Source organism: Spinacia oleracea, chromosome 5 (genome assembly GCF_020520425.1).
Source record: "Spinacia oleracea cultivar Varoflay chromosome 5, BTI_SOV_V1, whole genome shotgun sequence".
Lineage (NCBI taxonomy): Eukaryota > Viridiplantae > Streptophyta > Magnoliopsida > Caryophyllales > Amaranthaceae > Spinacia > Spinacia oleracea.
In genome coordinates, this window is record NC_079491.1 from 17,574,818 (window position 1) to 17,718,996 (window position 144,179).

Here is a 144,179-nt window from a genome sequence, read left to right on the forward strand (position 1 = left end):
ACCTGGCAGAGTGTTGAATGGGGTAACATCTTTCTTTTTCTCCATTTTTGTCATTCGAAACTGTATGTGCTTGGAAATTCACTCTCATATTCCTTCTGTTGGCTTCCCTGGGTACCTTACTGTAAGTTGTCTAGTCTAGTCTGCTAAAAAAATTATATTCAAGTTTCTAGATTATTTTTTTAATAGCTAGTTTTACAGATTGTTCCTATTAGTTGTTTGTGTTAATTTATGTGCCAAATTACTTTTAAAATTTATGTTGACCTAGTACGGTACAATAAGTGTATATTAGTGAAAGTCTAACATGCGTGACTATACTATACAATATGTTTTCATTTCCAATGGTTGGTGTATAGAAAATAGAAATGGATCGAAGTTGGATTTCAACAAAAATTCCGAGTGACCCAGAATATCAAGCAGGTGTAAGGGAATTCATTAAGTTTGCTGTTAAGAATGGTGGAGGCCGCTCCAAGCTACGTTGTCCTTGTATCATGTGCCATAATTTCTTGCATAAGAGACCCGGAGAAATTCTTAATCATTTATCTAAATGGGCATTTGATAAAACATATACATGTTGGATTTGGCACGGCGAATGCAGGGACGAAACAACGGTCGGTAACTCTGAGGCTAATGTTTGTGAAGGTCATAATACGAATGAGGGAGATAGGTTAGAGGAAATGCTTCATCAAGTTGAGGAAGCTTTTGATGAAGACCCTTTCACATTTGAGAGCTTGCTAAATGACTCCGAAAAGCCTCTCTATGAAGGCTGCACTAAGTATACAAGGTTGTCTGCAATAATAAGGTTGTATAACGTGAAGGCGAGCCAGGGTTTGACTGATATGGACTTTAATTTGATACTGGAAGTGTTCAAAGATATGCTTCCAGATGATAATGTCCTTCCAAGTCGTACATATGAGGCAAAAAAGACATTAAGCCTTATGGGTTTACCTTATGAGAAAATTCATGCTTGCCCTAACGATTGCATGTTGTATAGAAATCAAAATGAGTCATTAGAGAGTTTCTCAGTTTGTAATGCCTCGAGGTACAAGAAAGAGGAAGGACGAGTCCCTGCTAAGGTATTATGGTATTTTCCAATAATACCGAGGTTTAAAAGGCTATTTTCTAATGCGAGAGATGCCGAGAAGTTGACATGGCATTTTGATAGTCGAGAAGATGATGGATTTCTTAGGCACCCCGCTGACTCACCACAATGGAGGTTTATTGATGGGAAATTCCCCGAGTTTGCCAAAGAAAAGCGTAATCTACGCCTTGCTTTGTCTACTGATGGGTTCAATCCATTTGGCTCCTTGAGTAGCACTTATAGTACTTGGCCTGTTGTTTTGATTACCTACAACTTATCTCCCACACTTTGCATGAAAAGAAGGTATATGATGTTATCATTGCTAATTTCTGGTCCAAGACAGCCTGGTAATGACATCGACGTGTATTTGGCTCCTCTGATCGACGATTTGAAGATGCTTTGGGAAACAGGTGTAGAAGTGTTTGATGCATATCGAAATGAGAAATTTAATTTGAAAGCAATGTTGTTCTGCACTATTCAAGATTTTCCGGCATATGGTAATTTGTCTGGGTATACAGTGAAAGGGAAGGCAGCATGCCCCTTATGTATGGAGCAATTTCCGGGACATTGGTTGAACGGATCAGGGAAGCATGTGTTTGATAGTCATCGTGTATTTCTGCCATGTGATCATCACTATCGTTACATGAAAAAGGCCTTCAATGGGAAACAAGAATTTGGAGAGCGTCCAAAGATCATGTCTGGTGTAGAGGTGTTTGAGAAGATAAAAGATATCCAGATCACATTTGGGAAGAAACATCGAAATTTTCTTTCTAAGCAAGGGTTTAAGAAGTGTTCAAAATTGTGGAGCTTGCCATATTGGAGATTTCTTTTCGTGAGACATTCTCTTGATGTGATGAATATTGAGAAGAATGTGTGTGATAGTCTAATTGGTACATTATTGAACATCCCTGGGAAGACTAAAGATGGCCCGAAATCTAGAGCTGACTTAGAGACACTTGGGATCAGACAGGAACTCCATGTTGTTGAGAAGGAGAGTGGTCGAAAATACTTGCCTCCTGCTGCGTATACACTGTCTAGGAAAGAGAAAATCGAGTTATGTGAGAGCTTGGCAGGAGTTAAAGTGCCACAGGGGTATTCTTCTAACATTCGTAGCCTTGTAAACATGGATACCTTGAAGCTTGTGGGCCTTAAGTCTCATGATTGTCATGTCCTAATGCAACAATTATTACCCGTGGCTATTCGTTCAATTTTGCCTAAAAATGTTCGACATGCCATTATCAGACTTTGTTTGTTTTTTAATGCAATTTATAGTAAAGTCATTGATCCTAAAGATTTGAAAGCTTTGGAGGAAGATATTATTATAATTTTATGCCAATTAGAGATGTACTTTCCTCCATCGTTTTTCGATATCATGGTTCATTTGACGGTTCACCTAGTAAGAGAGATAAGATATTGTGGTCCTGTATATTTGAGAGTTCAATGGGATTTTGAAAGGCAAATGAGAACGTACCAGGGATATGTTACAAATGCTTATCGGCCTGAGGGTTGTATTGCCGAAAAACTTTTCTACGAAGAAGTAGTCGCATATGTTAGTGAATTTATGGTAAATGCAATGAAGATAGGACTTCCTGTATCTCGGCATAGTGGAAGAATGGATGGTCATGGGACCCTAGGTCGTAAACAACTTGATATGTCTTATGAAAACTGGCACAAGGCACATTCATATATTCTGCATAATGAGGATGAAGTTGCACCATATGTCGAAAGACACATGAGACACTTGAGGAAGTACGATCCAAGGGCGAATCCGAAATCCTTAGCTGAAAAACAAAGCAAGTCATTCATTGTTTGGTTCAAAGATGAAGTAATCAGGGAACTTGAGGACCCTTCAGTAGTAGTTTCTGATCGAGTTAAGAGTTTAGCATTTGGACCCAACTTTAGTGCAACTTACTATTCTGGATATGTTATTAATGGCTGCACTTTTTACACCAGGTTTCAAGATGATATTAGTACTATGCAAAACAGTGGGGTTACTTTGGAATCTGAAGCTATTCATTTTGCTAGTGCGAAAGATAAGAATCCGGTTTGTGCTACAATGCGATACTATGGAGTCATTGAAGAGATTTGGGAGTTGCATTACTCTAAGTTTTCGATTCCTGTTTTCAAATGCCAATGGTTTGACAGTAACGGAGTTGTAGAAAGTAGCTTAGGGCAAATATTTGTCAATCTTAAAAAGACCGGTCACAAAGAGGATCCTTTTATATTAGCTAATCAAGCTAGGCAGATTTTTTATATGAATGACCCCTCTGATAAGAGAATGGCAGCAGTCATCACACCAAGGTCTCGAGTTGCCTTCTTTTCCATCGATGCCACTGGTGATTGTTTAGATGATACTATGTTGGAGGCTAGTTCTTTGGGAAGAAGAAATGTACAAGTTCGGGGTGATGATGATGATGATAATGCTGATGATTCCTCGATGTATGTGAGAGATGACCATAACGAGGGTACATGGGTTGAAGAACAAAAGAATAGCAAGGGAGTCAAGCTAAAGCGAAAGCGAAAGCGTTCTAATTAAAATGTAAATATCGTGTAGAATATGATTGTTTTTGCATAAAACTAACCAACTGATTAGAATCTGATTGTGGCATAAAAGGACCAATTGATTGTTTTTGCATAAAACTAACCAACGTATTAGAATCTGATTGTCGCATAAAAGGACTAACCGATTGTTTTTGCATAAAACTAACTGATTAGAACCTGTTTTCCTTCCTTTTTTAAAATCTGATTGTTTTTGCATAAAACTAACCAACTGACTTTGATTTTCTGTAGGTTGATGGCCAGAAAGAAAAAGCAAGTAGGTCATGATGATGCAAGATTGGATCCTGAAAATTCTGAGAAAACGAGACGTGAGGATGAAAGGGGTCGTACTGTACTCAATCTGGTGGGAAAAGCTATAAGTGCTGGCACCAAACTCCGTTTAGAATGGCATCCAGTTAAAAGAATTCCTATTGGACATCACCGGTCTCATTTTTCCACCTACATTGGTGTAGTTGTGCGTGAAAGAGTAAACATCACCTATAAGGAGTGGTCTCACCTTCCAAAAGGACTCCTAGATGAATTGTATGATTCTATCACGGTAAGCAAACATACTCATCTTTTATCTTTTAGGAAAAATAATGCATAGAGCTCATTTATCGCTGGTGTGCCTGTCTTCCTTCTTTTCTTTTCTCTTTTTATTTTTCATTTGTCTTCTTTAAGCTGCTGCGTAGTCTGATGTTGTGGCAGTGACTTCTGGTTAGTCTGATGTTGTGGCAGTGGCTTCTGGTGGTCAGTACTGATTGTTGTGCAGGGTGTTTTTGGCATTGTGATATATTTATGTTGCTTTATTTTCTGTTGAAGTTTATGTGTTGTTTATGTGTTGCATGTTCATTTGTTTGCTGCTGCTGTATTGCTGCCCCAATTCAGATGTTAAACATATATAACTTATGATTTTGTGTCAATGTAGAGGGGTTTTTATGTCATTGAGAATCGCAAACGTTGGATTCTTTCAAAAGCTGCAAAGCAATGGAAAGCTTTCAAGACTAGATTAAGACTTCAATGGATGTATTTAGAAGATGGAACAATAAGACAACAACCACCATGGAAATATTCTTGGATAGTTAAAGCTGATTGGGATAAGTTCGTGGATTACTGCACTTCTGAGGAGTTCAAGGTAGTATTGTTGTAAATCTCTTAGAAGCGACATAATAAATGTTTAAATTATGTTGAAATTAATAGGCAGTTTACTTATGTTGCAATTTTTCATTTGTACTAACTTTATTGGTCAAAAAATTTGTAGTTATTGAGTGAAAAGAATCGTGAGAGGGCAAAGAAGAAGACCTCAAAATATAGAGGAGGTCGACTTGGGTATCAACATTTTGAAGAACAGATAGTAAGATTTACTTATATTGTATATATTATTAAGGAATATAGTGTGTGATGTTCAAATTTCTCACTAGATACTAACAACATAAATCTAAATTGATTTTCTGCAATATTAGGAACAAGATCTTGAAAAGCGGGGAGTCCATGTGTCACACGTGCCTCGACATTTGACTTGGATTAAAGCTCATTCTTGTCTCAAAAATGGAGCTGTAACTTTCGAAAATCCCACCGATCAAGAAATTTATGAATCAATAGTAAGATATTTACACAAGACTCTTCAAAAAACCTGCTTATTTTTCATTCAACTCCTGTGAATAAGTACCGCATCAATTCTCAAATTGCAGATGGCATTGGAGGCTCAAGTTCAAAGAGGTGAAATAGTTGCTAATGGTCGAGATGATATCTTAGCAAGAGCATTGAATAAGCGGGAACATGGTGGTTCAGTGAGGGCCGTTGGATCAGGCATCACAAACAAAGAGTACTTTGGGTTTAACAAACCAACTGCACCTAGTCAATTGCATACTGAAATGAACAAGATGAGGTCAGAGATGGGAGTTATGCAAAATAATCAAAATATGTTTATGTCTTTCATGATGTCATGCTTAACCCAGGAGCAATTGAGGTCGTTCGTGGCCACTTGTGGTCAATTTGGTAGTTTTGGTGGGCATAATGGTCAGTTTGGTGGTTTAGGTGGGCAGGCGGGTCAGCTTGGTGGTTTAGGTGGGCAGGCAGGTCAGTTTGGTGGTTTAGGTGGACAGGCAGGTCAGTTTGGTGGTTTTGTTGGACAGGCTGGTGGTGTAGGTGGGCAGGCGAGTCAGTTTGGTGGTTTTGTTGGACAGGCTGGTGGTTTTGGTGGGCAAGCTCAGGTTAGTACAGGTGGCAAAGGGTCTGGCCAGGCTGTTTCTGGTGGTGTTCGCAATGGGTCTGATGGTGTTTATGGCGATGGGTCTGGTGGTTTTGGTGTTAATGGGTCTGGTGTTCGTGGTGGGAATATGATAACTACTACCCTGTTAAACAACTCAATTGATCATGGATTGCTCAATATTCCATTTACACAACTGCTAACCGACCCTATTGGAGAACAAGGCAACGAAGGTCATCAGTATACCCATATTTCTTCAGAGGCTCGATCTCAGCATGATGCGTACATTGCATATGGTTCTGAAACAGAAGCTCAGAAAACGAGAAATCCTTCTGTGCATCAAGAGCATCAGGTTCAAACTGAGGTCGAGGTGTACCATGTTTCTTTGCCTCACGCAGACCCTACTAATCAACATGAGGGTGTAACAAGCCATGCACAGCAGAGTAATCATTTGGATATCACAAGTAAACATACTTTTCCTGAGGTATTTAGCATTTAATATTTTATTCCGTCAAAGTGATATCCTTCAATATGTATTTGTATAGTATACGCTCACGAAATTTGATTATGTTCCATAACTTGTATTCATAGGGCTGGAGTGATTGTTGTTTGGCTATTGAAGGCGGCGACGAAGGGCTTGTAATAGTTGCTAATGGACAGGTATACGTACAAAAGACAACAGAAGTGATCAATAATCATGGACTATCAACGCCACCTGGTCACTATCGAGTCAGTATCACAGAAGATATTGTGCCTCATGCTAGCTTGCCATGTCCAAACGACGAATTACAGTATGTCTGTGAAGCTAAGAACAGTTATACATCTTGGCCAATTCACTTGATTCTTCCAAAAAAGGTATTATCATTAAAATTTGATTTTTAATAATGTGCTTATAATTGATTTGAACTGTTGGGAATTTTTTCGGAGAATTCGGATTAGATTATCTAGATATGCTACTGTTGGGATTAGATTATAATTGATATGAACTGTTGGGATTTTATGCTGTTCTGCCTTGTAAAATCTGTGTTCTTGTGAAATCAAGTCTGAGTTTCTGATGTGCTTTGTGGAATCAGACCATTGCTCATGGATTCAGTTTCAAGTTTCAACAGTGTCTGCTTTTTTAATTTTTTATTTATTCAGTTTCATTGCTCATATTCTTTCCTGCAACATTGAATCATGGCATGGCATGGAAACATTCTTTCCTACAACATTGAATCATGTGTGAAGGTTGAAATGTTGAATACGTTAGTTTAAAATTGAAGTTCTAGTGACGGTAGTTTGACCTGATACCATATGCATTACATATAGAGTAACTCTTTTGGTATCTTAAAATGGAAGTGCACGACTAGTTACTAGCTTTCCACCATACACCTAAAGATTATGTCCCCATCCTTTGAAAAAAAAAGCTTTAGGCATTTATAGTAAGAGATTTTTGTAGATAAAAGGAAAAAGAAGAGAATTTGGGGTAAGACTTGATAGTTGATAGTAATTCGATGCGATTAAATCATAGAATGGGGAAACAACTTCCCATTTCAATCACCACAATGCTTCTTTCATAAGGAAGTTCAAACTAAACCTTTAAACTATTTTAATTAAAATAAATATAGATCAGAACGGTCATTTACCCACTTCCAAGTGCCTTGCACCAATATACTCCTAAGAGCTTCCTTTCCATTTCAGCAGACCAAGATATTCTGACTGCTACTTGAGGAGCACCATCACGGTTCCTCTACCATCACCAACAGAAATTCAATCCTCAAACTCAGACAGATTTCTGGAAAACAAATCCATGCAAATTACTGGGACCTCCTCAGTGATTCTGATAAGTTCAGTCCATTGCACAGTTCCACTCTCAGATAATTTAGCATGGTACAAGTAACCATGGTTTGTTGCAACATAGATCATATCCTTGCGGGCGAATTTCAAACAGCGTACATATTCACTCTTGCTGCACCAGAAAGAATAAAAATTCAAGAATACATTGAACAGTTCTAAATGAATGAGAAAGTAACAAGAATGAATGGCAGTTTTCGGTCATTTTTTATAACTAAATCCAGCTACTAATTAGTAATTATCTCAGTTTTGGAGCAAGTCTTCTAAGTTGGTCTGGAACTGACAAGGGAGGAGGGGAGGATACAACCCCAAAAAAGTTTTTTAAAAAAAAGTAAAGTGAACTCTGCCTCTCTTCCCTCGCCCTGATCTACCGCCATTACAGTGCTACCCAAAATTCTCCTCTTCTTAGTTGGTAAGGAGTCTTAGTGAAACATGATTCGCCAAGAAAAAAGAGTTAAAAGATAACTTGGTTACTTGGTTTCAGATATCTTAATTAGTCATCTAGGTTTTTTATTCAGAAGAGTTTTAATATTGCAGCCAACCTCTAATCCGATTCTCCATGGTATAAACTCATCTCATAAACTTATCTTAGTTTGGAAAATGACTGAACTGCATATATAGCAGTACAGATTTGACAAAACCAGTACACAACACTGAAAAAATTGAACTCATTTTTACCAACAGTTACCTCTGATCTGTATTTTGTAAATTCTCGGATTATTTTGAAATTTTGTAAATTCTTGGATTATCATTTGATGTATGTTGTTCATATGAAAAAGGCCAACGCGCACCCGGAAAATGAGGTGACCACTCCGTCCCCACGATCGACATCATCCCAAGGATCAACTACTCACAAGTATGTTATCACTGCCGATGATCTTGAAAAGGTATCTACTAGATGGTTGCAAATTTTGAAAGATCAAGCTATGGGAATGAGAAAGAAAGGTGAAACCATCTCCTTCAGTATCCCAAAAGGTGTATTTTTTAATGAACAACCGTTAGATGTTTTGCTTGACTATGAGGACATGCTTGATTGGTGTTTCCAAAAATCGATTGGAGCAGCCCACTTGAATATTTTCATGAAGTAAGTACTTGTCCTTTTTTAATTCTCTAATTAACATTTAGAGTTTCTTTGTTCATTAACTTGTTTCATGTCCTACTTTTGATGGGATAAGGAACTTGAAAGAAAGATGTCAAGACGAAGGAATTTCGGGTATGTATGGATTTTGCGATAGTAATGTTCTATCTCCGTTGAATCCAACAGTGGAAGAGGCAGATCGGTGTGAATATTTAGTTCGTGCCTTTGGGTGCAACAAGGGAAAGAATCGTAATCAACTATTCTTTGCACCTTATAATGAGAAGTAGGTGCAATGCGTATTTTCTAATTTTATTTTCTTTTGATTCTGAAGATAGTTAAAGTTGTCTTTATTCTATTAATATGTTATTATTTTCTCTTATAATTTGTGTATATAGTCAGAACTGGATGTTAGCAGCCATTAGCCCTTGGAATGCTGTAGTGTATTGGTTGGATCCGGCTGGAGCAGGAAAGGAGATCCCTGAGTTCATTAAAAGAGACATCAATGAGTATGTGTCAACCATACTTGTCAATTTTCCTTGTCAATTTTCCTTAGCCTCCTGTTTCTTCATAATGGATATCCATTAATATCGAAAAAGAAGCTCATTGAGCTATCATTTTTTTTACGCAGGGGAATTAGAAGATTTAGCATTCTCTATCGAAAGGATATTAAGAAAGTAAAAAGGAATCCGAAAATTGGGTGGATGCAACCAGAGGTATTTCATCTGTGTTCTCTATAATACTATGATGTAGTACATTAATACAATAACTTAACTTACCTGATGTATTACTGTATTTCTTTTATTCCTTATATTGTAGTGTCCTCGTCAACCTCAAAACAGCAATGACTCCGGATACTATGTGTGCCGTTATATGATCGAGATTTTAGAAAAAAGAGTTCTATGGGTGCCTGACCAGGTATCATTTCCTATCATTGCTATTACCTGTGAGTTTGAAGTAAAAATGACTAACAACTCTAAACTAGCTTTAGACTGCTATAGTAGCAAGCATACAAGATAGCATTATGGCGAAAACAACATCTAAAATCACCTGTCCTTAATTATTCGGATTCCCATACCTTGATTTGCTGCTAAGCCTGCTGTGTCCAGTCTGATTACCTGAAGGAACAATAATTAGATCATGCAGGTACAAAACAATGCAGAGTTCAGGAAATTTTAATGTATCCCAAACTCACCAACTTAGTATGCGTAAAAGGGAACTTCAGATTAGTAACCCTTCTTTTTTCCCCTTAATCTGTCATATTAGTAACCTCCTCTGTGCATTCTATATCAGCCCTAAGGAAAGACAGATGAAATACCTCTCAAATTCAGAAAATTTTTACACATTTATTCTCAGATGCCTAAATCTAAATCTATCCTTTATTTTATCTGGAAATTTACTTACTCCGTACTAGATGGCTATCCTTACAAAGTTACAAATAGATATAAAGGTAAAACCGTTCTCTGTTGCTTCAATTTCCAATCACAGTTAGCTTTTACAGAGCTGTAAATAATAGGATACCAGAGAAAAGAAGAGAACTAGAAATGTGCTGGGATCAATTAGGTTGAGAACTCTGATTACAGAGCGGACAAGCAAAAGAGATCAGACAAAACGCAGATTAACAGTTGATTAATAGTGTCAATGATTGAGGGTTTTGAAACTCAAGCGCGCATTGACTAATACTGTATAGAAGTGGTTTATTACAAAACAAACTTCTGAGATTAATATCAAATGCAAAATCATTATCCGATTGACATATACGTATCTAATCAAACCCAAAAAAGAGAAAGATGTATGATTAAGGACCTTAGATACTTTTTTCTTATATATAGTCAGGAGCAGTCCTGATAAACATTTCCTGATCTAAGCTCGAGCAAGAGCCTAGCATTCGAGCAAAAAAATTTGCAGTGAACATCTTGCAGTCTGCAAACTCTGTCCTAGCTGGTAAAGTCAGTTAGTTAGTTAGTTTCATAGATCATTTCAGTACAGCTGGTAAAGTCAGTTAGTTAGTTATTTCATAGATCATTTCAGTACATCTGGTGTTTTTGCTTTGAGGTAAGATGTTTTGTCTGTCCAGATTTGGGCAAGTCACTGTTTGTTGTCTTTCCATTTTTACTCTCTATTCTGGGAACATCACTAAAGTGTGTTGTGGGATGCCCCAGGTTAAAATTTTGGTAGGAGTTTAGAGACGAATTTAAATTATACTCTTTAATCGTATTTTCTGAAGGATCGTGTCACCTTGTTGGCATATTTGCTGATTATTCTGGCATGATTTTAGTTTTGCTTGTAAATCTGCATTTCTGCATCTGGTATTTGCCCGTGAGCCGAACTATTGGCAGATGGCCGGATTGGTTAAGCTTAGAACCTGGTATCTTTTGTTAAATCTCAAATTGGTATTAGTTAGTATTTGTAACTGGAAGACTATTTATTCTTTGACCTCTATACCATTTCCTGAACTGCACCATTTACCTTGTTTATGCCATTTATTTCCAATTTTAGATTTTCATTTAGCTTAACCTGCCTAATATAGTTACTTGTACCATTCCATTATCATTACCTAAGAAGCGTAGCTGGGCAGGTCTTAGCTAGTTAGATTGCCTTGATATAGTACCTTCGTACTTACATTCATACACGATAAAGAATACTAGGCTTCTGTTATGAATTGTTGTAGCAGTTTCATTTTCTTTCCTATAATGAACTATGCATTTGCTACAACTATGCGTTTACTAAAATACTAATTATGTTACTTATTTACAGTTTTCTCACGAAACCTATTCATCGGAAAATGTTGATGAAGTTAGAGACATGTGGGTCGAGTATTTTCTCAAGCCAGAAGCAAATGAAGAAAACAAAGATGATGGTATAGAAATAACTCCGTGAGTTTTGATTGGCAAATCGGTGTAAATATATGATTAGATTTTAGAACGTACGTTTTGTTTTACGTTTTTAATTTGGAAATTACAAATTAATGTAAAGTTGCGTTTTGAGCATTACTTTTGGTAAATATATTTTTTTGGTAATATGGACTATTAAGAAATGTTTATTGAATTATTATAAAATATTACAGCAGCAGGTGGTTTAATACAATCGGTGAATGAAAAATTACAGGTTATTAGCATGTAAAGATTACAGCAGGTTTACAAATTACAATTGTTGAATTATTAAAAAAATATTACAGCAGCAGGTACTGAATTAACATTTTTTTTTTTAAAAAAAATACATGAAAAGAGACCCGTTATTCGTAAAAAGGGCTCTTTAGGTATAATACTAAAAAGTTCAAAGAGACCCCATATCTTACATATGGGGTCTGAGGTTATTAGAAAAGAAATTAATAAAAAAATCAAAGAGACCCCATATCTTACATATGGGGTCTGAGGTTATTAAAAAATAAATTAATAAAAAAATCAAAGAGACCCCATATCTTACATATTGGGTCTGAATATTTTTAATAAACAGACCCCATATCTTACATATGGGGTCTCTTTCTCTTCTAAAATATTTTCCTAAAGGCCTACGTAAGAGATCCCTTTTCTTACATGAAGGGTCTCCAACTTTTAACAAACAGACCCCATTTCTAAGAGGGGGTCTCTTTTAAAAAGAGACCCCCCCATCTAGAGACCCCCTTAGAGGAGGTATCTTATGCCGTTTTGGACGGGTCTCTTTGTCCATTTTTGTAGTAGTGATTATACGTTTATCAAATCGTTTTGTTCCTCTTTGACAGGGCGGACCTGTATGATTTTATAGGGGTCCAAAGAGAATCCAATTTTTTACAAAAATAAACTGAAAAATGTTTTAAGAAATAAATTAAACTTAATAAACTAAGTATATAATTAAATCATGTTGATAACAATAAAATGCATTGGGGCTCAGTGGTTATGGAGTACTCGCGTGGGGAAGCATTATATCCCAACTAATGAACTTTATAAAAATTGTTTTATTTTTTAACTTCTTTTTTCTAATGTCTTAATACATTTATGGTTTCTTTCATGTTTTTTGCCTTTCTTACAAAATGATTTTCTAATTTTAATTTATACGCGAATTAAATTTAAATGCAAAGGGAAGTATTAGACAAAGTTAATTTAATTGATCAAGATTTGAAATTAGACGAGTGACGTTTTTTTATTGCTATGAGATATTAGTACCTTATTTTTATATGCTTTTAAATTATTTGTAGTTGTTTCTTTGAGTTTTTGGGGTCTCATTATATAATAGCACAATGCCTCTAAATTTTGAGAATAATGTGATTTTTTTTATTTATTAAGCGTCCTTGTATACAAGTTTGGTTAATTGATGTTGTCATATACGGAGTAGTTTTTTGCAATCATAATTACGAGCATCTGCATGGATTTAGGGGCATTGTAATAGCACAATGCAGATGCTTCATGTACGAGTATATGAGTACATGCAAATTGTAAAGCAAAAAAAAAGTTGGACCCTATTTATAATTTTATTAACAAGAAATTAATACAGGTACAATTGCTCTATTTATCTCAATAAATTCATACACTAACTTAACATATACTTCGTAGTTTTCTGCATACATCAAATTATTTCACCAATATAACAGATTACGTACTACTAGATTCTCATAAAAAAAAGTTGGACCCCATTTATAAATTTATGAACAAGAAATTAACCACTGGTGAGTTAAATGTGGGTTAAATGGCCGGAAAGTTAGATTGAGGTCCCAAAGGGTGAAAAAAAAATGTAGGTCCTTAAAGGTGAAAAAACCAAAAGGTTGGACCCCAATCTTTATTTTATTTTTTTGAAGGGGAAGAACAATTTCATTAATAATCAGCCATATATACGGCATCTACAACAATAAAATAGATCTGCATACCACAGATTCAAAGAAAATACATAACTGTTAAGGTCAAAACAATTACTATTCTGCATTCTAAAGCACATCTCGTACTCCACCGCTTCTAGCTTAACGCGAGCAGTGATTTTCGATGTTTTCGCATCTTTCCAAGTAGAGCCCTTCGCAATATGCGCACGAATTGTTCTGATTAACTGATGATAATGTTAGGTTATGATACATATGAACAACATAAATCATGCGGAAAAACCTTAATGCCAGGAATCATATTAATTGCACATAATCATATAATTAGTCTAGGAAGCATACACTTTGTAGCGTGCCCTCCCTAGCTGCGCCCGAACCGAACAAGAACAAGTCTTTAGGACTCCAAGTGTCGTCCCTCCGTAGAAAGTCCACAGCACGTCCGGATCCGCCTTAAGATTGACCAACTAGAATCGCCCTTAAGGTACTACTTATTTTCGGCTAAATAGGGCAAGTGTTATGGCTGATTTTTCTGCTTAAAAATCCTAGCTTTGAATACTTGAAAACTTGTGTATAAATTTGTGAACCTAGGCACATATTTATAGAGTCATGGAAAAGGATTTAGAATCCTATTAGAATACCAATTAGTTTAATTAGAATCCCTTTAGAACTCTATTAAATAAATTCTATCTACTAGGATTAGGATTTAATCACAGAACGAATTCCAATAGCTTTAGGATTCGTATCGCACACAACCGCACACGAGCACGAGCACCGCACAGCCCGCGCAAGCCTCGCGGCCCACGCGAGCTGCAAAGCTCGCAGCCCATGTTGCGCGCGCGCCATGCTGGGCCTGGCCTTGTGCTGGGCCTGGCGTGGCCTTTCTGCGTTGTGTTGATGCGCATGGCTTGCTGGACGCAGGCCTGGCTTCGTGTTGGGCCTTCGTCTAGCAAGTCTCGTCCGATGCTAATTCGTACGACGCGCTTCCGATGAAATTCCCGATTCCGGAATTCATTTCCGATACGAACAATATTTAATATTTCCGATTCCGGAATTAATTTCCGTTTCGAACAAATACTTAATATTTCCGTTTCCGGAATTATTTTTCCAATTCCGATAATATTTTCGATTCTGACAATATTTCCGTTTCCGGCAATATTTTCGATTCCGGCAATATTTCCATTTCCGATAATATTTTCCGATACGTACCATGTTTCTGTTTCCGGCAACATCTACGACTTGGATAATATTTATATTTCCGATACGATCCATATTTCCGTTTCCGACAATATCATCGTTTCCGGAGTATTCATTTACTTGCCTTTGACGATCTTAGCTCCCACTGAAACCAAGATCCGTCGATTCCGAATATCCATAGATGGAGTATTTAATGCCATTAAATACTTGATCCGTTTACGTACTATTTGTGTGACCCTACGGGTTCAGTCAAGAGTAAGCTGTGGATTAATATAATTAATTCCACTTGAACTGAAGCGGCCTCTAGCTAGGCATTCAGCTCACTTGATCTCACTGAATTATTAACTTGTTAATTAATACTGAACCGCATTTATTAGACTTAACATTAAATGCATACTTGGACCAAGGACATTATTTCTTTCAGTCTCCCACTTGTCCTTAGGGACAAGTGTGCATTTCCTAATTCCTTTGTCACTCGATGCTTGCTCTTGAACATAAGGTAAGAGTTGTCATCCTTATTATGTCCAGAGGTGTTTCTCGGTTTCAGAGTTCAACTGATCAAATAAACAGATAATCATAGCCTATGATTCATCTGAGCACGGCCATGCATTTTACAGTTTCTAGCTCTCCGAGTGGCCTTGTACAACTTTCAGCATCTCATCCCGATTTATGGGAGGACAATCCCAATCTTGCGATCTTGAGATTAGACTTCGTTTGATAGGTGATTACCTGAGCGTTGCCTTTATAGCCTCCTTTTACGGTGCGACGGTTGACAACGTCAAAGTAAGCAGTTCTCAAACAAGTAATCTCAAATCACTCAGGTATTGAGGATTAGTGTCTAATAATTTTAATGAAATTTACTTATGACTGATTTTCGGCGGCATCCATCAAATACTTGTCCTTAAAATACTTTGCCAATTGTTCTCAAGTTTCTTCTAACTCCTCATTAGAGTATGGCATTGCTCTTTGCACACAACCCTTCAAAAACCAAAAAATTGGTATTAATACTCAAAAATTAATTTAAAAATGGCTAGAAAAATTGAATATTATAACTAAATAAGTGTTTTGACTTTGAGAAAAAATGAATCTTATAACTAAATAAGTGATTTGACTTTTTCTTGTTACATAGTGTAGACGCCTACATTTGGTCTCCGGCTAGAAGCGATAAGTTCGATGATAAAACAAAACATCCTCTTGGCATACGCATTCCTGATCAACGAACATCCAAGATTGACTGACTCATTACCCAAACCCAAAGTTTCTATTTATAGTAACCGCTATTTATAGTAGCTTCCTCTCTAAGTGTCTGCTAAAAATAGTAAACCGCCCAAGATAGATTTGTATTAAGGGAATTTTAATTGCATTCCAATTAAAATTCTAAAGCATATAAGAATTTTAGTTGCACTCCAACTAAATTCCTAGAAAAGATTGAAAAGCATTAAGGAGTTCTAGTCGCATTCCAACTAAATTTTACAATACATACTTGCTTTACAATATAGTTACGTGCGAATAGAGAGACATTAATTTTCTATATCAGAATAATTAAATGTACTCATCTAAATAACTTTTTTTATGTGATATAGATATTAATACATTGTGAATTTCTTTTATGTAATTCTAATTTTATTCTGAAATATCTTTACAGGATGATACAAATATCATTATCCACCTTTTATGCATTTATTTTCTAGCGAGGTACAATGATATAGTGTCCGAGCTCGGCTGATTCGTAATTATGACTTTAGTTTCAGTATTGAAATTTTAATTTTTTTTTTATTGTGATATGTAAGTTGTAAGTTGTAGCAACACAATTTTAAGTTTTTTTAATATTTTCGCACCTATCGCGTGCATATAAGATTAGTTACTTAATTATAAGAAGAGAACATAAAAAGGCAAAAACGTACCAAAACCCATAATATGGAATTAATTACAATTGTCATATTCCGGAAGACAAAATTACGGAATAACAAAAACTTGCCAAATTTTGGCAAAGATAATCACGTAAATCACTATTGCCAACAAAAAACATAACTTGGGTCAAATAATGCAATTTAATTACGGTAAGTAGAAGTATCGTAATCTTGAGGTGGATCAATTATACACTACATAATTGTTGGCCTCATCTTATAGCCAATGAAATGTGATATGAAGTTAAACCTCGTAACATAAAATAACTATCCAATTAGTCATACTTCAAATATAAGTTTTCTTATATACTTCGTACGAAGTATAAAATGAATAAGATTTGTTCAATGAGGGTTCAATTTTTAGCACATTTTATATTCTCTTCAGCAGTTGAACCTCTACTTAAAATAATAAAAGAGTATTATTACTCCCTCCGTATTTATTTATTTAAGAGATACACTTGGTCAGGCATGTCATTGTGTCATGTAGATATTTTAATAAGTAAAACAAGTGGGGACCATATTATTAGGGGATTGGGGGTGGGGATAGGGTGTAGATAGATTATTTAATTAGATGGTGGGGTTGATAAGTTACTAAAAATGGCAAGTGTATCTAAATATAAAATAGATCTGGATGATAGAGGTTCCACACTAAAATCAATTGACAATGCTCTAATAGTGGGAACTCCACAAACTTATAATTAGGTGGTATTTTCTCCCCTCTTTTTTCAATGTGGGACAACTCACATGTGGAAGATTGAGTTTTCAATATATGATATTACGAGTCTATTATTTAGAAAAGTGACAACGTTAACAATATGTCTGGTAAAAGTGGATTAATGAGCAAATCTGTAGATGTGTGTAAAACTATTTAAATAAAAGAATTCCTAATTTTACCGATATCTTTTTTGTTATTAAAATGGCGGGGGAAAGTAAATTTAAGGAAATCTATGTAAATTGTGTACTGTAGTTAATTAGCTTTTCCTATATTCTCCTTCATAGTTTTTGTTGAAATATTAATCTATAAAAATCTAGATAATATGTTTGTAAAAATCTACTCCCTCCATTTCTTTTTGATGTATCCATTTGGAATCTGGTGTGGTTGTTAAGAAAATTGGAATATTGGTTTGTATGGGTATAAGTGTAATGATTGGGTGTAAGAGATTATAATAAATAAAGGAGTGAGAAAATAATAAAGAAATAAGGTAAGAGAGAAGAGTGATAATGATGGGTGATTAAAGGAGGTGAGAGAGTGGGTATATGGGGAAGGGAAAAGAATTAAATATTATGGGTGGAGAAAATTAGGTGGAAATATGGGTAGAATCTTTAAGTATTTTGGTAATTAGATAGAAATGTAAGGGTATTTTAGAATAAAATGTATGTCCAAAAATAGAATAGATTCAAAATGGATACAACAATATGAAACGTTTAAAATGAAAACGGATACAACAAAAAGAAACGGAGGGAGTAGTAGGGAAATTTCTAGAATTATCATAAGAAAAATCTAGTAAGAAAAATTTAGATAAATGACAAATGTAGAAAAATCTAGATAAATGACAAATGTAGAAAAATCTAGAAACTAGAATGCACCCACTATAAATATGTTGTATGCATAAGTTGAGAGGTGAGAAAATCAAGAGAGTTCCCACAAAAAACATGGGTGAGGGGTAGAAACAAGAGTTCTACCAAAGAGATAAATGAGAGACATGAGCTCTCACAAATATTGTTGTACAATTTTATCAATGCAATTTTGTTATATTATCCAGGTCTATCAAAACTTCCGCGTGCGTCCTCAAATTTCTATCAGTTTTTCCTCAAAAGCTAGTGATAGAAAAATGGTTGAAATCTAAGCAAATCAAAATATTTTTATAAAATTAATCTTCTACGGAGTATTTTTCACTCTACGTACTTCTCCCACGTTATTTTTCATTTTTTTTTGGTTACGATACAGTAAGTCATATTAAGATGCAATCTAGGACTGACACTCCTTGCGTCTCGTTGGCCAAAATCATTTACATGATTGCTAGAGAACAAGGGTTGGTAGGAGAGAGAACGGACGGAGTATACAAAGATGTAATCTAGGAAGCAATTTACATATTGTTTAGAAAAGTTTCCTAATCGTGCACTACACGAATTTGTATCTTTAATGACAACACAATTACGACGGGCTTACAACCAAACAAAGACGGGAACAACCGTCACAAATGTCTTTTACTACGGGTTAACGACAAAAATTTTCATTAACGACGGCCCCTTTTATGACGGGTTCGCGACAGGAAATCCCGTCATTAATTCAACAATTATTGGCCTTTAACGACGGGATTTCCCGTCATTAATGATACAATATTTGTAGTGGTTGTAGTTTACCTTAATTATGGAGTAAAAAACAATTCTAAACCATGTAACATAAAGTAACCAAAAAAGTTTCAACAACGTAACTTAACTTACTGTAACACTACATCTCAATAGAACCTCCCATAACATAAATTTCCTTATCGTTACATTTTCCCACCAAAAATTTCATTTCCACTCCCAGTTGGCTACCCAAATTCCCTATATATTTACACCTTGAAGCGTTTGACCATATCATATCATTCATCAGTGAAATCAAAACTATATATACACAGTTGGTTTCTGAGAGCTAAATTAAATCAATGCAAGGTACTTTTTTCCCCTTTACTTATTGCAATTATGATTATTCATCATAGCTGATTGCAAGCTTCTGATCTATGTAGTACTCCTTAAGTCTCATTTACTTGCTCTATTTGACATAAAAAGCTCACACAAAAAATGGTCAAATGGTTAAATAAAACGAGACAGAGGGAGTATATACTTTTTTACTTTTTGTAATCCATTCATTGTCAGGGTTATTCATGATGATTGTTTGCAACCTTCTAGCTAGAGCATAATACACTTTTGTTAGCCTTTCAAATTAATATCTGGTCTTCTTTTGGAATTTTAATATGTGCATGTTTAATAGAATTGAAGTTCCTGGTTGTAATTAATGCAATCGTTGTGGTTATTGTTTTTGGTTGATTGGGGGTAATTGGAATTTTACTACTCCCTTCGTTTCTTTTTGTTTGTTACGTTTGGACTTTTGCATGTTTATTAACGTATAATAAAGATTCTCTTTCTTTTTTATTAAAAAAAATAAACCCACCTAAAACCTCAATCCACTTATCATTACAACAACCAATAAGATTGTTTTATTTATCAAAATGAACCAATAATGGAAAAGCACAAAGATTGTTGACTTAACATACTTGGGAAATTGCATATTTAATGAGTTGAGAAAATTGAACCAATTAAAATTAAAAGATGGCACAAAAAATGATAGTATAATAAGTTTATAAAAGGAAAGATTCTCCCATGTAACAAACATTGTGAAACACTTTAAAAGGAATACGTAACAAACAAAAAGAAACGGAGGGAGTAGACATCATGTGTAACACCCCGACAATTCTCTCTTTTCTAAAATAACCTTTTAATATAAAATATAGAGAATTATCAAGGCATTATCGCCCGTGTGAAAACGTAACGGCTTATTCAGAATTTTGCAGCGGAAAACATAAAACTAATTTGAGGTTTATAAGTAATTGATTACAGGTTTAATCCCAAAAACCAATAAACGAAAATAAGGAAATACGAATAGTACGACAAGTTTCAAATCCAAGTTAACAAATTGAATCACTTAACTAAACAAATAGAACTACAAGCTCTCTAATCCCGATCCCAATGATGCATCATCTTCAAACCTGTAGATGGGCAACGCTTATTGATCCTTAGAGACTGCTCACCAAAGATGGGTCATCACAGGATCAATAAGGCATAGCCATGATCAACACACACAAACAAAGCACGTAATCAGCAAAGCTGAGTACTACATACTAAAACAACAACAATCCTAGCATGATACTATCAAACCAACAACCCTAACATGATACTACTAAGTATAAGTAAGGACAGACAAAACATAATAAATTGACGATTATACTTGACTAGACTAAGCTAGGCTTAATAACCATAACATTATTTTAGTTGAAATAGACAATGGACCGAGTTGACCATCCAGAAGTCTTCACTAAGGAAGACGAGGTACGGGCGCGACTCCGTGACCTCAGTGACCTGCGATATCGAGGAACGTTTAAATAAAAATAGGACACGGTGATCAATCCGGTCCCAGAAAAGGCCATGGGCTACCACCATGAACCCCAACTCCTGTTTGTCCGTCACTTCAGACGTGCACAGTCTAAAGCTATTGCTATTCAGTTTCACTTTACATGATTTACAAATTGGGATTCCGTTATGACTCGACCATTACATAAGCCAGACAATTCACATTTGTTCACAACTGTTTTTATCTTGGAATTAAGTAAGTGATCATAAAAGCATCAATCAAGACTCATTCCAACTTAACCCAACCTTTCCTTTAACCATGAGCAACCCTGTATATGGGCATAAAGTTTCAACCTACTAAACAAGGTCCTCCGCCCTTATAAAGTAGTGAAAAGATAGAAAGGGAACAACAACCAATTGATCCAACCCAATCATATAGAATAATCTAGTGTTCCCAACCAACATGTTTGTATCAAACATCCATACTAACATGTCACAGTTCTTATAGTGCAAAATAAGTTCAATAAGTTTGTCCAACAGTATTAAACATGCACATTCAATATAACCCAGTTCGTCCATAATATCAACATCACCAAGTTCCACAATAATATTAACATAACCAAGTTCAACAACAAGATTCAACATGGTTTCAACAATTAGCACACATTCCAGGCACACAGGTATGTACGTACCTTGTGTAAACAAACTGATAGGCCACCTTAACACTTTCAAAAGTCGCCTAGAGAGAATTCTCCGCCTAAAACAACCAATAAGTAATACCAATCAATTTCTAATCATTGGTAACCATAATAAAGCATTCTAAATGTATCCTAAACATATTTAGAACATTCCCCAATATCGAAACTTAATTAATTAACTTCCTAGAATAGTGATTAATTCCCTAACGATCCCTAATTATCATGAACTCCAACAAACGTTCCTTTCTAATTTTCCAGCAATATTAAATAATTCAAAACTTGCTCAAAATATATTCAACATCCTTAAGATCATAAAAAAAATAATAACTTTAATAGGTATAATCATTCTATTATGATTTTAAACATAATAAAACCTTAAAAATTCATGCTTTAATAGTTTAAAATACTTATTTAACCAAATTAATAAATCTGGAAATTAAATTTGTTACTTAAACATAATATGAAATCTGAAAATATACTTTAATCATAATAACTTGTAATTTATATTCAATAAACACGAATTAAATCACTAAACTAATTTAAAACCCTAACTTACATATTAATCAACCAAAACTGAAATTAATTAATTTACAATATCAATATCAAATCTGAAAATTGTAATTTAACTATAAAGATTAATAATTTAATTCAAGAAACTTAAATTAAAATCAATAAACTTAAATCAAAATATTTAAATAACTTAGGGTTTAAGAAATAACCAAAAGGAGAGGAGGAGAGAGACTGCCGGCGAGCAGGGGCACGACAGCGGTGGCGCAGGCTGGGCGGCGACGCGACTGGGCGGCGCGATTAGTGTTGGTGGTCGCGGGTGATTGAGCAAGCAAGAAGCAGGAACGTTGAAGGTGGCTGCAATCTCGTGCGAGCCAAGGAAGGAGGAAGGAGGGAGATCGACTGGGCAGGGCCGCAGCGGCGGTGCAAGCGGTGCTGCGGGTGGTGGTGCTGGACCGACGACCAAGCAAAACGTGGTGAGGAGGAGCGAAAAACAAGAAGAACAAAAGGAAAACTAACGAGAAGAGGGAGGAGGAGAGTACCGGACGTCGAAGGGCGACGGTGGCGCGGCAGCTGGTGCGGCGGCTGGTGCGGTGGCTGGAGAGGGATGAGAGGGTTTGTGAGTTTGTGTGCTTTGAGAGTTTCACGTGAAAGGAGAGAGCAATACGTGAGACTTCATGAGGGTTTGAGAGGAGAGAGAAAACAATAGTGAGTAAACTTTTGGGGTTAGTTGGGGCTTAGATATTTTATGGGCTAGGAATCTAATTGGGCTAGGATTAGTATTTAGTTTTAGAATTTGAATTCAACACTGCTTAGGATTGTTTCCTAATTTCAATCGAACGGAATTTCATAATTCAAATTCGTTTTAACTTAAAATTCTAAAATCATTTTCGATTTCGTAAATCGTTGAAAATATTAAAATGTAATAAATAAATATACGTTAATTATATATTTATTACTAAAGTTCATAAATTCTATTTAAATATAAATAATATACGTTAAAATATATTAATAAAATTTATAAATTTACGGGGGATTACAATCTACCCCTCTTAAAAGAAGTTTCGTCCCGAAACTTGACACGAAATTTCCCACATTTTCCCCAAAAGTTTTTAACTTATTCTTACTAGAGGAGTACTTGTGCCACCTATGTGCACTCTTTTGCCGGCTAAGAGTTACTTGCAATACCCAAGAACACAATTTTCTTATGTGGAGAATCTATTTACTTGCATCAACATGTAAAGGTTGCTAAAATAAGCATGAAATGCATAAAATATCATAAAAATAGGTAAAAAGCGCGAATTTCTATCGCATTCTACCCCCCTTAAAGAAAACGAGTTACGCCCTCGTAACTCACCTTAGAAAATAACTCTGGATACTTGATCTTCATTTCAGCTTCGGCTTCCCACGTTGCCTCTTCATACTCGTGGTTCGACCAAAGCACTTTCACTATGCTGACGTCCTTATTGCGTGTACTACGCACTTTTCTGTCAAGGATTTTCACAGGCTTTTCTTCGTATGAGGCTACTATCAATCTGAATTCTCTCAGGCTCTAAGATATGACGCTCATCAGGGATATAGCGCTTTAGTTGGGAAATGTGAAATACGTCGTGCATCTTTTCGAACTCCATTGGCAAGGCTAACTTGTATGCTACTTTCCCTATTCGTTGCAGAATCTCATATGGGCCTACATACTTGGCACTTAGCTTGCCCTTTTTCCCAAATCTCATCACACCCTTGGTTGGTGATACTTTCAAGAACACTTTATCACCTACTGCAAATTCGTCATCTCTTCTTTTCAAATCCGCATAACTCTTTTGCCTATCCTGGGCAGCTTGAATTCTAGCCTGAATCATTTTTACATTCCTGACAGTCTCCTCAATGAATTCCGTTCCCAAGACTATATTCTCACTGAAATCATTCCAGCAGGTGGGACTTCTACACTTTCTCCCATATAGTGCCTCAAAAGGTGCCATCTTAATGCTTGCATGGTAGCTATTGTTGTATGAAAATTCGATCAAGTCTAGATGGTCTTCCCAACTACCCTTAAAGTCAATCGCACAAGCCCTCAACATATCTTCCATAGTCTGGTTAGTTCTCTCAGTCTGACCATCGGTTGCAGGGTGGAAAGCAGTGCTCATTTTCAAAGTTGTCCCAAGGTTCAACTGGACCTTTTGCCAAAATTTCGAGAGGAATCTTGAATCACGGTCTGAGATAATATCGGTTGGGACCCCATGCAACCTCACTACATGCTTAATGTATGTCCTTGCAAGCTGTTTCTTTTTCCAAGTCTCTTTAATCGGAATAAACACGGCTGATTTTGTTAGACGATCCACAATCACCCAAATGGTATCATTTCCGTTCTTTGATCTAGGCAAGGCAGTAACAAAATCCATCGAAATGGAATCCCACTTCCATCCAGGCACTTCTAAAGGTTGAACTTTCCCCATGGGTCTTTTGTGGTCTATTTTGACTTTCTGACAGGTTAGGCATCTAGACACAAACTCGGCAACTTCCCGTTTCATATTAGGCCACCAATAGATTTGCTTCAGGTCTTTGTACAACTTGTCACCCCCAGGGTGCACAGAATATGGAGTATTATGCCCCTCGTCCATAAGACGTCTCTTGAGTTCTTCACACTTTTGTGGTACGCACCATCTCCCTTTGAACCTCAAACTACCATCTTCATGAATCTTGAAATCCACTTCTTTCCCTTGACCCATCTTTTCTTTGATTCTCTCTAGGCACTCATCCCCAGCTTGACTTTCTCTAATCTCCTCGAATATAGGCAACCCCAATGATAATGCGCTCAGTTTTGCTTTGGTTTCCCCAGGGTTTACTATTTCCAGGCTAAGTCTCTGCATGTCTCGACACAACTCTTCAGGCACTACCAAGACATTCATACTATGGCTAGATTTTCTACTCAATGCATCGGCGACTACGTTTGCTTTCCCCTCATGGTACTGGATGTTCAAATCGTAGTCCTTGATCAACTCTAACCATCTTCTTTGTCTCATGTTCAGATCTTTCTGGGTGAAAATGTATTTTAGGCTTTTGTGGTCTGTGAAGATCTTACATGTTGCCCCATAGAGGTAATGTCTCCAAATTTTCAAAGCGAAAACAATCGCAGCTAGCTCTAGATCGTGGGTAGGGTAATTAGCCTCATATGGTTTTAATTGACGCGACGCATACGCAATCACCTTCCCATTTTGCTGTAATACACACCCCAACCCATTCTTCGACGCATCACTATATACCTCAAACCCTTCATTCCCATCAGGCAAGGTTAAAACAGGTGCTGAGGTTAAACGCTCTTTGAGAATTTGGAAGGCTTCCTCACATTTTTCGCTCCACTCAAATTTTGATTCTTTCTTCATCAAGTTGGTCATGGGTCTTGCTATCTTTGAGAAATCTCTCACAAATCTCCTATAATACCCAGCTAGACCTAAGAAACTCCGAATATCAGACACATTCTTCGGAGTAGGCCACTCACTCACAGCTTGAATCTTGGCAGGATCCACAGAGACTCCTTCCTTTGACACATAATGTCCCAAAAATGCTACCTTTTCCAGGCGGAATTCACACTTAGAGAACTTTGCATACAACTGGTTCTTCCTAAGCGTCTCCAAGATAACCCTCAAATGATCATCGTGTTCCTTTTCACTCCTCGAATAGATCAGAATATCATCAATGAATACCACCACAAACTTATCTAGGAACTCATGGAAAATCCTATTCATCAGATCCATAAAGATGGCGGGTGCATTGGTTAACCCAAAAGGCATTACTGTAAACTCGTAATGACCATAACGAGTCCTAAATGCAGTCTTAGGAATGTCTTTTTCAGCTACCCTCAATTGGTGATATCCCGAACGCAAATCAATCTTTGAGAATACACTTGCCCCGCTCAACTGGTCAAACAGGTCATCTATCCTAGGCAAAGGATATTTGTTTTTGATTGTTACGTTGTTCAACTCCCTATAATCAATACATAGCCGCATACTCCCATCTTTCTTTTTGACGAACAATACTGGAGCTCCCCACGGTGATGCACTAGGCCTAATGTACCCCTTGTCGAACAAGTCCTGCAATTGTGTCTTTAACTCACTCATTTCTGGGGGTGCCATCCTATAAGGTGCTTTGGATATAGGTGCGGTTCCGGGATTTAACTCTATGGTAAATTCAAGGGTTCTAGCCGGTGGCATACCCGGAATCTCATCCGGAAATACATCTACAAATTCTCTTACGATTGGGACATCCTCTATCTTTACCCCGACTTTCTTACTTACATCTTGGACGCTACAGAAAAATAGTTCACACCCTTTATTTACCAGTTTCCTCACTTGTAATGCGGAGATCACCCCAAAGTTCCCAGACTTCCCAAAACGTCTATATGATATTGATTTCCCAGTAGGGTTCTTTAGGCTTACTTTCTGAATCTCGCAATCTATCCTGGCCTTGTATAAGCTTAGCCAATCCATCCCCAGAATCACATCTAGGTCCCCCAAACTAAATTCTATCAAATTAGATGGAAAAGTGCAATCTTTTATCTTCAAAGGCAAGTTCTTAAATAATTTCGTACACCTTATTGTTGCACCATTAGGCATACTAACAGGTAAATCAATTGCCTCAAAATCTACTAACTTCAAATTTTTAACAATAGAGGTCGAAATAAAAGAATATGTTGCCCCTGAATCAAACAATGTTTTAACAGGTAAGGAGTTGATAGAGAAGGTACCCGAAACTACGTCTGCAGAACGTTCAGCTTCATTTCTACTCATTACGAACAGCTTTCCGGGAGCCTTGATGTTATTGTTGTTTCCATTGGCAGGTTTGTTTTGGTTTCCCTGGTTGTTTGGTGCCCCAGCATGCTTCGAACTTTGGTTTCCCGAATGGTCAAAACCTGGTTTCCCTTGGTTACTACTCCCACTACCATTCTGCTCTCTCTTCTGCTTTGTGAAGCACTCAAACTCCCTATGTCCCTTCTTATGACAATAGTTGCAAATTACCAATTCCCCCTTACAATCCTTCCCAGGGTGGTTGTTGTTGCACCTCTTGCAGTGGTACACTCTGTCAGTTTGGTTTCTGTTGTTATAGTTATTCCCCTGGTTGTTTCTTCCCTGGAATTTACCATTACCATTACCATTCCCATTTCTATTCCTTTTGAAGTTCCCCTGACTTCCCCCAGCATTAAACTCTTTCCTTTTATCCCCAACAACAATATTCTTTTTGTCTCTCCTGGTCTGAAGGCCATAGATATGAGCAGCTCTCCCATAAACAATGTCTAAGGACGTAAAGGTTTCCCCGCCTAATCCCAGTTGGATCTCATCGGTTAACCCTTGCTCAAACCTCTGAGCTTTTAGTTCCTCGGTAGCTACCACCTCAGGTGCAAACCTCGACAAGGCTATAAACTTACTGTAGTATTCAGCAATGGTCATATTCCCCATCCTAAGGTTGATAAATTCCTGGGCTTTCTGCTTCCTCATAAAAGGAGGATAAAACTTTCCCCTCAAAGCAACAATAAAAGAATCCCAATTGAATCCCTCAGCAGCGCTTAGTCTAGTCCCATTTTCCCTCCACCAAAGGTCGGCCTCATCTTTCAGGTAGAGGACAGCTTGGCCTACTTTCATATGCTCAGGACAGTTTACCGCCCCAAATAGTTTCTCAAATTCCCTGATCCAGTTTTCAAGGAAGGTGGGGTCTGCCTGCCCCTTAAAGTATGGTGGCTTAACTTTAGCAAGCCTTTCAAACATGTCCCCTGCAGAATCGGGACGCTCAGTTCTTTCCTGGGTTAGTTTTTCCGCCAAGAGGCGAATAGCAGCAGCTAGGTCACTATTATTGGCCATCCTAGAGCGCGACCTGAAATTTATATGCTCTAATTCAGGTTCAAAACTTTACTTACATTATCCTCTAGCAATGCAATATCACATTAACATTCAAAATGCACACGAAATGAACAATCATGCAAAACATTCAACTGAGAGACAAGGAATGACTTCAATCATCACGAATAATAAGTTAGAATAAAAAAAGAAAACATTCCCCTTGCGTGCCCGTAAAACTCTGATCTTTTAGATAGTCAATCATCTAGCTTTTATTCCTCAGAAGAATGTCAATAACAATCCTAAATATTAACACACACCTGTTCTCAAAATAAAGTAAAAAGGTTCTACGATATAAACATAAACTATGGTTGGGCGGATTGACCAACATTTTTCTCACACACAACTAAATATGTAAGCAAAGCTAAAGGGAAACATCATCAGACTTGTCCTTTGACTCGCTATAACCTTCTAGGGTGAATAGCTCATATTTAAGTTCATCATCGTCATCCATATCAAAATAATAAGCTTCTTTTCTTGGCCTAGAGGATCTTCGTAGACCTTGAAATTGATGATTAGCTTCCTCTGGCTCAGGCTCAGGTTCAGGTTCATGTTCGGGCTCAAACTCAAACTCAGGTTCAACCTCTAATTCATGTTCGAACTCAAACTCAAATTCTTGTTCGAACTCAAACCCGAATTCATGCTCAAACTCAGGCTCCGAATCGCTTTCAGGTCTCAAAACAGCTTGATAAATATCGACCCTAGTTTGCCCTCTAGCACGATCAAATTCACGAAGGGCTTCATCATCACTATCAGGTTCTCCTGCTCTTAAAACTCGACGCAGAACAAGTTCACGGCTGGTGTAACTGTTAATGTCAGACTCGTAATCCATTTCATTTTCATCATCGCTTAGAATAATAGGGTTAGAGTTGCTCCCTATTCTATTTCCTTGTATGCCAGACATGATTAGTGATCTATAACAATTAAACATAGTTTCTATGTTAGTAATTAGTACTCTCACTTACCGTATGATCCCACAATACACAATAAGTAAGAATATATATCAATCGCAATGCATAGGAAAGACACAACAGTTAGCAGGTAGAGAAATTACAATCATGTTGACATAATGCATGCACAATGCTTCTATTCTATATGCCCTTTCCTATACTACCCAACTCTCAAAATAATCATAGTATATGAAACATTGAAGCATAAAAGGATAAACAAGAATGATTTATACGAATTAGATTGATTAAAAGAATAATTATTAAACGATAAATAATTAATTTTTTTTTTTTTTTTTTTTTTTTTTTTTTTTTTTTTTTTTCACGGTACTGTAGCAGCAGCAGCAGTAAAAATTTTTTTTTTTTTTTTTTTTTTTTTTTTTTTTTTTTTTTTTTTTTTTTTTTTTTTTTTTTTTGAAATATTAATTTAAATTTCAAAAGAATCGAAATACATTTATTCGCATAGAAACGTATTTCAAAGCACGATTCAAGAGTCAATATTAAAATAAATTCAAACATTTCTAGCTAATAACTTTAAATTTATTCACTAATGTGAAATTACTTTTACATAACTAATTAGTTGGTTAGGCGCCTAAGATATAAAAGGTAGACACGAAATGTCAGTGAAACCTTTAGCTCAAAAATACCACTTTGTAACACCCCGACAATTCTCTCTTTTCTAAAATAACCTTTTAATATAAAATATAGAGAATTATCAAGGCATTATCGCCCGTGTGAAAACGTAACGGCTTATTCAGAATTTTGCAGCGGAAAACATAAAACTAATTTGAGGTTTATAAGTAATTGATTACAGGTTTAATCCCAAAAACCAATAAACGAAAATAAGGAAATACGAATAGTACGACAAGTTTCAAATCCAAGTTAACAAATTGAATCACTTAACTAAACAAATAGAACTACAAGCTCTCTAATCCCGATCCCAATGATGCATCATCTTCAAACCTGTAGATGGGCAACGCTTATTGATCCTTAGAGACTGCTCACCAAAGATGGGTCATCACAGGATCAATAAGGCATAGCCATGATCAACACACACAAACAAAGCACGTAATCAGCAAAGCTGAGTACTACATACTAAAACAACAACAATCCTAGCATGATACTATCAAACCAACAACCCTAACATGATACTACTAAGTATAAGTAAGGACAGACAAAACATAATAAATTGACGATTATACTTGACTAGACTAAGCTAGGCTTAATAACCATAACATTATTTTAGTTGAAATAGACAATGGACCGAGTTGACCATCCAGAAGTCTTCACTAAGGAAGACGAGGTACGGGCGCGACTCCGTGACCTCAGTGACCTGCGATATCGAGGAACGTTTAAATAAAAATAGGACACGGTGATCAATCCGGTCCCAGAAAAGGCCATGGGCTACCACCATGAACCCCAACTCCTGTTTGTCCGTCACTTCAGACGTGCACAGTCTAAAGCTATTGCTATTCAGTTTCACTTTACATGATTTACAAATTGGGATTCCGTTATGACTCGACCATTACATAAGCCAGACAATTCACATTTGTTCACAACTGTTTTTATCTTGGAATTAAGTAAGTGATCATAAAAGCATCAATCAAGACTCATTCCAACTTAACCCAACCTTTCCTTTAACCATGAGCAACCCTGTATATGGGCATAAAGTTTCAACCTACTAAACAAGGTCCTCCGCCCTTATAAAGTAGTGAAAAGATAGAAAGGGAACAACAACCAATTGATCCAACCCAATCATATAGAATAATCTAGTGTTCCCAACCAACATGTTTGTATCAAACATCCATACTAACATGTCACAGTTCTTATAGTGCAAAATAAGTTCAATAAGTTTGTCCAACAGTATTAAACATGCACATTCAATATAACCCAGTTCGTCCATAATATCAACATCACCAAGTTCCACAATAATATTAACATAACCAAGTTCAACAACAAGATTCAACATGGTTTCAACAATTAGCACACATTCCAGGCACACAGGTATGTACGTACCTTGTGTAAACAAACTGATAGGCCACCTTAACACTTTCAAAAGTCGCCTAGAGAGAATTCTCCGCCTAAAACAACCAATAAGTAATACCAATCAATTTCTAATCATTGGTAACCATAATAAAGCATTCTAAATGTATCCTAAACATATTTAGAACATTCCCCAATATCGAAACTTAATTAATTAACTTCCTAGAATAGTGATTAATTCCCTAACGATCCCTAATTATCATGAACTCCAACAAACGTTCCTTTCTAATTTTCCAGCAATATTAAATAATTCAAAACTTGCTCAAAATATATTCAACATCCTTAAGATCATAAAAAAAATAATAACTTTAATAGGTATAATCATTCTATTATGATTTTAAACATAATAAAACCTTAAAAATTCATGCTTTAATAGTTTAAAATACTTATTTAACCAAATTAATAAATCTGGAAATTAAATTTGTTACTTAAACATAATATGAAATCTGAAAATATACTTTAATCATAATAACTTGTAATTTATATTCAATAAACACGAATTAAATCACTAAACTAATTTAAAACCCTAACTTACATATTAATCAACCAAAACTGAAATTAATTAATTTACAATATCAATATCAAATCTGAAAATTGTAATTTAACTATAAAGATTAATAATTTAATTCAAGAAACTTAAATTAAAATCAATAAACTTAAATCAAAATATTTAAATAACTTAGGGTTTAAGAAATAACCAAAAGGAGAGGAGGAGAGAGACTGCCGGCGAGCAGGGGCACGACAGCGGTGGCGCAGGCTGGGCGGCGACGCGACTGGGCGGCGCGATTAGTGTTGGTGGTCGCGGGTGATTGAGCAAGCAAGAAGCAGGAACGTTGAAGGTGGCTGCAATCTCGTGCGAGCCAAGGAAGGAGGAAGGAGGGAGATCGACTGGGCAGGGCCGCAGCGGCGGTGCAAGCGGTGCTGCGGGTGGTGGTGCTGGACCGACGACCAAGCAAAACGTGGTGAGGAGGAGCGAAAAACAAGAAGAACAAAAGGAAAACTAACGAGAAGAGGGAGGAGGAGAGTACCGGACGTCGAAGGGCGACGGTGGCGCGGCAGCTGGTGCGGCGGCTGGTGCGGTGGCTGGAGAGGGATGAGAGGGTTTGTGAGTTTGTGTGCTTTGAGAGTTTCACGTGAAAGGAGAGAGCAATACGTGAGACTTCATGAGGGTTTGAGAGGAGAGAGAAAACAATAGTGAGTAAACTTTTGGGGTTAGTTGGGGCTTAGATATTTTATGGGCTAGGAATCTAATTGGGCTAGGATTAGTATTTAGTTTTAGAATTTGAATTCAACACTGCTTAGGATTGTTTCCTAATTTCAATCGAACGGAATTTCATAATTCAAATTCGTTTTAACTTAAAATTCTAAAATCATTTTCGATTTCGTAAATCGTTGAAAATATTAAAATGTAATAAATAAATATACGTTAATTATATATTTATTACTAAAGTTCATAAATTCTATTTAAATATAAATAATATACGTTAAAATATATTAATAAAATTTATAAATTTACGGGGGATTACATCATGCAGTTAAGTACAATTATCTATATATATATATATAAAAAATGTACAGTTATCTACTCCCTTCGTTTCAAAATGTTTGTTACATAAAAAATCTTTTTATTTATAAACTTGTTACTATTATTTTTTTTGAGCCAACTTTTATTTCTAATTGGTCTAACTTTTCAACTCAATAAATCTCATGTAACCAAAAGTCACATTATGACAAGTTAGCAATCTGTGTGATTTTTAATTATTGGTTCATTTTGATAATAAAACAATCTTATTGGTTGTTTTAATGATTAATGGATTGAGGTATATATTTTTTTTAATAAAAGATAAAAGCAGATTTACACTATAGTCAAAGAGAGTAATAAATGTCAAAATTTGAAAAGATGGAATTAGATTTATGATTGAATCTAGAACATTTAAAATTAAAAAAAAAATCTTAATTATATGTTAATAAACGTGTCAAAATCCAAACGTAACAAACATTTTGAAACGGAAGGAGTATGTGTTAATTGCTGGCCTTGATAGGAGGCAGTCAAATGTTTTTCCAACCTAGGCAGAAGATGTGTATTGCCTTGTTTTTACCTAATATTTTTGGCGCCATCGTAAGTTTAGTTTTAACATGTACATGTACTGGTTCAACATCTATACTAATATATTAAAAGACATTTACAAGAAAGTATATGTATCACGTTAACCATCTTAACTAGCTAAAATATACGTAGTATGTTATATTTTTTCATATAAACATATAATACAATCTTTTTAAAATGAGTTCATGTTTACAAAAAGTAAACTCCATTAAAAGTAAAATCCGGAGTAACGCCCGAGCCACACATTGATTATGTTTATGATGTAATCCCCCATAATTTTATATATTTTGTTTATATATTTTAACGTATATTAATATATTTAAATATAATTTATGGATTTCAGAAACGAATATGTAATTAAAATATAATTATTTTATTTCATTTTAAATGTTTCAACGATTTATGAAATCAAAAGTAATTTTAGAAATTTACGTTGAAAAGAAATCGAATTACGAAAACCGATTGAATTTAGAAAATGATCCTATTCGGTTTTGGGTTCAAATCCTAAAACTAAATCCTAATTCTAGCCCAATTGGAAAGCCCAAATAATAAGACCCAAAACAATTTACTCCTTTCCTCTCCTTCAATGTTACGTATAACAAAATAACACCAAACCCCTTCTCTCTTTCTATTTCACGTGAACACCTTCAACCCTCAAACTCCTTGTTGTCTCTCCTCCTTACCGCTGCCGCACCACAGCCTGCAACCACCGTACGACGTCGGCGTTCTACCCCTTTACCGCCGGTAATCCTTTCTTCTCCCTCTCTCTCTCTTTCGTTCTCCGGAACTCCTTAGTTTCGGTTTCTTGCACACCCATTAATCATTGTTGCTTTGTTTCTGTTTTCGTTCAGCACACCACCGTGCTCGCCGCCAGCAGCCATCGCTGACTGCCCAGCACCGCCGCCCAGTCGCGGCCAACCTCCCCCCTTTCTCCTCCGTGTGTGCAGCACTCACCTTCTCTTCTTATTTCTTGTGCGAGACAACGCAACCACTGTCGTATTCCTCGCCTAGCGCCGCCCGTACCTTCGGCCGTCCGGCTGCACCACCTCCGACCAGCCTTCCTTGTTTCCTCACTTTTGGTTATTTCTTAAACCCTAAGTAACTAATTATTTCAAATTAAAGTTTGTTAATATAGATTATGTTCTTGATATTAAATTTATGATTTTTATGGTTTGAACATGATTTTCAGATTTGGGTTGAGATTAAAAACGAATTAATTTTCAGTTTTGATTAATTAAAATTAAGTTAGGGCTTAATCATGATTTATTCATTTGAATTATGTTTTCTTGAATTAAAGTTATGGATTTTGTGATTTAAATTATAAATTTAAGATTATATGAATTTTATAATAAAGTTATTAATTTTCAGATTATCTAATTACATTGAAATATTGGTTTTTGATTGTTTAAAGTATGAAATTCAAGGTTTTTATGATTATTAATCATGATAGGTTAAGTATGAATTGTTGAATTGGTTGTTTTGAGATACTAGGAACGTAGATTGACCTTGGTGAAGCTTTTAAATGAATTTATATTGCTGAAAATTTAAAGTACGATGTTTGCAAAAAGTTTTCAACGAATTTCAACCACTAGTTCAATAATTATGATGCTAGGAAAGCAAATGTTTAAGTTTTGATATTGGGGAAAGTTCTAAATATGTTTAGGATGCAGTTAGAATGCTTTATTATGGTTGCCAATGATTAGAAATTGATTGAGATTACTTGTTGGTTGTTTAGGCTGAGAATTCTCTTTAGGCGACTTTTGAAAGTGTTAAAGTGGCCTATCAGTTTGTTTACACAAGGTACGTACATACCTGTGTGCTTGGAATGTGTGCTAATTGTTGAAACCATGTTGAATTGTTGATGAACTTGGTTATGTTGATATCGTTGATGAACTTAGTCAGGTTGAAATTGCATGTTTAATACTGTTGGATGGACATATTAAACCTATATTGCACTTTGAGAATTATAACATGTTAGTATGGATGATTGATGCAAACATGTTTGATTGGGAACACTAGATTACTTTGTATATGTTGATTCAGATCAGTTGATTGTTGTTCCCTTTTAGCTTTTCACTACTTTATGAGGGCCGAGGACCTCGTTTAGTAAGTTGAAACTTTATACCCAAATATAGGGTTGATCAGTATTAAAGGAAAGATTGGAGTTAATTGGAATGAGTCTTGTTTGATGCTTTTGTGATCACTTACTTAATTCCAAGATAAAAACAGTTGTAAATAAATGTGGATTGTATGCCTTATGTGATTGTTGATTCATAACAGGGTGTCAATTTGTAAATCATGTAAAGTGAAACTGAGTAGCAATAACTTTAGACTGTGCACGTCTAAAGTGACGGACAAACAGGAGTTGGGGTTCATGGTGGTAGCCCATGGCCTTTATCTCGGACCGGACTGATCACCGTGTCCTATTTTTATTCAAACGTTCCTCGATATCGCAGGTCACTGGGGTTACGGAGTCGCGCCCGTACCTCGTCTTCCTTAGTGAAGCCTCTAGCTAGAAAACTCGGTCCATTGCCTATTTCAATTAAAATAATATTATTGTTATAAAAGTCTAGTCCAGTCTAGCATAGTCTAGTTAAGTATGGTCGTCAAATTATCATGTTTGGTTTGCCCTTATTCATGTTCATTAGTATCATGTTAGGGTTGTTCGTTTAATAGTATCATGTTAGGATTATTATTGTTTTAGTATGTAGTACTCAGCTTTGCTGATTACGTGCTTTGTTTGTGTGTGTTGATCATGGCTATGCCTTATTGATCCTGTGATGACCCATCTTTGGTGAGCAGTCTCTAAGGATCAATAAGCGTTGTCCATCTACAGGTTTGAAGATGATGCATCATTGAGATCGGGATTAGAGAGCTTGTAGTTATATTTGTTTTATTAAGTGATTTGGTTTGTTAACTTGGATTTGAAATTGTCGTACTATTCGTATTTCCTTATTTCCGTTAATTGGTTTTGGACTTAATATGTAATCGATTATTTATGAACCTAAAAGTTAGTTTTATGTTTTCCGCTGCAAAATTCTGAATAAGCCGTTACGTTTTCACAGGGGCGATAATACTTTGATAATTCTCTATAGTTATATTTATAAAAGGGTTGTTTTAGACAAAGGGAATTGTCGGGGTGGTACAAAGTGGTATCAGAGCCTAATCGCTCTTTGGGATTAACGCAAAGATCTTCATATCTCAGCGTTTGAGTTGTCTAGGATTAAAATGACTAATTAAGAGTTAAGTTAAAAGTTATAGGACAAGCCGTTTAATTGAAGAGGGTATCTCTTTCTATGTGTTAGTTATGTGTTCCTTGTGATATGACTATGTGACTAGTTTTGAGTTCGGGGGCGAACTCCTTTCTTTTAAGGGGGATAGAATGTAATATTCATAATATTTTATATTGTAAAATTTGGAATAAAACTTTTTTTATGTATATATATATTTTTTGTTTTTTAAGCTTTTGAAGCTATAGTCACAAAAAATTTCTAACTTTAAGTTTCGGGACGAAACTTCTTTTAAGGAGGGTAGATTGTAATACCCAAAATTTTATGATTTTATAAAATATACTTTTAGGCAGAATAAGGTTATAGTAGTATTTATCTATTAAAAATATTTTCCTAAATTAAATAGCCTAATTATAACTTTTTTTATAAAACCTAGTTTAGTTTTAGTAAGACTCTTTTTACTAGCATTATAAATACCCATTAACCCTAATTAGTTTATACGAAAGTAGTTCAATCGTATTATTATTTTTGCCGTCTACCTCTAGTGTAATTGTTGCGTGAGGTTTCATGGAATGGGAATCAAAGTAGCCAAACTTTGATTTATTATCTCCTATACGCATCATCATCAACATCAAACATTTGAGCGCATGGGACTGGAAGTTTTTACTACCCAAATCGTAACAGGCCGTCGTTTTTCTACTTTGTTCGTATGGTGTTAATTTCCGGAAAGGTAATCACCCTTGTCCCTTTGAAATGCTAGTCTATACTAGGCCATTAGCTAGTTGTAATTAAGCTCAGTTATATTGAAATAGTAAACTACTTGATGTTTATGTGTTTATATGTATTCACGTCATTATATTACCATTATTGTAGTTGCGTGTTGTAATTGCTTTACGTGGCTTTATAATTACTTTTTGCTATGCTTGATCGTATTAGACCACAGTGGTTATATAAATTAGTTAATAGTAGTAGCAAATTTCAAGTGTTATTTCTTGTAGATTATATTCGCAGATGGATATACAAATTCAGTTATTAGCATGATTTTCGTGTTTGTATTGGGAAATTCAATACTGGTATTATAATTAAGCTTGATCGTATCATATTATAGGGTTGATAGATAGTTATATTTGGGTACTAGTTTACTGCAGTAGAGGAGTGAAATTATTATAGAATGAGTTACTCCGTATATGATTTTGGGATCTTGTGCCATTATTGATAAGTTTATTTTGAAATCCATTGTGGGTATATTGAACAAATTATGAGAAGGTTGATAAATTATCATATTTTTGGTTTGAGGCTCAGCGTTATAGACCTTAGTCCTTGACATGTTGGTAATGAGATAATAACCATTAGTAGAGGAGCAAGATACAATCTTTATTATTTTCTTTATATCTCCAAAGTGGGATTTGGTCCAAAAGTGGCCTTGACTCAGAGAGTCTTTCTAGTAGCTATTGAAAGTTTCAAGTTTTTATACTTGTTGGTTTATTTATTCGAATTACCCATGTCCAAGGCTAGGTATAAAACAAAGAGTAAACATGGCACCTATTGGTTGAAATAAGTTTAGTGGACGAAAGGATCATATTAAATATATTTGAGGTTCAACTGAAGAGAAGACTTATAGTATTTATAGAGTTTGGAGTTAGTTTCATCTTTGGGATCATACTTGAAATGTAGTTTCATACTACATTGTTTATATGAGCCTTTATTATTCTATATTAGTATGTTTCTGTTTGAAACAGGTGATTACTCAGCTTTTGCTGACGTGTGTGTTTATTTGCTATGTGTGTTTGCGACCATGTCTTTTTCTTATGGTGGCCCTGCGACGATCCTTTTGGAATTTGTCCTCTATGGTGAGCAGTCAAGATGACTGGAGCAGATTGATCGTGAAGGATTGCCTTTAGAAGTTAAAGGAGCTCAAGTTTTACCGTTTAGTCTTTTATAACAGTTGTATAGTTGTAAATAGATCACCTAGTAATTGAGCTGTAATAGTTTGATTTTTGTAAGCCTTAGCACTTGACAATGTGATCAAGTGTGGCGGTGATACCTCCGATTTAGATGTAAGCTTCCGCAATTTATTATAAAGTCTTTTATAATTCTTATCCATTTCTAGTTAGTATATCGGGGGTGTTACATCTGATGTGTCTGTGACTCCGTGTTGAGAGGGGTTTTGTTGAGCTAGTATGTTTCTACTTGGACATAAACAATATATCTGCGATTGAAATACACACACGCACACGCGCGCGCGCACACACAAATATATCTTAAGGTAATTGAAATATTGAATGTCTACTACCTCCTTTTTATAAAGATTTACTATTTGTACAATATTAAAATAAAAATGGAAAACTAGTTGAATATAGTAAAATATGGATAAAGTAGGAGAAATGCGTAAAAAAAATGAATAAAGTAAGAGAAAGTGAGTAGAATATTGAAAATATTTTGCGGGTAATAAGGGTAAAGTAGTAAATTTTTATATCAAAAAATAGAATAAAGCAAAATGTAAAGAACATTATGAAACGGATTAAAACAAAAAGTGTAAAGATGATTTTGAAAGGGAGGTAATACTTCGTATTATTGAAGCATCTATCTATATATATTATTAAATCTCCAAGGCAATTCATGACATCTCTCCACGTGTCACGGTGACTTGGCAAGTGACATGGCATCGTAGCTCCACGTCATACGCACACATGATTGTTTATTGTGTCATCACCAAAAACATTGTTGCTACCCATCCTTGAACCCATGACCTCTTGTATGCTAATGCCAAGTTTTATCCATCACTCCAACGATACAATTATGACTCTAAAACAACTAAAAAGGAGAAAAGTCGTATAAAAATTTAATGTCCACATTTATGTATTTGAGTAACAATTTATGATAATAATTTTTGTTCATAATTTCTATTCTTTTACTAATCAAATCATATAGCTTTTCTAGAAATTTATTTAGATTAAACATAAAACCGCGACATTAACATAGAAAAGAATAGGAAAAAATATTGCGCTTTCTTTTAGCCAATAAAATGTGTTTTTTTCCCTCTTAAATGTATTTCGACTTTGTAACTAAATATACAATTGTAATTTAATTTTTTTATAAGTTGTAAGTAAAGTATTACAAAAAATAAAGTTTTATACCAATAAAATTACTCAAAAAATTAGTTCAATAATTTTTGGTTAAACAATTTTATTCTTAAACTGCATATATAATAAAATTCATATTATTATTTTCAAATTGTATATATAAAGAAATTTATAAGTAAATTAGAAATGAATAAAAAAAAAAAAATCAAACTATATGCAACCCTCTGGGGCATCGCCCGGGACACTAACTAGTTAAATATTTAAATGTCTACATATTAACGTACGTAGTTCGCTTCTAGTGATACTCTTGAGTCTTGACTTGCCGTTGAGCTAAAGTGTTGATATTGTTATTAGTGTTGTTGTCATAAGAAAAGAAAGAAAGCAATATGCATGGTTATAGGATACAATCATTAGAGCTTGACGGACCCTTTTGAAATAATAAGCCTGCCAGATTAGTTGACCATGGAACAATATTAGAGAGATAACAAACTGAAGTACTCCGTTAAATGTAGTGTCGGATTGGTATATTTCCTTCTTTCTTATCTACACGACAGAATTGAGTTTATGACACTATTTACACAAGTCCTTTGACTTCACTTTGTGATTTATATTTAAGAAAAAACATAGTCATGTGGGATCTTATTAGATTCGTCTCAATAAATATTTTTTAAATATCAATTTTTTATAATTTTTTCTTATCCGTAGTTAAAGATATCATCGTTTGAAATCATGCATTAGCAAACATGTCTAAATAATTGTGTCATTTAAAAAAGAACAGAGGAAATATATAGTAGACAAGGTTTACAATTATGTAACAGGTTTACAATTATTAAAAAGGGCATTACTGCCATTATATGTGTGGTAAGTAAATTTACTTTTGTTCATATAGACATTCTTAAATGGACCTGATCCACACTAAATTTATTGTGGATCATGTCTTAAATAAAGTCAACAATTTGTTCCTAATTTATTTTGGTATTTTATTAGGATTATTATGAAAAAAATATATCAAATTAGTGTCTTTGATACATGTTTTGCTTGAATAATGTGATTTTAAGTCATAATTCGTTTTTAAAAACATAGGTTTACTATGCTTCAAAAAATGGTTACTATGTCTAAGAATTTTGGTGTTTAATTTATTACAGTTACTATATGAACAATAAAGGTCATTATGAGTGTAAAAATAATGCTAAAGAAAACTATTGATTTTGGGTCCACACTAATATTAGCTAATCCTTTTTCATAGGAATCAAATGAAGTGAAAATTGTGCAATCCTCTATTTTTAATAGTCTTCCTTTTTACAAACCAAACAAGTGAAAATTGTATAATTCTTTAATTTTCATAGTTTTCCTTTTACAAGTCAAACTTAAAGATTTCATTGATTTGTGTGGATTTCATTTTCTTTAGATTTTAAGCAATCTTAATTGATTTCATTGATTTGTAATTCACACATTTCTACATTAAATTGGTTCTAAATGCACTGTAAATATCTATACTTCTCCCGTTCATTAAACATCGCACCATTTACACTATTCACACTAATTTTTTTGTCATCTTTTGTAATTCATATGTAAGAACAATTGTGCTAATGTGGTATCTTGTTAGATTTGTATCCGTATATATTTTTTAAAAATATCAAATTTTTATAATTTTTTACTTATACCTAATTCAATATATTTAAGCATATACGAAGTATGAGATAATGTAAAGTCAACCATAGTGCAATATTTAAGAAACGGGGAAAAAATATATATAGTGTAATTATAATTAGTTCATTAAATCAGAATCAGATTTTGCTCCAATAGAAAAGGAAAAAAAATAGAATTGGATTCTTGTTGTTGCCTAATCCAATCCTCCCACGTCTTCAAAATATCATGCAAGGACTTTCCTCTCCATGTATGATTCCTCTGTTTTACCATGGTAAGGTCCGCCAAACGTTACACTGTTACACACTTACACATCCATGATCGAGGGAAATCACGGTGGCTCGTTTAGGTGAAACATACGATTAACATTATATTCGGTTAGATTTGTCTAATAAATGATTTGCCTATACTTCCAATATATATTTTGTATCTAATTTAGTTGCTTCAAATTCATATACGAAGTATATGTCTTATGAATATTTTGTTAAATACTGTTCCGGTGTTGTAAAGATGGAAACAATGGGCTTCGAATGAAGGCCCTTTCGTATGTGTTGAAGATCTTGCTTGCTTGAATGAGTCGAGTCCGAATTCACCTGCACAAGAGCAAAGTCACTAGCCTCGGGGGTGTTTCCGAGGAAAGCCCCTCCGATGCCTAAGTAAGAACGATGCTCGGATTCTAGAGAGAAGTTCTCTAGAAGAGTAGTCTTAAAGCGATAAATTGGACGTACCTTGAGGTGTGAGCCTTGGCGACCTATTTATAGTGTTTGCATAATAAATGCCCATAGGTCATTTATTGCCATTGGGCCTTGGGCCTTGATGGATGGCTGATTAGCCATTGGTAGGTTTGATGCTGTTGTATAGAGCCATTGGGCTTTGGACTTAGTGGCCCAATTGAGAATCAATTGGGAGCCCAAACAACATGCCCCCCAGACCCGGTCCATTTAGAATTAAATGGGTGGGTTTCTAGTTGTCAGAAGTCCGAAAGTTCCCTCTCTTTTTTGAAAAGGGATGATTTGCATTGATGACAACTGACAAGTGTTGGGATTTGCATTGTGTCGTGGAGATCGTGGGTCGAAAGGAAGTTGATACGCTTCCCTTTTCTATAAATACCGGGCGCTACACTTCCTTCAAACTTTACTTTCTCTCTCTTTTAAACAAACTTCCTCTCTTTTCCCGGCGATCGCGGTTTTTGAGTTTCTTCAGATCTACGAAATTCGGCCAGCTTTAGACTTCGGGAACTTGTGTTGTTTGTTTTATCGGCGAATTCCACTTCGGAAAAAGGTAATTTGTTTCTGAATTCTCCTTACTTCTTCGTTCTTCCTTCTACTCCTCAATCTAAACCCTAGACCGAGAATTTGCGACCATGGCAAAGAATAGGGGCAAAAGTAAGTTCGTCGTTGGCTCCTCTAGTGAGAGGGAGAATGTGCCTTCGGGGAGGGTACAGAAAACTTCAAGGGGTCGGCCTTCGGAGAGGCCGGTGGAGAGGCGCTCGACTGGTTGGGATGCTTCTAAAGATGATGTTGTTGGTGGGTCTGGCGTGTCCGAACGCGCTACGTCTGGTAAGAAAGCTGGTTCTTCGGGTGTACGTTGTTCTTACCCTGAGTTTCCAGTTCATTGGACCGAAGCTGATCCGAAGGGCAAGTATGCCCCGATCTTGCATGAGACCACCAAGATCGATGGTCCGTTGGAGAAATCGGTCAGTGGTGACTGGTTGGTGGAGGCGAAGCTGGGGAACTACCATCGGAGGGCCGAGGAGCTATACGGAATCCAGCACGCCTTGGGGTACTGGTGTGAGCTTCCCGATCAGGAGCGTCCTCGGGTGACTCATCCGCCGAGGGGATTCATCTCTGTGTACACTCATCACTTGGAGAACAGTCTTCGTTTTCCCTTGGATCCATTTATTTCCGAGCTCCTGGTGTCGTACAACATCAGTTTGGCCCAACTTACACCCAAATCTATGAGGCACATCATCGGATTTAGATGGGTGTGCGATTTTGTTAACTTTCCTTGTTCTGTCGCCGTTTTTCGGGATCTCCACGATCTGTCTTTCAATCATGCTTCCAAGGGTGATGGGTATGGTTGGTGGACCATCATCAACAAAAAGTCCCGAAGAAAAGGGGAGCCGAACTATATTACGGCATACCCTTACCTCAGTTCTGACCATAATTGGAAGACGGAGTGGTTGCTCGTTCGCGTGCCGACGGATCCGAAGCATCCCAATTTTTATAGCCCTTCGAAGTGGTTTGTGACTCCTGATCCTGATATGGGAAGCGTGGCTGCTCCGGATCGGAACCATCATCACTACGTGGATCTCCTCCAGTGGTTTTTGGCTCGGGAGGACAACTACAAACTGCCGTCTAGCTGGCTCCCGAACCTCAACTATATCTTGCGGGAGGACATTCTTGCTGTTGCCGGTCTCAGCAGGATTTTTGACAGGGGTAGGTGTCTTTCGGCTGGGACCGTGTTTCAGTGAGTTTGTCCTCCTCCTTTTTGTCTCGTTTTACTGACTCGTTTTGTGCTTTGTTTCTGCAGAGTACGGCTTTAGCTGCCTTGATCCTGTGGTTTTGGGCATCTCTTTGGATCTGAAGACTATTCACGACTCGGCTCCTGATTACAAGTTCGGGAAAGAGAATCCTCGTAATCCTCGCTTGAAGGATTACGTGTTGTCTCCTTCGGGTGTTGCTCGGATATCCGAGGTTCGAGCTGATCCGTGGGATTCTGCCTCCTCTCCCGAAGCTGTTCCAGTGAAGGTCGTGCTTCCTGATTTGAGGACAACTTCAGATCCGGTGAGTGTATCTATATCCCGAAGTTTTTTGTTTGTCTCTCTTTTTGGTTGGCCGTCGGCTAACGTCTTGGTCCTGGACCATCTTTTTAGGGTCCGGGGACTGACGCTGTGCCACGTGCCGTTCCTTCGGTTTCATCTCCGGCTCGGATAGATATTTCTTTATCTAGGAACCGGGTACTTCACCTTTTTTTTCTTTATTTCTTCCTTTGTCTTCTTTTTAAATTTATTGACCCTTGGTCTCCTTTTTTTTTTTTTAGGATCAAAGGAAAAGGAAGGGTAGCACTCTTCTGAGGTCTTCCGCGCATCCGAAGAAGGCGAAGGCTTCTCAGTCCTCGGAGAAGGTATTTGCTCTGACTTGGAGTTTTCTTGTAGTCCGTCTTTCCCTTTTCCGAAGCTGACCTTTGAACGCTTGTTTTGTAGGAAACGGTTTCGGAAGACATGCCTCCTCCCAAGAATCTCCTTCACTTCATGCCCTTGCCAGGGCAGAAGTTAAAGAGTGTGGTGGTTGCGGAACCGCCGCCCGTGGATCAACCGTTGGCTGAGGAAGATACCATCCCCTCTCCGCTGAAGCCGTCTGCTGCTTTAGGGATCGAGATTCAGGATATCACCAAGGTGATGGAGGCGATTGAAGCCGACCTTGTTCCTGGCTCGGATGCCCCTATCGTGGCCGAGCAGAAGAAGGAATCTGCTGACGTTTCTCTCGAAAGAGAGAGAAGTCCAGATAAGGAGATGGTGGACCTCACAGGCCCCAATGTTGAGGTTCCCGAGGCTGAGAAGGAGGTTCCTTCTGCTGAGGAGGAGCAACCCGAACAAGGTCTGACGAGGAAGAGGCGCCACTCGACCTTGGGCTCTACTTCGACCTCGGCCTTGGATAGATTGATCCACGCTGACCCTTGCTCGGATGTTCCGTTGAAACGGATCCCCGAGGAGGTAAGGGAGGCGATGGCTCGCTATGCTAGGGCTCCGGTTTTGGGGGAGAACCCCATGGCTCACGTGGGATCTTTGGTGGGTCCCGAAGCTGCTCGGGAGAATCTTCTTCGGGCAAACCCGCAGTGGAGGGTTCCTGGAGCTGAAGAGAGGAACCCGGCTATGATGGCCCAGTACTATCTGAATGAGGTAAGTGTTGGATTTTCTCTTTTGAGTTGCGTTTTTGTTTTATGTTTTTCCTACTTTTCCTCATCCTTCCTTCGCTCCCAGGCTGTTTTCTGGTCCTCGTTCGCTTCCGAGTGTAGCTCGGTTGAGGAGAGACAACTGAGGAGATATCAGGAGGCTTATGCTCGTGATATCCCTATTTTGGACCAGAAGGCTGGGCAGCTCTTCTCCGAGCTGGTGGAGGTCAAGCAACTGTACCTTCAGTACAGTCGTGAGGCTAGAGCTTCGGCTGAACAGATCGGGGCCGAAGTTGGGAAGCTCACTTTCCAAGTCGAAGAGGATGCTGAAAAGATAGCTTCCTTCGACAAGGAGAGGAAAGAAATGGCCGCCAAGTTTGCGAGCGAACTTGAAGAAAAAGACGGACTTCTCAAGGAGATGACGTCTAAATTTGAGGCGGCCGTTAAGCAGAGCCATGATGCGGAGGCGAGGCTTCAGCAGTTTGTCAAGCATCGGGAGATTATTCAGAATCAAGCTGACAAGGTGCCCGTTCTCCAGCTGAAGATCCGAGAGAAGGATGCGGCCATTCGGAAGTTGGAGCAAGAGCGAGTTGACCTCTACACTGCTGATCAGTGTAGAGAGCAGTACTGGAATGGCATCCTGGGTGCTCGGCGCATGTTTGCGAAGCATATGCCTCATTTCCCTTGGAATGAGAAAGTTCCTCTCTGGATGAGGGCCCAGGATCACTTGGTGGAGTGCCAGGCTGATCGGGACGAAGCTGAAGCTGAACGCCAAGCTGCTCTTGCAGAGGCTCCGGCCCAGAAGGCGAATTCCGAAGGTGACACTACTGCTGGGGGTTCTTCGAAGGATGCTCCCCTAGGGGCTGCTCCTGAGACTCCCAAGAGTTAGGGATTCGGGCAGTCGTCTTCTTCAGAGTCGGTCGGTTCCAGTTGAGGACTTCCGAATGTGTGCTTGCCTTTCCCCCTTTTGCCTCGGCGCTGCGTTGTACTTGTTTCTTTTTGCTTTCTTAGTACTTCGGTAGGCCGGTATTGTCTGTTGATGGCTGCCGATTTTAACTGTTTCATTTTGTTTTCAATTTTTGAGGGTCCTCGGGTATGTACCGAGCTGTTTGATGTATTTGTACTTCCCCTAGATATTGAATGAAAAATGAATGTTTGTTACTTGGCTGCCTCTTTTCAATTTTTTTTTGTACTTCCGCAGTTTTAAGTCTTTGAATCCGTAGATTTTCGAGCTCTTCTTTCTGTAGACTTGCTAAAAACCCTTTGATCTTGCGAGCTCTTCAAATCCGTAGATCTGTTAAGAGACTCTTTAATTTGCGAGTTCTTCCAATCCGTAGATCTGCTAAGAGACTCTTTAATTTGCGAGTTCTTCAAATCCGTAGATCTGCTAAGAGACTCTTTAATTTTGCGAGTTCTTCAAATCCGTAGATCTGCTAAGAGACTCTTTAATTTTGCGAGTTCTTCAAATCCGTAGATCTGCTAAGAGACTCTTTAATTTTGCGAGTTCTTCAAATCCGTAGATCTGCTAAGAGACTCTTTAATTTCCAGACTCTTCAAATACGTCGATCTGCTCAGAGGTCTGGATTGTTCTTCCGATCTCTTGTGGTTCGGAAACCTGGGCAAGAGATCGCTAGTCTGCCTCTTAGTTATGACTTCGGCGATCCGTGGATCTGAGCCGAAGTTTTATAACTTGACTCGAGCGACTGTTTGTTGCGAACAAGGTTTATCTGGGTATCGCGAATCCGAGGATTCTGGACGATTCCCTGAAGTGTATGATTTGGTCATTTCTTGCATTTTATCAAGGAATGGGCAAAGTCAACCTGCTTTTAGTCTCGGATTGATCAGATCCGAGGCTGCATGTATATATAAAGGGACAATAAATATAGAAATAGGTTTAATGAAACACATGGTGCCAACGGCTTTCCTCTTCTCATTAAACAACTTACTTGGCTTACAGACAGAGATCATACAAAATATTTCTTGAGAACATCGGTATTCCAATGGTTCTTCAAGATTGTTCCATCTAACTGTTTCAGCATAAACGTGCCTGGCCTTTTTTCGGAATGGATGATGTATGGTCCTTCCCAAGAGGCTGAGAGTTTGCCATGGATCCGTCCTTTCTGAACCGAGGCGGCGTTTCTGAGCACTAGATCACCGACTTTTAGGGGTCTGGCGTTGACTCTTCGGTTGTAATGCTTGTTGACCCTCTGCAAATAAGCTGCGTTGAGTGTCCTCGCATCGTTCCGAGCTTCGTCCAGTAGGTCGAGAGCTTCAGACAGAAGTTGGTTGTTGCTTTCTCCTTGGAGCCCATCATACCTGTTGTATGCCTGGATCCTCAAGCTTTCTGTTCTGATTTCCACAGGGATGACAGCTTCGGATCCATATACAAGGTGGAACGGTGTTTGCCCGGTAGCTTCTTTCTCAGTGGTCCGAAGGGACCATAGCGTTCCGGGTAGCTCTTCTAACCATTTGTTTTTGTCATCCTCGACTCTTTTCTTGAGTGCATTGAGGATGAGTTTGTTAGCAGCTTCGACTTTCCCGTTGCTTTGTGGGTGGCAAACTGCCGAGTAAGCTAGGTGTATGCCGAACTGTTTGCACCATTTTTGCAACGGGGTGTTGTCGAACTGTTTCCCGTGGTCGAAGACCATCAGTCTTGGTATGCCGAACCTTGTGATGATGTTCTGCCATATGAACTTGCGGACCTGAGGTTCGGTGATGGAGGAGACAGCTTCAGCTTCGATCCATTTGCTAAAATAGTCGACTCCTACAATCAACCACTTCTTCTGGTTCGTAGCTGAGGGGAAGGGACCAATGATGTCTAACCCCCACTGTGCGAATGGTAAGAGATACAGTGTTGATTGTAGGGTTTGAGCTGGTTGATGGTGGCTGGTGCGAACTTTTGGCATTTCTCGCATTTCCTTGCCATCTGCTTTGCCTCGGAAACCATAGTGGGCCACCAGTATCCGGCCCGGAGGGCTTTGTGTGCCAATGTCCTGCCTCCGATGTGGTTTCCGCATATCCCGAGGTGGATTTCTCTTAGGATGTAGTCAGCGTCTGTTGGACCCACACATTTTAGCAGCGGAGCGGAGAATGATTTCCTCATGAGCTCTCCTTCGGCGCTGATGATGAACCACTTGTTGAATCTTTTCAGTTTTCTCGCCTGCAGCTTATCTTCGGGAAGTTCTCCCCTTTCTTTGTATGCAACTACTGCGTCCATCCAGCTGGGTTCGGTACGTAAACTGCATACTGTGGTGGGTAGCAAGTCAATGCTTCTCTCTTGGTGAACTTCCACGTGGACCGACCTATTTAGGTCGATGAGTGTTGAGCTTGCGAGTTTTGACAGTGCGTCTGCTTGCGTGTTTTGTCCTCGGGGGATGAGAATGACTTCAAAGGATCTTAACTTTGACGTTAAGGATTTAATTTTTGCTAAGTAAGCTGTCATGCTGGGCCACTTGGCCTCATACTCCCCTCGGATCTGGTTGGCTACAAGCTGGGAATCAGTTTTGAGGCAAACATACTCGGCCTCCAGGGATAAGCAAAGCTCTATCCCTGCGATTGCGGCCTCATATTCGGCCTCGTTGTTAGTTGCTTTGAAGCCGAACTTCAATGCATACTCTATGCTTTTTCCCGCCGGGGGGATTAGTACAACTCCTGCTCATGAGCCGTTTATTGTGGAAGATCCGTCAGTGAAGACCTCCCAAGTGCTTTTCGTATCATCCAGCATTTCCTGGTATGAGCGCTCGGCCAAGAAGTCTGCCAACGCCTGTGCTTTGATTGCGGTCCTCGGCTGATATTTGATGCCGAACTCTGATAGTTCGAAGGCCCAGGCAGCCAATCTTCCTGACCTCTCTATTTTGTCGAGTACTTTCTCGAGCGGTTGGTCAGTTAGTACTGTGATCTGGTGGGAGTCGAAGTATGGCCTCAGTTTTCGTGCAGCTACCACTACTGCATATGCGACTTTCTCGATGAGCGGGTACCGAGTTTCGGCCCCTGTGAGTGTTCGGCTGGTGAAGTAGATTGGCTGTTGTTTCTTCTCTTCTTCCCGAAGAAGCACTGCGCTGACGGTTCCAGGGCTGACTGCGACATATAGGTACAGGGTTTCCCCCTCCTTTGGTCTGGCCAGTGTCGGCAGTTGAGCTAGGTGGGCTCTGAGTTGCTGAAAAGCTTCTTTTTGCTCCTGTTCCCATATCAGTTCGGGATCCACCTTCCTCGGGACCCCCTTTTTCTTGACTGGTTCTGCTTCTCCCCCGGGGAGGCTCTTTGGTTTCAGTGCTTTGAAGAAGGGGGCTCCCTTGTCCGAGGCTTTTGATATGAACCTTGTTAGTGCGGCTAACCTGCCGGTTAGCCCCTGCACATCTCTCTTGGTCTTCGGCTCGGGTAAATCCAATGCCGCTTGGACTTTGTCTGAGTTCGCATCGATTCCTCTTTCGCTCACCATGAATCCGAGGAACTTCCATGACTTCACCCCGAAGACACATTTTTTTGGGTTCAGCTTCATGCTGTATTTCCTCAGATTTCTGAAGGTCTCTGCCAAGTCTTTGACATGGTCTTCCTCCTTGATGCTTTTTACGATGGAGTCATCCACATAGACCTCGACATTCCTCCCTTTCTGGTCGGCGAAGACGTGATCAACTAGCCTCTGGTAGGTGGCTCCGGCATTTTTCAAGCCGAAAGGCATCATTTTGTAGTTGAACACTCCTGCGCTTGTGATGAATGCTGTCTTTGCCCTGTCGTCGGGGTGCATGAACACTTGGTGGTAGCCTGAAAAGGCATCCATGAAGCTGAGCAGTGCATGGCCGCTGGTGGAGTCAACCAATTGATCTATCCTTGGCAGGGGATAGCAGTCCTTGGGGCAGGCTCGGTTCAGATCTGTGAAATCCACGCACATTCCCCAGGAGCCGTTCGCTTTCTTGACCATCACCACGTTGGCCAACCATTTTGGGTACATGCATGGCTCGATGAATCCGGCCTCTTGCAACTTTTTCACCTCTTCGGCGATGGCTCTGTTTTTCTCCGAGGAGTAATTCCTCTTCTTTTGTTTGATTGGCCGAGCTTCGGCGTTGATGTCCAGCTTGTGACAAATCAGCTTCGGATTTATCCCTGGCATATCTGCTGCCGACCATGCAAAAATGTCTTTGTGATCCCTGAGTAGTTGGATCAAATCGATTCGGAGCCCCGAGCTTAGGCCCTTGCCTATTCGGACGCTCCTGTCTGAACCTTCTTCGAGGAAGATATCCTCCATTTCCTGATCTGGTTCAGGAGACAGGGTTTCGGGGCGGGCATCGACCTCTGCGGGAGATAAGCTGCTCATGCCTGCTTTCCTCCTTTTTGCCTCACTCTCCTCTCCTGGAGCATCTTTCTCCGCCTCCGAACCGTCTCCTAATTTGGGCTTTCGGACGGCGGTGTGGCAGGATCTTCTCGCAACCTCTTGATCACCTCTAATTCGTTCGGCAAAATCCTGCATCCGAGACGTATATCATCAGCTGATGGTATGTGGAGGGGACTGCTTGCATTTTGTGAATCATGGTTCTTCCCATGATTACTTTGTATACGGAATCGCAGTCCATCACCAGAAATTCGTCCCGAAGGGTTTTTGCTGCTTGGCCTTCGCCCACTGTGACTGGCAAGGTGATCTTTCCTCGAGGGATAGCTGCGGATCCGTTGAATCCGATCAGGGGGTAACTGACTTTCGTCAATGCTTCCTCTGACTCTTCGAGGATCAGTTGCTCGAAGCAGTTTCTGAAGATGATATTGACGGCACTTCCTCCGTCGACCAACACTCGGTGTACGTTGTGGTTATTGAGGTCCATGGAAATGACTAGAGGATCGTCATGTTTGTACTGGACTCCGAAGCAATCATCGGCAGTGAAGGTCATGTTCGGGGGGTGTGGTTGGTTGTCTCCCACTGTGCTGAAGTTGACTCGATGGGTGAGAGCTCTTAGGTGTTTCTTGCTGGCTTGGCCAGACTTCTGTCCCCCGAACACCACTAGGATGTCATTCTTCTTGTGCCCTGTTGCTTCGTAGACCCTTTTCTGGGGTTGCTCGTGTTGTTTGCCACTTGCGGCCTTTTCTTTTTCCTCCCTTCGGTCTAACAAGTACTGTTTCAGGTAGCCTCGGCGAACGAGGTCCTCAATGTTGTCTTTCAGCGAGTTGCATTCTTCGGTGTGGTGACCGAAGTCATCATGAAACTCGCACCATTTGTTCTTGTTTCTCCGAGCTGGGTTGGACTTGAGCTTCCCAGGTAGTTTCCACTTTTCATCATTTCTGTTGAGGCTAAAGATTTCTTTTCGGGGCAGAGTTAGTGGAGTGTGGTTAGTGTATCTGGGTTGAAGTTCACCCCTTCTCCCGTCTTTCTTCGGGCTCATCTCTCTAACTCCTACTTTCTCCTTCCCTTTCCTTGAGCCGCCCTCGGGCTTGCTCTGGGTATTTTTTGTTTCTCTCGGATCCGACGATCCTTTCAACCTTGCAGCGGCTTTGTTGAACTCTTCGGTTCTGATGAACGCATCAGCCATTTGGAGCACGTCGGCTATTTTGGAGGGGTTTTTCATTGAGAGCTTATCACGGAATTTCCCTTCCTGGAGCGCGTGTTTCAAGGCGAAGATGGCCACATCTGGCTGTAAGTTTGGTATGTTTGTTGATTCCTTCATGAATCTGGCCATGAACTCTCTTAGACTTTCGTCTTTTTCTTGTTGGATCGAGGTCAGTTCTGCCGTGGTTCGCTCGGGGCGATTGTTGCTCACGAACTGTGTGCAGAATCTCTTTTTCAGCTTCTTCCAGCTTTTGATCGATCCCTTCGGCAGCGATCTAAACCATTCTCCCGCCACTCCGGTTAGCGTGGTTGGGAAATATTTACACCAACATGCTTCGGAGTAGGGACTCAAGAACATTTGCTGCTCGTAGGAGATGACATGATCCCTTGGATCCGTGATTCCGCTATACGTCAGGTGTGTTGGCAGTCTTACCTTTGGTATCTCTTCCCTGATCAGCTCGTCCGAGAAAGGGGATGACGTGGGAGTCATGATTCTTTTTCCGAGTCTAGCCCTGATGCCCTCGTTCGCCGAGGTTCTGTGATTAGAACGTTCGGGCGTACGATGGGGGCTAGGGGTTCGATCATGCCTCCTGTCTCTTCTTCTTTCTCGGCTACTGACCTCGGGTCGTTCGCCAGATCTGCTTGATTCGCCTACCCCGAGTCTCGTATGGATCGAGGGTCTTAACCTTGAGTGGACCGATGGCCTCAACCTGCTGAGCACCGAGCTTCGGATCCGAGTGTTACGAGTAGTCGATTCGCTTTGGAGAGCTGTTGGAGTAGGCGATGGTTTTGCAAACCAATCTGGTTGTTGTTGTGCCCTTTTTTGGGTGTCCCACGTGCTTCCCATCCATCTCGACGTCAGGTGTGTTCCTGTCAAGGGGAGGAGCTCTCTTTCGGGTCTGGACACTTCTACACTGGGCTGCTCGTTCAGCCTTCGCCTGGTCCTCCTCTCTTCTCTGCGGTCTTTTGCCAATCCTTGCTGCTTCTCATTGAAGAGGAAGTTTTGCATGATGGTCATGGCCGCAGTGAGCTCTTCCCTAGTTGGAATCGGAGGTCCTGCGTTTGTGGCGGTCGTAGCTCTGCTTGGCTGTGACCTCGCCACCGATTGAGGGTGCTCCTCTTCGTCAGATTCCGAATCTGACCGCACTATCATATCGTCATCATCGTTGTTGATAACATCATTAACCATTTTGCAGAAAGAGGTGGTTAATGTCGTTCAAAAGGCTTTGAAGTGTTCTTCCCCACAGACGGCGCCAAATTGTTCCGGTGTTGTAAAGATGGAAACAATGGGCTTCGAATGAAGGCCCTTTCGTATGTGTTGAAGATCTTGCTTGCTTGAATGAGTCGAGCCCGAATTCACCTGCACAAGAGCAAAGTCACTAGCCTCGGGGGTGTTTCCGAGGAAAGCCCCTCCGATGCCTAAGTAAGAACGATGCTCGGATTCTAGAGAGAAGTTCTCTAGAAGAGTAGTCTTAAGGCGATAAATTGGACGTACCTTGAGGTGTGAGCCTTGGCGGCCTATTTATAGTGTTTGCATAATAAATGCCCATAGGTCATTTATTGCCATTGGGCCTTGGGCCTTGATGGATGGCTGATTAGCCATTGGTAGGTTTGATGCTGTTGTTTAGAGCCATTGGGCTTTGGACTTAGTGGCCCAATTGAGAATCAATTGGAAGCCCAAACAAATACTATTCCAAATTGAGGTAGAGTTAACATAATTTTTGACAAATTATCTATAATTTTAGCTTGTAAAATACAATTATAATGTAACTAGATTTAAAGCCCGTGCGATGCACGGGTTAAATTCTTTTTTTTTTTTGAGTTTTTTTTTTCAACTTTAAGCGATAATTAAAATAGTGATGGTTTTTATAATCAATGAGTATGACCGTTTAACGGGTCTTTATTTATCTATTAAATTTTTAAAAAATTATCTCTTATCTATTTTATCTTTTACCGGTTCTTATTTTTCTCTTATTATCTTTTATTGAGTTTTATTCATTTTTATCGGGTCTTTATTTATCTATTTTTATTTTTCTCTTATTATCTTTTACTGAGTTTTATTCATCTTTATCTCTTATTATCTTTTACCGGGTCTTTATCTTTTAAAGAGTTACATGCATCCTAATTCAATTCTAGTACATCTGATGTTAATCTCAAACACCTCCATGAGGAGGTATGCTGTGTCTAAGGCCTCAACATGCATCCTAATTCAGTTCTAGCACAAATACGTAACAACCAAAATGCTAAAAAGTAAAATAATATACATAGCCTTGGATTTGCATTCTTAATAGCAAACTGTTCAGTTGTCTATCAAGAATGTCAAGGCTCGAGAAATTAAAATATAGCCTTCTAAGTTTAAGACACTGTGATTATGCAAAATCCCAAAGTTGTAAAAAAAAAAGGAGAATAAAAATTGGATGGAATTCTTGACATTAAGCTAATTGAAATTATAATAACTAATTTAAAAAAAAAACATCTAATATCTAACTATCCATGATATTGGGAGATCTTCGGGCCGGTGTCTTTCTACATGTAGGCTTGCAAACCCGGTTATATCAACGTGTAATTTTCACACCTAAATTGTAGTTCGTTGTGTCGGATAAATTAAAGACAATCTTGAGATTGTTTAATCATGTGTGATTAAACGATAGTAGGGGTGATAAGAGGAGGCATAAAAACTGTTAGTAGGGTGGTACGGAGTATTTGTTAATTACCATTAAAAACAAACACCGTTTTTTATTCTTCTAGGGAGTCTAAGAAGTACCTAGACAATGGAATTGAAATCCTCAAAAATTAGTGAATTTAGGGGAGATAAAAGATGTTGAACGTTTGGTGAAGGTTGAGATTATTTTGGTGAAGGCCGTACGAAATATATATATACAAAAAGATGGTAGAAGTTTGTGAAATCTATCTTTATTAAGTAGTCTATTGTGGCAAGACTCTAATATTATTTATTTATTTATTTATTTAATTAGTTAATAACTTAATTATATGCAATGACATGGAGATCCTACGTGGACGCTCTAAATGATCTCCAAAAAACTCCCCTTTATATATATATATTAGATTGGATTCGAATTCGGATTCGGATTCCTAATCCAAGTACATGTAACATTATAAGTTTATATAATCTGTGCATCACATTAGTCAGATGGAGTACTGTACTTTTGTAACAGGAAAACTTCACTTCCTTCCTTTCTCTCTATAACCTTGTTTGCGTTAAATAATGGCGGGAACTTCAACAAACCCTGCATTTTCTCCTTTCCCAGCTCCTCCTTGTACCAAAACCCCTAAACCCCAATATTCCATTTATGCTCTCCCTTTCCCGACAAATTCCAAAACCCAAACCTCCTTCCTCCGCCGCCCTCTCCAAATCTTCGCATCTCTCTCCTCTCAACCGCAACCCCCCACCGCCGTCAAAACCGCTGCACCATCACCCCTCAGCAATGACTTAAAAACTGAACATTTTGTTTCCCGGTATGCCCCTGATGAACCCAGAAAAGGTGCTGATGTCCTTGTGGAAGCCCTTGAACGAGAAGGTGTTACCAATGTATTTGCTTACCCTGGAGGGGCATCAATAGAAATTCACCAAGCCCTCACACGCTCTGAAAGTATCCGAAACGTGCTCCCCCGCCACGAACAAGATGGTGTTTTCGCTGCCGACGGGTATGCTCGAGCTTCTGAGCGCGTGGGTGTTTGCATTGCTACTTCTGGCCCTGGAGCTACTAATCTTGTATCGGGCCTCGCCAACGTGCTGCTTGACTCTATCCCTCTCGTTGCCATCACTGGTCAGGTTCCTAGCCGTTTGATCGGTACTAATGCTTTCCAAGAGATTCCCATTGTAGAGGTTACACGGTCTATCACTAAGCATAATTATTTAGTTTTAGATGTTGAGGATATTCCTAGAGTTGTTAAAGAAGCTTTCTTTTTAGCTAATTCTGGTAGACCTGGACCTGTTTTGATTGATGTTCCTAAAGATATTCAGCAACAATAGGTTGTTCCTTATTGGGATCATCCTATTAAGCTAGGAGGGTATGTTTCTAGGCTGCCAAAATCGATGTTTTCGCCGAATGAGGAGGGACTTCTTGAGCAGATTGTGAGGTTGATGAGTGAGGCTAAGAAACCTGTGTTATATGTGGGAGGTGGTTGTTTGAATTCAAGTGAAGAGCTGAGGAAATTCGTCGAGTTGACAGGGATTCCAGTGGCAAGTACTTTGATGGGATTAGGGTCTTACCCTTGTAATAATGATTTGTCGCTCCATATGTTGGGAATGCACGGGACTGTATACGCGAATTATGCTGTTGATAAGGCGGATTTGTTGCTTGCTCTCGGGGTTAGGTTTGATGATCGTGTGACAGGGAAGCTGGAGGCGTTTGCTAGCCGGGCTAAAATTGTGCACATTGATATTGATTCTACTGAGATTGGGAAGAACAAGCTGCCCCATGTGTCGATTTGTGCTGATGTTAAGCTGGCGTTGAAGGGTATGAATAAGATTTTGGAGTCAAGAAAAGGGAAGCTAAATTTAGATTACTCTAGTTGGAGGGAAGAGTTGGGTGAGCAGAAGAAGAAATTTCCATTGGGTTTTAAGACATTTGGGGATGCTATTCCGCCACAATATGCTATTCAGATGCTTGATGAGTTGACTGGTGGTAATGCTGTAATTAGTACTGGTGTTGGACAACATCAAATGTGGGCTGCCCAACATTACAAGTACCGAAACCCTCGTCAATGGCTGACATCAGGTGGTTTGGGGGCCATGGGTTTTGGACTACCAGCTGCTATCGGAGCCGCTGTTGCACGACCAGATGCAGTGGTTGTCGATATTGATGGGGATGGAAGTTTTATGATGAATGTTCAAGAGTTGGCTACAATTAGGGTGGAAAATCTTCCAGTTAAGATAATGCTTTTGAATAATCAACATTTAGGTATGGTGGTTCAATGGGAAGATAGATTCTACAAAGGCAATAGAGCACATAATTACCTTGGAAATCCTTCAAAAACTGCTGAAATCTTCCCTGATATGCTCAAATTTGCTGATGCCTGTGATATCCCTGCAGCTCGTGTTACCAAGGTGAGTGATTTGAGGGCCGCAATGCAGAAAATGTTGGATACTCCAGGGCCGTACTTGCTGGATGTCATTGTACCTCATCAAGAGCATGTGTTGCCTATGATCCCTAGTGGTGCCAGCTTCAAGGATACCATCACAGAGGGTGATGGAAGAACATCTTGTTAATCAAGTTGTATGTATATTAGAATTCAAACAAAGCAACTTATTGTTCAATCAAACTCACAAATTATACATAAAAATTTATTCAAGTAAACTAAACTTTCGTATGCCCTTAAATTATTTCTCTTTTCCCTCCGAAGAAAAGGTAATATGACATTCAACTACAATTGTCAACGTGCCTGTCAAAGAAAAATTGAAATTATGAAGTATGAACAAAGCCACCAGAAAAATCTTGTTTATAGACTATAGACTCGCCAAAAACAAAGCCACCAGAAAAACCCAACAGAATATAATCAACAACATGATTATCATTAGGAACATCAGGCAAAATCCATCATCACTACATGAGACTAAACACTTTTTGGATCTATTATACAAATAAATTTAACAGAAAAATCCATACAAAATAGAAAAGTTAAAAAAAAAAATAGATGAAGAAAATTAAAGAAACTATACACTGCCGTCAAAACAAAGAATAGCAGCGGCGGAGAAGGAGAGGTGGTTAGCAGAGGCAGCACCGACTAGAAATGGTGATGAAACTAGACGATGGTGGTTTTGTTGGAGGAGAAGAGTTAGGGTTTAAGAGGAGGAAGAGGCAATCAAAATGTAGAACTCGGCAACTGAAAGAAGAAGCCGGCGGAGGCGGAAGAAGATGACGAGCAGCTCGAAAAAAAAATTACAATATCACCCAGTAAGAAGGATGTGTTAAAACATACAAAAAGCTACAGCTGCGACTTCTCAGTATATATTAACTTCAAAATTACACACCCAAAAGCATTAAGCACGTTTACACAATATGACAAACCTTTAAGTTTGGTAAGAACCTTCATCTTCAATCAATCTAGCAACAACCGTTTGATGTCAAAATGATACCAAAACATCCAATTCATGATGACTTGCAACAAATCATATTAATAAAGTTCCAATCAAACTTTGTCCCGTGTACCTTCCCTTCCTCAATACCCGAGGGAAAAGCACAGAAACTCACAGTAGCCAAAATTACATTCAGCAATTGTGTAATAACAACCCAACAATGTCACTTTTCACTCACCGTTAATAATTTCCTGATTCAATTTAGAATCGGAAGATGTAGTGGTAGAATCCCCACGAATGCACCAATACCTTCAGCAAGTTAGGTGGGAGACAAGAAGCATAACAGAAAAAGGTAACCCTTGGAATGGAAGCCAAATAATGCACACTTGGTGGAAAAGAACTTCAAAGCCTCACCATCAACAAAACTAACCATCAATTTTAGAGCTTCATAAGTTCCACATCAAGAACATATGACACTATATCACATCGCGTTACAGTAGAACACATCACAAGAAAATAATGCCTCCAGAGGTATCCACTTCACCTGCTTCCCACACTTTCCAGATCTGTCCTCCAATCTTGCCCAGATCAACACTAAGTTCCTCTGACAGCCACAAACGTAGGCAGCTTAATAGAATGGAAATCAGTCTCACAAGTAAGAGATTCATCCACATACTTGTTTTCATCCTTGCTTCCATGTCCATCTTCAGGCTTCTAAGGTTAGCTATTTCCTCGTATTCTTCATCGCCACGCTCTGGGTGGGCAGATTTTGCAAAGACTTGCAACTTATCAGAGTCAAGCTGCAAGGAAGTTCCCCCCCATACAAGGGTTTCCTCTTTTTCACCAAATAGAAAACCGATCACAAAAAAGGAATATCGGTTTGTATCTGAGATCATCACTCAGAAAGCACCCTGCAACCTTCTAATCTTTGGATGGGAACCCCAATACCGTCGCCTGGCGAAGATAAATGCAGCTGGAACCACAGTTATTCTAGAGGACGCCCCTGAAAAAATAAGAATCAGAAGATCAAACAGCACCAGGTATTACAAGATCAGTTATGATGTCATGGCGAAAGAAGCATACAAATTACTAAAACATGCAAGAGATGGAATTTCTTGTGCGCCTAATTCAGGACCTCTACAAACATCAGCCTGCAAGTTGGCATTAACAAACTTGCCAAAAGAGGTATATACAAGAAAATGGGATGTGATACTTGTTGATGGACCAAATAGTGGTGGACCAGAGGTGCCTGGAAGGATGACAGCCATTTACACATCCAGTATGATAGCTAGAGCTTGGAATATCACATCAAATGTGGTAATACACGATGTAGACCGGATGATAGAAAAATGGTTTTCCAGGGAGTTCCTCTGTGAAGAAAATTTGGTATCATCAAAAGGGAGATACTGGAATTTCAAGATTAAAGGTGGTGAACAATGGCATTCTGCCAGTTTCTGTTCTCAAGGATCACAGTAAGAAAGATGGCTCTTCCTTCCATCTTATTTAGCAGAGCATTAGTTGAACAAATTCGATCATGCTGCAAAGAGTTTCCATGCAGGAAAGCGCCTCATATAGCATATTACACTTTTCAGCAAACAAGACATTTCTATCCGATGTTAATCATGTTATGACATGCAAAGGAGTCAATAGGAATCCAGAAGATTTAACCAACAACTTCAAGTGACAGAATGGAACCAAATACATCACATGAAAGGTTTTTCTGATATAGTAACTTATAAAATGTAACAGCATGTAACACTATTAAAGTGTGTGCAGTATTATACAACTATTATATCCAAACATGTATAATAGGCTGAAATTTAACATCTCCAATTTTCTTTTCCCCATTCCTGAGTCAAACCACTTGCAGCTTTTATTTGACAGAGTAGCACAAAATGCATGACAAAGATAAATGACCGCTTGCAGCTTTTGTGTGATATGTAGTCAACTCAACATGCATGACATTATAGAAATGTACATTTAAACTTAATGCAAAGGTACATACATATATTATCTTTAAAATATACTACTACTCAGACGAGCCATTTCAATAAGAACTTGACATATTTGTGAAGATATCAGGGCTGAATGCCACAATTCTGATCTTAAACATCATACCAGTCCTGATTCGTTACAGAATTCTTAATGAGGCTGCCTGCTATTTTTTTACTAAAGTTGAACTTTGACGGTATAAAATTTTCTATTACACTGAACATACTCCAAAATTAGGAAAGGAAAGCTTCATTAGCAGCTTCACATTATTCTAAGGACAAATGAACTTATTACTAATCAGCTTCAAATCCACCAACTTTGCGTACCAAAAAAGCATTGCGAATCTAAATTATTCACAAACTCATTACCAGTAGTTGTATCTTGACTATCTTCACTATATTAGGAGAAATCACCAGCCTTCTGAACAACTTCAGTATTTTCATTTGTATCTCGCCGCTGTAAATACAAGTGGAAAAAATCTTTGATTACAAGAAAAAGCAGCCCCGTAGATTGATGGGAGAAACTAATGAAAACGAATGTTGCAGCAATGCAAAAGAATTCCAAAGTTTAACATCTTCAAACCCATTATAGCATCCTTTTATTCAACATCTTATCCACCATTGTGAGGAAGGGATGTTTGGGGAGGGGGGACTGGGGGAGTGGAGGGGAGGGGGTGCTCTTGTTGCAAATGTTTTAGGACAAATACAAAAATATTATCCATCAAAACTGACAAGAGCAGATGCCTACACTGCCAACTACATCCAGCAGAAGGCGTATGTCAGTTTAACTTGTACCCGGGTATATAAACAAAAGAAAAGAGCAATTGGATATATTTGAAAAGATTATTCTCTGGCATCAGATAAATTCGACTGAAGTCAATATACCAAAATGGCTCATTGAACTATCTAGTACCTGCACTTCATTATTCCAGACCAAGGATCGAATGGATATATTATTATCCTCGTCAATGTGATGTTGATGTTGGAAAAGCTATCCTCTAGGTAACTCAAGAACAGCTGATAATAATCACTCAATAGCTAGCAGCCTAGCAGAGACATTCAACTTAGGTTCTATGAGGACCTAGCAAAAACTGGTACACTAACACTATTGCCTGATCCAAATCACAGAACTGTATCTAAACAAGATGACCTGTTTTGAACCTTAACTGAAATTAGCATCATATGAACTGAACCAAGGAAATTCATATGAAAATGTATATTATTCGTCTCCATGATGATAAGCTAATTGATTATGGATCCAAACATGACTAACATTAATTAAACCAAACGTCCTATTTGCTAGGTTTAGCTCCATGAACATACATTATACAAAGAAGGAATGCATCAAGTTTTATAGATGTTTGAAAGAACCAGAAATCCAAGCTGTCTTTTTCCACAGCCTGTTTTAGAGAAAACCAATTCTAGTTGTAGGACACCTAAGGAGACATTACTCTCCAATTAACAAATTAAGGACTACATGGACTGATGGACATGGGAGTAAGATATCAGAAACAAAAATCATGCATGATAAATGGCATAAAACTATATCACAGGGGTAACACAAAAGTCTTCCAAACATATCTGCCTTGCTAGCTCTAACCATTATTCTTTAACAGTATGGATCAGTATCATATGAAGACATAGTATCAAATCCTTTTGGTTTCTCAATAAAAACATACTAGTACTCGGTAACAACTCTCATTTCTCAAAGTACAAATAAACATAGATAGTATTGTTACTTGAAAGTTGAAACATATTATACAAATCAAATAAGACCCTTTATTTTGCAACGAGGAAGTATGTACCACAAAATCCCTGCATATATGTATGTACTTCCATGATATAAATATATAATGAGAATCCAACATTATGCACAAAAACAAAGCAAAATCTTCAGAACTTCAATAATAATATTAAATATTGTAAGCGGAAAAAATGCATGGGCTTTCAGCAGAAAAGTCCCAACCAATTTTCTCACTTCCAAAGGTCACTTTTCCCTGTCCAAATGTAACTTACCAGTTTATATAGGAGATTACTTGTTTTCCACAAGAAATGGAGAGACCGAGATAAACAGTGAATTAACCAAGGAGTCATAAAATTAGTTCAATGAGACCACCAAGAAGAGGTACCAAATAAAAGAACACGCTGAAAGTAGGCAGCCACTGCAAAAGGGATGATAATAAAGCATTTACCATTTTTTTGCTGATATAAGGATGCAACTTGATCTCAAACTCAGTTTTACTTTCAGCAATGGACACATTTAGCTTTTCTTTCTTGAATTCTTTCATGGATTCTTTTCGGCTGCCTGAATGCCAAACCCTACCGAAGTTAGGAAGCCAATTAGCATCAGAACTATTAACAACTATCTCTCCTCTCTTCTCCATCTCCAGTTCTAATTTCCTTTTCTCTGCCCATGCAGCCCCTACCCTCTTGGGGTTCGATTTGCTGGTCGTTTTACTATTCTTTTGAGCACCATCTCCGGGCCCAATTGATTTCTCAAGTTCATTACACGCTCCCAATCCATCAAGCCAAGGAGGCAGCGCCCCAGAATGAATATTTCCTTTACTGTCCTCCAAACTTCCACTCGAAATGCGAGTGAGACCCTGGTAAACTGTAAAGAATAAAGCCACAGCAAAAAAATAAAAATAAATAAATCAGGCACTAGCAGCATTTGTCATAACCCCTTCACAGCAAGCCTAACAGCATTTTTAGATTAAAGTTTAGTTGTAATATTTCCAGAAAAGGGCAATTTACCCTCAGTAGTAGGCTCTCTGCTGGCCACACTTTGTTTCTGACAGACCTAACATGAAATAAATGTCATCACAGAATCAGTGTCCTGGTGGTTTTCAAAATATTTGGTGCATCCATTAAAGAGGAAAACGAGCACTAAGCACAAGGCACATCTAATCAAAGAACCAACAATCGGAAAGAGTACTTTAGTAATTTAGTAAAGAGGCAAATTACAAGAATCAAATGGGGTCAAGTAGTTAAGAGTTTCCACACATGAAATTAAAACAATCCTGTTTGTAAAGGATTTTGAACTTCCCGTTCCGTAAAATGTTGTTATAAGCTGTTGTGAAAACCATTAAGTGTATTGATAAAATCAATTATACATAATTCTCCATCCTTAGATGATTGTCCTCTATATATTTTGGTTAATTGCCAAAAGATTGCCCTGTTACTTTAAATGGAAAATATATCCTCTCTTCTCTTTTCTCGTTTTTCTTTTTCCTATTTTCTTTGCAGACTTCTCTTGTTTTCTATTTTTATTCTAGTTATTTTTCTAAGCTAGTCTATCTTGTTTCCGTGTTCCCTGTTTTTCCTGTCTCGTTATCCTAACGTTCTCTGTTTTTGCGTGTTTACTCTATTTCACATAACTTCTTATTTTTCTTACTTCATGTTCGGCATACGGTTCCTTATAACGGTTCATGTTAGCCGGCCCCAATTTAGAACTACGGCTTGGTTGTTGGTGTTGTTATTGTAGTTGTTGTTGTTGTTGTTGTTGCAACTCACTCAACCATCACTAACAATATCTTTCACCCTCTCCATATATCATGTGAGTGAAGCCCTCCAATAACTCTCTCTCTCAGTAAATTATTTATTTATTACTTTTGCAGTATCTACCAAAAAGCCTACACCAACCTACTATATACTCTTCATATACATGCCAAAACCCAAGAGGGAAATAATTTGAGGACAAAGGAAGTACAAGATAAGATTATACTCGTATTTTATCACTGTAATCTTATTTCTATACCAAAAAAAAAATTACTAAATAGATTCAAAATGGTAACTCGAGATAAAAGTTGAGTTTGTCAATTGGTTTTTGTTGGTTAGTTGCTTGTATTAGTTGTTATAACTAGTTGGTTGCCTGATTTGATTACTTGCTTGTATCAAATTTTGTTTGAGTACTTTTTTGTTAATACTACCTCCATTCCTATTACACGTTTCTAATTAGAATATCTCATTCCAAGAGAGAGAAATTTTGACCATGAGTATTTGTCGGCAAAACATGAGAATAAAACACGACCAATTGAGGTTGGCATGAGTGGTTAAGGGCTTCTTGCTCCTTAACCAAGGTCTCGGGTTCGAGCCTTGGGAATGGAAAAAATCTCAACTGGGAAGGATGCTGCCCACCGAGATACCCATGCAAACTCCCGCGGGAGATTAGTCCACTCGCCGAAGGCGGTGGGAACTCCTCGTAGTAGAACCAAAAAAAACATGAGAATAAAACACCCATGAGTGATCTTATTAGATCTGTCTCAATTTATATTTTAAAATATTAAATTTTTGTTTTAATGATATGATATTACATATAGTAATGCCCAAATAAGTGCATTGAAAATCATACAAAAAGAAAGCATGAACAAAAAAGAACAGAGGCAGTATATAAATGTACTTCCTCCATTCCATAATAGTGTAACGTTTTCCTTTTATGAAAGTTTCATATTTATTGCAATGTTTCCTTATTTACACATGTTTTCTATATATTTGTCTCCTACTCAAACGGGTCCCTCTTTTTACTTCTCTTATGTTAAGATCTGACCCGCGAAATATCATGCGGTCCCACATTAATAAAAGAAGAGAGAGTTAACTACTTTATAAGGTTAAGAGGTTATTCCCCTTACTGACATATGGTTTTAAGGTGGAACCTCCTATGGTCTTGTAAAGAGGACTCTCTCTCTCTTGATGCTCAAGTGCGGCCAAGACCTGTAAAACATGTAAAATAACACAGCTTGACACTCACAATGTGATGTTTCGTGGGTCATACACTCATACCTTAACACTTTCCCTCACGTGTGGGGTCCCTTTTCAATATGGGGGATGTGATGTTTCGTGGTCATACCTTAACACTTCCCCTAGACATGTGGGGTCCCTTTTCAATATGGGGCATGTGATGCTTCATGAGCCAAAGTGTCTATTATCACTCCCCCTAATATGGATCTCGTTCAGTTGGCCTAGTGGTCTAGAATACACAACAGTAAGGTCTAAGTTGTGGGTCTAGCTCTTATACCATGTTAAGAATAAACAAGTTGTTCAGCCTTCTCATTAATCATGTGAAGAATATATAAAACAATACTTAGAAAAAAATAACTAACGTTCCTAAATGATAGCACGTAAAATTTGCTACACCTATCGACACAATTCTATATTCTAAACATAGAATTGCAACTAATTATATTTCTAAATAATACTTTATCTCTGGTGTCATCACATGTGGTCCTTATTATTCATCAACTCCCTACATGTTACAATATGCAATATTGATGGAACAGAAGACGTATGTGATTAGTTTATTAGAAATATGGTATACGAATGTTGATAATTAAAACAACAATTACATAAAATAAAAATAAGACAAGTACTGATTTTAATTTTTATAAACAAACACTTAAATAAAGGACATCAAAACAATGAAAGAAAACCTACCATCGATCCACCGCACAATAAAACCAATAAACCAAAGTTCATTACCCTACCTACCCCTCCTTGCCTCAATCTCCCTCTTCATCTCTTCGCATGCCTTTAATCATGGTGGTTCTTTTAATTTGAGTAGCTGCTTTTTTCATGGTTCTGCTTGGTTTTATTTATGCCGTTATCTTTTGATCTGTATGAGGCTATGCGCCTACCTTAATAAATATCTGGTTGATTTTCGTTATAAGTATTCTCAATGTTGCTTAAAAATATATCTAGAGCGGAGATATAAAATTGAGACAGATTGCCAAAACCAAATTGAAGAAAGTGGGTAGGTACAGAACACTTTTTGAGACAGATCTGCTGACAACTGATGCAAAACACTGCTAGGAGCTTTTCCATTTTATAGGTTTAAACCTGAACCTTCTCATGTAATCAAACACTTGGATTAGCGGGTTTGAATGCTCAATCCTCTACTTTAATTGGATCTGCTAATTTACATGCCAAATCTCTTGTTACCAAACCCCCCATAATCTAAAGAACATTTATCAGAACACATGATAATGAGTAAGTGGTTTCTTTTCCAATCTGTCAGTTCAAACCTTAATGACCACGGAGCAAGTGATCGTACCAATGACCTACAGCCTTAGTTTAAAAAGGCGCAAGGCGCACTAAGGCGCACAAGAGTCATGGAGCCTAGGCGCAAGGCTCAGGCGCGCGCCTTTTGGATACTAGGCGCACATAATTTTCTAATAAACCTTAAAATTCGGTATAGAAAAAAATTAACACAATTTATACTCAAAACAACATATTTCTATTGGAGTGCCATATTTTCTTGCCGGTTCATAAGTATTGCGTGATCCCGTCGATGGAGTGCCAAAATTAGAACCTTCCATGGTAATTACAAGCTGGAAATATGAAAATTAACTCATATTATGCTATTTCCACTACCCAAAAAGCTAAGGTTGTAGAGATATGACTGTTGATAGGTCACATGGGGTGTGTTTATATCATTAAAAAAGAAAAACAATGTAAATAAAAGATCCACGTCATCTTATTGCGCCTGGAGACTGAAGGCGCACAAGGCGCTGCGCCTTGCGCCTTACCTAAGGCGCACAAAGGCGCGCGCTTGGTTGACATCAGTGAGCCTGGAGAGCTCAAGGCGCTGAAGGCTGAGCCTAGGTGAGCCTTGCGCCTAGGCGCGCTTTTTTAAACTAAGCCTACAGCTTCCAAGACACTATGAAGAGGATATATTTGTATGCTTCTACCTTCCATCCACGGCTGTTTACTAGTATAAACTCAGATTGTATCAGTTAGAACCTAGAGACAAGACACATGGGCACAAGACTGGAGTTGAAAAACCAATAGGTCGTATTTATCCTACTTTTAGTTGGAGGGACTTCTTATTACCATCACATTTTCCTTTTTAGGAGTGTTTTCATTTTATGTCTTGTCTGATAATCAAGCAACTGAGCCGCTAGTTTCATCCCTTTCTCCCATAAATGGGACATACTCTGTCTATACCTTAGTCCAGCCATTCCTTAAGATATGGCTTGATGTTTCAGCATATAATCTGACAGTAATTAGCTCTTTCCCCCTCCATGTCAAGGAGATTTTTACTGCAGAATCTATTAACTACATTCAAGGTTGAACATTAGAAATTTACCAAAATATGAAGTTCGTTCATTCTCTCCTTTATTTTCATTTGACGTGCAGTATTAGTATTAGGGCCCTTCTTGCTAGGTGAGTGAATCTGAGTCATAGCTTTCAGTTGCTGGCCTGGATTGGGTTGGGTCGCACCAAAATATATGGTCAAAATCGAACTAGACCAGGTACGGACCAACAACTTTTAAGATCACGTTTCAGGGCAAGGTATGACAACATTTGTCTACAAGGGAAGTTGATACTGACTAGACATCATTGAGGGTCAGCGACACATGCGGAATTTTATAAATTTATTTTTGAAGTAGAGTTTGAAAACCAATGCAATTGATCCAATAGTATGACCCTTTTTCTCTTGTTATGGCCATTTGATGCAATATGGCATTCAAGGGAATAAACAATTATCCTTCTCGATTTCTGAATTATGTCTTTCTTAATCTATGGGATACAACCTTAAAGGCTCATAGTTTCCTAATAGAACGAAGTATTAACTGATTCGAAAAACCACATGCATTAGTTGATTTGCCAAATACGCAGATATCAACTATTCATTTCAAGCATAGTCAATTAAAGAATACAACTATACTCCTTCAATCCCATAAACAGTTGGAATGGCACAAGGTTTTAAGAGAGTGAAGTGATTGGTAATGTAATTAGATGCAATTGACAGTAGAGGGAAAATAAATCTTGAGCGAGTGAAAAAAGTAGATGAAATTGAAGGTAGAGGATGTTTGTCTTGACTAAAGAAGTATAGGGAAGTAGAGATGATATGTGATTGGAGATAGTGGGTAATTATAATTGAAAGAGAGATAAAAGGTAGATGTGATAGGAGATAATGAGTACCTTTAGTTGAAAAGGTAAATGTGATCCCTTTCCAAAATTAGAAGGGTACACAATCAAGTGGAACAACTCAAAAAGGAAAGTGCGTAAACCTTTTTAGAATAAAAGAGTATGAAACCGTTGTAGATTTTTTTTTTTAAATAAACTTAAGTCATTAATTATATAGGGAAAAAAGACCCTTTAAATCCATTAAGTTTGTCCCTTTTAAATTGACATAAACACTAAAAAGGAAGATATTTAACCAGTATTAAGTTCGTATAGTGAGAACAGGTAACAAAGAAAACAAAGTTTTGGGGTAACCAACAAGTTAAACGTTGTCTCATAAATTCTTGGTTGGTGCCTTGGTGGTACCAAAGTCCCATAATGAATTACAAAACTTGTCTACATTATGGCCCTTCGTGGCTTTCAATACACACAAAAATAAAGAAACTCTTCCAGCCTACCATTTTATTTTTATTTTTTAAAATTTTAAGTAACTTTTTAAAGAAAAAGTTTAAAAAAAATGAACCTATTCAATCCAACACCACTGCTATAGCCCGAAATGGAAAAGATTTTATGAACTCTCAATCTCTCATCATCCTCCCTATCCATCTTCTCTCCTCCCACTACAACTCATTTCCCTAACCAAAAACATTTAATTTCTATCCCAATATGCAGAAGAAAAGAAAAGGGGTTCAATTTCTATGGACTATCATCCCTGACTTCATGGCCAAGGCTGCACCCGAAGCTTCATACCTACAGAACCTAATCTTTGGCTAACTATATTAGATTATTATGCGACAACAATGACACCATGACTAGTTGAATCAGACAACATTTGAGTTTTTCATACTCATTAAAATTCTAAATGAGACCTATAACTCATTTATACATGATCTTACATGATATACATATAGTCATATACCAATAAATTCCTCTCCCTTCTCCATTCCTCTTCTCTGCGGTTAATCATGGTGAAGATGTGCAACCCTAGTGACTCTAGCAACTTGAGTGTTCGGTTTTCTTTGATGAGTGGTTCTTGCATACTTCCTCTTTTCTTTAAATATTGCACCATGGTTGACTTTTACGCCTCCAATACACTACTTTGACTCTTAATATGTCAAATTATGTTAAGTAAAAATTAAAAAAAGTTATATATTGATACGAATCTAACATACTCTCACATTACTACAATTTTTCTCAAGTATGAATCACAAAAGATGGTCAAAGTCGTAGTATGAATAGGATAAATCCAAATGGTGAGATATTTAGGGAACGGAGGAAGTATATACTTTGATCAAATCTCTCTATAAGAAAATTTGTAGTGAAATTTCATTCTAGCTATTCTCAAAATTTACCACCTTAAACAGTTAAACCCTCGAGTTTATAAACACATTCAGGGTGGAGTGATTTATAGAAGCAAAGAGTCGAAGACTTGCAATGAAAGGTTATTCCACAAGGGGATGGTCGATTTTAAGACAAACTGAACAATGACTATAGCATAGGTATAGGCCACTTGTTAATACCAAATCTGCTAACCTCTAATTAAAGCTACTACAAAGGTTGTTTGTTGTTTCGTTTCAATTTAGCATGTTGAATACTATATGCTTGACAATATTGTCCTCATCAAACATTTTATCTTGATTTGCCAGCTTTCTCCTGTATTGTTACCGAATATCGCCACAGTGCATACACAATCACACTCTAAATTTACTTCTTCTATAATGTATAAAAAATTAAAAACCAATTAAACTCAAAAGAGAAATAATGGTCCACACTCTACTAAGATTAGGACCTCAATTGTATCCCAGGTTTCAGTCTAGTCCGATGGAATAGTATCCCAGTTTCCATCCAGTCTAATCCGTGTGGTGCTTAGACAACCCCTACTTTCTATCAGGAGGTCAAGGGATCAATATTCATTACAAAATTACAATAGCGTTATGTTTGACCTTTTAAACCTACCTTCCATTTTCTAGTCAAAGGCTGGATTTCCTAAGTCATGATTATTATTCCTTCACACTACAGGGATGGCCTTTTGACCTACTAATTGTCGAATTGCGGAGGACAGGAAAGCAAAGGGAACAGCTATTCATACAAAAAAAAAAAAAAATGCAGTCTGTTTCTAAGGTAGCATCAAAATTGAGAGAAGGTGACGTCCAATTTCTGCATCCTTTTTGACTTTTTCTTCTTTTATTTATATTTTGTATTCATTCTCCTTTTTCCATCTTTGTGGGGAACGGGGTGTGCAAAAACATTTCACCCACAACTTGACACATCAAATAATCAAACCAGCAAATTTCAGAAAGCCTAAGCAAGTATATTGAAAAAGAAACTCAGCAATTAATGCTCAATAAGATAAACCAACCACAGAATGGCATTATCAACAAACAAGATTACCCCTGTTTTGACAAGACCATTAGCCAAGAAATTCGTCATGCTAAAAGCAAGGGGCTGACGCGCACTTTGACCTGACAAAATATAGCACAGATAAAATAAATTTAGATCTCCATAAACAATTTATGTATGATATAGAAAAAACAAAATTAAAAATGGGGTTGTATAAACCATACTCATACATGTCCGAGTTTCTAAGCCCTGTTCCGCAGCCAAAGGCATCTGTGAAGCAACATCATAAGGGAACGAACTAACTTGGCCAACTTCTGAGATATCTGAGTTGTAAACCTGGTAATTCTCATTTGTGGCATATTGTAAAGGCATAACATCATTAGACAGACTTGATTCAAGAAACTGAATATTATTTTTGTTAAAACTATTTATGATTTCGTAGTTTGTTTGGATATTGTTCGAATGCCCATTTGAAGATCCATGGCAAATCCCGCTTCCTGATGGAGCATCCTTCTTCAATACTTCACATCTTTTCTCCCACTGCAAAATGGGGAGGAAAAAAAATAGCATCAGAAAAATATCAGTTGGTATAAGCCTATGATAGATGATGGGGCATTAAAGGTCTTAGCACATTCTCTCTTACCTTCTAAGTTCTAACTAAAAGTCGGGAATATAAGGCATTAATTATATTCTAAACACACAAGAATATAAGAAGTAAATTCGCATACTGAAGTGATGATGACTGAACAAGAGAGAATATGAACGTGATAAAAACACATGTGAACAATAGACCTTTCGATCTGGTGTCTAGTTCTTTCAATTATTGATGGAGCAGAGGCCAACAATAATTACAAAAAACTAGCACTAAAGGAAATATTGGAAATCTTCTCCTAGCACAGTGTTTAAATTGTATATTACTTTATTTTGATCAGTTTCTGTTCTTCGCTTCCTTCTTATCTCTGATAAAAGCAGTGCGTGCTACAAAGACTCAAGAATGTTCAATAGTAAAGTTTCACAACCTTTCTTCTAACTTGGACTTATTGTGGAGCCTTAAGTTGCAATGCACTAAAGACGTGTGAGACACCTTGACAACATCAGCCCATATTATCCTATCCCTCTTCCCACACCATGAAGACTGGATGATAGGGCTATCCCTCATTTTTGCATCATCATATAGTCAGAATTACAGAGGACTGCATACTATTCTGTAAAAATATGCCTCTAAGGAATTGATTACATCAAGTGCTCCTCGTGAAGCCTACTAAATTCCTTCAAAGATAAAGGATAACAGAGCTTAAAATGCTTATAGCAAGATACACTATTATACTGGGTAATTTCCACCACCCTCCGTGGCTAATTCTAGGAGAAGGGTATATAACCAAGCTACAGAGGCACAGTTAGACTCTTTTACCAAATCTGGCAATCATGTCTTTGCCTTTCTATGTATGATTAATCATGGGAACACTAGCCAATAAACCCCAACATTTCCCAACTACGAAACATCATATTTTGAATGCCGAGCTGTAATAATACTACGTTTACACCACACGCAGACCAAATATCCCTCCGTCACTAAACAATGTTCCTTAAAACAATGCTATTTATTTTGAAATATCTCAAATATAACCTCTAAATAGTTAATTATTTCTTGGTTCTTCCTATTCTTTTCCAATCAATTTTACACACCAAACTAGCTGACTACTTCTTACACGTCAAAGCAATCAGGCATTAAATAGATAATTAAATCATTCATAAAAAAATGGATGATGCGCACAAATAATGGTATCTAATGGTTTGCGTTTCCTTCTACACTTCGATAATGAAGTTAAATACCTTAGCTAATTCAGCTTCCGTAACTCTGAAAGAATCCACTTTGTTCATACCACCACCATACTTCCATAGAAAATGCTTCAAATTCTTCAAATGATCCTCGCTGGCTAAATGCTTAATTGCATTACCACTGAAATTACATGCAAATAGGATAACCAAAGTTTTGCAAAATCGACCTTTAATCGATCATCATTCTAGCTCAAAATCGCAAAAAAAAAAAAAAAGGAAAAAGTTCGAAATTACCTAAGAATCGTAGAGCCGGATTCATCAATATCGGAATCACAGAAAATGCACCATATACGATCGGGAAAAGAGAGTGCGAAACTAGGGTTCTTGAGTGAGGATTTGACATTTGAGAGCTTCTGGTGGAAGCGAGTGAAAAGAGAGGAGAGAGTGTTGGTGTGGCGTGGGAAGAAATTATGGCGCCGACCTTGATTGTGGTTGATTCTGCATATTTTGCAGAACTCGAATTCTGTTGATTTCTCGTCTGCTTTCTTCTTCATCTTCCTCGCGCCTCTTTCTCTCACTTCATCTGTTTTTCTGTGTTTATTTGTGGGTTTTGTTTTCCCTTTTTCCGACGGGAATCTACAACCCTCGTTAATGTAACATCTTAATAACTACTCCCTCCGTCCCATAATATAGTGCCCGTTTGACCAAAATCACGGTTATTAAGGTAAAGTATAACATTGATAATAAAAACAATAATTATTTGTTCTTTCAAGATAAAGTACATGTTAGTTGACTTTTATGGAGAGAGAAATTAGAGATTAAAGGTGTGTACATAATAAATAGGCCTAAAAAAGACAAAAATCAAGCACATGGGTTGAATAAAAGTCAAAAAATACAATTTTCAAAGTAAAAATTAATGGTTTAAAATAGAAATAGGCACATCATTTAGGGACACCATTTTAGGAAAACAGGCACTATATTATGGGACGGAGGGAGTAGATTTTAGCCCGTGCGATGCACGGATTCTATTAAATTATGTTAGATTAGTTTTTGATTTTGCATTGAATTTTATTTTAGATTTTTTTTTAAGTATGAGCGTGTTTGTTTTTTGATGAAATTGTATATGCGAAATATTAATAATTAATTAATAAAAATATCTATGTGGAATTTAATTATTTATCTGCATGGCACTCCACTTTTTTTAATTCAAAATTAATTTTGAAATCTTATTTTTCATTGACAGAAACCATTAGATTTCCTACATGGCGCTCTAATATTGGATTAATTTTTGATTTTAAATTGAATTTTATTTATTTTATTTTAGACTAGATTTAAAGCCCGTGCGATGCACGGGTTAAATTCTTTTTTTATGAGATTTGTTTTTTCAACTCTAAGCGATAGTTAGAACAGTGATTGTTTTTAGAATCAATGAATATGACAATTTTAACGGGTCTTTATTTATTTATTACAAAATTTCAAAATTTATCTCTTATTATCTTTACCGGGTCTTTATTTATCTATTTATCTATTACAAAATTTCAAAATTTATCTCTTATTATCTTTACCGGGTCTTTATTTATCTATGTTTAATTTTCTCTTATTATCTTTTATTGGGTTTTATATATCTTTTAAACAAAATTCAAAACTTATCTGTTATTACGATAATATTTTATGCATTAGAAACATGAGAAATATAACCAAAATCTTTATTTTTTTTTTCTTTCTCAAAAGAAAATATCAAATCATTAATAAACTAATCTACTTAATACATGAGGTGATGAAGTCTGCGTAATACCAAGAGCCATGGGATTTCGCCGGTCTCACTAATACCTCCCTCCACAACTCTAGTGGTAAGTCCACCTGTGTTGGTAGAAGTTTACGTCTTTCCACAAATTCTTGCATCCCCTTTTCCTTCCACCCTTCCATGTCAATCAAATTGCTCGATCAAGAATGTCGTTCCCAAATATTCTCATTCTTCACATTCATAAACACTATGAATCTCCAAAGCAAGCATTACCCCGTGAACATCCCAACCCCCTCCCATATAGCATATCTTATATGATTTGCTCACGGGTTCCCAAATTCTAATTAATTTTAGAACCCATTGCTTATTTATGGAGAATTGAGTCTCTCCAATTAATTATGGTTATATATTATTTTATGTTATATGTATTTTAAGGGTTGCCAACCTTTAGGGTCAACCAAACAATTTCCCTTTTTTATCACCGACTTATAGTTCATCCAATCAAAATTTAGAGAGAAATTGAGAATGATTGTATTGTTTAGAGATTCATATCAAGGAAATATTAGATATATTTAATATTAATTAAATAGTGTGTATTTGGAATTCTCATACTCAATCTATAGTAATATCGTATGAAGTGCGATTCTACAGAGTAATATTTATGTTTCTTAAACATTTAAATATATTTAATTAATATTTGATACTTTAAAATTAATTAAAATACATACGTGGCACCTAATTCATTATCTACGTGGCACTTGATTTTTTTTATTCAAAAAAAAATTATAAATCTTATTTTTCATTGGCCGAAACCATTAGTAATCCTAGGTGGCGCTCTAATCTTTCAGCAAATATGCCTCCTTTATATATGTATACTAGATTTTAGCCCGTGCGATGCACGGATTCTATTAAATTGTTATGTTTAAATAAAAATCCTATGTATATACCACTTTTATATATTAGATTAGATTAGTTTTTGATTTTGCATTGAATTTCATTTTAGATTTTTTTTTTAGTTATGAAAGTGTTTGTTTTTGGATAAAATTGTATATGCGTAATATTAATAAATAATTAATTAAGAATTTCTACGTGAAAGTTAATCATTTCTTAACGTGGCACTCGACTTTTTTAATTCAAAATTAATTTTGAAATCTTATTTTTCATTGGCTGAAACCATTAGATTTTCCTATGTGGCGCTCTAATATTGGATTAATTTTTGATTTTAAATTGAATTTTATTTATTTTTTTAGATTATTGTTTGATTTTGGATGAATTTTATTTTAGATTTATTTTTTAATTATTAGAGTGTATGATTTTAGACGGAATTGTATATATTAGTAATTAATTAATTAAAATATCTACGTGGCACTTAATTATTTATCTACGTGGAAATCGATTATTTTTTAATTATTAGAGTGTTTGATTTTCGATGGAGTTGTATATATTAGTAATTAATTAATTAAAATATCTACGTGGCACCTAATTAATTATCTACGTGTCACTTGATTTTTTAAATTCAAAAAGAAATTAGAAATATTATTTTTAATTGGCCGAAACCATTAGTAATCCTGGGTGGCGCTCTAATATTTCAGCAAATATTCCTCCATTGGCCGAAGCCATTAGATTTTTCTACGTGGCGCTCTAATATTGGATTAATGTTTGATTTTATATTGAATTTTATTTATTTTATTTTAGATTATTGTTTGATTTTGGATGAATTTTATTTTAGATTTATTTTTTAATTATTAGAGTGTTTTATTTTAGATGGAGTTGTATATATTAGTAATTAATTAATTAATTAAAATATCTATGTGGCACCTAATTAATTATCTACGTGGCAATCGATTATTTTTTAATTATTAGAGTGTTTGATTTTTGATGGAGTTGTATATATTAATAATTAATTAATTAAAATATCTACGTGGCACTTGATTTTTTTAATTCAAAAAGAAATTAGAAATCTTATTTTTCATTGGCCAAAACCATTAGTAATCTTAGGTGGCGCTCTAATCTTTTAGCAAATATGCCTCCTTTATATATGTATATTAGATTAGATTAGTGTTTGATTTTGGATGAATTTTATTTTTAGATGTATTTTTTAATTGTTAGAGTGTTTGACTTTAGATGGACTTGTATATATTAATAATTAATTAATTAAAATATCTACGTGGCACCTAATTAATTATCTAGGTGGCAATCAATTTTTTTTAATTCAAAAATAAATTTGGCGCTCTAATATTGGATTAATTTTTGATTTTAAATTGAATTTTATTTATTTTATTTTAGATTAGTGTTTGATTTTAGATGGAGTTGTATATATTAATAATTATTTAATTAAAATATCTACGTGGCACCTAATTAATTATCTACGTGGCAATCGATTTTTTTAATTCAAAAATAAATTAGAAATCTTATTTTTCATTGGTCGAAACCATTAGTAATCCTAGGTGGCGCTCTAATATTTCAGCAAATATGCCTCCTTTATATATATATATATTAGATTTACTCCTTAATAAGATTAAGTACATTCTATAAAACTTATTTGACCTGAATTTATCTAAATTTCTTGAAAATAAAAAATAATAATAATGAAAAAAATACTCCGTAAATAATAAAATAAATAATCATATTAATTATAATAATAATAATAATAATAATGTAAATAATAATCCTAAAATTATAGAAATACAACATTAATTAAATAATAATAATAGTCCGTCAAAAAAAATACTAATAGGTAATAAAGAATAAAGAATAATATTAAATAATATTAATAAATAATAAGTACTACCTATGTTCCTTAATGTTCTTTACGCTTTGGAATATGTGTCCAAGGTATGAAAACTTTGACCGTGGATTCCCACTGTTATATATATATATCAAAATGTTATCATGTAAGATCTTGTTAAATTGGTCTCGTTATGTATTTTCAAAATATCAAATTTTTATAATTTTTTCACATACGGAAATGGATATATAAGTCGTTGAATATTACATTGGAGTCCGTGCAAATAGTAAACGTAAAGAACATTAAGGAAACAATAAATAATAAATAATAAATAACAATATAATAATAATGATAATAATATAACAAATACTTCGTAATAATACTTAATAAATAAAAACTTAACAATAAATAATAATAATAATAATAATTAATATAATTAATAATTATACATAATAATAAGAATAACAATATTATTATGAATATTAATATTGAAACTTTAATAATAACAAAAACTTGAATTTTTTTCTCTCTCTCTCATGGACGAGGCGCACGTTTAGGAAAACCCACTATCCTGCACCAACTTCCAACAATGGGGAGGAAGAAGAAGACGGCGCCGGCCAGTAAATCCGGCAACAATGGAGGACCTTTTCCTTCAGCTAGTGGCTCTCATAATAGCTCTCACTCTCATTCTCAGGCGAATACCCAAAACTTGGAGAACACTCAAACCCCGATTTTGACTATGGAGGATGACCCATTTGATGAACCTGTTTCAATGGCAGACCCGAGGTTAGTGCATCCAAGTGCTGGACCAGTTTCTCTTAGGCTTCAAGAGGTAATTCGTGAATACCAAAAATCTCACTCTCATCTGGTAAATGGATCTGGAGTTTTGAATGCCATTGATGAACCCACTTCTGTGAACCCTGAAACTATACGAATAGCTGAAATCATTGACAATAAGGGGTTCTCTCTTTGTTTTCTTACTGCAGTGTATGGTCTTTACACAGTGGATACTAGGGAAACTTTGTGGTCTTCTTTGACAAGATTAGCTACTGGTGTATCTCAATCACCTTGGCTTATTCTTGGGGATTTCAATGCAGAGTTAGCCAGTCAAGACAGAATTAATGGTGTTGCTGTTAGCAAGACAGAAACACAAGATTTTGAAGATTTCTTGATCAACACTGGTGTGGGGGAAATAAAGAGTACAGGGAATTTTTACTCTTGGACTAATAAAGGTCTTGGAGATGCTAGAATTGCTAGCAGGATTGATAGAGCTTTAGGAAATGGGTGTTGGATGCTGAAATATGGGCATCTTTCAGTAGATTATTTAAACAGTTCCATTTCAGATCACTCCCCTTTATTGTTGAAGTTTGATGATGATCAGAAGGAGGGTGGTAGGCCATTCAAGTTCTTCAATTTTCTGGTGAAGCATTCTCAATTTCAGGAGGTGGTAATGCAAGATTGGGGTAAACCTATGTCAGGCAACCCACTTAAAAGATTCTAGTACAAGCTTAAGAGATTAAAAGGGCAATTGAAACAGCTGCATAAGGAGGAGTTTGCAGGGATTCATTCAAGAATTCAGCAAGCTCAAAATGAGTTAGAAGGTATTCAACAACTTCTTAGTTCAGATCCCACCGATTTGTTGCTGCAAGCTGATGAGAACGTAGGTATTGAGAAGTTGAGGAAATGGCTTTCAGTAGAGGAATCAGCATTAAGGCAAAACTCTAGAATTCAATGGCTATCTGAAGGAGATTCTAACTCTAGATATTTCTTTGCTTCAGTTAAGCAAAGGAGGAACTCAAATAGAATTGCTCTATTGTATAATGATCAAGGGGACAAGTTGACTGATCTAGGAGATATTACTGCAGAAATTAAGAAATTCTATATCTCCTTGCTAGGCACTGCTGCTTCAAGTTTACCTAAAGTTGATTTACCAACTATCAGATCAGGACCTAGGCTGTCTTCTGATGCTACTCATTCTCTTTGCCAACCTGTGACCATAAAGGAAATTGATGATGCCCTTCATAGTATAGATGATAGTAAGGCCCCAAGGCTAGATGGATATAATGCTGTGTTTTTTAAAGCTACATGGCCAGTGATTAAAGAAGATTTGTACAAGGCTGTGTTCTATTTCTTCCAAACTAGGGAGATGTTTCCTGGTATGAATTGTGCATCTATTACTCTGGTTCCTAAAGTGGTGAATGCTTCCTATGTGAAAGATTACAGACCTATAGCCTGCTGCTCTATGGTTTACAAGGTGATTTCTAAAGTTCTTACAGCAAGACTACAGAAAGTAATCACAGAAGTTGTAAGTGAATGTCAATCAGGATTTATTCCTAGTAGGAACATCACTGATAATATTCTTTTAGCAACTGAGCTGATCAAAGGTTATGGTAGAGCTCACCTCTCCCCTAGATGTGTGTTAAAAATTAATCTCAAAAAGGCCTATGACTCTGTGGAGTGGACTTTCTTGGAAACTGTGCTCTTTGAACTGGGTTTTCCAGTGATGTTTGTGCAATTACTCATGGCTTGTATCACTACTGTTTCTTACTCAGTGCTTATTAATGGTTTTCCCAGTACTCCTTTTCAAGAAAAAAAAGGTTTGAGACAAGGTGATCCTCTCTCACCCTTTCTGTTTGCTATTGGGATGGAGTATCTCTCCAGATGTATGAATCAGTTAAAGTTGAATCCAGATTTCAATTTCCACCCTAGATGTGAAAAGCTAAACATCACTCACTTGATGTTTGCTGATGATTTGCTATTGTTTGCTAGAGCTGATAAGATCTCAGTCCAGTTGCTTCTTAATGCTTTTAGTAAATTCTCTACTGTATCAGGGTTGGAGGCCAACATGAGTTAAAGCAACATTTACTTTTGGGGTGTTTCTACTGCTGAAAAAGGTGATATTCTTGACACAACAGAATTACTAGAAGGCAGCTTACCTTTCAGATACCTAGGGGTGCCTCTTTCTTCAAAAAAACTCAATTACCATCAGTGCAAAACCCTGGTGGATAAAATTCTTGCTAGAGCAAAAGTTTGGTCTGCTAAGTTCCTTTCTTATGCAGGGAGACTTCTGCTAATCAAAACTATTTTGTTTGGGATGCAAACCTTCTGGTGCCAGATTTTTATTCTTCCCAAAAGAATTATTAAGGAGGTTGAAGCTTTCTGTAGGATTTTTCTTTGGACTGGTGATACTGTAAATTCTAAGAAAGCTCTAGTGGCATGGGACAAGTTATACATGTCTAGATCTGCTGGGGGTTGGAATGTGAAGAACATAGCCCTTTGGAACAAAGCAGCAATTGGCAAGCTTCTGTGGGCCTTAGCTTTCAAGAAAGATAAGCTGTGGGTACAATGGGTAGACAGCTTTTATATGAAAGGACAAGATCCTTTGCACTGTGTGGCTCCTAGTTCCTGTTCCTGGTCTCTTAAGAAGATTCTTAATAGTCAGATTTTCATCTCTCAGATTGGTGGCTGGACTAAGACTGTTGTGAAAGGGAAATACTCTATTAGTATAGTCTATAGAAATATGCAAGGAACTTTCCAAAAGGTTCCCTGGAGGAGGGTGCTGTGTTATAATAGAGCTAGTCCTAGAAGTATCTTTATTACTTGGCTGGCAATTCTTAATAGACTATATACTACTGATAGAATGCAAAACTGGGGTCTGAACTGTTCTGATGATTGTGTGTTATGTTCTGGTGGAAAGGAGTCAGCAGAACATCTGTTTTTTGCTTGTTCTTTTTCTGCTACAATCTGGCAAGCTGTGCTGAAGAAACTGGGAATTCATAGGAGGAGTGCAGGCCTTGCTTATGAGCTTGGAGAGGCAGCTAAAGCTAGCAAGAAAACTGGTTGCATTGCTAAGCTTTATGTTATGTGTTTCACAGAAGCAATCTACAGCATATGGCTTATGAGGAATTATGTTGTTTTCAGGAATCATGTGAAATCGTCTGAGTATCTTGTTAAAGAAATTTTGTTTAGAATGGCTTGTAGAAGTTCTGATGAACTAAGAAGTAGATTACTGCAAGATTAATTGTTTCTTGTAGTTTAAGGACTAGTGGTCTGATTTCCATGTAATTCTTGGGTTTTTTTGCCCTTGATCTTTGGTATTAATATAATCCTAATATTAATTGCCAAAAAAAAAAATATTGAAACTTATTGGCACTAGTTACCCGCTACTTTGACAGCTAACCGTTACCCACTACTATTGAACGCTACCCGTTACTCCAACAGCTACCCGCTACTCAACCGCTAAACTATCCGCTACCGCTAATTTTGCCGAACAGGGCCTTATTGAAACTTATCTGGACTTATTGAAACCTATTGGAACTTATCAGAACTTATTGAAACTAGACCTGATCAAATATTGGGTCGGGTCGGGTTCGGGCCGAGCCTAGGCATAAAAACCAGCCAGTTATGTCGGTCCGGGCCGGTCCGGGCCAATATTCGGGCCAAAAAATTGTGCCCAAACCCGCTATTTTTGGGCCTAAAAAACCGGGCTTTTCTGGCCATTTTCGAGCCGGGCCAAATTTATAACTAAAAGGTGTAGTTTTGTGTTTCCCAAACCCGCCTAAAAAATTTAAAATTTCGGGCCTGGCCCGAAAACCGGGCCGGAAAATTCTGCCCAAACCCGCAAAAAATTCGGCCAGGCCGGGCCGGCTCGTCTTGATCAGGTCTAATTGAAACTTATTTAAACTTATTGGAACTAAAACTTACTCCCTCCGTATTTATTTAAGGGATACACTTGCTTTTTCCGGCCGTATTTATTTAAGAGATACACTTGCCATTTTTAGTAACTTATCAACCCCACCATCTAATTAAATAATACATTTAATTCACCTTATGACCCACCATCCTATTAAACAAATAATTTCATAAACCCACCCCCACCTCCAACCCCCAAAATGACATGGTCTCCACTTGTTTACTTACTAAAATATCTACCCAACCCCACTTGCTTCATTATTTTATTTCATTCATTCCTTCTTCTTAATACCCGTGCCCGGCCAAATGTATCTCTTAAATAAATACGGAGGGAGTATTTTTTAAGGTGAACAGAACGCACCCTAAATGGTTAACAATCCGACTTGCCAGAACTGGCTTCGAATCCGGATTAGCCTTGAGGGTGAACCGAATGGTAATACCAAAACAAAAAACAATTCCACTTGCATGGACCCGATCCACTAGGGTATTTTAGGCATTTCACGGCCTTTTTCACGTGATCCAATAAAATAGAAAATACACGCGGCCCAAATATCGATACCCTAAAACCAAAAATCTTTCTCCTCTTGCAGCTCAGGAGCTTCTCTCTTCTCCAGCAGCTTCAACAATGGAGGTCGATTTAATCGATTTGAATAACGATTTAAATCGTGCAATTGAAGAAGAACTACATAATCACGGAAATAACTACGAAGGTAATATTGAAATCCTAGTAACTACGAAGAATTATAGTATGAATTACTGATTACGTAATTTTATTTTCTAGAAAATTTAGAGAATCATTCAAACTTATACAGAATTGAAGAGGAATTGAAGATGAAACTTGATCTCAGCAAGTCATGGTTGCAGATCATTCATGTGAAGAAGGCCAGTATGATATAGTTCCTTTAATTGGTACTCCCTCCGTATTTATTTAAGGGATACACTTGCTTTTTCCGGCAGTATTTATTTAAGAGATACACTTGCTATTTTTAGTAACTTATCAACCCCACAATCTAATTAAATAATCTATCTACACCCCACCCCCACCTCTCACCCCCTAAAATGACATGGTCCCCACTTATTTTACTTATTAAAATATCTACTCAACCCCACTTGTTTTATTACTTTATTTCATTCAATTCTTCTTCTTAATACTCGTGCCCGGCCAAGTGTATCTCTTAAATAAATACGGAGGGAGTATATAGTAATTCTTACGTTGATATAATTATACTTATATGTAATATAGTTACTCTAATAGTTATACAGTAACTTTAAATAGTATGATTATTAATATATATGATATAGTTACAGCATCTCTATTCTATAAGGGAACTCCTGAGATCAAAATAGTATAATGACTTTTTGGCGTCCCATATAAAATAATCTAACGTACGCCTATTACTTACAAAATATATTATGGAGTAACATTAATTGTAAAATAGAATAAAAAGGCATAAAGTAATCAATCAATCAAATAATTAATTAATTACAATCGGAAAAAAGTCCAAAAAATGAAAAAGGAAAGTTAAATCAATATAGCATTGACATACACCAAACAATTTTAAATATCTCATTCAATTTCGAATATTTGCAATATACGGAAAAATCAACTCCTTACTACGCGCAATATGCCGATACCATATTTTTAAAGTTAAAAAACATTTAACTCTTATACGAAATAGTTAACTATTTTCAGGATAGAAAAAAATAGGAGTACATACTCCAAAAAATTAACATGTAATTAATAATAAGATTAGATTTTATTATCGTCTTTAAAAAAACACAATTTGTTTCTTACCACCTTACTTAATATTTATTGTATTTTACCACCTTTTAAAAAATTAAAAAATAAAATTTGCTACCAAGTTACGTTTTTCGTCACAAATATGTGTCGTTTTGTGTAGTTGTAAAGTGACAGAAAAGATCTCTTGGTGGCAAAGACGACTTTTTTTTTCTTTTTAAGGTGGTAAGATACAATAAAAATTAAGTAAGATGGTAAAAAATAAATCGTGTTTCTTTAAAAGTGGTAAAAAAACCAAATTTTCCAATTATAAATTCAATATGAACCAAAATTTGCAAAACATTATTAATGAATCAATCAACAATTGCCTACTGTTATTGATGTAACTTATTTATTTTATTTCAAAACTTTGTTATGCCATATTTTGATACTGTCACATATAAATCATGTTGAATTTAAGTTTTTTAAAACAAAATCCAATTAAGCAAACATAACAAAAATTCATCACCCAATTATTTTGATGTCTACTAGTAGTATTTTTTAGAGAAACTTTGCCAATAGTTTTTTCTACATAACATTTGTTTTCATATATTTTGCACGCATTGCGTGCATATGAGACTAGTATACTATATAGTAACTCTTAAGTTGATATAGTTATACTTATATGTAATATAGTTACTGTCATACATAGTCTTACATATGTAATATAGTTATGAAGAGTAACTATATTATTAGAGAGTTATTATAACTTTTAAAGAGTAAATATATATAAATTCTTATTTTTCGGGTTTTTCAAACAAAAAGAGTAAAGAATTTAATACCTATAACGTTTATTAAAAATAGAAACTATGAGCTGTTTAAAAAATAAATATATCTTTGACATAGTAATTATGAACATAAACATTAATATCTTCACTAGGATAAACAGTAACTATAATATTCAAAGAGTAACTATATTATTAAGAAGAGTAATTATAACTGTAAAAGAGTAACTACATATTCATTCTTGTACCAATTGAGGTTGGCATGAGTGGTTAAGGGCCTCTTGCTCCTTAACCAAGGTCTCGGGTTCGAGCATTGGGTATGGAAAAAACCTCAACTAGGTCCATCGAGGTACCCATGCGAACTCCCGTGGGAGATTAGTCTACTCGTCGAAGGCGGTGGGAACTCCTCGTAGTAAACCCAAAAAAAAAAACATATTCATTCCTGTGATACAATAACTTTTTGTAATATACATATTTATTATTGTTTACGATATAGTTACTGCAATCCTTATTTAGTTTTCTTAATATTATATATAGTTAATAAAATAGTAAAAATATATATACAGGTTCAATAATACATACAATTGATACAAATCACGAAATCTTAAAGAATTATAATCATGAACAAGAACAAAATACTGATAAAGAATTAGCTAGTTGTTTAATTGGAGAAGCACGGAAAACAACTGATGAAATTTATGATCTATATTGCCAACATGCTGCTATTATCGATTTTAGCACGTGTTCGAAAAGGGAAAAATAGATATAAAGAAGGAACCACTATTATTATTGGAAAATACTTCTTTTGCTCTGTTACTGGAGTAAGAGACACTGCTAAAAAGAAAGAACAAAAATAGATGATCCATCGTCGTCAAATGTAAAGAAAGAAAGGAAAAGGAGAGTGTTGATAACAAGAACAATTTGTGAAGCTCAAATATATGCAAAGAAGAATGAAAATGGAGATTTTGAAATTGAGAAGCATGTAGTGGTTCATAATCACCCTTTAATAAGAGAAACACGTAAGTATCTCCACTGTTCTGAAAACGACATATAACAGAGCCGAAACAACACGTTATTGAAGCAATGTCATAATGTGTCTAAGACCAATGAAATATATATGTGTCAACTGAATTTGGTGGAAATGGCGGTGTAGGTCATTCTATGATTGATCATATGAACTACTGTTATAAGTTAAAAATGAAGCAAATTGAAGGGAAGGATTTACAAATATTAGTGAATAAACTGTATGACTTACAATCAACAAATCCTAAATAAGACTCAATAAGATGAAGGAAAAGTTTACTGTGTATTTTAGAGGGATTCTATGATGCTGGAAGATTACAAAATATATGGAGATGTACTTGTGTTTGATACTACATTCATAAAGAATAAATACAATCTCATATGTGCTCTATTTGCTAGTTATAACCATTGGAAAAACATAATGTTTGTTGTGCATTCATTGGTGATGAAACTACCGAATCTTTTGTTTGGGTCTTTGACACATTTCTGAAAGCAATGGGAGGAAAACATCCAGTTTCTATATTCAGAGATCAAGATGCAGCTGTCGTTGTTGGAATAGAACATGTACTTGTATGTATTATTTATTAATTACTAGTTGTTGGACGGCGCGCTACCGAGCGCCGTCCCCAGAGTTAGCAAAATCAATTTTGTGAGTTATAATTGATATAGTTTGTGAAATTATAATTTATTTAAGTTAATATGTTTGAAGCCTTAATAGAATATGCTTATGATTAGAAAAATGCACCTATATAGTACGTTATCCTTTATTAACGTAACTGTGAGGGGGTCGAAAAAAGCACGAGGCTAATGCGTGACCTCGTCCCTCGTGGGTGTGACGATTCTTTTTATTCAATCAAGTGTAATTGGATTTCCTGTGAGTATACACCCAATTGACTAGTAATATAGGAGTCGCCATTCAGTTTTTAACAACAATGAGAAAAACTGACAAAACCCGGTTATCGTGACATAAAGGGAGTGCAATTATGTTTGACCACGACGGCCGTAGGTTCCCTTGTGATCCCTGGTGTGGGGATCTCTCAACATACACCCGCAAGGTAGAGATTGAGGGTTCGGGGGACTGTAACTACCGAGAGGAGTACTTCGCTCGTCGATAACTCCAGAGGCAGGATATCCTTACTAGCTCAGTATAAATAATTGAAGGAACATGCGTTAACTATTAAACTAATCTGAGTTGATTTTAGCAATATGCAACATATAATACTAGATCGATCGCGATTATCTGATTTAAATAGTATTAAGGGACCTAGCATGATAATACAATTTCGCGAAAATATTATATTTGTTAGGCGTGATAGAACAATCAGATTTAGTTAGTTTAACAATTCATAAAAAGGGCGAGGAAAGCAATTAAATCATCGAGAAGGGACACATTACGACGCACCCTTGAGAGGTGCGTCACGGTTCTTAGAAAACTAACCACTTTGACTTTGCTATTGCTCCTTTTTATTTAACGAATCTCAATTATGGGACAGGATACGTTCTGTTCGATTTATTGATCGATTGCGACAGAACGCGTGAACAATTTCGCAGCGTGAGGCTTAGGCTAAGGGTTGGAGTCAATACTCAGAATATAATTGTGTGTTGTGTGTGTTCTTTTCACGTCGAATTTGGGGCTGTATTTATAGGGAAGAGTTCGTGGAAAGGTAGAATTGCAGAGTTCTAATCCACAAAGAATTAGGAAAAAACACGTACCCAGGTATTTTCAGCGCCCAGGCCTGGGCGCCGAAGATTTCGGCGCCCAGAGCCAGGCGTTGAAAATAGGGTCTGGGCTGTTTTCTTAGTCAGATTCGGATTCCTGAAATCCATAGTGTTTGAGACTTAATCGAGTCTTTTAGTGCGTATCAATTTCATGACGTAATGCGTCTGGGCCCGTTACGAACTCTAGGCTCGTTAGGATTTTAATTAATACGTAACTCTTATTTCCGAATCATATTAGGAATAGGATTCTCGCAGTTTTCTATCTCATTTAGAATTTATGTTGGAGTGCAACACCTAATTCTGACAGGTTTCTATCTTTTATGACTTGCCACTTTTAGAAGCTACCCTTTACGGCATTTACTATTTTTAGCAGGTTTCCATAAATAGCGGTTTTCTATAAATATCAGGTTTCGGGTGAAATGAAAAGGGAAATTGAGATTCGTTTATTTTATAGGAGATGCGTTGTCAAGTGTAGATTTATGCTTTCATCATCGAACCTTTCCCTTTCGGGAATGGGGACAAAAGTAGGTGTCTACAGTTAGCCCCCACTTTGACTGAGTCTTGGAGTAAGACGATGGTCAAAGTACTAGACGGAGTGCGTCACACAAGCCATGGTGTATGTGACCTGTTTTGCGAGGGTCTCACGAGCCCCCGAGTGATAACATTTGACTTAAGGGTCATCACTTGAAGTGTCGACATATCCCTCACGTGTCATTGGGATTTTTCAACTGATAGTATAGAAATTTCCTCACTTTGTCATTGGAAGGATCTAAAGGTGCGTAGAAACTCCCTCACTTTGTCATTGGGAGTAGCTACAGATGTTTTCGAAATCAAAGCTATAAAGTGTAATTGGGCCTGGCCAAGCCCAATCACGAGGTAAAAATGTTTTTAAAGATTCTCATTTTCAGGGCTAGCTAAACGAGAAAACCCCCTTGTTTTTATGGGACGTAAAACGAAAGAAAATCCTGCACATCGCTCTTTTTTTGGAAAAAACGGAAAACCAATCCTTTTAATTTTTGGAAGGAAAATTTGGTAATATTAATCCAACCTTTGACCGATTTTCTTTTATTAATCCCACCTACGACATAATTTTTAATAATCCCACCTTTACTACCCAACGACCATTATTGGGCTTAAATGACCGGTAAACGGTGAAAAAGTCAACGAGATGATGATGATGAATATATATATTGGGGGAGAAAAGGGAGAAGATTACTTCCACGTGGGGAATATTACCGCCTACAATACGTTTATGACCTGTTCGGCCCAATAAAAGTCATTGGGTAGTAAAGGTGGGATTATTAAAAAATATGTCATAGGTGGGATTAATAAAAGAAAATCGACCAAAGATTGGATTAATATTACCAAATTTTCCTTTTTGGAAAAGGGAAAACCAGAAAAAGTTATCGCTGCAGCGACTAAGGACCTGCGCGGTTAGTGACGCAGACCCCGCCGGCTAAAGATGGCGAGCCTGTCCGCTAAGGGTGGACACCCCGTCCGATAGAAGTGGACGAATCTGTTTTGAAGTTTGTTTGCTTTTTTTTGAAAATAAGGACCTACGCGGCTTGTGACGTAGACCCCGCCGGCTGAAGATGGCGAACTTGTCCGCTAAGGGTGGACACCCCGTCCGATAGAAGTGGACGAATCTATTTTGAAATTTGTTTTGTGTTTTTGAAAATAAGGACCTACGTGGTTTGTGACGTAGACCCCGCCGGCTGAAGATGGCGAGCCTATTTTAAATTTTGAAGACTTTATTTTTCGAAAACTGAGGACCTACGCGGCTAGTGACGCAGACCCCGCCCGCTGAGGGTGGGCGAGCCCATTTCGAATTTCTTATTTTGCCTATGTAGAAGGGCTTTTGTGATTACAACCTGTTGGTGGGTCGTAATATTTCCTGATCAGGTGTGTCCTATGAGTGGGTCCACACTGTGTATATTTTTAACGATATCGCAAAATACCATTCTTGGGAAAGAAATATCAAGATAACAGATAATTTACACAAAATAGGGGAATACGCGTGCCCGACAGCGAATATTCGCTGTCTGGGAAGCATTTTCAGCGCCCAGCTCTAGGCGCGAGAATTTCTAACGCCCAGAGCTGGGCGTTGAAAATGCGAAGGGGAGACGGGTCTTTAAATTCGCGGACCGTCTCCTTCCTTTCCCATTTCCACCATTTTCGCTCAAGCTCCTCATCTCTTTCAACTGATTTCTTGCTCGTTTCTTCACTTTTTTTTTACGAATTCTACTCCAAATCACTTCCTAATCTTCCCAATGTAAGTAATCTTCAGTAATTTTGAGCTTTTTTGTCAATTTCAATATTTTTGTCAAGCATTTTTATGCATGAAATTGATTTGGGGGTTTTTGATTTTGTGCCCCTTTCCTTCAATTAGATAGTTGGAAATGTTCCTCATAACACGTTAATTAGTTTGTGCATGTTAATTTTCGCAAGTATGTTGATTCTTGTTGAATTTTGGCATTTTCATGCTAGCCCCCAAGTATACCTACGACTCTAGTGTTTTCTTACAATGTAGGTATTCTTGGTATATTGCTTGCGTTCCTCATAATTCATGAATGACAAATTATGGAAGAATTTTCACTTTGTTGGAGTTAATTAAAAAAAATTCACTTAGGGAATTTTTTTTTGCTCGATATGAACTTAGTATCATGTCTTAGGGAACAAAAATTGTATGACTCCATTTTATGAGTGGAATGCACTCCTTTAGTGATTGGTGTGAGTGCCAGCTTTGCTAAAGGTATAATGCCTTATTGTATTATTGATCAGCATGGCTGACGAGTCGTCACCTCCTCCTGGTGGCCACGAGGAGCGTGGCATGACGCGTCAGTCTACTGGCGCGGGTCCCCTATGGGTGGGCCCTGAGCTCCACGACGGTCGTGATATGCACTAAGACCTAGAGCACCACGTGACTTCCCGCCTTCACGCGAGGAGAGAGACTACGGTTCGCGGCTATGGCGCAGCGACGAGTGAGACCGTTTTTAGCTTTCTAAGCTCGGACGCCCAGGCCTTGGTGAGGGCGAGCTCACTGTTTCCGGTGGTTGAGACCTTCTGGGAGATACTGCGGCTTAACATCTCCCTGTCCTTTCTGCGGTCGTTCATGAGGTGGTGGTGGGATACCACCAACACCTTCCATTTTCCTTGGGGCGAGATGACGATCACTCCTGAGGACTACACGTCTTTGACGGGCTTGACCTTTACAGGGAACCCCGTTCGTTTGAGGTCGGATGGCCCATCGCCGACTGTTGCTGAGGGTACCAGGCTCCTGGGCTCGTGGATGGGTAGTAGATTACCTTTGTACCAGCCCCGTGGGATACCTTTCGCTGACCTGATGTGGGCTTTAGAGCATGGGGTAGAGGAGTCGCCTTCGAGACAGGCTCGGCTGTTCTACCTCCATTTTATTACTTCCACTTTTCTATCGGGTCCGACTGACACCTTTGACCCGAGGTGGATAGGCATGGTGGAGGACGTGTCTACACTGGGTGACTATCGCTGGGGCGATTTGGGCTATGCGACGCTTGTCGGCCAGATGAGTTTGTCGGTGCGCTACTCGGACCCGAGTAGATGTCACTTTGTGATTACATTAGCGGGAGTGCCGCGTTTGATCGAGGTATGTGCCTAGACTTTCTTTTGTTTTCTCGCTTTTACCGGGCCTCTTTTCTTGATGTTTTATTGTCTTTTCTTTTTTGCAGCTGTGGGCCTTTGAGCACTTACCTTGGCTGGCTCCCCGAAAGGGGCAGAGGCCTTTGGAGTACCCTATCGGTCGTCGTTGGGGTTGGAAGAAGAAGCTGACAGTGCGTCCACCGCCCGATACCGTGTGGGATCTTATTCGGGACGGGAACCCTGAGCATGTGCAGAATCTTATCCTCTATCTTGTATTTCGTCATTCTTTTTATTTTCTATGTGCGAGATCTGACCGTGTTTGTACAAAAACAGGTGGTTTGGACCCCATGGCTCTCTTTTAGGGGTACTCATGCTTCGGTCAGGGATAGTTATGCCCTGAGCCAGATGCGGGTCTTGTTCGTTGGCCGCCGGGACCCTGTCTGGTACCTGGGAGAGCGGGTACGTATGCAGACGGTCGGGGCTTTTTCGGTGCCTAGGCCTCCGCCAGCGACCATGCTGTCTACTCGCTCGATAGGCGAGTCGTGGAGGGTCCACTCGAGGACTGGCGTACCGGCGACGGAGTTGGTGATAGAGGGAGCTAGCTATTACCAGTTTATCTAGGATTCTCTTCGTCTCCCGGAGCCTGGCGCTGTAAGTTTCCCTCTCTTTTTGTATTGATTTTAGTGTTTTCATGCTCGTGCCCACGTGTTTATATCTACTGTGTTTTGTGAAGGAGTGTCATGACCCTTCGTTGGGGGGATGGGTGCTTCCCGATGCTCGGATCTCGTATACCGGAGAGAGTGGATCCGAGATTGTGGAGACTTTCCCGGAAGACCGGGTTTTCTATGCTCCGCTCCCTGAGGGAGTACAGGCGGTATGCACCTTTTATTTGTGCACTCTTCTTATATTTTTTCTCTCTTTTTTGTTACTAACATTCCTGTTTCAGGTTCCGGCCCGTACGGCCAACGCGATGGTGGGGGTGATCAACCGGTTGAAGTCCGCGTTGGTTCGAGCCCGATCTGCACTTTCTTGCAGGAGCCCCCACTCTACTCGGGTAATGTGCCCTCTTTTTTCTTTTGATCTGTACCTTTTGTTTGGCTTTCTGTTACTCACTCTTTTTTTTGTCTTTTCTTGTAGACGGGTGCTGGACGTGCCGGGGCCGACGACGCGGGTCCCTCGGGCGGGGGACACGGTCGTGAGAGAGAGAGGGCACGACACTCGCCCCTACGGCATCGCCGTTCTGACGCGGGGGTGAGTTCTTCCGGAGAGAGGTCCGAGCCGGAGCGTAGGCGACGTTCAGTGTCGGTGGCCCGAGAGCCTAGCCCCGAGTTGCAGTCACAGCCTCATTTTTGGGGTGATTTTGGGTGGGGGCCCTCATACCACGGGGAGTGGAGTGGATGGACCGGCGAGGCTTGGAGACATGGAGCCGATGACGAGTCTTAGGCTTACCTCCTGTTTTGTACATATTCATTCTTGTATTCCGCATGTATATATATATTTTTTCGCGTTTTTTGGTGCAAGAATGTTTTGAGCCTTCCGTGGGCTTTGTTTTAACATATTATAGTAATATTAGCTTTTAAACCAACGACGAATTTTGAAAAGGGAAAGACTTTCGTAAAAATAATGAGTTCATACAAGAGTGCACACATATTTTTAGACTAACCGACTACTTGGGGTATTACATATGCATGTTCACTATTTTTTGTGTTTTGCCGACTCATGCCATACTCCTTTGTTGGGCTTGTTCCTGAAAGTTCTTGTGGCTTCTATTTGGTCTTGCCCGTGCATGGGTTAGGGTATAGTGCCCCTTGCAATATCTTTTCTTCTTGATGCGTTGCATGACTTTATTATTTTTTAATTTTTATTGGACCGAATCCTTGATAAGGATTGCCTACGTATCTTGTCAGAATCAGGTCGCGCGTAGTTCTAGCTTTTGAATTTTTTTTGAAAGGGTGTTCATTACACGTCTGCTTCCCCCCCCAAGTGTTCGTGGTTCTTTTGATGGTTCGAAAAAGGAGTACGAACACTTGAAGAATCGGGAGGATAGGTGGCAAGAGAGAATGACGCCCGTTCAAGGGCGAAAGAAATATCGGCGCCCAGGCCTGGGCGTGAAAAATAACAGCGCCCAGACCTGGGCGTTGAAGTTTTGTCCTTCGCTTTTCCTACTTTATCGAGTTTTATGCCGTTTGCTTAGAGTAATGTACAGAATGCTTGCTTATGAGTCTTAACGTGTTTTATTAGATGCCTTAACTCCGGACTGGACTTTAAATATAGTACTTTTTCAATTGGTCTAAGTTCGTGAGGTTAGCGAATTCCGCTCCATCTATGTCAGCTAGTTGGACTGCTCCGCCAGGTAGGATGGTCTTTACAAAATATGGTCCTGTCCAGTTAGGCCGAAATTTTCCTCGAGGGTCCGTAGTAGGTGCGCGGACTTCTTTTAATACAAAATCGCCTTCTTTGATATTTCGAGGTTTGACTCTTTTGTTGAATTGCCTTGCGATGCGCTTTTGATACAATTGCACGTGATGTAAAGCTCTCAACCTCCGTTCGTCTAAAAGGACGAGCTCGTCGTACCTAGCTTGAACCCAATCAGCTTCGGGTAGCTTGCTTTCTAGGACGATCCGGAGGGAGGGAATTTCCAACTCGATCGGTTGAACTGCTTCCATTCCGTATACCAAGGAGTAGGGTGTTACTCCAATGGAGGTGCGGATTGAGGTTCGATAGCCCCATAATGCGAAGTGTAATTTGTTGGGCCAATCCTTATAATTTTCGGCCATCTTTTCGATTATGACTTTAATATTTTTGTTGGCCGCCTCTACCGCGCCGTTCATTTGCGGTCCTGTAGGGAGAGGATTTATGGTGTTTGACATGATATTTTTCGAGCAGGTTTTGGACTTCGGCCCTAAAGTGGGAACCTTGGTCACTTATGATTTCATGTGGAACCCCGTATCGACAGAATATGTTCTTTTCTAGGAATCGAGCGACATGTTTGGCCGTTAATTTTGCATAGGAGACTGCCTCTACCCATTTAGTGAAGTAATCAATTGCGACTAAAACGTACTCGTGTCCCCCTACGCCTGTTGGTGTTACCTTGCCGATTATATCTATACCCCAGGTGGAAAAGGGCCATGGAGAAGTGAAGGTGTATAGTTCTGAGGGAGGCAAATGGTTAAGGTTACTGAAGATTTGGCATTTTGGGCAAGTTTTTACAAAGTGATGGCAATCGGTTTCCATAGTGGTCCAATAGTACCCTGAGCGGGATATTTTTCGGGATAGCATTTTTCCGTTCATATGGGGTCCGCACATGCCGTTATGGTATTCCTCCATTAGTCTTTGGGCTTGGTTTTGGTGGACACAAAGTAACTTGATTTTATTCGGCGTGTATTTGTACAGTTCTCCCAGAATTATGCTATATTGTGAAGCGAGGAGGCGTAGGGCCTTTTGTGCTCGCGGGGAGGTGTTTGGGGGGAATTCCCCACTTGTTTTGTAACGAAGGATGTCTGTGTACCATGGTTCTTCTTCGGTGTTTTCAGGTTCGGAGTCTATGGCACAACAATAAGCCGGCTCTTTCCTTCGCTCGACCCGAAGGGTCATTCCGTCCCATTCATTCGGGATGTTGAGCATTGAAGCTAGCTTCGCTAGTGCATTCGCGAATTGGTTGTCGTCTCTTGGCAAGTACGTATACTCGATTTTTTCGAATTGCTCGACTATTTGGTCTAAGTGAGCTTGATATTTTGAGAGACTAGTGCTTCGGACCTTCCATCTTTTGGATATATGGTTGATTATTAGGGAAGAATCCCCGAAGACTTGTAGATATTTGACTCCGAGGCTAACTGCGGCCTCTAGCCCAACTATGCAGGCCTCGTATTCGGCGGCGTTGTTTGTGGCCTCGAAGTCAAGTTTGACGGAAATTGGTATATGGGCCCCTTCGGGACTGACTAGGAGAACTCCGACGCCGCATCCTTTCTGGTTGGACGCGCCATCGAAGTATAGTGTCCAATAGTCGTCTCGTATCATCAGAAGTTCCTCGTCAGGGAGGAGGTAAGCTTCCGTGGTTTCCTCATTCGTGGCATGCTCGGCCAGGAATTCGGCTACCGCTCTTCCTTTGATTGTTTTTTCTGGCATGAATTTTAGGTCGAATTCTGAGAGCATGACTAGCCACCTGGACAGGCGACCATTTAGGGCGGGCTTTTCGAACATGTATTTTAAGGGGTCTAGTTGTGACACTATATGAACAGTTTGGGCCAATAGGTAATGTCTGAGTTTTTTGGATGCCCAGACGAGGGCGAGGCAGGTTTTCTCAAGTTCTGTGTATCTCGTCTCGTACTGTATGAACTTCTTGCTCAAGTAGTAAATGGCTCGCTCGGATCCATGTACACACTGTGAGAGCATAGCTCCCGCTGCAGTATCCGTGACGGTTAGGTATAAGCGTAAAGGGATTCCAGGCAAAGGCGGGGAGAGGACGGGTGGTTTGCTTAGGTATTCTTTGATTTTATCGAAGGCAGTTTGGCATTGTTCATCCCATTCGACCTTTTCTTCTTTTCTTAATTTTTTGAATATTGGCTCACAAGTCATAGTAAGCTTGGAAATGAACCTACTAATGTATTGCAGCTTTCCTAGGAAGCCCCTTATCTGTTTTTCAGTTTTTGGTGGGGGCATTTCGGTAATGGCTTTGATCTTAGATGGGTCAATCTCGATTCCTCGCGTACTAACAACTTATCCTAGCAATTTTCCCGAGGTTACCCCGAACACACATTTTTGTGGATTTAGTCTCATGTTATATTTCAAGATTCGGGTGAAGAACTTTTTAAGTGCCGGGAGGTGACCGTGCCGGTCTTTAGATTTGACGATCATGTCGTCCACATAGACCTCGATTTCTTTGTGTATCATGTCATGGAGTAACGTGGTGGCTGTTCTTTGATAGGTGGCCCCCGCGTTTTTCAAACCAAAAGGCATTACAGTGTAACAATATGTACCCCAAGGGGTAATGAAAGTTGTTTTTTCCATGTCTTCTTCTGCCATGAGTATTTGATTATATCCGGCGTACCCGTCCATAAAGGAGAGGAGCGCGTGCTCTGCGGTGTTGTCTACTAGTATGTCAATGTGAGGTAGAGGGAAGTCATCTTTAGGACTGGCTTTGTTGAGGTCTCGAAAGTCTACGCACATTCGCACTCGTCCATCTTTTTTAGCTACGGGGACAATATTGGCCACCCATTCTGGGTAGTTGGAGACTTTTATAAAGCCGGCGTCTAATTGTTTAGTGACTTCTTCTTTTATTTTCAAGGCTATCTCTGGTTTGAGCCGCCGTAGATTTTGTTTTACTGGCGTCATTTTGGGATCTAGCGGAATTTTATGCTCAACGATTTCTCGATCTATTCCTGGCATGTCTTTGTAGGACCAAGCAAAGACACCCTCGAATTCCCGCAAAGTGGAGATTAGATCGGCCTTTTCAGTGGGAGTTAAGGTGAGGCCAATTTTAATAATTTTAGGATTTTCTTCTGTTCCAATATTTACCGATTCTGTGTCCTCAATTATAGGATTTTTGAGTTCTTGTTCACTTACAGCTTTTATTAGTTCGGTATATTCCTCTTCTGGCTCTTTTTCGTGCTCATTAGTGGCGAGACATTCTGCATTATTACTCGGATTTTTAAGCGGCACATACTCAAAAGTTTTGTTTATCTCATTAAAGTCATGAAGCATTACATCAAAAAGATCTCCCGGAGTAGAGATTTCCGGGTCTAAACTATTTTTGGGAGGGGTTACAATTTTGCTAGGTTCGGACTCGGAGTCAGACTCGGATTCAGACTCTAATTCTTCGTACATCGAACCCTCTCCCGCAGATATCTTGAACTTCATCCCACGAGCATTAGTCCATTTGAAAGTCTTGCGCCACCCTCGTTGGATTTAGTCATCTTTTGAGGGTGATGGAGCGATCAATTTAGTAGGATCGAACACTTTATCTTGGAGAGCTAATTCCATAATTTCTGTTTCTTTCTTCGCTCTTTTCTTTTCTAACCCAAACAATAGCCCGAAAGCATGTGATTTGGGGAGAGTTTTTGGCATAGCATGGTTCTTTGGGGCGAGTGGCCTTTGAGAACGTAAAGGGTCGTGTCCCAGAGCATGCATCTCTTGGGTTTGTGCGACCTCTAGGTATAGATGTTCGGGATATGCTTCTTCCATCGCGTTCCTTGATGGCTATCACGGGCAAGTACTCAGGGGCCCTGCATTATTGTTGTGGAGTAGGAGACACATTAGTTTGTTTCGTGAGTCGGTTTTCTAGACATTCTATGACTACCCTTAAGTCGGACTAGTATATTTGGACTGCTATGTGTGCAGTTTGAACTCTTTATATTTTCGAAAATCTCTGCCCGTGTGACATTCATAATTATTTGCATGGTCGACTTTTAGTGTCGAGCATTGCCGTCGTAGGAGGCCTAACAACGACGCAAAGAGTTATTAATTTTTTCACGAGTCGCTTTTGAAATCGAGTGCTTTTCTTACGCCCTCGTAGCAATTCTTTTTATGAACATTTTTTTGCGCTACGTATTTTCCTTTCGCACGGGCACCGAGGCTGCTGCGCCTGACCAGAAGGCCAAACAGCAACTTCAACGCCCAGCGAGGGGCGTGAGAAATTCTGGCGCCCAGCCAGGGGCGTTGAAAATGCGTCCCTGGCTGGTTCTCGTTTTCTGTCTTCTGTTTATGCGACTTCGATTTGTGTGCTTGCCTAATAACGTCCTTTACGCGTAGCAGCGTTTGTGGGATTCGTTACAGGCCATCCCGAGCGTCGCTTATTTTTGTGGCGATCATTCGGGTTTGCGGAACACGTGTTTCGGTATAACTCTTTGGCAAATTAGTCTATGAATGTTTGGGCAATTTTTAAGGTCGTTGATTTTCTAGGATAGTTTGTCACACACAATCACATATTTCGCTACACATAACTACATTACAAACATGGATTTGAAAATTAAATATGTCACGTAGTTTATGATAGGCTTCTATGGGTAGTTTATTTGCGCCTGGCTTGGTACCGCTTCTATCGTAGATCCAACACATGCCCCGGTCGAGGTAGTGTCTTCAACAGACGAATTTCGCCCAAGAGGCCAACCCGCAAGTGCAAGCCAAGGGGGCATGCAGGCGAGAGGGACCTAATGAGCGAGCGATTGGGTTCGGGATAGGTGTACTACCTGCACAAGTACCGAGTGGCAACATGCGCGGCGTATGCACCCCCTATTGGCGAAAATGGTATCCTTAGTCCCAATTCCCGAGGGAGCCGAGATTCGTTATGTAGTTCTGCCCGTTCACATTAATATGCTGATTTTCAGGTCGTCCCAACTTGATGGGGAAATAAACGCGGGGTAGGATCGTTTCACCCTTCGGCTATTTTGATTACCTACAAGCACGAGTATTTCCTTCACTATCCCCAGTGGAGTCGCCACTGTGAAGGGGTCAAAAAAAGCACGAGGCTAATGCGTGACCTCGTCCCTCGTGGGTGTGACGATTCTTTTTATTCAATCAAGTGTAATTGGATTTCCTGTGAGTATACACCCAATTGACTAGTAATATAGGAGTCGCCATTCAGTTTTTAACAACAATGAGAAAAACTGACAAAACCCGGTTATCGTGACATAAAGGGAGTGCAATTATGTTTGACCACGACGGCCGTAGGTTCCCTTGTGATCCCTGGTGTGGGGATCTCTCAACATACACCCGCAAGATAGAGATTGAGGGTTCGGGGGACTGTAACTACCGAGAGGAGTACTTCGCTCGCCGATAAATCCAGAGGCAGGATATCCTTACTAGCTCAGCATAAATAATTGAAGGGAAATACGTTAACTATTAAACTAATCTGAGTTGATTTTAGCAATATGCAACATATAATACTAGATCGATCGCGATTATCTGATTTAAATAGTATTAAGGGACCTAGCATGATAATCCAATTTCCCGAAAATATTATATTTGTTAGGCGTGATAGAACAATCAGATTTAGTTAGTTTAACAATTCATAAAAAGGGCGAGGAAAGCAATTAAATCATCGAGAAGGGAAACATTATGACGCACCCTTGAGAGGTGCATCGCGGTTCTCAGAAAACTAACCACTTTGACTTTGCTATTTCTCCTTTTTATTTAACGAATCTCAATTATGGGACAGGATACGTTCTGTTCGATTTATGGATCGATTGCGACAGAACGCGTGACAATTTCGCAGCGTGAGGCTTAGGCTAAGGGTTGGAGTCAATACTTAGAATATAATTGTGTGTTGTGTGTGTTCTTTTCACGTCGAATTTGGGGCTGTATTTATAGGGAAGAGTTCGTGGAAAGGTAGAATTGCAGAGTTCTAATCCACAAAGAATTAGGAAAAAACACGTACCCAGGTATTTTCAGCGCCCAGGCCTGGGCGCCGAAGATTTCGGCGCCCAGAGCCAGGCGTTGAAAATAAGGTCTGGGCTGTTTTCTTAGTCAGATTCGGATTCCTGAAATCCGTAGTGTTTGAGACTTAATCGAGTCTTTTAGTGCGTATCAATTTCATGACGGAATGCGTCTGGGCCCGTTACGAACTCTAGGCTCGTTAGGATTTTAATTAATACGTAACTCTTATTTCCGAATCATATTAGGAATAGGATTCTCGCAGTTTTCTATCTCATTTAGGATTTATGTTGGAGTGCAACACCTAATTCTGACAGGTTTCTATCTTTTATGACTTGCCACTTTTAGAAGCTACCCTTTACGGCAGTTACTATTTTTAGCAGGTTTCCATAAATAGCGGTTTTCTATAAATATCAGGTTTCGGGTGAAATGAAAAGGGAAATTGAGATTCGTTTATTTTATAGGAGATGCGTTGTCAAGTGGAGATTTATGCTTTCATCATCGAACCTTTCCCTTTCGGGAATGGGGACAAAAGTAGGTGTCTACAGTTAGCCCCCACTTTGACTGAGTCTTGGAGTAAGACGATGGTCAAAGTACTAGACGGAGTGCGTCACACAAGCCATGGTGTATGTGACCTGTTTTGCGAGGGTCTCACGAGCCCCCGAGTGATAACATTTGACTTAAGGGTCATCACTTGAAGTGTCGACATATCCCTCACGTGTCATTGGGATTTGTCAACTGATAGTATAGAAACTTCCTCACTTTGTCATTGGAAGGATCTAAAGGTGCGTAGAAACTCCCTCACTTTGTCATTGGGAGTAGCTACAGATGTTTTCGAAATCAAAGCTATAAAGTGTAATTGGGCCTGGCCAAGCCCAATCACGAGGTAAAAATATTTTTAAAGATTCTCATTTTCAGGGCTAGCTAAACGAGAAAACCCCCTTGTTTTTATGGGACGTAAAACGAAAGAAAATCCTGCACATCGCTCTTTTTTTGGAAAAAACGGAAAACCAATCCTTTTAATTTTTGGAAAAGGGAAAACTAGAAAAAGTTATCTCTGCAGCGACTAAGGACCTGCGCGGTTAGTGACGCAGACCCCGCCGGCTAAAGATGGCGAGCCTGTCCGCTAAGGGTGGACACCCCGTCCGATAGAAGTGGACGAATCTGTTTTGAAGTTTGTTTGCTTTTTTTTGAAAATAAGGACCTACGCGGCTTGTGACGTAGACCCCGCCGACTGAAGATGGCGAACCTGTCCGCTAAGGGTGGACACCCCGTCCGATAGAAGTGGACGAATCTATTTTGAAATTTGTTTTGTGTTTTTGAAAATAAGGACCTACGTGGTTTGTGACGTAGACCCCGCCGGCTGAAGATGGCGAGCCTATTTTAAATTTTGAAGACTTTATTTTTCGAAAACTGAGGACCTGCACGGCTAGTGACGCAGACCCCGCCCGCTGAGGGTGGGCGAGCCCATTTCGAATTTCTTATTTTGCCTATGTAGAAGGGCTTTTGTGATTACAACCTGTTGGTGGGTCGTAATATTTCCTGATCAGGTGTGTCCTATGAGTGGGTCCACACTGTGTATATTTTTAACGATATCGCAAAATACCATTCTTGGGAAAGAAATATCAAGATAACAGATAATTTACACAAAATAGGGGAATACGCGTGCCCGACAGCGAATATTCGCTGTCTGGGAAGCATTTTCAGCGCCCAGCTCTAGGCGCGAGAATTTCTAACGCCCAGAGCTGGGCGTTGAAAATGCGAAGGGGAGACGGGTCTTTAAATTCGCGGACCGTCTCCTTCCTTTCCCATTTCCACCATTTTCGCTCAAGCTCCTCATCTCTTTCAACTGATTTCTTGCTCGTTTCTTCACTTTTTTTTACGAATTCTACTCCAAATCACTTCCTAATCTTCCCAATGTAAGTAATCTTCAGTAATTTTGAGCTTTTTTGTCAATTTCAATATTTTTGTCAAGTATTTTTATGCATGAAATTGATTTGGGGGTTTTTGATTTTGTGCCCCTTTCCTTCAATTAGATAGTTGGAAATGTTCCTTATAACACGTTAATTAGTTTGTGCATGTTAATTTTCGCAAGTATGTTGATTCTTGTTGAATTTTGGCATTTTCATGCTAGCCCCCAAGTATACCTACGACTCTAGTGTTTTCTTACAATGTAGGTATTCTTGGTATATTGCTTGCGTTCCTCATAATTCATGAATGACAAATTATGGAAGAATTTTCACTTTGTTGGAGTTAATTAAAAAAATTTCACTTAGGGAACTTTTTTTTGCTCGATATGAACTTAGTATCATGTCTTAGGGAACAAAAATTGTATGACTCCATTTTATGAGTGGAATGCACTCCTTTAGTGATTGGTGTAAGTGCCAGCTTTGCTAAAGGTATAATGCCTTATTGTATTATTGATCAACATGGCTGACGAGTCGTCACCTCCTCCTGGTGGCCACGAGGAGCGTGGCATGACGCGTCAGTCTACTGGCGCGGGTCCCCTATGGGTGGGCCCTGAGCTCCACGACGGTCGTGATCTGCACTAAGACCTAGAGCACCACGTGACTTCCCGCCTTCACGCGAGGAGAGAGACTACGGTTCGCGGCTATGGCGCAGCGACGAGTGAGACCGTTTTTAGCTTTCTGAGCTCGGACGCCCAGGCCTTGGTGAGGGCGAGCTCACTGTTTCCGGTGGTTGAGACCTTCTGGGAGATACTGCGGCTTAACATCTCCCTGTCCTTTCTGCGGTCGTTCATGAGGTGGTGGTGGGATACCACCAACACCTTCCATTTTCCTTGGGGCGAGATGACGATCACTCCTGAGGACTACACGGCTTTGACGGGCTTGACCTTTACAGGGAACCCCGTTCGTCTGAGGTCGGATGGCCCATCGCCGACTGTTGCTGAGGGTACCAGGCTCCTGGGCTCGTGGATGGGTAGTAGATTACCTTTGTACCAGCCCCGTGGGATACCTTTCGCTGACCTGATGTGGGCTTTAGAGCATGGGGTAGAGGAGTCTTCTACCGTTGGAGGGGTGGGTGTTTAGAACTGAGATTGTAGTTGGAAAATAACTGATCGAAGTGACGTCCTATTCTGAAAACTAGCTATTTAGTGCTGAAATTATCTAGTCTGGTGGCTTTGTTTTTTTTTTTTTATCCTACTTCAGTGTTATGCGTCTTAACTTGTTGTTGTTTATAATGTTAGTGTGTCATTGTTATGTTTCTAAAAGAACCTTAGTGTTAAGTGTGACCTTGAAGGCGGGTGAATAGATGATGCTAATCTCTTTTACTTTTTCCTTTTTTTTGTTTGTTTGTTTACTATAATTTGGATGTGCCATAATTATTCACCTGTACTACATATGAGTCTGTTATTACGTAGTACTATTTTAGTAACCGTGCAACGCAGGATGACTACTCCGTAAATATTTTTATTTAATACTTTTAATAATTTAAGAATTATTTTAGAAAAGTTAATAAAGTAAAATATATTTCGTAAATGAGTTCATCAACACCAATTGATTTAATTTTCCCTAAATAAATGATTAAAAAAAATTAAATTAAATGATATAGATTGGATACTGTCATTGAACTACAATTCAAAACCATACATTAAATTTTTTAATTTATTATATTGTATTATTTTAATTTACATTAAAATTAATATATATATACAAAAACTTTTTCAAAATATTTATTATAATATTTTAATCAAATAAAAAATATAATGATGAACAAACCTAATATTTAATAACGTTTTAATGGAATAATTACAATGGTTATCATGAAAAAAACCATCTTTATCGAATCCATATCATTTCGTATGTTAAAAAAAATCATAGTATTAATATTTTTTAGTGTCATAAGTTTAGGACCCGTATAACGTACGATGATTAATACTGCGTAAATATTATTAATACTTTTAATAATTTTAGAATTATTTACAGATGTTAATTAAATACGGAGTAAAATATATTTCGTAAATAAATTTTTCGTATACCACTTGATTTGATTTTTATTAGACATATAATAAAAAAAATTAAGTTGAATTATAAATTGATATTATAATTCAACTGCAATTCAAAACCATAAAATAAAATGTTTAATTTTTTTATACCCCATATATTTAATTAATTTTAATTTCCAGTAAATATTGAAATATGAAAAATATTTCCAAAACTGTTTGTACAATTTTATAATCAAATCACAAAAATAATAACAAAATAACGTATGAAGCCAAAATTCTTGATGTTGTCTCTCCTTATTCCCGGGCCCACTTCTCCTGAGAATGACATTGATGTCTACCTTCAACCATTGGCTAGTCTATAAGCTACCTTTCCTATCCGTTCTAGTATTTCATATGGGCCTATATACTTTGGGCTAAACTTTTCTTTCTTGCCAAATCTTATCACATCTTTCATTGGTGAAACTTTGAGTAACAATTTGTCACCCACTAGAAACTTTTGTCAAGTATGCACAACTCTTTTGGCAATCTTGCGCTGCTTGATCTTTGATTGAATAGTTCTAATTTGGTTCATTGTGTCCCCTATCATTTGAGGTCCTAACAAAACTGTCTTACTGACGTCGCTCCAACATAGTGGATTTCTACATTTCCTTCCATCCAAGGCTCAAATGGTGTCATTCCTATACTGGCATGATAGCTATTGTTATAGGAAAATCAATCAAATCTAAACTATCTTCCCGACTTCCTTGGAAATCTATTTCACATGCACGAAGTATATCCTCAAGTGTCTAAGTTTGTCCATATGTGGATGGATAGAACGTTATACTCATTTTCAATGTCGTGCCAAAGTTCTTCTGTACACTTTCCCAGATTGAAAGAAACCTTGAATCCTTATCTGGCATGATATCCTTAGGAACTCCATGTAGTCTCACAACATACTTAATGCAAGCCTTAGCAAGTTGCTCCATATTTCTAGCTTCTTCACTGGTATAAACACTGCTGGCTTGGTCAGTCTATCTACCACAACCCAATTGGTGTCATTTCCTAACTTTGACTTGGGTAAACACGTGACAAATTCCATTGAAATATAGTCTGGTTTCCAACTTGGGAATTCTAATGGTATAACTTTTCCTTGAGGTCTCCTACGTTCAATCTTATCCTTTTGACAAGTCAAGCATCTTGCAACAAATTCAGCTACTTCATTCCTCATTCTTTGCCACCAATAGACCTTTTTCAAATCCTTATACAACTTGTCACGACCCGGGTGCACAGAATATGGCGTATTGTGACCTTCTCCCATCAATTTCTCCTTCAATTCACCACATTTTTGAGGCACGCACCTCCTGCCTTTGTACCTCAAAGTTCCATCATCATGGATCTTGAAATCTAATTCCTTTCCTTGCGAAATCTTTTCCTTGATTCGCTCCAACTTTACATCACCAGCCTGATTCTCCTTAATCTCATCCATGCAAACAATATGGCTGCTATGTCATGGGTAGGGTACTTAGGTTTATACGGTTTTAATTTCCTTGATGCATACACAATAAACCTTCCCGTTCTGAATCAATACACACCCTAAACCATTCTTTGATGCATCACTATACACATTATAGGTATCATTTCCATCTGGTAGGGTTAACACTGACACGGTTGTCAAACGCATCTTTAGAGCTTGGAATGCTTCCTCACAATTCTCATTTCACTCAAACTTAGCTTCTTTCTTCATCAAGGTAGTCATTGGTTTGGGTATCCTAGACAAGTCTTGCACAAAGAGTCTATAATATCTAGTTAAACTAAGAAAACTTCAAATTTCAGTGACACTCTTTGGTGTAGGCCATTCAATAGCACCTTTAGACTTGGCATGATTCACTGCAACTTCTTCTTTAGACACTAGATACCCCAAAATGTGACATTCTCCATCCAGAATTCACACATAGATAGTTTGGTATAGAATTGGTTATCCCTAAGTCTACTTAACATAGACCCAAAATGTTCACCATGCTCTTTATTGCTCTTCGAATACACCAAGATGTCATCTATAAAACACTAAAAACTTATTCATAAACGCATGGAACACACGATTCTTCAAGTCCATTAATATTGTAGGTGCACTAGCCAAACCAAATGGCATAGCAGTGAACTCGAAATGACTATATCTTGTCCTAAATGCAGTCTTTGGTATATCGTTATCCGCAATTCTCAATTGATGATAACCTGATCACAATTCGATCTTCCAGAAATTTCCTACTTCCATAAATTGGTCAAAATAGGTGTCTATCCTAGGCAAAAGGGTACTTTGCTCTTAATTATGACCTCATTGGTTTCCTTGTAGTCTATACAATGTCTCATACTCTTATCCTTCTCTTTCACAAACACAATTGGTGCTCCCCGTTGTGATGCACTTGGTCTAATATAACTTTTCTCCAATAAATCTTTCAATTTACCCTTCAAATCACTCACTTCTTTTGGAGTTATTATATATGGAGCTTTTGAAATAGGTGCATTTTCAGGTTCTAAGTTTATAGTAAAGTCAATATATAGGTCGATCGGGAGGCATTTCTGGGGTCTCTTCCGGAAACACATCCAGAAACTCATTCACAACTTCAATGTCCTCAGGTATATTCTTAACTTTATTATTAAGGTCTCTCACATTGCATAAGAATAGTGGGTTCCCTTTACTAACTAGCTTCACGAGTTCAATTTCCGTGATAATTCATATGTTTCTAGGCTTACCCAAAACGACGATAAGTACTACTGTACTTAAGCTAGATCTCAAATCAACCTTCTGCTTTTCGCAGTCAATTTTGTCTTTGAACATGGCCAACCAATCCATCACTAAAATCACCTCCGATTCTCCTAATTTAATCTCAATCAGGTTAGGCAGGAAAACGGTTTTGGCTATGGTCAAAGGCACATTCTTATGAATCCTTGTACTTGCTATACTACCAGTTGGTATAATTATGGGTACCTCAATAACTCTGGTTCCTAACATCCTTTCTCCTTTTTGCCAGTTTCACTTTTAATCTTGTTCCTCCTCACCTGTAGTCCATATAGATGAGCAGCCTTTCCATATATATAGGGTATCTAGAGAATTAGAGGTCTCTCCAGATAGTAACAACTATGAATCCATTTGACAATCCATTTTCAAACCTTTGAGCCCTAAGCTCCTCCGTTGCCACCACTCCAGGTGCAAGTCTAGACAATACTTTAACTTGGAATACCATTCCATCCATCCTTAGCTCAATGTATTCTTGGGCTTTCTGCTTTTTCAAGTACGGTTAGTAACATTTGGTTCTTAAGGAATCTTTGAATGATTCCCATCCAAATCCAGGTGTAGCTCTCAAAGTGTTCTCACACCTTTGCCACCACAAATCAGTTTCTCCCATAAGATAATACACAACATTATTAACCCTAAGATTCCCTAGACGGTTTACAACAACCATCAATTTATCAAACTTTCTAAGCCAGTTCTCCAGTACATTTGGGTCAGACTCCCCTTGGTACAGTAAAAGATTATTCTGGACTACCATCTTGAACATTCCCCTAGCAGGGTCATTAATTGAATTTTGCCTAGTCTATGCTAGGTTCTGAAGTACTGCGGCTAGTTGCCTAACAACATTGGCTATTCCTTGCTCATGCAAGACTCACTTTAATGACTGGGTTTGACATGGACAACGCTAAGGTTACAGACCAACAAACCAATCAAATTACTTTGCAACAATGCATAAAATTTCGAACATGATGGGGAAAGTGGAGCCACCTACTAGCCACCCCCTTGACTTGTTCGAACCACATAGCTAAGTGGAAACTAACCACGATGCACTTAGTTAATAATTAATTTCGAGAAATAAAACACATAATCCATTTGCGATACCCACGAAAATTTTAATCAAGATTTGAACTCAAGAGATAACAAAAGGAATTCGATGCTTTTATTAATACTTCAATGAAAAGGCCTTACATCCATCAATAACATTGCTTTTATTTCTCCAAACCATAATTGAGATAATAACCATAAATAGTAGCTTTGCTACTTTATTAATCAACAAAATAAATAACTAAGGATTACAGTTCTTTAAAGACTAATGTCATCACGACGATCATCTCTTTCTTTGTATTATTCTGGAGTAAATTCTTGATCATTAGGATCATCCATGTTGTCTTCCCGATCAGAATATTTATCTATAACCTCATCATCCTGTAGTGACACTCTATTAACCCATTATTAGCTTTCGGTTCTATTCCAAAGCCACTAGACAACTCAATAGTAGTTTCATAAACCACTGGATTCGGATTTTCAACCTCAACAACTTCACCATCATCATTCAATTTCTCATTTTCTTCCATTTCATACTCATCATCATCGTCATCACTATCTCATACTCATCATCATCTATGTCACCTAGACCTAATCCAATAGCAAGCATACCATCTTCATAGCACCTTTCTGCTAATTCAATGATAGTAGTCATAACCTCAGTATCATACCTTCATCTACCATCTACAATACAATACTTTCTCCAACTAGGTGTATCATTCTCAAAATGCATATCACTGAACTTATGCTTAAGCTCTATATAAGGTGTACTATGGGGTAAACAATATACAATCGTCTCAGGCATAACATCAATTTTCCTCAAATGTGGCAATCCTTAAGCGTCCCAAAATAGTTGTATGCAAGCTCAATCTTCTTCACATACACATATGGAGTCTCACTATCAAGGTTCTCTAACTGTCCTAAATTGGAAAACTTTGAAGGCAACATTCTTAAGTCCTAAAAAAACACACACTTAAGAGTCTCACTAATCGTGTTCCCAAAAAAAATTCAACCCCCAAGGATACAATAAATAGTTCGTGGAGCCATACAATGTTTAATGCACAAATATATGCTCAACATGAAATATGATGCACTTAATCACAATAAGCAAGATAAAACGTGGTTAGAACATATACATGGCAATTAATAATCCACATAATCACATAAAATGCATACTTAAACTAATATGCCCTTCTTAGTCTACCCATTTCTCACTTGAAAATAATATTAATTTTCGAAATTAATTAAGAAATAACTCCGAACTTAGTTGAAATTATTTAAATTAAAATCGAAAATTAATAAGAATTATTGATTAATTAATTAAATAAATAAATAAATTTCGAATAATTTAAAAAAAATAAAAAGAAATCCGAAAAGTTAAAATATAAATTCGAAAAAAAAATATTCGAATAATAATAAATAAATAAATAATTAAATAAAATAATTAATTAATTAAAATAATTCGGATAATTAAATAAAGGAATTTCCGAAATTAATAAAATAAATTCGAATTAAATTCGAAAATTTCGAATAATAAAAAAAAATTCGGAAAAAAAAACTTATTAATATTAAATAATAATCCAACTTTTCAACTCATTTCAAACGACCCAAAATAATTGAGATTTGACCTTTAAAATATTGAGTACTCAAAATAATACGTTTTGACTTTAGAAAAATAATATTTAAAAATCCTGAAGTTTCGCAAATACCACTTTGTAGTATGAATTACTACAAAGAAGCATTAGTATCCGATTACCACTTTGTAGTATTGCTTACTACAAAGAAGGAATGAAACTAAGCTCTAGTATACCACTTTGTAACACCCTAATAATTCCTTGCTTTTATAAAATCATTTTCCAACTTAAAATAAAGGAATTACTAAAGCATTACCGCCACCGTGATAACGGTTAAGGCTATTACCAGAATTACGCAGCGGAAATTAATGTCAACTAACTTTTAAAAACATAATTAATGCAATATCGAGGCCTCCTACGATTTGGAACCATAATGGCCCAAAAACAAAAGTATAAATAGTTCAACAATTTCAAACATACTTAAAGTATAATTAAATAGTTCAAAATACGAAAACATGCAACTCTCTCGATCATCCCAAGCCACATGATTCCGATCTACCAACCTGCTATATTATTCTACTCCCCATCAATGCAAGTGCAAATGATAGATCATCATAGGGTCATTAAGGCAAAGGCCATGACCGAAACACACAAAGAACGTAGTCAGCAAAAGCTGAGTACTTACAAGAATAGAGTGAAACAAAACTAATACATGCATCACTCACTAAGTACTAATCAACATGCAAAAGCCATATAATAATTAACAACCAATCATGAATACAAGACTCGACTCTTGACTCACAATTTAATTAGAATAAGCTTCGAACGGACCAAAAGAATATTCCATAAAGGAAAGGTGATGGGAGCCAACCATACACCAAATAATAAATAATAAAATCGGGCCATACCGAGTGTCGGGACATACCGACGGAATTCCTGCGCATAATATGAATGAAACAACGTCTTGTATCATTAGTAGGAGATCAAGCTTTCCGGCAAGTCTCCCCCCATTGTTCATACTCAAGGTATATATGTTCCAAGAGTTTTGAAGCTTGTTCTGGGTGCACTTTACGTTTATTAATATTTTATTAAAGGTGAACTCAAGACTTAACAACGTACAATTAATAAATGACAACCAAAACAATCTTATTTTAATGCTTTAGGACTTGTGATCAACAAAGCAAGACACTTGTGAGATTACTACCATGTTCCTCCTCACCAAAGTGAGATTCCACATCATGCCCATTAACATGAGGGTTGTGCCCTTGCAAGACAAATCCTAATTCATTTCATACAACATATTCCCAACTGAACCCTACATGTGCGGTGGCTTACGTGAGCTAACCCTTCACATGTGGTAAATAAATAGTACAACGAGGTACGAATAATTGGCTCAAAGTATGCTAGACATCCCGTACAATAGCATAATAATAAATAATCCATCCCTTGCATGTGAAACAAACCATACATGCATAAATATTGAACAACATGATTGACAATGAAATCCATACTCAGAATAATCCCAACATGCTTGTTCAATCAACAATTCAATAATTCCAATAATAATAATTCACATGATTGTCCACCAAATCAAATATGAATTCACCAAGTTCACGTAATATGATTCACATCAATAAATAATCACGTAATGTCCCTTGACAAATAATGTGGTCGCCCTAGACTTGTACGTACCTGGAATACCTAAGTACGGGGGCCACTGTGCGAATCACAACTTACTAGAAATCAACTCCTATAAACACAATGGAGAAACTTAATTCTTATCCATGTTTACTAAATTTCCAGCAACTTTGTTTAGTTTTAAAACACTTGAATTAATTAGAACTTAATCGTTCATTAATAAAATAATCGTCTCAATCAATCGTTTAAAACCCTAGCATGAAATTAATTTATTTTCATGCATAAAACCATTAAAAATCGACGTTTTAAGTCTTTATAATATTCTGAAAAATATAATTGATTATCATAATTAAATTCATCATCTAATTATGCCAATCAATCACCCATAAGGCTTAGATTAAAACTCCAATCATAGTTTGTAATTAAAACCATTAAAACTAATAAAAATTGAAGCTTTAATATATACTTCAAATCTGAAAATTATAATATTTCAATTCAAAACATCCTTCAATAATTCAAACATACAAATCCTCAAAATTCGGTGTTCATAACCGATCCCAGCATTTTAATTAAACAAAACCAATAATATTAATATAATTTAAAATACGGAATTGAAATAGAATAGGCAAGGAAGAATAGAATTATACCAATCCGGCCTATAGCACGGAACAACCACGAATTAAATGTGATTGGGCGAAAGAATTGAACGAACGAACAAAAGACACGCACACACACACCTTGTGCGTGTGCGCGCACGGGCGAGAACGAAGGCAACAGCAGGGGCGCGCTGGCGCGGGACGAGAGTACGAGCAAGAGAGACGAGTGTGTGTGGGCGAGGGCCAACAACGCACAGCAACAACAAGAACAACACACATCAACAGCACGCAGCTGTGCTGTGCGGGTCGAGGGGCGTGAGAGGCGAGAGAAAAAGAGGGAGTAAATTACTGCAACAGGATTTTAAAACGCTCATAACTTTTAATCTATAACTCGGAATTGATCGATTCTTGGAGAAAAGTTCAAGATCTTTTCGAGATCTACAACTTTGAAGAAGAAACCTTTTTCTGAAAAAGAACGTAAGTAGGTGAAAAACGGCCATACATAAGTTCGATGAAAGAAAGAAGAATTTAGGGTTAGAGTTTTGTTTTTAGGTTTAATGAATAATAGGGAGCGATTTTGAGGGTGAGCACCTATATTTATAGACTTAGGAAACTCAAAGATGGGCTAGGCTTTAGGATTCCCTTTCGTGCTTCATTAAACATAGGATGGGCTTGTTTAATTTGTTTGGACTTGAACTTGGAATTGAATTGGGCTAGATTCATTTAAAATCGTTTTACTTTTGAAACCCAATTAAATTCCCAACATTAAATAATAAATTCGTTTAATATTCTAATAAAATAAAATACATTTAAATAACATTTAAATGCGTTTTAAATTCTAAAAATCATAAAAATACTTTATAAATATAATAAAATATATTTATAAAATACAGAAAAATACGAGGTATTATAGTGCTCATCGTCGATGGTTAGATGAAAATCATTTTTGGCTACATGATATGAAGTCTTTTAACGGAGAAAGGAAGAGAGGACATCTCCAAATCCTTTAATAGGGACTCAAATTTCAAGCTTGTTGGAAAATTGGGAAAACAAGTTTGGAAAGTTACAACCAGAAAAGAAATATCCAGATTGTCCATGGAGAAAGTCCTCTATCTTCCACACTTTGCCATATTGGAAAGATGTTGGGTGTCGCCATCATTTGGATGCCATGCACATATAAAAAAAATATATGTGATAGTGTGCTGGAAACTTTGTTAGACATACCTGGAAAGTCAAAAGATCATCATAAGGTTCGATTAGATCTACAACAAATGGGTATAAGGGAAGAACTACATCCTTTAGATACAGATAACGAGCGGTATGTTTTGCTTCCCAAAGCATCATTCTCAATAACGAAGGAAGAAAAAAGCATTTTTTGTAGTGTTTTGAAGAAGGTAAAGCTGCCACAAGGTTGTGCATCAAATATTGCAAGGTGTGTGCAAGTGAAGGAGAGAAAAATATCATGGGTACAAGAGTCATGCTTATATAATAATGCAACACTTGCTTCCAGCAGCAATTAGGAAAACTTTACCAAAGCATGTTACGTTACCTCTTATTAGATTGAGTGGCCTTTTTAGAAAAATATGCAAGAGAGTCATCAATCCAAAAGATTTGGATCGCCTTCAAGCTGAAATTCTTGAGACTCTTTGTGAACTTGAAAGAATATTTCCACCATCTTTTTTTGACATCATGGTCCACTTGCCGATTCATTTGGTTGATGAAATAAAGCGTGGTGGACCAGTGTGTGATTGGTGGATGTACCCTATAGAAAGGTACCCCAGAAAGCTGAAATCGTATGTTAAAAATCGATGTCGCCCTGAGGCTTCTATAGCAGAAGGTTATTTGGCTGAAGAGTGCTTGATATTATGTTCTAGGTATTTTCATGCTGGTGGAAAGAAGCGATCTAAGTGGTTAAACAAGAGTCAGGAGAAAACTGATGAAATTGTCGAAGAGTCACCTTTATTCCGTAAGGCAGGTTATCCTCTTGGGAGGAAGGAGAAAGGGAAGAATAAAGGGAAGTCATACACTCTTGATTCAAACACAATGGCTCTAGCACATCGTTATACCAAATTGAGAATTACATCAAGTGAGTAATATTTTAATATCTTGTCCATTATGTTCAAATTTATATTGTTTTATTTCCATACTTATATGGTTAATACTATGCAGAAAACATGAAGAGTTTGTAAAAAGAAGTCTAGAGACAGGCGAAAAAGAAGGTGGAAAGAGGCACAAGAGCATAACAATGAATTCATGGTTTGGTTTAGGGAAAAGGTTGAGCTGGATAATGTCCCTAATCATATCAAGTGGCTATCAATAGGTCCTTCTAGTATTGCAAGGAGGTACACCGGATATTTTTGTAATGGATATAAGTTCTACACAAGAGATCATGATGAAAAGTGTAAAACTCAAAATAGTGGAGTCTCTTTGACAGCTTTGACTCAAGCTTCGCGAGTAACAAGGATCACAATCCCGTTCTTGGTAATGTCATATATTATGGGATTGTAAAATCTAATTGAGATAGATTATTGGAGTGCATTTAGTGTTGTGTTGTTCGAGTGTGATTGGTTCCATGTGGAAGTAGACGATTATATACTAACTCCTGTGAACTTCAAGAAATTGTGTTCTAAATATGATCCTTTTGTCTTGGCATCACAAGTGCATCAAGTGTTCTATACTCAAGACGACCTTGAAGAAGATTGGCATTATGTGAACCGAAATTTGCCAAGAGACCTTTTTTATACCGAGGGGCAATCTGAAAACATGTATATGAAAGTTCATGAACCCACGTAGGATGTAATTCCGGCTACAGATCATGTTGAACACCGAAATTGGTACAGAGAAGGTGCTTATGACAGAGTTGAGGTGCCTACAAACACTGAAATGAGGGATGATAGTCACGAAGATAGTTCCGATATAGATGACACCTATTGGGATTGGATGGATCCATCAAAGTGACATGCCTGAAGAGTTTAATTAGAACAATTATCCTTGATTTGAACTTATTTTTTGGATTTGACGAACTATCATTGAAGTATTTTGTTTTCTTATTTGAATTTTTTGTGTTATGATTTTTTTAAGGTAAAGTTCTATTATTGACAAAATTTGAGATATAGTAGGGATGTACTTTTGAATCTTTGTTGCATTGGTCTCACAGGGTATTAGTGGCGATCCGCAAAACCCTTATGTTAGTATGTTCATGGAATCATATGATTTCAATTTCTAGGGTTCTGTCACTACTGAGTCCTACCTGCTGTTTTTTTTGTCTGTATGAATTCATCTTTCTCTCTTCTATTTTGACACTGCTATAGGCTCTACCAAGGTAAACTGGTGACTATTTAATTGGCCTGCCTGCCTTTTCAATACATTGGCTTTCTTGTGAGAATGACGATGCTTATAATCTCAACTTTATATTTTTTTGGTTTACTCAGCCAAATATATGTCCTTCTGATTGAGCTTCTCCTTAACTCTTCCGTATGTTTGAATTTCTGCAGATTCTTACTTTATTGCAATTCCAAGAATATACTATGGTGAGAAATTCAAAGGACCTGTTTGAGAGTCTTGGATTTCATGATATACAACATGTGCTCATCGGCCTCATCATCTTTCAGGTTTGGGTTAATTCCAATGATCCATGCATCTTGCATTCAGAATTAACACAGTAGTTGTGATGCCTGTTTCTGATTCATTTTGTTGAGTCAGTTCACAATCCACTTGTTCTCTTTCATGTTTTTGTCTTGTGTCTAGTTAGTAGTAGCATACTGTGTGGTTCAGATGCCTGAGAAAATGTAGGTGGTGGTTATTTTGTTGATGAGAAGATAGTGTAGTAGATGGCCGCTTTTATCAGTTTTAGTTGCATGTTGACCTCTTTTTTTCGTCTTACTCCTGTTTAGAGGTTAATAAACGTAATGTATAAAGGAAGAAAAATATGATGAAATGAAATAAGCATAGCAACACAAGTACACAATAGCAGCAGAAATACAGGAACCACACCAAGACATGTAAATCTTAACAATGTTACCATTCAGAAGGCTAACAAGGAAAAACACAGTCTCACATAACGAACCAAAGAATAAAAAGGAATTGATGTGACCATCACAGAAACCATATAGGAACTTAAAATGGAAGATACAAGATTTACACAACATCACCGTGAGAGGTAGAATCATCACCATAAATCTCAAGGTGGCTTGGTCTAAGAACACTACTGTCACGAGCGGGTGTTGTCATTCCAGCTTTGCTACGGCTGGTCGGTGACCCCACACTGCCACTAGTTGATACTGATTGTTCTGAGATGGAAGGTCCCCATGACCGGGTAGCTCCTCTAGGATTCCTCTCTCCGTCTTCCTGAGAAATCTCATTTGCCATCCTGTTGTATGTGAAAAGCAAGAATTAGACAGTTTAATCTGGCTAATGGATGTTTTACTTCATGCAAGTAGTAGATGTACTCAATGGTTCATAAAACAGTATAGCCATTGCAGCAGTACATATCAGATAGTTCACACTTAGGTAATGATAGCCTAACCTGGACTATAATCTAGTCCCAGAATTTCAGTTCTTTTTTTTTAAAAAAAAACAAACCAACAATGCATCAATGATTTTATCTTTAAAAAACCCAATGAATACAACAACAAGTTAAGAAAGTTATGTACTTGCAGCAACTTAAGTTAGTGACTTTTTTGGGTGTACCTTTATCTTGTACCTAAGATGTTAAAGACCCCTGGTTCAGCTGATACCATGCTTCACCGCACTTGAGAATTAATTAAGATGATCATAATCTTTCTCTCTTCTATTTTGACATTGTTGTGGGGTCTGCCAAGGTGACCCGGTGTCTATCTATTCTCCTGATTGAGCTTCTCCTAACATTCTGATAATGGTTTTTTTATACTTCCGTATGTTTGAACTTCTGCAAATTCTTACTTTATTGCAATTAGGAGGATATACTCTTGTGAGAAATTCAAAGGACTTGTTTGATAGTTTTGGATTTCGTGATAAACAACATGTGCTCATCGGTCTCATCATCTTCCAGGTTTGGGTCAATTCCAATGAGCTATGCATCTTTTTCCATGGATTTGTTGAGGAAACTCAACTGTCAATGCTTGTTGAGCCTTTATGTGACAATGCTATCATAAAAGAAGCTATTAAGAGAAAAACAAAAGACATGAAAATATTAAAAGTTCTTCATAGTAAGTAGTAATGTTGCATGATATAAGTTTAGGGAAACACATTTAGTTTTTACCAGTGTCTCTCTCATTTGCAGACTCTTATTTAAGTCTTCTAAAGAAAATAAAAAATGACAGACTTAGAAAAATACTACTCTGAATACTAATGGGCTGAAAAAATGGAGTAGAAAACAAAGTTATTAAAGTTGGCTTGTTACTCTTTGTGTGTTGGTTTCTATTTCTATAGTCTTGTGTGTTCTTGATTCCTCTTGTAATATCATTATCACAAGCACATATATTTAGTTAAAAAAAAGGGACTTTATAATGCAATAGATAGCACAAAGGCAATATCATTCACCTTACCTGAATTAACAATTGCTGCTGCCTAGCTGCAAGTTCTTCTTCCATAGCTGACTTCATGTTCTGACAGAATAAAGGATTCATAGCTTAATGCGGTACAAACTTTTTATTCTCATCAAAACTGGAACTAATGTGTCCATCTATCTCTATAGAATCATAATCCCGATTGATCACTTTTACCAGGAGGAGTTTCTCATTGTTTCCTCTGTTGATCAAGTAGGCAGTCACCGCGTTAGGTATCACCTAACAGGGTCGTGTTCAATTAATATTCAAAATCTCTCTCCTATCCGTGTAAACCAGACTCACAATACCCTTTCCTAATATAATTTTAATACAAACACAAACACAATAAGGACAATTATAACATCTGAATGTCGTAGAATACTCCATATAACACTTTACACAGATGGGGACTTTCATGACAACCATAGCTGAAGTTCAAATTGTGTCCAAAAAACTTGAAAACCAATCTAAACAACCTAAACTCTAGGACCCATAAAGATGGGTGAATAATATGCAGATTGCAAAGTCTAGGGTTGAAGAGATGTTGAACTTGCTAAAAACTCTATTGATCTCATCCATTTTAAATCTACTACTACATAATAGTTTATTTTTCCTTGATTTTACCCAATAATTAGAATTGTTGTTGTTGTTGTTGTTGTTGTTGTTCTAGTTTAATTACTTTCTCAGAGATTTGTACTCTTCAATCAAAACCAGGAGTGCAGCTAGTATCGCGTCTTCTTTTAAAACAAGATTTTTCTATTTCTACAGTATTGTGTGTTATTCTTTGTAGGAATCAAGATCCGGATGGAATATTATGAGAAACTTAGACAGGCAAGGATAAAAGAAAATAGAATAAGAATGAAGGATTTGGGGGTTACGTCCATGGCTTATGAAATGAAACAGTCAATGAAGGGATCAAAACAAACGAAAAAAGTAAGAAGGTGACTAAAGATACTGACGAGTATACACCTGATGAAGAGGGTGAACTGAACCACTCAAGTGAAGAGGATGAAAATGAGATAAGGAAAAACGGTGTAAACTTGAGGACTAGTTCAAAGAAGGTGGTTCCTTTTTCTAACAACTTATTTTTGTGAATAATAATTGTTAAAAAACCATGTAATACTTTTACTGATTTTCATGAATACTTTATTACAGGTTTTGGCATTGAGAGGGAAGATTCCCACAAACGTTAAGGACACGACAAGTGTTTCTTCAGTACCAATGGAAAATCTAGTTAAGATGCATCATCCAAACACCGAAAAAAACACGTAGATCAAGGGTTGCAAGGGAGAGATTCAACGCAAAGAAAAATCCAATTAGGATTGGATTTGGATCCGATGTAGAAGACACAACAACAAATTGGAACACGAGTCGACCAACATCAAGATAAAGTAGCACAAAAATATTAGAAGAAGGTAGGCTCTTCTATATCAGAAAATTTTCAAGTGAGATTTGGCATGTCTATTGCATAGAAAAAATTAGCATTCCATAGTCTGCAAGATAAAGAGGTTGAGATTGGGAATGGTTTCCAAACTAAGATAGGGAAGAGTAAGGCAATGGTTGCTCCTGGTTCACTTGCTGCTTACAGGCAAATGAAAACACAATTGATAGAAAAAGAGAGGAGAGAAAAAAAGCGATTTATTACTACGACAACGGCAACTACAACCTGTTTACATGGCTAGTTCACAACATGTTAACATGGCTAGTTCACAACCTGTTAACATGGCTAGTTCACAAGTGATTTTAGGGAGTTCGCAAGCATAAAGTTTTTCACAACCACAAAGTTTTGGACCTAACTTACAAGAAAAATACAAGAATCATATGAGTTCAAATGAATGCAATTTGGAATAGTATGTAGATGAAGAAGATGAGTTTAATGATGGATTGAATATTCTTAATGGAGAGATACAAGGTATGCAAGATGAACCACTAATGAATCAAGAGCACGAAAGTGAACAAATAGGTAATGATCACTTTATTTTCATCCTAAATATTTTAATATAGATATATTAAGAGTCATATATAATTTTAATGACCTTGTTGAGTTAATGTTCATGTAGCACTTTCAAAAAGGAAGCCAACCAGAGGACTAACTATGTGTAAAGATGTCCATGAATGGACATTAGAAGAGCGTAAGTCTATCGTTCTTAATGAAATGGGAAAGCCTATTGGTCCTAATGATAAGACTGTAGATAAATTTACAAGGTTCTTGGGACTTTAGCTCGTAATTCTTCTATTGCACCGTTGAACAAGATTACTTTACATCATGTTCCAGACAAGGAACAAATTTGCAGTTACGTGAAGGTATGCACCTTTTATTTACATATTCAGAAGCTATGTTTGCACTCTGTTCTTTCTATTCTAATGTTTTTATTTTGTCTTTGCTATTCCGGCGGTCATAAAACATGTTCCGTAGCCGAGTTAAGGATAGATCCAGCAAGTAAAAAATGCAAATGAAATGTGACCAAAGAAAAGGACTGGTCACTTTAGTCTGGGAATACTTCCCCGATTTGAACTAAAATTTGATCAGACTTAAGAGAATATGTATAGAGTTTTTGTGCAATTAGAATGCCTGATTTAGCTAATATTTTTTCCCGTACTAAGACACAAACGGAGCTCACAATAGAAATTAGGGAATATACAAGTAAGACATAATTCATCCCAGCTATAGGTGTTGTATCAATTGTAAAAACAGATTCTAAAGCTTGACTATGAGCTGCAACCAGAACTTCAATCATATATGTGAAAAAGGATAGATCCTCTAAAGAAAAAAGTTTGACCCTAGTACAGTAGTACCCGCAGAACAATAAACAGGTATGTCATCCTTCCATTCTTTGAAATTATTCTGTAGAACAAGAGTTTTAAGATATGATCTTTGTGACTGCCACTACCCTTTGTAATTACATTGGACTGTGAACTGTGATAAATATTGACACAACTAGTTACAAAGTTTAAGTCAAATGAACTATGATAAATACTGATACAAGTACAATTCAAGATAAATTCTGATATAAATCACAATATAGTGTTAGTTGTGTATCTTTTGGTGCTCCCTTATTTTCTTATTTAATATTTTGCTTAATACACAAGAAATACATTATCCTTGAAGAAGGTAAAGACTATGCTTTGTCATCAGTGGGAAGGCTTTGGTGTAAACATAAATGTAGTGTAAAAGAAAATCACTTTACACCATATGACAATGACGGTGATAGGTTGACAGACCCCCCCCCCCCATGATACAGTTCCAGAGGTGCTAGAATTTTGGAATTTGGAACTAGTCCAGGTAACAATTATGTTGTTTTCGTGATATTACAATTGATTATTAACCTCTCAAAATGAAAGGTGTTAAGCTATAAATTGTGTGATAAGCATGCAGGAAGACGACAAAAAGAAAAGGGAAATAAGTATAGATCAAAAAGATAGGCACCCTATGGGTCCTGTGACTTTCGCGAGGAAACAACATAAATTGGTAAATTATTATTCCTTTATCGTTCTCACTATGATCATGTAAACATTCTTATTTAAATTCTAATTTGGATGTGTTTTTTATTCTACCAACAACTAGATGTTGAAAAGAAGCCACCATCCGATCCCTAGCACTCGTGTACAAAGAAAGTCGTAAAAGGAAGGCAGACAAAATATACAAAACATCTTATGAGCCCACCGAAAGTAACATTGTAAGTCCTGTTGTCTCCATATTTTTAAGAATATGGTAATTTGTCTCAAATTAGTTAGTTATTTGTGATATTTCCATTACATGACAAGATGGAGGAGGTCCAAATGCAAAGTTAAATTGATGGAGATGTTGCGTACTATGAAGTAATGAATAAACCAAATAACTTAAGCAATAAAAAAGGAACTGGGGAGATGTTCAATAAAGGGAAAGAGCATAAAACCAATAATTCTTGATGAGTTCTTAAAGCCCTATAAAGACCAAACTGTGAAAGAAACTGTAGTAGAATTAATAAAGACGCTCAAGCAAATTGATCCTGAAGTGTTGGATACTTTGACTCGATCACTTGATAATGTGTCATCTGATCTAAAACTTACTGAACATTTTCATAATGTACACTCAACTAAAAAAAGAGCCAAATCAGGTAATAGTTAATATATTCTCTTTTAGAAAGCACTAACTGTTATTATTGCGTTATTGCATTTTTGTTCTGGTTGTTTGATATATGATTTTTTTTGCACATATATAGGATCAAATGGATCAAGATGAAGGATTGGAGTAGCATTATGGAGCTGTTTGCTCCTGCTTCTGTCACTGCTACTGCTGCGCGCTATCACTGCTGCTTCTGCTAGCTGTTGCATGTAGCCTGTTACTTCTATCTGCTATTGTACTGCTGCCTGTTGTTATTGTTGCCTGCTGTTACTGTTACTATTGTCTACTATCTACTATTGTTTGTTTGCAACAGGCTAGCTGATGTCTGCTATTACTACTGTTGTTTGCAATTGTTTGCTATTGCCTGACTATTATGTTGCTTTTTCTCTTTTGGAATTTGGTAGTCTAGAGATCGAAGTCGACGAAGTTGACCGAAGTTGTCTTTCGTTTTGTTTTGATTATTAGATTATTTAGCCAAACAAAAATATTGTTGTTTGTGGATGTTTTTTTAAGAAACTATGAAATTATATAAATTCCAATTATTTATCGTATATGTTAATTTCGCGTTCGAGGTTGTTGTTCGTGTTAATATTATTTTTATACTTAAAAAAATAAAAATTTGCATATTTATAATAATAAATAATAATAATAATAATAATTAATAAAAAAAATGTTACCTATTAATTAACAAAATGTTACATTAGTTGGAAAAATTGATACATAATATAGAATAAAGTGTTACTATATGTCAAAAGTTAATTGATTGAAAAATGTTAATCATAATCAACAAAGTGTTACATTAGTTCGCAAAAGTGATACATATATAATGTAGGATAAAGTGTTATTATATGATTGCAAAATGTTACTAAAGATAAGTAAGTGTTACATAAGAAATAAAAAGTAACACTTTAAAAATGATACCAATGATATAAAAAAGTGTTACATAAAAGAGTTTATAGTAACACTTTTAAAAGTGTTACCACACGTTACCCAAAGTGTTACATAAGACCTTAGGGAACATGGGCGGATGTATCACCCACTAAAGTGTTACCTATTGTCTATAGTAACACTTTTACCACTTTATGTATCACTTTTTGGGTGTTACTTAAGGTTAATCATGTACTAACGAACCTAGAATTTAATAGTACATTTTAATGAAATATTTACAACAAATTTAAATGAAATAACGATCCATAACCTACAGTATCACGTATATTCAAATTTTCTTTGCTAATATTTAAGTCATTAATGAAAGTTACTTATAAAATTCATAGAAGTTAAGGTTTATTCTTACGCCTTGTAGCTAGGTTTTGTATTGTGTAAATAAATACATATTTTAATACTCTGTAATAAATTCTATGTTATTAATTCTTTTAGTAAACATTATTATGTCATTTACGGTTATATAATTTTTTTTGAAAAAGTATTTCGTATGATTTAGTTATTATTTTGATAAAGGTAATCATAAATATTTAATATCTTAAAATTTTTAGAAATTATCAACTAATTAAAAGTAAAAAATTCACTTTGTTAAAAGAAATATTTCATGAAAATTTATTTTTGGTAATTGTAGTATTTTCTGTAATAATAAGTCAATAATATTATGTGTCCCTATTTTCCTTATTACATAAAATTACCCCATTTATATTGGCCAAATTATCGTTCTCCTTATAAACGTTAGTGTTATACTTCCCCCGTTTCACAATAAATGCATCATTTCTTTTTTGACGTATCCCAACATATTTGTTTGAACATTAATATCTCTAATTGCGTGTAAGTAAAATTTTAAAAAAATTGGTATTTGGAATCCTCACATTGAAACGAATTTAACAAGATCTCACTTGACTATGTTTGTTTCTACATAATGTGAAAGAATAATTGTGAAAGTTAGTTAATGAATACTGTCCAAAAGAGAAACGATGTATCTATTGAAGAACAGAGGAAGTACTAGTTACAAATCTTCCTTTGCTTCTGCAGTTCTGCATCATTAGTTGTTAAATAAACTAGATAAATTAAGTTCCAGTTTGAGGGGCTGGGCCGCTGGGGGATGTTACTAATACTACTGTCAAAGGCCCAATAGGCTCAAATCCAAGTCCACCTAATTGAACACATGACAAGAAAATAAAATTTTATGAAGTACGAAGTAATACTTAATCGATTTTTTGCATAACAATTAACAAAGCTTATCTGCTTATGTAATGCACCTAGTTTCCTCCCTTTGTTTCTTTTTTTTGATGGGATAGCTTCCGAGTGATTTTCGTAGAAAATGTTTTAAAATGTCAAAATTTCCAAAATATGTCACTTTTTAACATAATTCACTATTCACCGTCCACATCATTAATTGTCTGAAGAAAAATAAAATTCTCAGATTCAACAATGAACTGTCAATTCAGTTGATGGTTTCCCTTGGTTTCTACATGGCAAATGCAGTTGATAATATCCACCATATAATTTATAAACCGCCAATAATTTTAAAAAAGAAAAAGCCTGCTTTGACGTAGATGGTACATTGGAAATTATGTTAAAAAATGGCGTTCTTGGAAATTTCAATATCTTTAAGCATTTTCTACAGAAATTGTTCATAGTTTCTTACCTTTAGATTTACTTGTATAGACGGTCTATGACAAAATCACCAATTCAGTTGGCGGTTTCTCTTGGTTTGTACATGGCAAGTGAAGCGAATAATGTTCACGTATGACATAATTAATTTACATAGGTACACCGCCAATTGAACTAGCGGTTTTGTACTTACCAATTTTTTTTTTTTAAGTTTGAAATGCTTGTTGACATGGACAGTAGATTGAAAATTCGGTTTTTTCATGAAATGCCCCTGAGGTTTGCAATAATGCACCAAATACCCCTGCGCGTTTCAAAATTCATAAAATACCCCTATAATTCCGTACTGTTCATTAAATACCCCTGGATTTAACGGACGTTAGCTTGCCGTTAGTTGTGTTTTACCAATTTGCCCTTAATTCTTATTTGGTGCGACTTAGGCAACAATTGTGACAGAAATTCCAAAAAAAAAAATCCCAACTTCTCCTCTTTCTCTCTCCTCTGCCCTGTTCTTCAACCTCGCCACCGGCAATAGAGCCACCGGAATGTCTAGTTTGCTTGCAATCCTACGACGGCGACTCTGCAATTCACGCGTACTCGACTCCGCCCTTCTACCCTTCCGAACACCCTGCGTTGCCCATCTTGCACTCAGCTCGTCAAGTACCCCCATGCGCATGGCCCCACTGCTCTCCCCAAGAACATCGACCTTCTCCGTTTCTCTCTCCTCCTTCAACAACAAGACCCCAACTCAAAACCCCTAAATGAAAATGCCAACATCCCGCTACTCAATGTCAATTCCTCTCTCATACATCGTTTTTCGCCGCGAATATGGTCGGAGGAGCTCTATGCTTCTGGGAAGGACTGGATTCTGCCCGATGGTGCGGTTTCGACGGAGGATGGATTGGTTACTACTACTAGTACGATTAGAATTGGTTCAACTTTTATGGATTTGAGTTTGCCGTCCGCAATTATGCGGTGTCGTTTAGTCGAAAATCAGGTGGTGGGTCTTGTTAAAATCGGACAGTTTGAGTTTGAATGATAAATTGTTGGAGTACAGCTATATGGGCAAAATTATGAGTATTGTTAGTTGGATGAATGTTGATAAACGACACGAAATAAGTTGGGCTTTGTTTGTGGTTGTTTGGGTTTGTCTTGCGTTTTCTTTGATGAGTTTGGGCATGTTTGTGTTGACATATGTGAGGCCTTGGTGATAGGAAGGAAGTTACGTGAGTGTGTTGTGGAGGAAGGCAAAGGTGGGCGTGAAATCAATGGCTCTGAGGCTCAATTACTAATTCAAAAGATGTTGAACATGGGTGCATTTGTGAGCCCTGAAGTGTGGATGGAGTTGCTTGGTAGGGAAAAAATTGAGGTAGAGAAGAACGCTGTAAATGCTAGTCTGGTTATTAGCCTGTGTTTTGATAATTCTCTTATTGGGAATAAGTTTCTTGTAGAGATGTACAATTACTTGACAACAGTTTTTCAAGGAAAGAATGAGGAGGTTTCTGCAGTTACTGTCTACCTAATTGTATGCTGCTGTAATTGCATCGCGAGGGAGGCATGGATCAAATTGAATGAACGACCTTCAATCTAATTGAAAAGATACATAATGCAGACTAACATTTGTAACCAACTGAAATCATTATTGAGTAGTTGAATCACTGTTGAACCGAGGACCATGAATTTGCATCTATCCAATCAAACGCAATAGGACTCAGGAACGCATCTGGTATGCCGAAAGAACTGACCAATGCAAGGGTGTGAGGACGCACTGCAGAGCTTAATCACCTCTTGTCTTACTACAACAGAATTCTCAACAGACAAATAGCCATAACGAAGGAATGGAACATCTTCTTCCAAGATTGGGTATTTGGTGCAAAAAACTTTATAAATAAGTGTATACTATGCAAAAACTTTATATGTAGGTGTATTGAATGAATTATAAACATGACTTAACGGAGGACTAACGGAAAATCATAATAGGGGTATTTGGTGAACAGTACGGAAAAAATAGGGGTATTATATGAATTTTGAAACGCGCAGGGGTATTTGGTGCATTATTGCAAACCTCAGGGGCATTTCATGAAAAAACCGTAATTATATTTAAAAGAGGCACATTTTGGTAATTTCAATATCTTTAAGCATTTTATAAGAAAATTGTTGATAAATTTCTTACCTTCAGATTTACTTGTATAGACAACATTTTTTATGTTAATATTTTTTATTTTGAAGCTGAATTGAATTCATTTTTTAATGGTTACTAGATGGGCAGAGAAGATACATGGCTTTCGATCTCAAATCTCATATTCTCATACAAAGGTGGAACTGCCAAGGTGGTATGGTTCAACGCAACTTAGCTCTATAGGAACATCAAGTGTATCACCCTAATTAATGTGTTGGTAAGACTATTCAAGCCCGTTATGTTCCGCAATAAGTCAAGTCAAGCCAAAAAAATCAGTTCCCCCCGATAAGAGTTGGTTTTTTTCTTTGTAATTGGTGATTTAAGTTCTACTACTTTCGTTTTAAAATTATCTTTGTGGTTACTACTTGCACAAATATTAAGATAAAATAGGAAAATTGTGTAAAAGGTAGGTGAATATAATAAAATATGGATAAAGTAACATAGATGAATAAAAAGGTGGATGAGTGTAAGAAAAAATGAATAAACTAAAAAAAAGTGAGTGGAAAGTGATAAATGTTATGGGTAAAAAGGGTAAGATATTTTTGTCAAAAAATATATGGATTTTTCATGAGATACCCATGAGGTTTAAGTTTATTCACTAAATACCCTCGTTGTTTCAGTAATTCACCAAATACCCCCGAGGTTTCTTTTTCTCGCATGACTTAACCCTGCCGTTAAGTGGCCGTTAGAAACTTTATTTCAAAACCTTTAATTCACCAGATACCCTTGTGGCTTCTGATATTTTCACCATATGCCCCTATGGTATACAATATCTCACACAATTTAACTTGACAACATACAACAACGCATTCGATGAGCAAACTGTTCATTCATCACAACTTATTCAATCCAATCACCTACAACAAAAACTTAACAAACCCAAAATATTTGAACACGGAAACATCAAATTAAAACCCTGATCATAATCAGCTACTATCGAATCATTCAATTCCACAAAAACTAAACAATAAAAATAAAATTCAACAGTTACCCAAATAAAAATCCAACCTTTAAACAAAAAAAACACAAACCCAATTCAATATCCAACAAAAAAATGCAAAAACAAGTAATTAAAACTTACCTTGAAATTAATTGGGTAATTCACCAAAATGGTTTACCATAAATTGAATTGAATTCGGAAATCGAAGAACAATAAAATCTGAAAATGAAGAACAAAAACCGGATAAATGGAGAAGAGAATCTGAAATTTATGAATTCTAATCATAGAAAACGAAAAATCTAAACTCAACTATGAACCCCTAATTGCTCTAATCTACCTAAATGTTGTTGTTGTTGTTCCTCTAATTACGCTATTGCTGATGCTATCGTCGAACATAAAAAATGGGATGCCAAAAAAAATTAAGAAAAACGAAGAAGGAAAAAAATCAAAATCCGAAAAACTAAAATTCCAATTCTAAGCTACAAAATCTGTTTTCTAATTGCTCTCTAATCTCCCCACCTCGGACTGCTGCTGCTATACTCCATATATTCTTGCTGCTCCTCCGAACAGAACCCAACACCCTTTTCGCAAAACAAATCAGCGTGCAACTGCTCCATGTTTTTGTGCGAGCGCATGAATCTGGGTGTGTGTGAGCGCACGGCTAGGCAGAGAAGTTTGAAATGCATCATAATTAAGCGGAGAATAAGAGGAGAGGTGGCGGAGAAAGGAAAAAGAGGGTGGTGGTTGAGGAAGGGCGGCAGAGAGAATGGGGGAGTGAGAGAGTTGGTGTGTTTTGAGGGAAGAACATAGGAAGAAGGAAGAAGAAAGGTCAGAGGTGTAGAAGTTGAAGTAGGGGTAGAATAGTAAAAGCACACTAACGGAGACTTAACGCCGTAAGTCATTAAGGGTATTTCATGCGAAAAAAAAGAAACCTCAGGGGTATTTGGTGAATTACTGAAACAACAAGGGTATTTGGTGAATAAACTTAAATCTCGGGGGTATCTCATGAAAAATCCGAAAAATATAATAAAACACAATATAAAGAAAATTTGACACGGAGGTATTATGTGTTAGCATTTGACTATAGAGTAGTTGTCTTCTGGTGTTTTTATTGAGGGAAGTTGTCTTCTGGTATTTTGGTACATGGATTGCTCTCGCTCTTTTATGTTTGGGAAGGCCCATCTTAGATTGTAAGTCTGTAAGTCCCTTCTCAGAGAATGTTGTTTCGGTGTTGTTTTTGGGCTTTGATTGACCTTCGGTACTCTCTCGACAATTACCATTAAGTCGATTTGTTGAAGAAAACAAATACTTCATCCGTCTTTTTATACTCGCAACGTTTGGACTTTTGCCACTATTCATATAATCTACTTTGACTATTCGTAGTGTTTTTTATATAATATAAAACATAGTCATGTGAGATCTTGTTAGATTCGTCTCAATGTGTATTTTCAAAATATCAACTTTTTATAATTTTTGCATAAAGAGAATTTAAGATATAAATGATCAAAATTGTGCATCGGCATGCGTGAAACCAACAAACGTTGCGAGTATTAAAAGACGGAGGAAGTAATACAACTCTCCAACCTTCGCAAAGAGAGAAATTCGAACATATGGTAGAGGAACTCTCCAGATGATACGTAATACTCCGTATAAACCTAACACTAAAAACTACTCCCTCCGTCCCGGAATACTCGACCCGGTTTGACCGGCACAGAGTTTAAGGGACTTGAATTGACTTATTTAATTTAATAGGTAGTAGTTGATAGTGGGGTATTATTTTAATGTAGTTAGTGGGAAATATGTAAAGGGGTGGGGTTGGGGGAGAGTAGGGGTTGAATTTTTAATTATTTTTTGTATGGAGTAGGGGGTAGGTGGGTTAATAGGGGTGGAGTGAGAAATAATATAATATGTTAGAATATTTACATTTTTAGAAACAGGTCAAGTATTAAGGGACGGCCCGATAAGGAAAACAGGTCAAGTATTCCGGGACGGAGGGAGTATTGTAGTAAGTAGCAAGTAGTAACTACAGAGTATAACAGTCGGCTTGTATTGCAAATCTTACAACCTTTAAAAGTGAGGAGTTGATTTTTACTATTCATCCAATAGTGTAGTGACGGAACTGCCCTCAACTTCCTTCACAATTTCGTCTTTGCCCTCCTCCTCATGCATTCCGCCACCTAGCTGCGCAAACTCCTCCTAGCTTTATGCCTTCATTCTGTACTCTCTTGCTTCTCTCTTCAGCTCTTTTCTCTCTCCTCATTTTCTCTGCCATTCGAGCTCCTCATTTTCTAGGGTTATAAACTTCCATTCCCTTCTTCCTAATTCACTCCATCGAATACAAAACAACTATAACTCCTAACTATCAATTTCAAATCGAAACTATAAATTCTTAATTACAAAGTGACCGATGAACGATTTTTGGAAAATTAGGGTTTCTGTTCTTCAAAAAGGGTCAGATCTTCGCGTGTTTTGATCAATTGAATGCTATTTTCGCTACTTTTGTTGATTGTTGATGGGATTCTGTATGGCCATCTCCCATCGAAGGTGTGTTTTGTTTTGTCATTATTTATCCAGCTATAACTCCTAACTATCAATTTCAAATCGAAACTATAAATTCTTAATTACAAAGTGACCGATGAACGATTTTTGGAAAATTAGGGTTTCTGTTCTTCAGAAAGGGTCAGATCTTCGCGTGTTTTGATCAATTGAATGCTATTTTCGCTACTTTTGTTGATTGTTGATGGGATTCTGTATGGCCATCTCCCATCGAAGGTGTGTTTTGTTTTGTCATTATTTATCCAGGACTATGGATTTCGTTTCATGTGATGTATAGGTGAGGCCTCATTCTTATGTATATTCTGCAGATCTGCTTTTCCTCCTTTGCTTCTTCCTACTCGCTCGAACCAAATCCAACACCAGGTATCATATATTTCTTCATCTTTATATCATCAAGTGATTTCTAAGTTGTTAATCTTATTTTATTTAAGTATTAAATTAGAGTAGTGTGTGTTGCAGAGATGAAGATTATTGCCGCTTGCTTGTTGGTTGCTTTGGGCGGTAATTTATTTCCATGATTTGTGTATTGAAAGTGTTAATTCCTTTCTCGTTGTTTATGGGTTTCGTTTTAATTTTCTCATTTTAGTTTTCTTTTATTAGTCGAGTATTAGTGTTAATTTGTCAAATGTTAACTATCTATGCTACACATCTATGAAGCATGGGTACGCCTGGGAGGTGTCGTTTCCCGTACCGGGTACGGGTACGGTACGGGTACGCCCAGGATACGTCCCCATGCCGAATCCAAAAGGTGGGTACGCGGGTTGATTTTGGGTACGGCTAAGGTGAAGTCGGGGACGGAGTTGGGTACGTTTTTTAGGAGGAAGGCGCGTACCCCAGTGTTACCCGGTTTGTGGTTCGTGTTAACCCGAATTGAAACCCTAGATCTACCATTGAAGCACTTCGATGGAGTTGTGAACAGGGTATATGTTGATCAATTTCTTGTCTTCTTCGCCGGAATTGCCATTGTTGATTCATATCTCTGAGTTTTTGCGGTTGTGTCTGAATTTTTTTTTTTTTTGCGTGAAAACGGAGGAGGGAGAAAGAAAGAGGATGGTGTTTTTATGATTTTCTGTGCGTGAAAATGGAGGAGGAAGAAAGAAAGAGGATGGTGTGTTTATGATCTTCTGTGCGTGAAAATGGAGGAGGGAGAAAGGGGAAGGTGAAGAGCTGAAAATTACAGAGTATTTTTTAAACAGCATCTTTTAAACAGCATCTTACAGCTGTATTCTACTTCCTAAAGGCTGATTTTTTACTTTTTACTTTTTCTTATCATTAAATTGTAATTATTATTTTACCCCTTAATCTTTATTATATTATTTTAATTTTTGGAAGGAATCTTTGCTATTTTCATTATTTAATAACTTTTTTTTTTCTATATTACCGACTTACCGAGTATTCTATCTACTTAATTTTTTTCCATTTTTTTTTCTAGTATTTTTAATTTAATTTAATTTAATTTGTTTTTGCCGAATCCATGCCGTACCCGTTTTTTGCAATTTTGATTTTGCCGTTTTCAGTCCCCGTACCCGTATCCGTACCCGTCTCCGTACCCGTTTCCGTGCAACCTAGCTACACATATACTTCCTATAACTCTCATCAACATCTGACTGTAGTAGGAATGCTTAAAAGTAGATAGAAATTTTGACAGATAAACTATGGATAGCTGGGTTTTCTTTGCAGAATTTCATTTTCGAGTTTTATTTATTTATTCCCGAGTCTTGTTAGTTCTGATTTCTTCCTGTATTCAATTTGTGTTTTTAATATGCTTGATTTGGTGGATGTGGATGATGTATTGGTTTTCGAGTTTTTTTTTGTTTTGAATCCTGAGTTTTCTCTGGTTTCTTCAGCTCTGCCACATCCTCTCTTTTTTGCATAGGTTCTTACTAATTTTTTCCTAACTGACCCTTCTGCAGTGTCACCCTCTGCATTGCCATCTTTTGTGTGACAATGCAGACGTCCCCTTCTTCTTACAACAGATCCATCTAGCAGTCCTGATCACCGTGGAAATATTGCTCAGTTCATCATGGCATCAATGACCACACTTAGTAAGCCATTTATTTTAAAAGTATTCCTTTAAGTCTGAAACTATTCCTTTTGAGTCTGATATTGATGTACAAAATAAAGGGCTTATCTGTTTTAACGGACTATTTTCCTACATGATATACATACAGTATCTAGCTTCTGGCTAATGAGTAAGAGACATCCTTCAGTTAACAGTGCAAGCTTATTTCCTCTGTTATTGACTTATTTTGTTATGGCTAATGAGTAAGAGACATCCTTCAGTTTAAATTTACAAATATCTTTCCTGACATCTTCGTCTGAAAATTTCAACAGGCTGTCATGGTCCACGAGTTTGGTCATCTGAAATGCGACCATTGAGTGGCTGACATATGCAAATATCCTTGCTCTTGGGGCACATAGGAAGTTCAGTCTCAGGCGTTTGGGAAGTAAGCTTGCACTGTTAACATTGTGAAGCAGTAGAAATCCAGTTATATTAAGAAAAGCTTTCTTTCAATCCAAAGAATCATAGATACAACTTACTGGATTTACAGTTTTCTTCCGTGCTCTCGAGCTTTCTGCTGAAAAATAACAGCATCTGTTGGTTCTGTTCTAAGCCCCATCCTTGAATTAACGATTCCAGCCTCAAAACCTTAGTTGTTATAACTTATATGGTCCTTTTTTATCCAGCTTTTCATTTTCTCGTCACAGCTTTTGAGTGCTTCAGTGAGGATGTAGATTCAACCTGGTCTCTTGAGAGACAACACAAAGGTATTCTTATGTAGTGGTTGGAGAGAGGAAGCAATGTGTTTTTTTTTAATAAACAAGGCAATTGCATAGATAGGTTAAGTGAATTACCGGATGAATTGAGCTGCAAGTTCGTATCTTTTAAGTTAATTTTTGTGATTCTTTACAATTGTGGTGGTGACTCACTGAATCATGGTTATTTGCTTTTAGGGGGTTTGCTGAATTTGATTTATTTCAAAGTAATTAAGCTTATTTATGTTAGAAGAAATGAGAGTTTTGAGTTGGTTTATGTTAAATTTGTGATTTGTAAAGCTATAAGAGATGAATTCTTTAGGGATATGAGTTGCTGAAAATGGAATGTATCTGAGCTCACCCAAAAGATAGTTTTTCTTTGAGTGAACGTAGTTGTAAGGATTTATGCTTATATAGTTAAAATATCGAATTATGGGGTTATGATTGTATTTGTTACATGAGAAAATGGCTGTGAGTAATAAAATGTACATCTTTCGGTTTTCATCATTTTCTAAGCGTTGTAGCCGTTTTGGAATGGGGGGGGGGTAGAGTTACTGTTGGAGAAATGTTACTAAGGACTAGAGTGTGCTTACCCATGAGTTTTCGAAAAAAAATTGGCGGTTCTTTGATGACTTCCATTAATGGTGTCAAGAGTCTTTGAGAATTGAGATACCTCAATTTAGTTTGAGCTCGGGCCGGAGCCTTGTTGCACTGAATTGTTGTGGTTTTTTTTATATGGGTTGTATTGTATTGAAGCTGCATCAGTTTCTTTTAAAGATTTAAAACAGCTTATGGGATGCGGGGTTATGTAATTATGTTGGTCCTTTTGGAGGCTGTTTGAACTATGACTCTTAAGGTGTTATGGGTTGGTATCTTCACCTCCTTCTTATGACCTGATGCATAACATATAGGTCTCAAAAGCCATCCTTAAAAGCAAGAGTATCCATAATAATGTCTAATAATTGGAAAAATAATCGATTAGCGTTTTGCATGAAGATTCAAGTTCCTTGGTGTAGATTCAAAGAAACTAGGAAGGCACAAAAGGAAGTTAAATTAAGACATAATGCAGAATATATTTAGAAAAATAGCTGCAGTCAAAACCTTAAGGCCGGATTATTTTAAAACTGAAAAAAGGCCTAATTAACCTAAACACCGGTTGTAGCAGCAAATTACAAACTAATGTGAATCTCAAGTACTAATAAATTGTCTGGTGTTATCAAAATTTCGTCAACTAGATAATTCCAGCACAATCATCTACTTCACTCGATCTTTTTCATAGCAGTAATTAATTGTGCTGTTAATTTAATACGTTCATGGGCGTTTATTGAACTAAGAGCAACTTGTGTTGCGATTATAATAATATTGTATTCTGGAATACATTAAGATGTGATATGATCCTCTTTTTAAGAAAGAATAAAACAAATAAGATGTAGCTCCTTTAAATTAGAAATCTTGGATTTTCTCTTAGTTCTGACATCACTACCTTGTTTTGATGTTGCAGCATTCTTGTTGAAGTTTGTGGACCATTTTCTGAGGACTTGTGGAAGGGGATCATAATCAACAAGTTAACATTTTATGGCGTGAAGCTATGTTCACGATGCAAGGTAAATAACTACGTTACGGAGCATAATGCTAAAGGCTAATAAAAGGATTTATACCCGTTGCAGTACTCTGATTTCAAAACACCTTGTTTTTTAAGTTCAATAGATATGTAATGTAGATATAAAAATGAAAAATAAAGATGCATATTTGAGAGTTTAATATCAAAGGCGAATGTGCTAGAATAGTAAAAACGGGAGAGGAGAGAAAGAAGTAACTAACATAGGGAGCTGAGTGAGGAGAAAAAATTAGAGAGAAGATTGAGGTATAAAAGAAGTACTAGGAATTCTGTAGTAGTTTTTATATTTCCACTGTAATTACATTTCATTTTATTTTGAATGGTAGTCGGACATCTATTTGTGCAGCATTGTCGTAGTCTCTCTTCCCCTACCTTTCCGTGTTCATGTAAGTGCATGTATGTTTTGTGATTTCTTTTTATTATCTTTTATTATGGGGTTTCTAGGCCAATCAATTTCGCCTACTCTTTTTCTTTCTTTGTTTGGGTGGTGATTAGTGAGACTTGTGGCTTACGGGTTATGATGCTAATGATTTATTCCAATGTGAACTATTAATGTCTTGCTATAACACATTATGGATTCATATGGGATCACTTAAGAAATTGGAACTTATTTTTTTGTGTGAGAGTAATCAGAGGATCAAAACTCTGTCATTTGGATTCCCTTGTTTACAATAGTTGGTTATTAAGTATCCTTTCGAGTTACAGGCCCTGGATTTTGATGCTCCGAGCATTGAGAATTTAGAGCATGAAAATAAAAATGCCGGATTGCTTGGATAGGAACTTTTCTGACTTTATTTCCTAACTTGGAGATATTGCATATCGATCAAGTATGTTTGGAACTTTTGGATGTGATTGATGTTTCATCTGTTCATGAAGCAAAAATCAACAAGTGTTGTTTGTCTCGCGACAAGGTTGATTATTTTGAAATATTGCTCAAGAAGTTTCAAAACGCTAACCTTCATTTCTTTTTTGAAACTCTACATATTGATTTGTGTTATAACCTTCCTTTCTTTGTTGGTGTTTTTTGTTACTGGTTTTCTACTTTTCTTAAATTATCTACATACAATCCCATCCATTAATATTGTTGCTGTAAGAAAATCATTGATTTTATTTGTAGAAAGGGTAATGTTTTCACATGTTGATCTATCTGATTGCTTCTTCACAGGTTATAGCATCTCAAGATTGGCCAAAAGTAACAAAATAACAAAGTATGCAGGCATGGTATCTGCTCAGGCACACAAATAAGGAATTATACAAGATCTTTATAACCCTGGCAATATGCATTTTGAGATTGGATTTGATCGTTGATATTAACAAATACTTCTTAATATTCTACTATTGTTATTTTATTTTTGTAGGTAGCATTCATTAGTTCATGTATTGTTCAAAGTTAGTTTACAATCAAATTTGTCTTCGACTATATCCGTATCCTCGTTGGGTACGGGATTTGCTTTGTGTTTTGATACTTATTTTTCTATAACTTGGGGGACCGTATATTAGTGTTTTGGATCACACTAAGTGTTAAAAACTGTGTATTCCTCGAGAGATCCTGGTTGAACGACACTGCTTATTGCTTATCACAAATATATTTTCTTCTCCAAACCACAAACTTGAAGAAGATTATAAGAACATTATGTGCACGTTTATGTTGAACAATTTTCGATCATGAGGCTTTTGGAGTCACCGATGCGTTGCAGTCCTAAGAGGATGTCTATCTTTCTCAGATAATGAAGTTGGATGTTGTTCTACCCAGATGGATGGAGATGGTACTTTCAGTGTTTCTGGGCTCTGGGCTCTGGGCTCGCGAGTTTTCTGAAAGGGGTAAAGCTGGCAGAGTGTGGGCTTTCAGACTTATTTAATTTAATAGGTAGTAGTTGATAGTGTGGTATTATTTTAATGTAGTTAGTGGGAAATGTGTAAAGGGGTAGGGTTGGGGGAGAGTAGGGGTTGAATTTTTAATTATTTTTTGTATGGAGTAGGGGGTAGGTGGGTTAATAGAGGTGGAGTGAGAAATAATATAATATTGTTTTTTTAGAAACAGGTCAAGTATTAAGGACGGCCCGATAAGGAAAACAGGTCAAGTATTCCGGGACGAAGGGAGTATGTCGTAGTGCCAGCTACGCAGGTATTCGCTTAAGTCACTCCCAAGCATTTTGCAGCTGATGGGGCTCGACCTTGTGAGTTCCCAACCAACTCCACCAATTTATGTTGGTTACTTCGTGTGTCTTATGTCTAATGTTTCTTTGCTATGTCGAGTATTTCGTAATTATACTCTTGTACTACTTGCTGTCATTTGACTTTTTTTAATTTTAATTCGTATTTTTCCAAACTTCTCTATTCTAATTGCACTTCATTTATTTTTGACATTATGTATCTCTATGCACAGTTCTCATTTGCCGTTTATATCTCTGATTTATTTATTGATTTTAGTACTTCAGTATCCCCATATCTGAATTCATTATTTTGTATTTTGGGAACTTAATTTCTTCATTGTTTCCACTGCCAATGTCTTCATTTGTTCGTCTTTTGGTAAAATCTTACAGTGATTTTAAATGTGCAATCTAGAAATTAGAAGTAGTATACTGGGAAGGGGTCTATGTATTCTTCTTATTTGGCTTTTAGAGGAACATAGAAATGGTTATACACTTATAAAGTGTCTTTTCTTTAATCTTCTTTATGCTCGGGTTTTTTCGGAAACTGATTATGATGTTTTAGAATACTTGATTGTATATTTTGATCATACTTCTCTCGCGATTTTTGGTTGGTTGGCCTTATCAATTTTTTTCTAATTTGTTTTATTGCCTTACTGCAGAAATAGTTTTTTGTTTTTCGCAAAGTGAAGAATTACAGTGTGCAGACTTGACATGGTGATCAAGCAGTTTGCAGACTTGATATGGTGATCAAGAAGCGCTGGTCCTTTTCTGGGTTTTTTATCTTCTGTTTTATGTAATTGAATGTTGATGTTATATGAAGTTGCTAATTGTAATAATTTTTTTTTAATGAAAGCTAATTGTGTTGATAGTAAGATCTTGTTCGTTCTTTTGCAATGAAAATTAAAGCTACTTGCAGTGGAACATTAATGAAGTATTTGTTGTCATCTTATTATGGATATTGTTTCTGATGGTTGAATAATTCTTCGTGCATTTCAATAAACAAATGGCTAAATTATTCTGAATAACAGTTCTAAAGATAAGCACATGACGAACCATATGCATAATATTACTCGTAAGTAAGACGCGAAGGGTGAGAAAGAGGAAGAGGAAGTAGTGGTTTTTAGTTTTGCTCAGCATCCTTCTATTTTAAGGATTGATTAAGTACTTGTTATTGAGTCTAACCCTTCAACAGAAAGGCTTTGCTTCTATCCGTAAAAATATAATATGGAACGTAAGTAGTGTGTTTTCCATGATTAGGTAACTAAAACTGTAGCTTATTGCGTTAATGACTATATTTCTTAGAACTTAGTTATTATTTATATACCTCTTATATTTGAATAATATTACTGTAACTTTATCATTTCGAATCCTCGTGAGTTAGAATTAAGTGTTGAACAAGATAGTATATGCAATCTCGAAAAATACAAGTGTTAGTAGTTCCTAAGCTATATGTTTTTTCTCCAAACAAACATTTATTAACCATAATTGAGATACTTTACTAAAAAAAATTACACTATTAATTTTTGACTACCATGGGGGACGGCGCGCGATAGCGCGTAGGCCAACAACTAGTACTAAATAAAGGCCCAAAAATCACATATTCCACGATAGTTTTAAATTATATATGTGTATGTATAAAGAAAAGTTTAAAATATTGGACTTAATTGGATTTTTAGACTTCAAAAGGTTGAGTCCAAGTCCAATGCAAAAATAATTAGACTTTGAAATTTTGGGTCCAACTTCGATCCAAAAATTTTCAAATGCGATCCAATCCGACAAGTTTGGGCTAGATTGTATTGGACTTTGGACTTTTCTCAATCCACTTACACTCCTACCGGTGATGAAATTCAAAATGAAATTTGTAAAAGGATAAATGGTTTTTTACCACCTAAAAAAATCGAAATACTATTTTTTACCACCTAAAAAAATAAAACTTGTACTTTACCGCCTAAAAAAATTAAAACTTGTTTTTTACCACCTAAAAACGAAAAAAAAGATGAATTGTTATATGGGGATTACTAATTCAATTTTGCTCCAATTTTATACACCCCCTCTGCTATTTTCTTTAACTTCTTCACCCTCCTCTCTTCATTTCCATTGAATTTTGTTAATTTTGTGAATTAATGAGAGAAAAATTCATATGAATTCATAAAAAGGATGAAGTAGCGGAAGAGAATGGAGTTAAATACATGAAATCGTGGAAGAAGAGAAAATATTTGATATATTACAGTTATTGTGGCCCTCCACATAACGATATATTTAATCTATTTTTCCATTTTTAGATGGCAAAAATAAGTTTTAAATTTTTTTTATGGTGATAAAAACAAATTTTAATTTTTAGGTGGTAAAAAAATAAATTTTCAATTTTTTTATGGTAAAAAACAATTTGTCCTTTGTAAAAACTAAAAAACCTATCAATTTATGTTATGTGTGAATTTCTCGCAAAATTCCTTATTAAAATGTAAGACAAAAATAATTGGGGAACTCGTACGTGTACTACGTAAAAGCGGAACATTAGGAGGACATATCACACATGAGTGATCGATCACATATACGATATATATCCTACTATCCTAGAGTCATAGAGCCAAAGATCTAAAAAATATTGCTTCTGTCTCAATTGAGTACCGACATAATACTGTAATAATTACACGTTAAAGTCATTCAATTCACAATTCTTTGGTTTCTTGTATTTGATCTTTCCTTTGACGACTTATTATTGCTTTTTTTGTAATAATAATAAAGATAATGGCCCATATTTATAATATTGTAGGACATATATATGTATAGTGATTTATATGTATATGCCTTGATTTTGAGGGTGTAACAGTTATATTTTTATGATGACAAAACCTTAATATTTGTCTTTTGGTATTGTCATCATATGATTGTCTCTTGTTGATGCTACTTGTTTGATTTTGACGAAATTATTATTATTACTCCGTATTATTTTCAGGATTGACATCTTGGATTTTACCACTATCAGAAAATCAGTAAATCATTGATGAGATAGTTGAATTTTTATTACTTTCAGTGTCCATTATTATACTGTATTATTCTTTTACAATTTTGTTTTACTTCCAACGAGCACAGTATATATTGTTTCAATGTATCCCATATATATATACTTCATCTGTTTCTTAAATATTGTTTAATGGTTGACTTTATATTTTCCAACACATACTTTGTCTATTCTCCTAATATCTCGAATTATATATATAAGTAAAAATTATAAAAGAAATTATATTTAGAAAATATATAACGATATGAATCTAGCAAGATATCAAAATAATATGATTTTTTTAGGTAGGAATCAGAAGAAAAAAAATGACCAGAGGTCAAATGTGAATAGTGTAAAAAACAAGATGGTGCAATATACTTCATCTGTTTATGAATACATTAATTAATTAATCTTTCACTCATTTTAAATGTCCCAGTGTTTCTCACTACAAGAAATTGTGCCATCAACGACGGGAAATCCCGTCGCTAAAGGCCAATAGTGACTGAATTTTCTGACGCGAACTCGTCATAAAAGGGGTCTTCATTGATGGAAAATTCTGTCGTTAACCCGTCATAAAAGAAATTTGCATGCGACAGTTTTTCTCGTCCTTATTTGGTTGATAGACCCGTCGTATAAAACTTTTGCGACGGGATTTTTGACCTGTCATTGTTGGGTTGTCATTAATAATCAAATTTCTAGTAGTGTCGTTTTTGGCCCATCATTATTGGGTTTTTCAAGGTAGAAATTTTTTGAATCCAAAATTGCAGTGCAATCATCAAAGATAGTTTCAATTAACCTTGTTTTGAGTAAAACCACGAATTCCAGGCCTAATATTAGCAACAGATACCTTATGAATTACCGAATTAGCATAACCAACCAAGCTTTGGTTTACAAGGAAGAAAACAAACAACGGAACTAAACTCTCAAATCCAAACACAGACCTTACACTCATTCTTAATCTTCTTTATGCGCCACTTCCTCCTCCCCAAACTCCATATTATCAAAGTGTCTAGTAAATCTACTCACTACTTCTCCGTCGATGCCGCAACGACAAGACTCTGATTTCCAGCAGATGCGAATGTCGAAATGAGCAATGGGAAAGACAAGATGAAAATCACATCTTCCGACATCGGCCTTTTCTCTCCTCCTCTCCAATTCAAATCATCAATTCTCATCTTCTTATGTACTTGAGTTTTCCCGCCTAATTTTACTTCTAATTGCCGCCCTTATTCCTAAATAATGTAATTAATTTTGGAGTTTTGTAGTCCATCTACCAAATTAGTATGAGTTTGAAAGGTATATTCAAGAAAACGATTAAACACCTAAGCCTAAATTGATGGCTATTATAATAATTAAAAAATAAAAAAAATTCAACAAATGGCTCATTTCATATTCGACTAATTAGCCGATCTAGGAAGGTAATAGAAAATTTGTATGAGCTTGGACATGTGTTACATGGACCTTCTTTGTCTGCTACATTTTCTTTAAAAAGAATTGTGACTCTTCAGTTGTATATTCAACCCTTTAACCCTTATTTATTATCTACGCCATTTGTTGGTTTTTTGTTCTCCTTGAGTCCTTGGTATTGTTGCTACTATTTTCTCGCCATCATGACTTAGATTAGCTTAACTTAACTTTATTTTTTTGGTGATTATTGGATTATTGTTTTAATTTCTTGATAATATTTATATGGCATTGACTAAATGAATGATCAATCTACATTTTTTTGAAATTAATGATATTATCATTCATGTGATAACTATAGAATTTGAGTAAACGGAATCATGTACGCCATTAATAAACATATTGATGACACATTTGTTTTCTTTATAAGTAAAGGTAAAACTTACTGTAGGGACAGTATACAAAATAAGGCGACTAAACAAAAGTGGCAAGAGAGGTGTCTAAACAAAGGGCTTAATTGTAATTGGAGTATGTAAGGGCAAATCTCCCAATACATTATTCTCAAGGGGATTTTGATTTTTTCAAAAAAGGATTTGAGAGTTAAGGCAATCAATCTTTCAAAGAGGAACTTCTTTCTTTTAGAAGAGTTTACGATTATTTTTTCCCTTATGAACATGGTACAACGTACTCTTTCTAAATGCAATACAACTCATCAGTCTTGGATACAACTCTCACGGCCAGTTTCGTAGTCGGTAATAAATGAGGGGAATGAGAATATATCTATGTATCAGGAAAATAACACCATAATTTTCATGGTAATGAAATTTTGTCTCAAACTTGGTAGATTTCTTCATAATTAAGTTTGCATTTCCACCTAATACCTATCCCCAAATGATAATGGATGATAATGAAAATTTATTAAGAAGAAAAGATAATTTTAAATGAAATAGAAATACCATGGGAATGAATATTAATTGTCCTTGCAAATTTACATACAAATTTATTATCATTGACTGAAAATTCTAAGATAGTCATGATAAAAATGACCATGATAGTGGAATTAATTTGGACCACATAAATTGAATTTGTTTTACCTTTTTTTATTTTTTTTATTTTTTTATCTTTATTTTATTATCTAAAGATTAATTAAATAATTTTAGAACATAGTTTCTAAATGCAGAATTCTCTCTCCTCTCCTTAACCACCTCGCCGACCACCAACCTTCCCCACCCACCCCCACCCGTCGCAGCCCTTCCCCGTCGCATCCCTTTCTCCGACGCCGACGCAGCCCTCCCCCTTCGCACCCTTCGCACCGACTTCCCCCTCCCCCACCTTTCGCGGCACAACCCTCTCCTAAACCGGCCACCTCGCGGCTGGGCATTTGCGGTCGTATTCACCGTGACGGCTGCGCGGTGTGTCGAACTTAAATAAAACCATTTTCCAACTTAAATAAAAGAATTACCAAAGTATTACCACCACCATGATAACGGCTAAGGCTAGTACCAGAATTACGCAGCGGAATTAACTAACTTTCAAAACAACAAATAATAGTTAATGGTCTTACTACAAGTTGGAACCATAATGACCCAAACCAAAATACTTTAAATTGAAATCCATTAACTAAACTTGAAAATGTTATAGTCTAAAATAATTAGAATAATTAGAGTAAACTCTCTCATTCAACCCTTGGAATATTACTTGGTCTGCAAGTCACCTCTAAAAACCTGTTTATTAAAATTCTACTCCCCAACAAAGCAAGTGCAAATGATGCATCATCATAGGGTCATTATGGCAAAGTTCATGACCAAAGCGCAGAGCACGTGATCAGCGAAAGTTGAGTACAGACAAGCTAGAATGAAATCCTAAAACTATCATGCTTCAATCCAACAATAAAAATTGAAACCACATGCAAAAGACAACTAATAAAACAATTAATCATGAAGACAAGACTCGACTCAAGACACGACTCTTGACTCATAGATTAACTAGAATAAGCATCGAACGAGCCCAAAAGAAAATATCCACTACCGAAGGGAGTGGGAGTCAACCAAACACCAAAATAAATATCCATTACGGAAGTATCCATTAGGAAGAAAGTAACCTTGTCGGACCATACCGACGGAATTCCAGCGCATTAAAAAGATTGAAGCAACACAATGTATCATTCGTAGGAGTACATCCCCTTGGCAAGATACTCCCCCCATAGTTCATACTCAAGGTATAAACATTTCAAGAGTTCTGAAGGTTATTCAGATTGCACTTTACGTTTATTAATATTTTATTTGAAAATCCGACTCAAGTCACAATCAAGTAAGACTTTTAATAAACAAACAAATAATACTTCTATTAGAATCAACAATTAGGACTTATGATCAATATATGCATTCAAGACTCAAATGAAATTATTCCGGGGTTCCTCTCAACACGTTGTGAGTCCACAACATACTAGTTAACATGCGGGTTGTGCACTAAACACGATAGTCCTAATTCAATTTACCTTAACTCATAAATGTATACCCTCCACAGCCGAGGCACGTGCTGTTACGAAATAATGCAAGATGGCACAAAATATACTTGGCTCATAAAAATGCTAGACATTACGTACAATAGCATAAATCATTCCTTGCATGTGCATGAACCATACATGCATAAAACATACTTTGACAAAATGCTTGTTATTTAAATTCAACAAACATAATCAATCATAACATGCTTGCTCACATACTCAAACATGAATCCAATCATCCAAGTAAACATGAATCACAACATATAATCATAACATGTATTCACATGAATTAATTTGGTCGCCCTAAACTTGTACGTACCTTGAATATATAAGAAAAGGGACCACTTTGTAATTCAATCCTTTTAATTAGAAATATCCTCCTACCATTTAAATAAATGAAACTCAATTATTATCCATGTTCATTAAACTTCCAACAATTTTATTTAGTTTTAAACCACTTTAATTAATTAGAAATTAATCGCTAATCATTAAAATAATAATTCCAATTAATTTCATGCTTAAAACCATTAAAAATCAACACTTTAAGACTTTAAACGAATCTAAAAATTAATATTGATTACCATAATTAAAATTGACATCTAATTATGTTAATCAATTAGCCATATGGGTTTAATCAAAACCCTAACCCTAATTCAACATTTAAAATTCATTAACTCATAAAATTGGATCTTTATTTAATAAATCAAATATGAAAATTCCTACTACTTCAAATAAAATCATCCTTAATAATCTAATCATCAAAATCCTCAACTTTGGTCACTAGTAGAAAAACGCTTATTTGCATTCCCGCTTTTGCCACGCCATTCTGAACATGTGATGCAAATGACAAATTTTAGCATAAAATTTAGTCATTTGCGTCGCAGCTTTGTTAAACTACGAGGAAAATGACTCTAGGATGCCCCCAGAGTCATTTGCGTCGCAGATTAACAAAGCTGCGAGGCAAATGACTCAATCAAGTGCGTCGCACATTTGTTAATCTGCGAGGCAAATGACTTTGGGAGCATCCTAGAGTCATTTGCCTCGCAGATTAACAAATGTGCGACACAGATATATGGGCTGGGCCTGCCATATTCCTCCAACATTATTTCAGATATGATAGAAGTACTGTAGACTACCCTACATTAATTCGCCGCTCAGCTCCTCACTTTCTCTCTCATCCTCTTCTTAGAAACTCCATTTTCGACGGCGACTTCATCTGAAATCTCCTCTAACCAACCTATCTTAATTTGTCCATTTTAGTGAATAAGCAAAACCCTATGATCCTCGGCGAAGAAGGAGACATCGATCTCGAAGCAGTACATCTCGATTTATGAAGATTCACCCATTTTTGAAGGTTGGGATCTCCGATTCACCTTGTCGTCGTCCTTGAGTAAGTTGTTGCCGAAGCATTTGCTATCTCCTGCTGTAATTTCGAAGTCCATTAGAGTTTTCCCTTTCCTATGTTAATTTTGCGAATCTAGGGTTTTGGTTATTTGTTATGCATTTGTTCAATCGTCGATAGTTCTGGTCGATTTAGAAGTGTTTGAATTTGAAATTTTGATTATGATGCTGATTTTAGTGTTTAATTATAGATCTAGTGCAAATTTATTTAATTAGGGTTTTTAATTGCATTTTAAAATGTAAATCAAATAAAGCCGAGGTCTTTGATTCTAGTTGTTTTTCCGCAATTGGATTTGGTATTTTTTAATCTTGCATTCGCAAACTTTTTCAATTTAAAAGTTTTCAATTTTGATTTTTTATTGGGATTGTGAAGAATTTGAGGTCGTATTTGGATGCAAGGCTAGATGGAGCGAAATCATGGGCAATTGGGTGAACATTTGTGATATTTGGATTAAGAAGTTGTTGAAATGTCCTCTGCAAATATAGGAGATGCAGGACCAGGTAGTTCAATGGCTTACAGTGATCAGAATGGTTCATCTAGTTCTTTGGATTGGTTAGGGAAAGAGATGCTTGAATTAAGACTCGGAGACCGAGCGGACCGCGCTGATGATAGGGTAAGCTTTAGTTTTCTTTTTCTCTACATGTTCTTACAAGTAATTTTTTCATCTTTGTTTTTGGAGAACAAATAGAAATACTAAATAGATCTGGATTTTTAGTATTGTGAAGTATAATGCTTAAGTTTAGTCACTGAGGGTGTTATGTTGCGTGATCTGACTGCTTTGATCAATTCAGCTCTTAATAATACAAACAGATTGTTCCTTTGGATCTTTTGAAGAGGAATCAGTATCTAATTAGGAATTTAGGATTTATATTCTTGTTTAATGCTTAGCAACCTTTTTCTAAGTAGTTTGAGGTGAAGAAAGGAGTTTCGTGGCTGACTTTAGATCGGCACTTTTGAGTTCAACAGGTTGGGAGACTTTCCCTTTGGATGTTTTTGAAGAGGAATCAGATTCCGTCGTCCAATTAAGATTTAGATTCTTATTTGTGGTTATTGTCCTCTTACAACTTGACTATTAGCTTTTTCCTAACAAATATTCTGTAAATTCTCTTTGTTCCAAGTATATATACAGGCCTTTTTAATTGAAAGCTTTTGATAGTGATAGGTAGATGGGAGAGCTTCTGGTGCTGGATTTGTTTTCGTTTTTGGGGGGTATGTTTGACAATGATAAGTGCATACAAATTCTTTGTGTCTTTTTCTGTATTTTCGAGAGTAAGGCTCCGTTTGGTTTGACGGAAAACACAATTCCAAACTACTTTTCCTTCGTTTGTTTCATTACAAGAAAAGTTATAGAGAAAAGGAAAATGGAAATAGAATGGGGTTGATGGGAGGAGGAGGAGATCTAAGGAGGAGGGAGGAAAATGTGTTTCCCCTCCCTTTCAAAAGGAAAATGTTTTCCACCTTGATAGAGTTGTATTCCTCCATTTGGAAACAACTTTCCATCCCTTACAAACCAAACAAAGGAAAGTGGGAATCAAACACTCTCTAAATGTGTTCACATCAATTTTAGGGTATAAGACAGTTAATCAAAGAAGTATTTGTTTTATTTCTTTTGCTAATTCAAAGCACATTTTTTTTAATGTTTGTGTGAGTGTGGGACTGTAGTTTATTTTATTTTTTAATAGGAATGAGCCAAGATTTAAAAGCGTTGTTTTTTTTTAATATATTTATCGTACTTCAAGTTTTAACAACTATTTTCATATGTCATTTGTTTTCTTGGTGGATTTAATCCTTCTATCTCTATAGTATATCAAGATGTAAGTTGTAAACAGCCTACTTGATTTCCACCTCCCTCTTTTTGTTTGCTTATGTGATATCATTTGTTAAATAGAGCTCACGTATTGTTTGCTAATATCAATAACATGATGATGCTAAGTTGTGATATCTCATGTGTTTCAGATGCGAGCTGATAAATTGAAGACACAAATCGAGCTTACATTCAAACAGATGAACACTGGTGGGACAGAAGCAGAAAGAGGTAGAGAAAACATTGCCGAACTGGAAAGGGTCCAGCAAATCATGGATCAGTACAAACTGCAAGCTCAACAACTGGAAGAATTAGAAGTAAAGAAACGCACAGAAGAGTTGG

The 144,179-nt window shown here is 37.0% G+C and overlaps 5 protein-coding genes and 3 long non-coding RNA genes across 17 annotated transcripts in view; 4 read left to right on the top strand and 4 right to left on the bottom strand.

Moving 5' to 3' along the window:
• The first annotated feature begins 362 nt into the window (after positions 1-362).
• On the top strand, positions 363-3,614 carry LOC110787259 (uncharacterized). Its single transcript, XM_021991848.2, has one exon. The coding sequence runs from the start codon at positions 363-365 to the stop codon at positions 3,612-3,614; it is 3,252 nt and encodes a 1,083-aa protein (XP_021847540.2).
• Positions 3,615-9,280: 5,666 nt separating this feature from the next.
• On the bottom strand, positions 9,281-10,448 carry LOC130461100 (uncharacterized). The gene is made up of 3 exons (XR_008921425.1): positions 9,929-10,448; positions 9,812-9,851; positions 9,281-9,677 (listed from the first exon to the last, which is right to left on the bottom strand). It is a non-coding gene; the product is annotated as an uncharacterized lncRNA (long non-coding RNA).
• Positions 10,449-20,083: 9,635 nt separating this feature from the next.
• On the bottom strand, positions 20,084-23,339 carry LOC130461940 (uncharacterized). Its single transcript, XR_008921994.1, has 4 exons — positions 22,481-23,339; positions 22,151-22,388; positions 21,426-21,490; positions 20,084-20,406 (listed from the first exon to the last, which is right to left on the bottom strand). It is a non-coding gene; the product is annotated as an uncharacterized lncRNA (long non-coding RNA).
• A 4,379-nt stretch (positions 23,340-27,718) lies between these two features.
• Positions 27,719-32,292, bottom strand: LOC130461939 (uncharacterized). 2 transcript variants are annotated; one of them, XM_056830251.1, is made up of 4 exons: positions 31,839-32,292; positions 31,509-31,746; positions 30,784-30,848; positions 27,719-28,734 (listed from the first exon to the last, which is right to left on the bottom strand). In XM_056830251.1, the coding sequence occupies exon 4, from the start codon at positions 28,722-28,724 to the stop codon at positions 28,185-28,187; it is 540 nt and encodes a 179-aa protein (XP_056686229.1). In that variant the 5' UTR covers positions 28,725-28,734; positions 30,784-30,848; positions 31,509-31,746; positions 31,839-32,292; the 3' UTR covers positions 27,719-28,184. The 2 variants fall into 2 exon arrangements, 1 of the variants encoding a protein (XP_056686229.1); XR_008921993.1 differs by lacking the exon at positions 27,719-28,734 and adding an exon at positions 29,191-29,764 and having other exon boundaries at positions 31,839-32,270.
• Positions 32,293-54,508: 22,216 nt separating this feature from the next.
• Positions 54,509-56,533, top strand: LOC110787281 (acetolactate synthase 1, chloroplastic). The gene is given in 1 exon segment (XM_021991876.2): positions 54,509-56,533. A coding segment is annotated over 1 exon segment (2,007 nt). The 5' UTR covers positions 54,509-54,526.
• A 658-nt stretch (positions 56,534-57,191) lies between these two features.
• Positions 57,192-71,995, bottom strand: LOC110787282 (TITAN-like protein). 6 transcript variants are annotated; one of them, XM_021991880.2, is made up of 8 exons: positions 71,647-71,995; positions 71,407-71,533; positions 69,798-70,113; positions 69,625-69,695; positions 62,086-62,131; positions 61,524-61,942; positions 59,701-59,788; positions 57,192-58,330 (listed from the first exon to the last, which is right to left on the bottom strand). In XM_021991880.2, the coding sequence occupies exons 1-7, from the start codon at positions 71,904-71,906 to the stop codon at positions 59,732-59,734; spliced, it is 1,296 nt and encodes a 431-aa protein (XP_021847572.1). In that variant the 5' UTR covers positions 71,907-71,995; the 3' UTR covers positions 57,192-58,330; positions 59,701-59,731. The 6 variants fall into 6 exon arrangements, with proteins under 6 accessions (XP_021847572.1, XP_021847571.1, XP_021847570.1 ...); XM_021991879.2 differs by having other exon boundaries at positions 57,192-58,343; XM_021991878.2 differs by lacking the exon at positions 59,701-59,788 and having other exon boundaries at positions 69,804-70,113.
• A 54,770-nt stretch (positions 71,996-126,765) lies between these two features.
• Positions 126,766-133,079, top strand: LOC110787283 (uncharacterized). 4 transcript variants are annotated; one of them, XR_008921038.1, is made up of 9 exons: positions 126,766-127,180; positions 127,295-127,408; positions 127,501-127,555; positions 127,640-127,693; positions 129,106-129,237; positions 129,527-129,639; positions 129,902-129,961; positions 131,451-131,553; positions 132,733-133,079. It is a non-coding gene; the product is annotated as an uncharacterized lncRNA (long non-coding RNA). The 4 variants fall into 4 exon arrangements; XR_008921036.1 differs by lacking the exon at positions 129,902-129,961 and having other exon boundaries at positions 126,783-127,180; positions 127,652-127,693; XR_008921035.1 differs by lacking the exon at positions 129,902-129,961 and having other exon boundaries at positions 126,784-127,180.
• An 8,642-nt stretch (positions 133,080-141,721) lies between these two features.
• Positions 141,722-144,179, top strand: part of LOC130461904 (uncharacterized) — a 2,692-nt gene continuing 234 nt past the window's right edge. Inside the window, exons 1-3 of the mRNA XM_056830196.1 lie at positions 141,722-142,021; positions 142,406-142,646; positions 143,990-144,179. The exon at positions 143,990-144,179 is cut by the window's right edge and continues 234 nt beyond it. Of these exons, the coding sequence (XP_056686174.1) occupies positions 142,500-142,646; positions 143,990-144,179 (337 nt within the window). The 5' untranslated portion in view covers positions 141,722-142,021; positions 142,406-142,499. The remainder of the gene's footprint in view (positions 142,022-142,405; positions 142,647-143,989) is intronic.

What these genes read in the sequence shown, in the direction of transcription:
- LOC110787259 (XM_021991848.2), top strand. Translation starts at nt 363, where the DNA reads ATGGATCGAAGTTGGATTTCAACAAAAATTCCGAGTGACCCAGAATAT.
- LOC130461939 (XM_056830251.1), bottom strand. Translation starts at nt 28,724, where the DNA reads ATGTCTGGCATACAAGGAAATAGAATAGGGAGCAACTCTAACCCTATT.
- LOC110787282 (XM_021991877.2), bottom strand. Translation starts at nt 71,906, where the DNA reads ATGAAGAAGAAAGCAGACGAGAAATCAACAGAATTCGAGTTCTGCAAA. An exon ending in AGAAACTCGGACATGTATGA is followed by an intron (nt 69,696 to 69,797) that starts GTATGGTTTATA and finishes ATATTTTGTCAG; the next exon opens with GTCAAAGTGCGCGTCAGCCC. An exon ending in CTTATATCAGCAAAAAAATG is followed by an intron (nt 58,331 to 61,523) that starts GTAAATGCTTTA and finishes GGCGTCCTCTAG; the next exon opens with AATAACTGTGGTTCCAGCTG.